The sequence below is a fragment of the Perca fluviatilis genome, chromosome 11 (genome assembly GCF_010015445.1).
Source record: "Perca fluviatilis chromosome 11, GENO_Pfluv_1.0, whole genome shotgun sequence".
Lineage (NCBI taxonomy): Eukaryota > Metazoa > Chordata > Actinopteri > Perciformes > Percidae > Perca > Perca fluviatilis.
In genome coordinates, this window is record NC_053122.1 from 5396282 (window position 1) to 5540460 (window position 144179).

The 144179-nt window shown below is 40.9% G+C and overlaps 3 protein-coding genes and 2 long non-coding RNA genes across 6 annotated transcripts in view; 4 read left to right on the top strand and 1 right to left on the bottom strand.

Annotated features, from left to right (window-relative positions):
* Window positions 1-1327: 1327 nt before the first annotated feature.
* LOC120567662 lies at window positions 1328-5535 on the top strand. The gene is made up of 3 exons (XR_005640602.1): window positions 1328-1377; window positions 3409-3519; window positions 5473-5535. It is a non-coding gene; the product is annotated as an uncharacterized LOC120567662 (long non-coding RNA).
* A 2636-nt stretch (window positions 5536-8171) lies between these two features.
* On the top strand, window positions 8172-12340 carry LOC120568538. Its single transcript, XM_039816108.1, has 6 exons — window positions 8172-8918; window positions 9027-9104; window positions 9374-9436; window positions 9544-9606; window positions 10388-10540; window positions 12276-12340. Exons 1-6 carry the CDS (start codon window positions 8204-8206, stop codon window positions 12338-12340), a joined length of 1137 nt encoding a protein of 378 aa, XP_039672042.1. The 5' UTR covers window positions 8172-8203.
* Window positions 12341-13669: 1329 nt separating this feature from the next.
* On the top strand, window positions 13670-15939 carry LOC120567911. The gene is made up of 3 exons (XR_005640631.1): window positions 13670-13734; window positions 14514-14582; window positions 15895-15939. It is a non-coding gene; the product is annotated as an uncharacterized LOC120567911 (long non-coding RNA).
* An 11770-nt stretch (window positions 15940-27709) lies between these two features.
* basp1 (brain abundant, membrane attached signal protein 1) lies at window positions 27710-90380 on the bottom strand. Its single transcript, XM_039816265.1, has 2 exons — window positions 90225-90380; window positions 27710-28472 (listed from the first exon to the last, which is right to left on the bottom strand). The coding sequence occupies exon 2, from the start codon at window positions 28454-28456 to the stop codon at window positions 27797-27799; it is 660 nt and encodes a 219-aa protein (XP_039672199.1). The 5' UTR covers window positions 28457-28472; window positions 90225-90380; the 3' UTR covers window positions 27710-27796.
* A 15021-nt stretch (window positions 90381-105401) lies between these two features.
* The window catches only part of myo10 (myosin X), a 167035-nt gene continuing 128257 nt past the window's right edge, over window positions 105402-144179 (top strand). Inside the window, exon 1 of one of the 2 annotated variants that reach the window (XM_039815523.1) lies at window positions 105402-105865. In XM_039815523.1, the coding sequence (XP_039671457.1) occupies window positions 105845-105865 (21 nt within the window). In that variant the 5' untranslated portion in view covers window positions 105402-105844. The remainder of the gene's footprint in view (window positions 105866-144179) is intronic. The other variant, XM_039815522.1, reaches the window with a different exon arrangement.

Below are 144179 nucleotides of genomic sequence, written 5' to 3' on the forward strand. Positions count from 1 at the left end.
ATGGTTTGCCAATGCTAACAATGGTTAGGTAATGCCAACTTCTCACCAGCTAGCTAGCTAGTGTTACAATATTGTTAGCAAACTCTAACGTTAGCTACATTTTTTAGCTGGTATCAGCATTTTTTTTGGTTATGGACTGCCTTTTTTACCGTTAACTGCTACTTGGGCTGGTCTCAACTTTTTTTCTTTTTTACTATTACTAATGTTATAACGTTATCCAATATTCATGGACGTGGGAGCAAGGGGTTAAGGAGAGAAATTGGGGTTGTTTGATGAGCATTTCTCACCTGCTACAGTCATCAGTAATGTTAATGTTAGCTACCATAGCTACCAATGTTCAGTATCTTTCTAGAATAAGTTCTTAATTCAGGGCTAAACGAGTTATACACCTAAAGTTTAACAAACAGCAGCTGAGTTGCTGTTAAACAATGGGCTAATTATTTTCTAATCTTAAAGAAAATCATGAATTAGTTTTACTCTTCTCATTCATATCAGTGGTTTTGCTCAATTTACTTTAATTCTGTTAAATCATTGTGTCGCAGCAGCCATACAGCGCAGTGAGACAGACCAACACTTTTTTTTTTTTTTTTTTTAAACACATTAACATGCTCTCATTTTTAACTCGTTATGAGGCTTTGTCATTGGTGTCGTCAACGAGGAGTAGCTACATATGTGCATGAACATCGCGAGCAACGCCGAGGGCCCAGACTAGCTTCAATATTTGATCCTATGGGAATAAGACCGGGCTGGACAGACGCACAGAGCGTAGCTTCTCCTCACAGTGCAAATGTAACATACAGTCAAATGTGAAGTGGTGGAAATGGACTTATTAGACATCTACAGGCTGCTTTGTGTAAAGTTTCAGCTGTTAGTTTAAATCTGAGGAGGCATTGCTTCTATAAATATCTCTGCTTTCATTCTGCCACACCTGCAGTGCTGTCTGTTGTTCTGCACATGGTCACATTTAACCTGGTTAATTAAGTGCAGGTAAACAGACTGATAAGAGGCCATAATCTTAATTCAAGCCATTTCATCATCTCCATAACCATCTTTTAAGTAAGGTAGATTTTTTTTCTCTCTCTGTATAGGTTTAAGCATGGACTTGATTTTCTTATCTCCACAAGCTGCAAACATTTGCATTATTAACCTTATGTGTTACCCAATGAAACTATTGGGCACCCTTCAAATTACAGATATTTACAATAATTATGAAAAGAACGATGGGATACAAACAAATGTTACATCAACTATTTGTGTTTAACCTCTTGCAGGCAGAGTGCAGGATACAGCAGGTGGAAGGCACGCTTAAAACGCCTGAGGGAGCATCATAATACTTGTTTATCCAGGCACATGGAATACCTAAAACACCAAAGCCAGGTAATAATAAGGTGGAATTTTAAATGTGATACAATAATATAATATTCATACAAACATTAAAATTCACCTGTCTTTCCAATGGGGCCTCTTATAATTTATGCTTTAGTTTTTAAAGGTCCCATGATATGGTGCTCTTTGGATACTGTATATTAAGTCTCTTTTATATAGACTTTAGTGGTCCCCTAATACTGTATCTGAAGTCTCTTTTATATAGACCTTAGTGGTCCCCTAATACTGTATCTGAAGTCTCTTTTATATAGACCTTAGTGGTCCCTAATACTGTATCTGAAGTCTCTTTTATATAGACCTTAGTGGTCCCCTAATACTGTATCGGTTCTTAATATTTCATATTACCTTAGTGGTCCCCTAATACTGTATCTGAAGTATCTTTCCGAAATTAAGCCTCAGCGAACTACAGCCACTAGAGCCAGTGCCACAATGAGCTTTCCTTATGATGTGCCATTTCTGTGTCTGTAGCTATTGAGGAGGAGCGGGGGCAAGGTGCAGGGGGGGTGTAGCGTTGACCAACTGCCACTTTTCTTGTTTGAAAGCCATGATGTCTCTCTCTCTCATGGGGGGCAAATTCTCTGGGGGCAAAGCAGAGAAAGGAGTAAACCTTGCTCCTTTTCTTATGACCTCATAAGGAGAAGATTCCTGATCGGTCCATCTGAGCTTTCCTTTTCTCAAAGGCAGAGCAGGATACCCAGGGCTCAGTTTACACCTATCACCATTTCTAGCCACTGGGGGGCCATAGGCAGGCTGGGGGAACGCATATTAATGTTAAAAAACCTCATAAAGTGAAATTTTCATGCCATGGGACCTTTTAATAAAGAAAACTATGTGTATAGGTGGGTAGTGCCCTGGCTCTTTAGGTCTTTGTGAAATCAGGTGAACAGTGACTCAGTACTCTGAAAGCCAATCCCATCAGGGGGAAACATCTCTCCTCTCTGTTAACTTGTTTTCTCCTCTTTAGCTGTCTGCTAGAAAACAACAGAGACGTGCCTAAAAGCTACTGTGTGCTGATATTCACTACCAGCACGGTAAATAACACAGAATTTAAGTTTTTATAAGCTGCCGACACAAAAACTGAGCTTTTATGAAGAGAAAATTTGAAACAGGCGTGAGGAATCGACAGGGAGAATGAAGTGACACAAAACTAGCAATATGTCCGACATTATGTTTGCAAACATTTAGTTACCAAGTCAAATATCCAAATGTAGTTTTAGGCTAACTATATGTCTGTAAGTTAGGGTGTAACGTTGGACATGTCTTTAGATTAGTCTCAGGATCCTACAGTCTCTCCATTCTCTCTGCTGGTTCCTCATGTCTGTTTCCACTTCTCTCTTCATAAAGCTCAGTATTTGTTTTTTTTCAGATCAGAAGCTTATAAAAACTTAAGTTCTGGGTTAGCACTCAGCAGCTTTTAGTCATTTTTCTGTTGTTAGTTAGCAGATGAAATAAAGAGGAGAAACCCTCACACAATACAAAGTCAATGGAGAGCAGAAAGTTGTTTTCCCCTCTGGTGGGGACAGGACTTAAATGCGCCCTGTCTCTATGATGCTCACTCTCCCTCCATTCTCCCTCATTCATCCACTGACAAAAAGTCAGCCAGATGCTGGCAGTAGTACAGGCGCTGGTGGCATGGAGGGAGGTCAATGCCAAACTCATGGTGTGAGCGCAACCGTAGCGTGATGAAGCGGGACATTTTAAAACATACGCACTATGAAGAATAGACGACAACAGCTGAGATTATGGAAAAATGTTTTTATCTGATTCACTGCTCATTTTATTTCTATAGTTCGAGCTGACTTTACTAGCTGGCTTCTCTATTGGCTGTTGAAACAGGTGACATCCCTTATGTTATAAAACCAGCTTCTGGTGACTTGACCACCTGAGTTGGGACTTGATCAGCTGACTTGAGTCGAGTTAAGGCGGGCCGGTTCAGTACGCCATGCTTAAATGTTTATAGCATAAACACTGTAATATAGTGATTATTTTGCCAGTGCCTTATATTTTTTTTTCCTCCCTTAGGAAGTATGCCTCAATTCTGAGAGCAACACTGAGATATGTACTGCTGAGAGATCACATGATGATGTTGGTGGTGACCCAGATGTACCACCCCTGAGATATGACAGCGTATCTGTAAGTTTGCATCACTGAAACTAGCTGGACACCTAACTTTTACAAAAAAAGCTTTAGCACTTTTTATTTTATTATATCGGTTTACATAAATATTATTTTTTACTACTATGGGCTAACAGCTAACATAGACATCCATTTAAATGCCCTCTGTAAATAGACGGTAATACATGGCTATGCTGCCCTGCTGGTAGGGGCAGTTTTTTACAACTAGACCTACTTTGACTTAACTACAGAGCAGTAAAGTCAATTAGATGTCCTGATCTGCGTAACGACAGTGGGACGTTTGCCTTCATCAGAGCGACATTAATAACCTAATATACCATCATTACTGAGACTACATTCTCGGTTGTTTGCACTGAATAACGCATTCAATAAACAGAAACCTAACTCTTACAGCACACATGAACAGATGCGTAATATTAGCTCACACATAAACTAGCACCCTCGTGAATTAGCCTACTGTTGCTAACGTACATTCATATATCCTGCATGACATCGTCCCGCACCTACAGGACCTCAGACTGACTTATTGATGCACACACACAGTAGTGTCTACAAACTTAGTTTGTGAGGGGAGAAAGGAAAGTGTGATAGCGCTCCACATTAACGCTTTTTTCTCACTCAAGACCGCTGTGTCCAGCGTTACTAGCAGGTAGAGCGAGCTACAACTGACAGGGAGAGAGAGAGAGAGAATGTATCACTACAGCCAATCCAGTAGGAGAAAAATCGATACAGTATAGTATCGCAATATTTTCTGTGGTAATACTGTATCGATACACAGACGCCAAGTATGGATCTTTTACTCTATGTGTTGGTCAGTCTGTCTGCTTGATGATCCAATTTTGCAGCAATAAAATTGAAGTAAGATGAACAAACAGAAATGTATCTTTTTAGATAAAACAGATGTTGACAAAGTTTCCTTTTGGGGACATCATTTGAAATTGGAAAAATTTGAAGTTCGAAAAGTAATACATTGCAATATATCTCAGAATATTGCAATATCTTTAAAATCGCAATAATATTGTATTGTGATGATATTGTATCATGAGGCCTCTGGTGATTCCCACCCCTACAATCCAGTCTGCTCAAAGCGATGGTCTTTTTTACAAATAGGTTGCACGTAAGGGGGGGAAAAAGTAGCTTCCACTTAAGGGGCCCTATCTTGCACCCTGCACAGCACAGCGCAAATCCCGACGCAAGTGTCTTTGCTAGTTTAAGACCGACGCACTTGTCACTTGTCACGCACTTGTCAGACACACTAATCCTAGTCGCTCCCGCGACTAGGATTAGTGTGTCTGACAGGGTGGGAGGCGTGGCCAGCCATCACGATGGGACGATGATATCGTCCATTGGCACAACCAACCCCCACTAACCTGGAAATAGTTTTAAACATTAATGGAATACAGCGTCTCCTGCAGCGGGGAGTCAAAGGCAGAGGGACTGCAGGGTTAACTAATTTTGGCTTCTTGTCTCATCTGGGGGTCAGATAAACAGTAAATTAATCAAATTTAGTACTCATAACGCTATTTTCAATGCTACTGTAGCTGTCATATTTCATGGGAGCCGCATGAGCACTGTTTCTATGGTAAATCAGCCGCTGAGGCTTTCGCCGCTGTTGGTCACTCTGCTTAGGAGAAACTGCGGTACTCGCACTGTTTATTTGGTTGTCATGACTGTGTGAGTGATGACGTCCTGTCAGTGTTCCAGTTGCTCACCCTCAAGGGGGAGAGAGAGCGGTTGACTGTTCACTTGAGTTCAGTTGAGCAGACAGCTCATTTAATACATTTAATACAATTCTGAAAGAGTGGCGGCAATAATGGCAGGCCGCTGCTATTAAATGTATATAATAAAAACACTGGAAAGCACATTATGCTTAAATGTACAGTATATAGCAGAAACTGTAATATAGTGATTATTTTGCCAGTGCTTTATATTGTTTGTTCCCCCCCATAGGAAGGAAGCCTAGATTCTGAGAGCAACACTGAGATATGCACCCCTGAGAGTTCACATGATGATGTTGGTGGTGACCCAGATGTACCACCCCTGGGGAGAACTGACAGCGTATTTGTAAGTTTGCATCATTAAAACTAGCTGGACGCTAGGGCTAAACGATTATGATAAATAACTTAATTACGATTTTTAAAACCAATATTGCGATTGCAATTTAAAATTTGATAAAAAACTCTCTGCTGTATTATTCAACAGACAAACAACAAATCAGTGTATAGTATGACTAATACAATATATATAGCAGAACTGTTCTTTCCTGTTATGATGAAATTAGGTGATGCCATTGATCCAAAAACTATTAAAACAATTATATTTGTTTAAAAGATGTTTAGAAAATTGGCAGCCAAGTGCTTTAACATCAATTCCAAATACTCCTTCAACGTACAAAATATAATTTTCTGCTGCTAGGTGTCTCTCAATCAAAAGAATGTATAGTAAACACAGACTTTTGATGACGTTGTGAAGTTGCGTGGAATTGTGGGAGTTGTAGTTTTCATTGTTAAACACCATCCCCGATTAGAATGCATCTGTTCACGGACAAGTTTACCCATTCAAGTTTATTCACGTTGCGTTTAGTAATGTTTATTCATGCCGTTCTAATAACATAGCTGCAGTTTCCCCAACATTAAGTGTTTCTTGATTTGATTTGTATTGGTAGCTGACCAGTTAGTCAACAACCAAGCTAACATTAGCCAGCAGGTAAAACCACACTATCACAGTATATTTCACATGTCGATGTCACAGGTTAGCAAAGTGCTATTAACTGTGGTAAAAACAATTATGTTAAAAACTATGAGCGTGTTGAATGATGTTGTAACCTTATGTTACCTACCTAGCATGAGCTACCAGCACATTGTAACGTTAGTAGCCTAATGTTAATCTGGATCGATTGATATTGATATGTATCAATAAACAAGGTCTCTGCTGTATTGCTGTGTTGCAAAGTGGCATGTAATTAATCACAGTGATGCTGTGTGGCAGGAAAAAAAAAGTATTACGTTTACAGAGTATTCTTTCTGTGACATCTGACTTTATGATTTACAATTACTCTTAAACGTATCCTCTGGGTTCCCGTGTTTTGACTGAAGTTACAGGAAGCGGTCAAAGGTTATATGACGCCACTGACGGGCGACTAAATGAAACGTGCCTAATGCTAAAAGCAGCAAAAATGCAGGACTGAGTAGGCTACCTCTTAATATCTGTTTATTTATAACAAGTTATATCATTATTGTTATATTCAACGTTACGGCATGTCGCATGTTTTCCTCATATTGTGCAGTCTTAACTACCCTGAAGTTGTGTCAGATGCCGCATAGTGTTGCAATATTTTTATCTCTATCTGTATCATCTTTTAGTGTAAATAGTTTAATATATAAATATTTTTTTCTTTCTAAATGTATATTTCATTCACAGCTTACCAAAGAATACCTTGAACGGTTCTCCAAGGTGCCTGATGGATCAGATGCCTCTATGAGCTGCATTGAAAGCAGTGGTGATGAATATATTCCGTCAAAAAAATCAATATGTGGAAGCAGTTCGGAGGGATCTGATGATCTAACAAGCAAGGTTACACTGGTAAAACAGAAGACGCCACAGAAGACTTACAAAAGGAAGAAATTGGCCAGAACTATTTCCAATAAAGATGAAAGAGCACAAAGTGAAGACTCTGAGACAAACCTGGGAAATGTGTCAGTAATGAAGCTGCAAAAAAAAAAGGATGGTGGCAGAGTTTACAGTAAGAAGCATCATTGTCTGTACTGTCCCATGCAGTGCCATAAAATGGCAAGGCATTTAGTCAGAAAACACATCAATGAATCATCTGTAGCAAAGGCAATCACTTTTCCTTTGAACTCCAAAGAACGAAAATTGCATTTTGACCTAATTCGAAATAAAGGAAACCGTGCTCATAATAATGAGGTCCTGAAAGCCGGTAGTGGGACATTAATCCCAAGTCAACAAACCGATGAACCAGTGAAAGCAAGTGACTACATGCACTGCGTTAACTGTGAAGCTTTGCTTAAAAGAAAATCCTTGTGGAGACACATGTCCAGGTGCAGGCTTGCACGAAAATGTAGCACAACAAAACCAGGCAAAAGTCGGATCCAATCAGTCTGTGCCTTTGCACAGCCCGTCCCAGATGGTGTTAGCAAAAAAGTTTGGGAGCTGACAAATGCAATGCACCAAGATGAAGTCACAAACATCATCAGACAGGAGAAAAGCATTTTGAGATTTGGAGAACATTTGTATGCAAAGCATGGACATGACAAGACCAAACATGAGTACATTAGACAAAAAATGCGAGAAATAGGAAGACTTATTCAACAGGCATGGAAAGCTGGCACACTGAAAAAAGTTGAGGACTTCTATGTACCTTCCAACTTCAACTTTGTGGTGGAAGCAGTAAAGGAGGTGGCTGGCTTTAATGAAGACCGAAACAGCTACAAAACTCCATCCCTGGCCTTAAAACTGGGTCATAGTCTCAAGAAGATTGCGGATATTCTTCAGTGTGAAGCACAGATGGCAGAATCTGACAATGAGGAATTTCTTAAGAATCTGGAGAGGGCGGTATTTATGAGAAAATGGGTGTTGTGTGTCATCAGCGTGCCCTACAAACTCTTAAAGAGGTGGAACTAACACTCCTCAGCTCCTCCCTTTCACCGAGGATGTAAAGGACATGCACATGCACCTTGATAAGTGTAGACCTGAATACCAAAACAGCCTAAAGAAAAATCCTAATAAGAAGAACTGGTCCAAGCTTGCTAGTTTGACTCTTTGTGAAGTGATACTTTTTAATCGCAGAAGAGAAGGTGAGGTGTCAAAGATGCCACTTAGTGCATTCACCCTAAGAGACACTTCTGGAGTTCATTCAGATTTGGCAGTAGGACTGTCAGAGTTGGAGCAAAAGCTTTGCCAGCATTTTCAGCGCATTGAAATAAGAGGAAAACGAAACAGGAAAGTTCCCATCCTTCTAACACCAGACATGCTCTCCTCAATGGAGGCCTTGGTTGTACATCGGCGGGCTTGTGGAGTGCCTGATGAAAATCCCTTTTTCTTCTCCAGACCTGAAGCGGTTACTCACTTGAGGGGATCAGATGCAATCAGACAGATTGCAAGGGAATGTGGGGCCAAGCATCCTGAAACTCTGTCATCAACCAAGTTGAGAAAGCACATTTCCACACTGTCCACTGTGCTTAACTTGAAAGATAATGAGATGGACATACTTGCAAATTTTCTTGGCCATGACATCCGGGTCCATAGGCAGTACTATAGACTACCTGAAGGAACAATGCAGCTGGCTAAAGTCAGCAAAGTGCTGATTGCCCTAGAACAGGGCCGACTGTCAGACTTCAAGGGAATGAGCCTGGACCAAATCCAAATCGATCCTGAAGGTAAAGGAAATATGTATGTATGTATGTATGTATGTATGTATGTATGTATGTATGTATGTATGTATGTAGGTGACTAAAACAAAGTGTTTTTTGGCACTTCCTTTTTAGAGGAAGTGCCAGAGGCTATGGAAAGCGATCTCTCAGAGACAGAGGCACAAGAGTCATCTGTGAGCTCTAGGTCATCAGGTAAGTTCCACATTAAACTGTTTTCACCTTTTCCAACCAGGGTACAAAGTTAACACCATCCACCAGCCAAATGCTGGTAAAATATTTAAGTGGTTGGTAGATTTGCTTTACTCACCAGCCAATCTATTGAGTGGTTGGTAAAACTTTAACATTCACTAACCATTTGGCTGGACACAAATGTTAATTTTGTACTTGTACACAATAGGCATTGCTTTCAATGGATATTGAGTAAGCTTTGAGATGTCGTAACTTTTTCTTTTTTGTCAAAGGCTCTTCAAGATCTAAAAAAAGACTAATGACTGATGAGTCTGATGATGACATTGCACCCACAGGTATTCCACAGACTAACGAGATACTTCCTTTCTACATTATTTCCTTGCTTTCAAATCCACATTTTATAATAATAATTTAATAAAATATGAATTATTTGTTTTAACAGCATCTTCAACACCTAAGAGAAGAATGCAAGATGTTGAATCTGACAGTGATGACCCTAAAACCGGTATTTTTACACACTAAATGCTGTCCTTGATATTTCTTTAGTTCCCTGACTACCTAACCTTTTGGCAAACTTTAGAAAAACTTGAAATGTACTGATTTATGATGTACAGTGTTTTCTTATATTACCAGTACCCTCAACATCAAAGAGAAAGGAAACAGACTGATAGTGGTGACCCTAAAACATGTATTTAACACACTAAATGTAATCCTTGCTATTTGTTAGTTACCTGCTTTTACAAAAAGAGTGTAATTAATGAATTATGTACTAGCATTCTAATATTCTTGGATAGGGAAAAACGCTTTGGGATTTTTTTATTTCTTTAAACCAATCACAACCGTATGGGGCAGCTCTGAGCTCCTGATGCAGCTACGATGCCCTTGCAAAATAGATAGCAAAAGGTGCCTGATGTCAGGATTTATCCTTGCACAGTACATCTGGTAAACCACTAGCTTGAGGCAAATCTAATATCTTCCAGTATAAATTGATATATTACGGATTCTTAGGGTGGTTGTAGGAGGGTGGAGCCTGTTCTCTTTGCTTGTCAATGGTCAAAGAAGAGAAAACAGATAAATGCTAGGGCTAGCCTGCTAGCGTGAAATGCTAGGGAAGCGGATACTCAGATTAGGGGGTCATTGGTTAAGTGTTGAACAGTGGTTGATGATTTATAATAGAGTGGGTGGAGTATTTGCAGAATGTTTTTCCCCCCATATTGGCTCCTCCTGGTTTTCCACAGTGGCAACCTACATCTTTTTAATTTATAAACTATTTATCCTTCTGATAGGAACCTCAAGCTCCAACAGAGAACAGCAGCCCTTTGATGATCCTGGCAGTGTTGAACCTGCTACCACAGGTAACCCACAGACTGAGGCCATGACACCTGATACCCAACACGCCTTGTTTGGTCTTTACCTTTGTCACACAGAACTGCTAAACGGTAGGACTGATATCTCTTGGTTGGTCGATTGGTTGGTCATGATGCTCTTGTCTGACCAAATTCTCATTGATAAGTCAATCGTTCGTTTTAATTTCATAAGGCTGCCTGTCCACAAAGCATTTTTTCCCAGCTGAAAATACAAGGCACTCTCCTCAGAAAGCCTAGTTGGGAGCGCTAGAGCACTTAAGAGGTGCAGCGTTTTTTTCCTGCTGAGACACCTTTGTATGCTTTAATTGCTATGATACAGAATATCTGGAACTAAAAATGTTGCCACAAGGTAGAGTACCTGCTCTGAATGAAGGGAATGTTGAAGCAAGGCTGAAGCACATAGGTAGAGAGGACAAATATATATTGTCCAGCAGTATTAATTTCTACTTCTTGTTGTACACGTATGTGATGGTTTGTCTTTGTGATGCTTTTATGTCAAAACTGCAGAAATGCTTGAGGTATCACTTCAGTCATCGGATAAAGCCCAATAAGATACATAATTTACTAATTGCTTTTTAGCAATTTTAAGACATTTTAAGGATTGATGCACTTTATTTAAATTATTAAGTGAAATAGTGTGGTTAAGACCCCACTAGCGTGTAAAGGAACACGCCGACTTATCTGGACTTTGTCTTATTCCCCGTATTCACCAGAGTTAGATAAGTCCATACATAGCCTTCTCATCTCCGTGCCTGTCACAACTCTGTCTGACGCACCCACGCTAGCCTAAGCTTAGCACAGATCCTGGAGGTAACTGGCTCCATCTAGCCTACTGCTCCCAATAAGTGACAAAACGCCAACATGTTCCTATTTACATGTTGTGATTTGTATAGTCACAGCGTGTACAAATAACAAGGTCACATGACACACAGCCATCTTCTAACCGTGATACATACTGGGAACTATATTCTCAGAAGGCGAAGCACTGCTACTCTCTGCTACTTGGCCGGTGATTTGCTCGCAGCACCTGAGAAGCCCGTAGTGAGGAGCTTCCTTTGAACTCCAAAGAGCGAAAAATTGCGTTTTGACTAATTCGAAATAAAGAGCCGTTAATATAATAATGGGGTCCTGAAAGCGGTGAGTGGACATTAATCCCCAAGTCAACAAACCGGTGGAACAGTGAAAGCAAGTGACTACATGCACTCGTTAACTGTGACTTTGCTTAAAGAAAATCCTTAATGGAGACACATGTCCAAAGTGCAGGCTTGCCCTTGCGAGAAAATGTAGCAACAGTCAGGCAAAGTCGGATCCAATCAGTCTGTGCCTTTGCACAGCCACGTCCAGATGGTGTTAGCAAAAAGTTTAGGAGCTGACCCGTCTGGTACACCAAGATGAAGTCCTGAAACTTATCTATCAGACAGGAGAAAAAGCATTTTGAAGTTTGGAGAACATTTGTATAGAAGCATGGACAGGCAGAATGAGCATATGAGTACATTAGACAAAATCACGAGAAATGAGGAAGACTTATTCAGCAGGCATGGAAGCTAACACTGAAAAAAGTTGGGGACTTCTATGTACCTTCCAACTTCAACTTTGTGGTGGAAGCAGTAAAAGGAGGTAGCTAGCTGTAGAGACTGACAACTACAAAACTCATCCTAGCCTTAAACTGGGTGTAATCTCCAAGAAGATTGCGGATATTCTTCAGTGTGAAGCACAGATGGCAGAGAATCTGACAATGAGAATTTCTTAGATCTGGAGAAGGGCGAATTATTTATGAGAAAAGTGGGATGTATTATTGTGTCATCAGTGCCCCTACAAACTCTTAAAGAGGTGGAACACTCCCTCAGCTCCTCCCTTTCACCGAGGATGTAAAGGACATGCAATGCACCTTGGATAAGTGTAGACCTGAATACCAAAAACAGCCTAAAAGAAAAATCCTAATAAGAAGAACTGGTCCAAGCTAGTTAGTCGACTCTTTGTGAAGTGATAACTTTTTAATCGCAGAAGAGAAGGTGAGGTGTCAAAGATGCCACTAGTGCATTCACCCTAAGAGACACTTCTTGGAGTTCATTCAGATTTGGCAGTAGGGACTGTCAGAGTTGGAGCAAAAGCTTTGCCAGCATTTTCAGCGCATTGAAATAAGAGGGAAAACGAAACAGGAAAGTTCCCATCCTTCTAACACCAGACATGCTCTCCTCAATGGAGGCCTTGGTTGTAGCATCGGCGGGCTTTGTGGAGTGCCTGATGAAAATCCTTTTCTTTCTCCAGACCTGAAGCGGTTACTTCACTTGAGGGGGGATCAGATGCAATCAGACAGATTGCAAGGGAATGTGGGGCCAAGCATCCTGAAACTCTGTCATCAACCAAGTTGGAGAAAGCACATTTCCACACTGTCCACTGTGCTTAACTTGAAAGATAATGAGATGGACATACTTGCAAATTTCTCTTGGCCATGACATCCGGGTCCATAGGCAGTACTATAGACTACCTGAAGGAACAATGCAGCTGGCTAAAGTCAGCAAAGTGCTGATTGCCCTAGAACAGGGCCGATTGTCAGACTTCAAGGGAATGAGCCTGGACCAAATCCAAATCGATCCTGAAGGTAAAGGAAATATGTATGTATGTATGTATGTAGGTATGTATGTATGTGTATGTAGTATTGTAGGTGACTAAAACAGAGTGTTAAGTACTTTTGAGGGAAGGGGAAAGCGATCTCCTCAGAGACAGAGGCACAAGAGTCATCTGTGAGCTCCTAGGTCATCAGGTAAGTTCCACATTAAACTGTTTTCACCTTTTCCAACCAGGGTACAAAGTTAACACCATCCACCAGCCAAATGCTGGTAAAAATATTTAAGTGGTTGGTAGATTTGCTTTACTCACCAGCCAATCTATTGAGTGGTTGGTAAAACTTTAACATTCACTAACCATTTGGCTGGACACAAATGTTAATTTTGTAACTTGTACACAATAGGCATTGCTTTCAATGGATATTGAGTAAGCTTTGAGATGTCGTAACTTTTTCTTTTTGTCAAAGGCTCTTCAAGATCTAAAAAGACTAATGACTGATGAGTCTGATGATGACATTGCACCCACAGGTATTCCACAGACTAACTGAGATACTTCCTTTCTACATTATTTCCTTGCTTTCAAATCCACATTTTATAATAATAATTTAATAAAATATGAATTATTTGTTTTAACAGCATCTTCAACACCTAAGAGAAGAATGCAAGATGTTGAATCTGACAGTGATGACCCTAAAACCGGTATTTTTACACACTAAATGCTGTCCTTGATATTTCTTTAGTTCCCTGACTACCTAACCTTTTGGCAAACTTTAGAAAAACTTGAAATGTACTGATTTATGATGTACAGTGTTTTCTTATATTACCAGTACCCTCAACATCAAAGAGAGGAAACAGACTGATAGTGGTGACCCTAAAACATGTATTTAACACACTAAATGTAATCCTTGCTATTTGTTAGTTACCTGCTTTTACAAAAGAGTGTAATTAATGAATTATGTACTAGCATTCTAATATTCTTGGATAGGGAAAAACGGCTTTGGGATTTTTTTAATTTCTTTAAACCAATCACAACCGTATGGGGCAGCTCTGAGCTCCTGATGCAGCTACGATGCCCTTGCAAAATAGATAGCAAAAGGTGCCTGATGTCAGGATTTATCCTTGCACAGTACATCTGGTAAACCACTAGCTTGAGGCAAATCTAATATCTTCCAGTATAAATTGATATATTACGGATTCTTAGGGAGGTTGTAGGAGGGTGGAGCCTGTTCTCTTTGCTTGTCAATGGTCAAAGAAGAGAAAACAGATAAATGCTAGAGGCTTGCCTGCAAGCGTGAAATGCTGGGAAGCCGGATACTCAGATTAGGGGATCATTGGTTAATTGTTGAACAGTGGTTGATGATTTATAATAGAGTGGGTGGAGTATTTGCAGAATGTTTTCCCCCATATTGGCTCCTCCTGGTTTTCCACAGTGGCAACCTACATCTTTTTAATTTATAAACTATTTATCCTTCTGATAGGAACCTCAAGCTCCAACAGAGAACAGCAGCCCTTTGATGATCCTGGCAGTGTTGAACCTGCTACCACAGGTAACCCACAGACTGAGACCATGACACCTGATACCCAACACGCCTTGTTTGGTCTTTACCTTTGTCACACAGAACTGCTAAACGGTAGGAGTGATGTCTCTTGGTTGGTCGATTGGTTGGTCATGATGCTCTTGTCTGACCAAATTCTCATTGATAAGTCAATCGTTCGTTTTAATTTCATAAGGCCGCCTGTCCACAAAGCATTTTTTCCCAGCTGAAAATACAAGGCACTCTCCTCAGAAAGCCTAGTTGGGAGCGCTAGAGCACTTAAGAGGTGCAGCGTTTTTTTCCTGCTGAGACACCTTTGTATGCTTTAATTGCTATGATACAGAATATCTGGAACTAAAAATGTTGCCACAAGGTAGAGTACCTGCTCTGAATGAAGGGAATGTTGAAGCAAGGCTGAAGCACATAGGTAGAGAGGACAAATATATATTGTCCAGCAGTATTAATTTCTACTTCTTGTTGTACACGTATGTGATGGTTTGTCTTTGTGATGCTTTTATGTCAAAACTGCAGAAATGCTTGAGGTATCACTTTAGTCATCGGATAAAGCCCAATAAGATACATAATTTACTAATTGCTTTTTAGCAATTTTAAGACATTTTAAGGATTGATGCACTTTATTTAAATTATTAAGTGAAATAGTGTGGTTAAGACCCCACTAGCGTGTAAAGGAACACGCCGACTTATCTGGACTTTGTCTTATTCCCCGTATTCACCAGAGTTAGATAAGTCCATACATAGCCTTCTCATCTCCGTGCCTGTCATAACTCTGTCTGATGCACCCGCTGCTAGCCTAGCTTAGCACAGATCCTGGAGGTAACTGGCTCCATCTAGCCTACTGCTCCCAATAAGTGACAAAACACCAACATGTTCCTATTTACATGTTGTGATTTGTATAGTCAGAGCGTGTACAAATAACAAGGTCACATGACACACAGCCATCTTCTAACCGTATACATACTGGGAAGTATATTCTCAGAAGGCGAAGCACTGCTACTCTCTGCTACTTGGGCGGAGTGATTTGCTCGCAGCACCTGAGAAGCCCCGTAGTGAGGAGCAGAAAGTACCAACTGTGCTTTTCAGGTGTTAATCACTCTGCCCAAGTAGCAGTGCTTTGCTTCACCAAAAACAGGTATTTCACACATTAAATGTGGTGGAATATGGACCCATTTCCAAAATAATTTTTACTTTAGGCCTTGTTTGAAAAAGTATTGTATATGTAGTTAGTTTGTATGACCCATAAGTAAATTGTTGCCAGTTAACTGTCAATTTCTTTTATTGATATACTTGTCCATTATGTTGGCAGGACCCTCAACATCAAAAATAAGAAAGGAAACTGAGTCTGACAGTGGGAACCTTAAAAAAGGTATTTAACACACTAAATGCACTTTTGCCATTTTAAAAAGCTCTTCACATCAGTTCCTCCCTCCATACAGTAACCTGTATGAGAATTAATTAGTCGTTCATTTCAATCATCCCGGTCTTGATTGTGACCCTGATGCAATGGGAATTAGTCTTTTAAGCCCCTTGATGACATACTGTTATTCAAGACTCTAGCTAGCTACATAAACATGAACTCAAGTTAAAGTTTTATGAATAATATGTGTCACTATTGGCAAAACATTTCAGAGATTGACAGAAAGTGGTGCTCATAGCTAATAGCTTGTGAGCCTTCAGTTTCTAAATGTAGAATAAATACACCTTGGCTAAGTAGAGACTGAGTAGATTATTTTAAAATTGACAGCAGTAGTTTTGTCTGTTTTCTTGACTTTAACTTTAGGTACCGGGCGAGGTACGAGTTACCTGACACAGTAAGCATGGTATCTGCCGCTGTAATGCCCCTTTCACATCAAAGGCTTAATCAGTTATACGCCAGGTTGACTGTGTTTGAATGGGTTAACCCCAAGTGGGTCGATCAGGGTAGACTAGGATTGATTCCAATGTGAATTGGCGCCCTAGGTCAGCTACCAGCTGGGGCGGGATACAATTATGTGAATGGTTGGAAATGACAGTGGGGCAGTTGTCACAGGTCGCAGCCTATGTTTGCCGCACACTTTGAAAAAACAGCATACATTTTGTCTCACTGTGCTTTACAGAGTCTTCACCATAGACTGTATACAACTAGGATGTTCACTGGCTGTTCAACAACAGCAGAGCGGTTCAATTCATTCACGAAATAGTCAAACGATACTAGTTACCTATTTCCTAATCCAGCTGCTGCAATAAACATGCAGAGGAAAAAATCACACCGCACAAAATCATCTGAGAATAGTTAGTTTTATGGTTATTTATTTGTGCCTTAGGACGTAATCACTGCAAAACAAAATAAACTTAATTTAATCTCTCCCTACTGTACTTCAAGTAGCTAAAAAAAACATTAGTTGTGCTGGTATACAGCTGGACGGGATTACTGTATGTGATGTTAGCTGTTCACTGAATATGACGTGCAGAGCCCCGCAACATTTCTAACACTTAAGGTAATTGTTATGCATTGCTCCCTGGTTGACCCAGGTGAGCTCTGATGTCATGACCAGGGATATACCCATTTAGACTGGCTCGGTTTGAATTTTCAAATCGACGGTTGAACCCTGATCAGACAACCCTTGTGAAAACCTGGCCCAACCTTGGTCAGTGGTGTGAAAGCGGTATAAGAGATAACACCTCTTCTCACAACAAGTGATAATGTGTGAGTGATATGTAAATATAGTGGTTGTGCTTGTGCCATTTGTTTTCTGTTGTCAGCCACTATGCATTAGTCAATACAACTGATGCTGTAAAACAAATAGTTTCCTTTTTATATATAAAGGCTTTGACTTGGTGCACAATATTCACTTTCAGGACATTGCTCAAAAAAATATACACATTTGATCAAAATAATAAAGCTGATTGTCATCGTCATGTCATTGTCATAATCTTTTACATTGCCAGACTACGCCCCTAATTGTCCTTTTTTTCGGTTTCTTTAGAAACCGCAAAGAGGAATTGGTCGTTGGCAGAGGTCCACGCTGTGGAAAAGACACTAATGGCCTTCATAGAATGTGGTAAAGTACCAGGGAAGTCGGATTGTGTTGCCTGCATTAAGGCTTCACCTGAAGCACTTACAAAAAGAACATGGACGGCAGTAAAGTTTTATGTTAAAAATCGTATCACTGCCATTCAGCGTGAAAGTGCAAGAAGACGTTAAAGACATTGGCTGTGCTGTAAAACGTAACACTTGGGTAATTCAGTTTCTCACTCATACACATAGGTTGAATAACCGCATTAAGACTCTACTGAAAGTAAAAAAATGTCATCTAGCTCCAAAAGGAAAATAAGTGCTAACATTTTCAGACTTCTGTTTTCATAAAATCCCAATGTGTTTTGCTGAGCCTTTTCTAACTGTAAGTAATAGGAGAAACTGTTCTCACACGTGCTCGTTGCAAATTAAGACCTGGCCCCATCTAACCTGTCTTCTCGGTTGAAAATTGGTGGAGAAAAGTTTAAGTCTTTTCCCAGTTATATTGTTACACTAAAATGGAATATAAACCTGTTAAGTTGCGGTTCTTGATTTTGAAGGCGGTAGACATTTCCGTTTAAAAACAAATTACTTTTTCTTTTACTTTAACAACTCAAATGTGGTCTGATACAGGGTAATGACATTAAAACCTCAAAGGATTCATTTTAACTGGTAATATGCTTTACTAATGGGAATATATGTCAAGCCATCTGTGAAACAAAATGTTTGTGTCACCAAATTACTTATCTGCTATCTTAGTTAATACATGCTACCAGTTTGAAAATAAGTGTGCTATTGAATGGTATTATTGGTAGTTTCGGAATGATAAAAAGTGAATATGTATTATAAGGTTTTATTTTAGATGTTTTTGTTTTATGTAATTGTAATAATTCTAAATTATAACCAAGCCATGTTGGGGGCCTCAAAATAGAGAAGCGGTGGGGGTGTTGCTGCTGTGGGTATCATCTACTTAAATATTTAAAGAGGCTAGAAGTCAGAAGTTTTACTAGTCTGATAGAGCAGCCCAACAGTGGTGTATGCTGCTGTATAATTATTTCCGTACACTTTCACCACAGATGTTCAGAACAATTGGAGAGGTGGAGTCAGGAAAATAACTAAAGTTATGCACTTAATCTTGCGTGTTGGTGTGCAACACTCTTTGCATTTGTTGTAACTGATCATGTTGTGATCATACATTTATCTTTGGCACCCAGCAAAATGTTTATGTTTAAGAAAATGCAGGCCATGTTGGGGGCCTCAAAATAAAGAAGCAGTGGGCTGCTGAATGGTATTATTTGTAGTTTAGGAATGATATAGGTGAATATGCATTATAAGGCTTTAATTTACATGCTTTTGTTTTATGTAATTGTAATAATTCTAACCAGGCCATGTTGGGGGCCTCAAAATAGAGAAGCGGTGGGGGTGTTGCTGCTGTGGGTATAATCTACTTAAATATTTAAAGAGGCTAGAAGTCAGACGTTTTACTAGTCTGATAGAGCAGCCCAACAGTGGTGTATGCTGCTGTATAATTTTTTCCGTACACTTTCACCACAGATGTTCAGAACAATTGGAGAGGTGGAGTCAGGAAAATAACTAAAGTTATGCACTTTATCTTGCGTGTTGGTGTGCAACACTCTTTGCATTTGTTGTAACTGATCATGTTGTGATCATACATTTATCTTTGGCACCCAGCAAACTGTTTTAAAAAATGCAAAGGCTGTTTGAATAAAGGTTTTGTGAAAATATGAGCTTAATTTGTCCCTTTTTTACAGCAGGTCGAGGTTCGTTCCCACCAGATCCATTATGGAAGCAACATCTGGTATTTAAATCATCAAATTCAGTAAAGAACAGCTTTGTTAAGCAGTTCTGGTGTTTTTTATTGCCGATCATTTGACAAACCATTTTTTATTTTACAAATGTGTTTATTTGTAATGTGTTCAATCATATGACATCAAAAACAATCAAATACGTTCATTTAGTAAAAGAGTAGTGAAAATGAAGCATAAAAGTAAAATCATCTTGTTTAAAGTTTGGATTTTGAAATAATCTACTCTAGTGTGTTGTTTCAATCAACAAAATGCTTGTCATTAATTGTGCAGTGCCCAACAGTGGTGTTGATTGTATTCCAATAGACATAACATGACTGGTCCCCAGGAAGAACAGAAATTCAGGTTTAGTCCCCAGGGGGGGAACAAATTCAGGTTTTAAATTTTTTTGAGAGTGTTTGATGTTTAAAGTGATTTTTGTGTTCACATAAAATTATCATGATTTTAGCAGTTAAAATCATGTCTATACACTCCTTAGAAAGGGGGGATCCCATCAGGCTGCTGCCTGTCACTGGATCCCACGAGGTAATAAAAACGGGTATGTGTGTGTGTGTGTGTGTGTGTGTGTGTGTGTGTGTTCTTACCAACCTATCCAACTGTGGACTTACGCATCGTTACACATTCACCAACCGGGGACGTCTTGCCAACAGGGGACATTTTTCAAGTCCCCTGTTGAAAATGCTTCAAATCATGATAAAATTATGTCTAAAACCATCTGGTGATTTTTTATTTTTATTTTAGCCAAGTGGGGACATTTATGTTTGTGAGTGTTAAAGCCATACTTGGTGTGTGTGTGTGTATGTGTGTGTGTGTGTGTGTGTGTGTGTGTTCTAGGGTTAAAATCCTACGGTGTCTGAAAAGGGCTAACACGCTGCAACCGCCCAAAACACTGACGACTGGCTGTAGGTACAGTATGTCTGTATGTAAAACTCTTAAGTGCAGATGCATTATAGCAGTGTGAAACCAAAACCAACTGGATCAAATACTGCTCCACCTTTCATGTTTTCGACTCACGGCTGCTACTAATGGGTATCGTCGCTTCCCGGCCCCCGGCAAGTTTGAAGAAGGAAACATGGAGGACCACAGGTATTCAAAATCCAAATTTTAGGAACAGGAGTCTTCTTCTTCGCCCCCGGAAAAAGAAAACGGATATTGAAAAGAGCAAGAGACTGGAAAAAGAGTGAACAGTGGAGCTGCTTTGGACGCACACACCAAATCCCAACTAGTTAATTATCCTCCGGACCGCTGCAGTCTCGTTTTCTTTCTCTCTCCTTTCCGTCGGGTCGTGCGCGGCGTGCCCACTCGTGGCGTCCACGGCACTCTCCGACATGAACTCATGGATGTATTAAGAGAACGCGTGAACTTCAGCAATGGCGGCTGATAGACGGCCTGTGGTACACCTTCGCTTTTTGAAGCGTGAAGGCTACCGTAGTTGCAGTACTGCATGGGGAGAGAGAGTTGATTGCGATATATGATCTCAACGTTAGATGGGAGTAATTCTTACACAATGTAGCTTTAAGGGGCCATGTTCATTTCACAGAATTCTTCCGTGGGCCCATCATGGAATTTTTTTGCAATTCCGTCAAACTGCCACAGATTTTGCGTTAAGGGGCAATGTTCACTTCATGGAATTCTGTGAGATTCGGTTGCAAAAGAGCAGCTGCACCAAGTTTTATGATCTGGCTTTCACTGCCAACTAGAGGAGACAACGCGCTCTTTACATTAAAGTACTCTTTAGTACTCTCAGACGTGACGAAGAAAAGTAGCCAAAAAGGTTTGGTGAATCGCTGCAACATTGAATAAATCAGACCTGCCCTGAAATAATCCAATTCGGTACTCAAGTCAACTACCCAGGATAAGTATCAGAACAGCATGAAAACCAAGGCACTCATGTTGAAGAAAATATTAAAAAGCCTTTATTCATGTGGCTAATGCATAGCAAAAGGTACAAAAAAATATGCACCCAGGATACGTCTTGAGATAAAAATTCTCTCCAAATAACTCTGCAACAGCCTGATATCACTTCAGCTTTCTTCATGCGACACAAGCTTGTTTGGTCTGGCCTCGTTTACTCAACCGGCTTTATCTGGAGTTTTACATTATCAGGCCTTGTGTTAGGTTCATGGGGTACACCCAGTTCTTATTCCTGTATACACACATCACAGCTTATCTAGCCTCGTTGTGGCCTGAGTAAAGGCACGGGGAAGGTATTCCCGGGTGAGAAATGACGTTTGAACAGGTGTAAATCAGAGCAGAGAGATTAAGTCCTTGATTTACTGCCCCTCCCTCCCTCCCTCGCTCCCTCCCCGCGAGAGAGAGAGGGAGAGGGAGGGCGACGGGAAAGAGGAAGAGATAAAGACATCAATCGTCACCTCTTGGCAAGGCTGGCTTCGTTCCTTCGTATTTGTCCTCTTCCTGGTGTCCCCGGCAATGATTTTTTTTCTTCATGTGTTAACGAGGAGTGAAATTATCGCTCAGCTGGAGCGCCACGGCCGCAGGGACAGTTTGCGGGCGCCATCAAGTGCTCTGTGTCCCATCCGTATGAACCCAATCAACTTAAAACAGCCCTGACGCATGCAATATATCAAGGGTGTCATCATGTTTCAAACGTCAATGTGTGACTATGAATTGGAAACGAAGACTTTTCTATGTTACATTTTATTTGTATATACACAAATCCAGATATCCTATCAATTTGTCTCTTGGTTATTTTCAATTAATTGAATTATCGTTCAGTCGATAAAATGTTTGGAAAATAAATACTGAAAAAATGCCAATGACAAGTTCCCAGGGTCCACTGCACACAGCATTCCAGGATGGGAGAAAAACGTGCTCTGGTTTATTGGCATTTCTTTAAACCAATCACAATCGTCTTGGGCGGTGCTAAGCGCTGGACGGAGCAAAGGTGCCTCTGTAAAATAGCCTCGGGAAGGACCTTGTTTTGGTGGAACATGTGTACTAGTGTTAATTTCGTCAGATGAGACGAGACAAAATATGTTCGTCAACGACCTTTTTTTCCATGACTAAGACGAGACGATGACGAGACTGCACCAATGTCCAAAAACGCTAACTAAGACTAAATTAACATGCATTATTGTTGACAAAAAAAAGACGAGACTACAATGTTTTGCATAAAATAAAAACTAAGATAAAATCTCTCTTCATTTTTGTCTACAATCGTCTCTACTTTTTCATCATGAGATAGAATATTCAGCTGTTACCGCACCGGTATCTTAATGACTGTTATCTACTGGTCCAGCAACGCGGATTCCGGCTGCGCTTCTCTCTGATGCTCCTGAACATCGCCGCATGTCACGCTAGTTAACACTACACTTTGCAGCAGGTAACGTTAGCCTACCGTTAGCTAGCAGCTGGAGTAAACACGGTTAAAATGCTGACAGCTAAACGGTGTAGAACTTTGTCTGTATTTCACTGTAGGGGATTCCTGTAGCTGCCGTTGTCTGAAAAACAACAGATGTTGCATTCACTTGTAATTCGCCTCGCCAGTCTCGTGCTGCATTCAAAGTTATTTTAAAATACCCTTTTCCCGTGTGAAACCAAAAATCAACGGCCATTTTGAAATTGACCAAAGTTTTACGGACCTCAGTCTGTGATGCAAAGAAGTCAATGACGTCACGCTACATCCTCATTTTAGTAGTTTTACATTATGAGACTTATTTGTAGCTAATCCCTGATGTTTTAGTTACCTTAAAGAGCTCATATTATGCATTTTGGTTTTTTCCCTTTCCTTTATTGTGTTATATATCTTTTTTTTGTGCATGTTATAGGTTTACAAAGAGAAAGCCAAAGTCCCGCCCAAAGGGACTTACCATCTCCAACAGAAAACAAACAAACTCACAAACTGCTCCAAACAGCTCTATTGTAGTCCAACCTTTACTTCAGAGACAAACGTGGTCACTTTGTAACACACGTTATAATGCTCGCCTCGCTGCTAGTGTGGCACGCCCTCATACTCTGCTTCTGACTGGCTAGTAGTCCTTACCTAGGTACTGTCAGGGCACGCCCTCATACTCTGCTTCTGACTGGCTAGTAGTCCTTACCTAGCTACTGAGAACGTGTGACTCCCAACAAAGATGGAACAGAAGTGAGATGTCTCACTCGCTAAAACAGAGACCTCAACACACAGGGTGAAAAGAGGAGCTGCAGCAATGTGCAGTACAACAAAAATATGGTGTTTTTTGAAAATTAAACCATGTAAACCTATTCTGGTACAACCTCTAAATACAATTATGAACCTGAAAATGAGCATAATATGAGCACTTTTTTGTTGCCTAAAGTTCTCTTTCACAATGTTTACTACTGATTAAAACTTTGCCCGTTACGTTTATAAAATGGTCAAATGATTACAGTCACTGAGATTAAACCGTCTATGTGCGGCAGTAAATAAAACGGTTGTACGTGTTATTTTGGCAGTCTTTGGACATCTTATAATGTCGTTTAGGTTTTAGGATGTGTTGGAGATAGGACATGTCTGTGCTCTTGTGGTTTTATCTGTAGTTTAAAATTATATAAAACAGATAAAAGCTGCAAATCCTCACATTTATTCCTCATTGCTTGAAAAAGTACTTATGCCGACCTCACACCGAACAGCTTTTCAAGCGATTCCACTGTCGCTGACTCGTTTCTTATTGTGAAAAGGTTGCCTTTCTCCCTTTTCGCTAGGCCCTTTTTCCAAAATTAATACTGTTTTGTGTCTGCTTAATCCTTAGCTTCAGTTTAATGTTGTAGGTTATTGTTTTAGTTGTATTTTTTACTTTATTATTTGACATATAGGCCTTTTCAGTAGGTTTTATGGGTTCATCGTGTTTTGCTATGGTTCTGCCTGTGATGTGGGGGGGTTAGATCAGCTGCTCACTAGCTTAATCAGGGAGAGTGCATGCAGGTTTGCCTCATTAGGTCCCTTCTGTAGGGAGGGGCTGGGCAATCCTAAAGTGTAGAACAATAGATAAAACACTTTTTGCAGTAAGATCCCTAGTCTTTATATATTATGACTTATGACTCTTAGATAACCTTAGATATGAGATGATTGTCTTTAGAAGTCTTCTAGTGTATGGGAGGCATTAAACAACTTGATTATCAAATTGGAGGCTGGTTGATTTTTTGTTTTTTTTTGGATCAACTAATCATTTCATCTGTAGTTGTTTTAAGTCACAAAGTATCGAAACAGACTAACACTTAGTTTTGGTCTTTTCATTGGATTTGTTGACCATTGACCAAAGAGAACCTATAGAATTGCACCTCATCCTTTAAATAAAAAGTAGTATTTGTTTTGTTAACTCGTGAGTGCGTGACAAAAAGTGGACTTGCACAAAATCCTCAAGTTTCAGTCAATTTCTTACATTTTATTACTGTTGCACCATTTATACAAGTACATATAATTTTGAATGCATCAATTTTCCATATCATTTTTGTTTTTGAATGAACGTGTGGTGTGGAAATATAGCAGTGGTGAGACAATGAGAATGAGAATATCAACTGTAGTTGCGATGGATGCAGACTGAGAAATAAGTATTTTTTTTTTTGTCGTTTTTTTTTCACTTGACCAAAAAGACAGGACTACAGGTTCACCCAACCACAGACATGCAATTTACTGAGTCAAGAGAGGAAGAGAAACTGAACCAAGTGGCACACAGCGCTCCTCGAGTGTTCGTTTCTGCTACAGTTTGACAAGTGCTGGGAGGAAAACGCTGCGTGTCAGTTGGATGAAACAGAAAAGTTTGTAAAATGGATGGCTGAGGTGATTTTAAATATATACATGTTTACCTACATATATGCAAAGGTGGAAACTAGGAAAGTACATTTACTCAAGCACTCAAGTTAAATACAATTTTAGGGTGCTGGTACCTTAACTCGACCTTATTTCGTGAAACACTCCAATAAATTTAGAGGGACTTTCTCCTATGTTTTTGTAAAACTTCCGTCACATACGTAACCATAAGTAAAGTAACGTCTGAACTTAACCCAAAACTCCATCTTTTTCTTAACTTAACCAAGTAGGTTTTGTACCTAAACATGACCAAACCAACGTTAAAAACGTGTTTTTTAATATCGCGACATTTACGTTCAAAACGTTTCCATTAATCATGAGATAAGATTATGAAATATCACATTTCTTGCCCTTTTTACATCTTTCATTTCTTATTGACTTCTTTCCTTGTTTCTGTTTCTCCTTTCTTTCATTCTGACAATACATCTTTCCTTCTTTTCCCTTTTCAGCTCATATAAAAAGCTCCTTTCTTCTCATCCTGAAGCATGACAATAGTCAACTTCTTCTTCTTCTTCTTCCCTGTCTGTCCTTTTATCTTGGATACTTTTCTACTGAAGCATATGCGACAACACAGAGCTGCCATGGAGTAATATTGCTTTAACTTGAGTAAAGTTTCTTCCACCGCTGCATGTATGTACACATACGTAATATATATTTCTAAAAAAAAAGCAAAGGAAAAATGCATGAGGGGTGAAAAATGACAAAATCAGAAGCTCCCTTTTTATGTGCAAGGCTTTTCCATCCCATAATGATAGTGTGGCGTACGGCTGCCACAGGAACAAGGACCATAGTAGATTGAGTAGGTTTGCTGACGGGGATCAGACTGCTGAGAGTCACGGAGCTACACGGATTTTACAGACCTGGGTGTTTTCAGCTGCATCGATACCAAACTGGTGAGTTCGGCTCCACGGGACAGACTGCTGTACTGATGTTGCGGCTATAATTAGGCTGTTCTCAGTAGCCGGTGTTGCGTGACCGGCTGGCGGCCGCCTCACTTCGTAGGATAACGTACGAATTGGCGCGCGTACATTTTTCAGTACGATATCGCAAAACCCCGCAAAATTTGAATTCCAAAATCTTGAGGGTTTTTCCTCTCATTTTGTGATTTTCTTTACAAATGCAACATGTGGTAAGCACGTGTTAACACTCCCCATCACTGTCCACTATATCAAAATACTTTTACAATATACTTTCGCTTCTTAAGTATATTTTGCTGCTAATCCTCGACTTAAGTAGAATGTAGAAAGTAGGACTTTTACTTACAGTATATCTTAGTATGTCTACTTTGTGGAACATTTACTTTAGCAAGTGAAGGATTTGAGTCATTTTTTATTTTATTTTTCCAGCGATACAGTCCAGAAACTGAAGACAATCACAGAAAAGAGCTTAACTCCTGACGTCTCCCGATGATGCAGAAAACGTCACCAACTTGGTATTCTTAAGCAAAGCCTAACTTACTCTAGCCTATCTCACCCAGGTCAGCAGTAGATATGTCTTTTGAAACAAAAATCTCCATATTCTGTTAAAATTTGTCATCAGATTTGCGTTGGAGGATCAGAGACTTCTACCAGACTTTCTAAGAAACACTGAGGAGATCTTTTCAGCGCGGCTTTTGCGGACTTTATAAGCGTATTACAAATGTTAAAAAACCACTTAGTTCACTTACAATATACCTAAGGGTTTCAGTACAAAATCTAGAAGTTTATCTGAAAAATTCCCACGAATACGTATATACGTCTAAGAATGTGTTTTGCTCTGCAAAAGCCAGCCTTTTTCAACCTCCGAAATGTCTTAGAAAGCCTGAGCATTCTTCGCTCTCACTAAAGATTTAAACAACTGTTTTTAAGTCTTATAATTTTTTAGCCGTACAGAGAAAGTAGCGTGTAACCGCAAGAGGAAAATGGGTAGCAACACAACTCAACAATAATGAAAAAAAGCGAGTGGGGGGGGGGGGGATAGGTTTAAAAAAAAGGACATAACCACAATTTCACGTCTAAGAAAAATTGTAGGTACCAGGTGGAGAGCGTGATACTCTGAAGAGGAGGAGGATGAGTGGAAGGGGGAGGGCTGAAGAGTGGACAGATTCAATGGGAAGTCCAGCTGGTAAAGTGATTTCCTCAATTCCCTTTTTCTCTTTCTCTATGTCCCAAAATTTTTATATTCTAGCGTCCACAGAGCCACGGGTGCAGGTGAATGTTTGAACGCAGGCCTACTGAGCTGAGATGGGAGTCATGGTCAACGTCTTGACATGTGAAGGAGGAGGGGGGGGAGACGGATGTGGAATGGCGAGGCGCGTGGCCGACACAGACTCGTATCAAAGTTCAAATACTACAGCAGAAAAAAATAGAATAAAACATAACAATAATAATGGCAATAATCATCTGCAGCGGTGGGAAACTTCCCCATGTGGTTGCTCCAGTCCTCCATCCTCAATCAATCAATCAAATCATTATCATTACAATTATTATCATTATTGTTATCATCATAATATGGGTGGGCTAGTTAATTTAAATTTTTTTTCTTTTTTTTTTAATCTTCATCGTCGTTGAGTTAGGTACTTTTTTAAATTTTTTTTTCATTTCCGAAAAGAAGCTGTCCATTAATCTTGAACTGCTACGGTTTGATCCTTGCTTGGCGCCTCTGTGGCGTTCGCCTCCTTGGCGGGAGGCTCGGCGGCTGGTGTCGAACTAGGGGCTGCGGCGGCCTCCTTTGCTGGCGCGGGAGCTGCCGCCGCCGCCGCCTCTGTGGGCTTGGGGTCAGGGGAGGCAGCGGGGGCCGCCTCGGCTTTGGCTGCTGGTGCCGCGGGGGCCTCAGTCTTTTTGGCGTCGGCCTCATCTTTGCTCTCAGCTGCCGGGGCAGGTGCCGCAGCTTTAGCTTCGGGTTCCTTGGCGGCGGGGTCCGATTCTTTGGCCGGGGCCGCAGCGGCGGCTGGTTTCTCCTCGGCCTTGGCGGGCTCTGCGCTCTTGGGCGCCTCTGTCTTGGGCTCGGCGTTGGCGGCAGGCTTCTCGGGCTCCTTTGCGGCGGGAGTGGCGTTCTTTTCCTCCTCTTTGGGCGCTGCGGCGTCTGCTGCCGGCGCCTCCTTGGCCGCCGTGTCGTTTGCTACCTCCTTAGTGTCGGTAGCAGCCGGGGCCTCGTCTTTGTTGTCCTTCGGTGCTTCGCTCTCCTCGGCAGAGGCCCCCTCTGCTGTGGCGTCCTTTTCTTTGGCCTTGTCATCGTTTACGTTGTAGCCCTTCTTCTTTTTGCTGAGCTTGCCTCCCATTTTGGATCTCTGGCCTCTGAAACAGAAGGGGGGAAATAAATTAATTTTAGTATTATATAAACAATCATCCATTCATGAGGAAGAAAGTACAATAAGAACGTTCTACAAAAATAAAAAAGACCAAATGATGTCTTGAGCACATTGGAAGCTCCTGATAGATGGAAATAAATGAAATATTGTGGTAAAAATGAATGATTTAATGCACCAGCAGCCTCTCAGCAGAATCTGACATCTCGGCATGAACTTTCATAAGAGATGAGACCAATAACAAGAAGATGAAGCTCACTGAAGTTATGTGGAGTAGCCATGCTTTTATGCAACATCTCCCTTTTTTTATGTATTCTCTTAAACTTGCATGTGCTCCATAGAGAGCCTCCCAGCATGGTGTCTTCCTCTTTCAGAGCAAGCTAAGCTGATTTAAACATGAGGAGAGGAAAACAGAAATGTGAGTTCAAACGCTACAGAGACGGAAATGTAACAGTAGTCTGAATCTGTTATGTTCATCTTGAGAAAGATGCCAAAGCCTTTGCAGAAATGCAAGATTAAAACTTGGTCACACTGTATATTCCATCATCCTGGACCACAGAGACTCTCGGCACATCTCGTTTCTCACCAGTCAGATCAAGAAATTCTAGTTAGGAATGCAAGCAAGTGCTTCCACAGCTGACGTGCCAAGAGCAAGAGGAAATTAAAATATCTGTTAAGCCGCCTGCACATGATAAGCGATTTGCTCTCTGCACACCGCTAGGCAGGGCGCAGAAAGCAAAGTGCAGTGCAGGTATTCGGCATAAAGGGTGGCAAGTAGTGACTGACTGGCTATCTGGAATTTGGTGCCAAAAAGGGCCCCCCCCACCCATGGGCCACTACTGATAATATGTTAATTTTGATAAATTATGTTATGCATACAGCCACAAATGATGACAGAAGGCAGAGTTACTAATTTCCAAGCTAGGTTATTAACAAAAATAGGGCCGGTGTGTTGCAAATGCCAGGGCCGTTTTTTGATCCCAGTCCGTCACTGGTGGCAAGGAAGCTATTTCCCGTTGCTAGTTAACAGCATGCTGTTCTCATTGGTTGTGCTTTCGAAAGGTCAGCAGCAACTAGGTCAACGTTGAAATAATTTGAACTTTGAGCGCAGCGCAAAGCGGCAACTCCGCGCAGTGCGCGACGCCAGGGGTAGCGCAGCGCATAGTTGGGCGCCACCGCTCTCCCCAGTTGGAAATCAATGGAACGGCCGGCGTAAAGCAGTTTTGCCGCCTATCATGTGTCCTATCAAATAGCTTTTTAAAGTTCCTTTTAAAGGCTGCTGAAACTCGCTAATTGAAGTCACACCTTACAGAGATGGTATAGTAATACACTTAAATACTTTTGACATGCTACCCATGTAGTGGTGCTACTTGTGGAAAAAAAAGTTCCCTCCTAAACATATTCAACAATATCATTTAGCAGCGTTGGTCTATGAAATGTTTGCTTCCAACAACATATTTTTGTGACCTCAAGGGAAAAACCCAAGGCACTCGTCTTAACAAAAAAATTTAAAATGCCTTTAATAGATCTGTCACACTTAATAGAATCAGATTATAAAAACAACTTCAACGCGTTTCGGCATCCAGCTTTCTTCAGGAAGTGCCAGATGTATTAAAGGCATTTTTACGTTTTGTCTTAAAAAAGTGCCTTGGGTTTTTCCTTAATGCCAACTGGATTCAAGCGACTACGGGCGGAAAATAGCACTTGGCACAACCTGGCACAATGCATCTCTCCTTGTTCTTATACAAGGTTAATGTTATATTGTGCATTGTCCCTGTTAAAATAAAATTAATCTGAATCTGAATTTGTTCCTGCCCTGAACAAAGAGCGCCATCTTTTTTCACAACCACTAGCTCCAAGAAGCACTCCAGTTCTTTATGGTTTCTCACATTTTTTGCTTGGGGGTGCTCAAGATTCAGCACAAAAAGAGGTTTTCAGATTCAGTGTCTCAAAATCTGTTGAAATAAAACTAAAACTGTCTGCCTAAATTGATACCCCCACCGTGGATAAACGAGAATTTTTTTTTTTTTAATGTAATTTGGGTGGAATGAACCTTTAATAATAATACACCCATTACATATTGGTTGGCTAACTGAAATATACTTAAGTAATCAAAAAATAGGAAAAAGCTAGCGACAGTTTCCAAACGGCTGTAGATAGTGTGTAACGTAAAACATTGTATAATCAGCAAATCTGTAAATCTGTAAATCTGCAAATTTGTTTTTAGTAAACTGACTGAAATCCGTGGATCCGTAGGGCTCCGTGTGAAGGGACTCCAAGGCTGCATTGTGAATTGGACCCCAACAGGGTGATTCAGGACCCTGTCTCAAATTGATCAAAACTGCATCCGTAGCAACGGTAGATCGTAGATTGCTGTATTTGACGAATTACAATTATGTATTCAACAATGCTGTGCAGAAAGTGAAGAGCTGTAGGTAAACATTCATTCAGCAGGTAGAGAGAAACGTGTGAAGGCAGGCTTAATACACACACACACACACACACACACACACACACAGATTCCTGGCTCAATTCCTCAGTTGAAGCATTTTTTCATGGATATCACCATCTGTCTGCTCGATGGGGGAGAGGACTTCAACACCACAACAAATCACGCTTATTAGGAGCAAGGACTCAAGAACGGTGCGATTTGTTGTTTGAAATATAAAGTCTGTATGTTGATGGTTAAAATTGCCAAAAACAACTTGGCTGTCTATTCCACTCATTACTGTAGGAAAAGCCAGAAAATAAATGTGCTGTGTATATTTTAAACTCTGCTTCTGAATTTCCATACTGCTGCATTCACTGGAGAGAAGAAAAAAAAAAAAAAGAACATGCCAGCCGTAACAGTATTTCAGCAAGGACATACTATATATGTACTATCCCAAAAAAAGACACACCCTCCTTGGTTTCCCAGTTTAAGTTTCTCTGTTAAACCGTGCATTTTGGAATTAAATTGTTAAATTTACATAGGCTACAGTTTGTATCAATGTTTTTGGAGGATTTTTCATTGTATTGTCATTCTCCAATAGTCCCACATGAGCAATAAAAAATAACCTATATATATATATATATATATATATATATATATATATATATATATATATATATAGAGAGAGAGAGAGAGAGAGAGAGAGAGAGAGATAAAAATAATAAATCTGATCTCCAGTCGCGGGGTAATCAAACACTCAAGTATTTCACTAGTAGTGGCATTTTGTACATATTGTGTAAGTCTCAACAAAATAGCCAATTTGCCAGTTGTAAAAATCGTTTTTTAAAACTATTGCAAGTGGCTTGAACAACATTAGGTGACATATGAAAAAATATCTTTTCAAATGTGGGGATTTGGATGGACTACCTTCACAACACTTTAAGATGCTTCTTCCTTTATGTGCTTGACACCAAAATTATCAATTCATCCATGAACATGTATAGATCCCAAATGTGTTAAATAGTCTTGATGCGTGACCTTTTCCTCCCAAACAAACCGGACCGCTGAGAGATTCTGCTGGCTACTCACAGATTGGCCCCTGTGAATGGGACAGAGCCGGCCGGCGGTGAATCCACTCAAAATGCTAATCACCCAGTCGCCACTGACTGAATTAGTCCACTATTCATGCAAAACTCCCCCTGAACGTCCAACAGTCGGTATCTGCCAGGGCCGCCGTTCCTTGCCGCAGCTTTATACGGCCCACAATGGACGTCTCTCTGCGACATCACATCATTTGACTCCCGGCTTGTGCTCCCAGTACAATGACTCGCAATCATCTGAGCAGACAATGGCTGCTTTTCAACCAAAGGCACGCTTCCTCGCTTCTGGGCGTGTGGTTTTAGTGTTTGAAGAGCTGGGGCAGGGCCGAGACCACCTGGAGAAAATGCTCTGGGGGGGTCACACAAAAGACTTAAATTAACCTGCAAACCGCAGTCAGGGGAAGCACAAAAGGAAGTCTGATCTGCATGCTGTGAAACTTCCAGCATCACTTCATATGGACGATGGTATCGAGGGGAAAGCACAAGTTTACCACCCCAACGTGTCTGAAAATTAGGTGAAAAGTGCATTTAAATGGCCCTGAAATGAGTCCAACGGAAGCATAATGTTAAATTCCTGGATGAGACAGCTTAAAAAGTGCCAATCACGAGATAAGTAAAACCTATGGAGCTCTGAGAAAAAAAATACAACCACGAGGCAATGAGTCCAATGTCTAAACAGATTATCTAACTTTCCATAACCCCCAAAGTCTTTATTGCTGTCATTTCATCTCGAAATTAATGAATTTGACCTTTCAAACGTACCCGTACGAATACTGGAATCAAGTGTCACAATCCTTTTAGACACAGTTTTATTGTTACAGCTGTGAAAAAGCTAATCTTCTCACCGTGTAAATCCCTGATCTCAATCACTGTGAAATCAGTTCTTGTTCCCTGACCAAGGTTGATCTGCTGTTTGGAAATATCCTATTCTTCTGTTAAAACCAAAGTGTCATTCAAAAATGTGTCCGTTCATTTCTGCCGCTGCACAAAAACCTCTGCACGTCTTTCCAGGGGTACATTTCAGGGTATTTCGCACACAGGGTTAGTTGCCTAACCAAAACCTAACGCTAGAGGACAAACTAATATGATTTCATTTGAAAGGCACTGTCCAATGATTCATTCTGTGATTTTAGGGAGGAAGGACAATTTAATGAATTTTAAGATTAGATCAATTATAAATGGCTGTTCCCATGAACCATTCGTTCATATAGCTACGAAAAGTAAAGCACTGTAATTTGCATGTATTCCATGTATTTATTACTCTCAGCACCACAGTGTCTGCTGCTGTATAACCCTCAATTTCCACCAACTGCGGAACGGCGGCAGAGTTATTAGGTTTCCGTTAAAGTCAATGTGTGTATTTCCACTGACTGCAGAACGGCTGCGTCCCGAGATACGCAGAGCTTCTATTTTTTGCCGGACGCCGGAGAGCTCTGCAGCAATTCAGCAAAGGGGAGCAAGTGCGGTACAGGAAGTCGAGCACAGAAACAAAATAAATTAATTTTCAAAATAAAATACACCGTGCTCACGGCGGCTCATATTTCCCTGCACTACACCTTGAAAACGTCAGAATGGGCGGAGACAGGCCTGAAGTAAAACTGTTGTTGGTTTTGTGGTTCTGTTTATAGAAACCACATCCTGTTATATTGCGCGATCATACGTGAAATCGCGAGATCTCATAGGTCCTCGTGACTTCAGCTATCAGTCGTGGCCGCCGCCGTTCCGCAACAAATCCGGACCTGGTGGGTATTGAAGGGCGGCGGAGCACGGAGCCGTTCTGCAGCAGAGCCGTTCCGCAGCCGTTCCGCAGTTGGTGGAAATAAGGGGTAAGAACGCTGTGGACCGCGTAGGGAGGAGGTCAGAATGGATGGGTGGGTCATAAAACACAGGGCTTTCAAGCTGGGGGAGCGGAGTTCCCTTCCCGGGGTATAAAAAACACTTTTCACCCAGGAAATGCATGTCCGTTCCCCGGGAATGTTTAAATCAAAAACACAATCTTTTTCCTGAACTTAAGTCGTTTTGGTGTCTACACTTAACTGTCGTTGCAGTATGTCGCTCACTTTTTGCCAGCTAAACTTAATGGTAATGTCCGCTGAGAGGGCCGTCTTCTCATGGAGCTCTGTAACTGTCTCCCAGAGTATAAGAACCTTTTTATTCTGGCTGTCCTGTGAGGATGTCTTCTGGATGTCTAATAATTACGTCTGTAGCACGTCTTTTAATTGACGTCAATACAATGTCCCGAAAAGATGTATAAAAAAACTTTCATTCTGGCTCCTGTGAGGATGTCTTCTGGATGTCTAATAATTGCGTCTTTTAGATGTGTTCTAGATGACTTTTTGCTCGCTGGGACCTTTTTTATTATTATTTTTTGGGCAATTTAGGCCTTTATTCGACAGGGCAGCTGAAGACATGAAAGGGGAGAGAGAGGGTTAATGACATGCAGCAAAGGGCTGCAGGTCGGAGCCGAACCCTGGCCCGCTTCGTCGAGGAGTAAACCCCCACATATGGGCGCCCGCTCCACCAACTGGGCTATCCAGGCGCCCCTCATGAGACCGTCCTGATCTCGCGAGCTCCAGTTTTCCACTCGCCGATCAGTCTGGCATCTTGAGATAGAGAAAATCTGGAGCCGTTCGCCAAACGACCGACCAACCGGCGTTGGTTTTGAGGCGGATTTAGGTGTGACGCAACAAGAAGGTGGTGATAGACAGGTGGTTTATCCAATCAGCTAACCAGTATTTTCGCCCCTTCCCAAAAGTCCTCCAACGGAAAGTTCCCAGATGGATATGCCGAGCAAATGCAAAGCGATCCATCTGGAGGAGTCAGGTCATATCCAGGTGCCCCCCACTGGGACCTTTTGATCGGCTAAACTCAACTACCAACGGCCGCTGATACGACCCACAGCTCATGGAGGTCTGTAGCCGGCCGGTGGTTGCCTAATTTTCGTAGGATACCATACGAATTGGTGTGCATACATTTTTGTACGATATCGTACAAACCCGTTCATGCGAACGCGTTGATTATAGACTACTACTGAGGCTCCTTTTTAAGGATCTGCACTCTTTTCAAAAGCAATCTTTACAGAGTACCTTAGTGAAAAGTCAATGCATCTTCTAAGGTCCATTTATTTTTGCACTGAAAGTGCACATGCACAAGATTAACACCACCTGCACTTACTCCTGTTTTTTTTCCCCACTGTGTTCAGCAGTTGCCTCCCGTTCACCACCGACTCTCCAGTCTCTCGACCCGGGTGAGCTGCTGAGTTAACAAAACACGTGATTGATCACTCCGGCGTTCAGCGAAGAAGTATTTATACAACATAATTAATCGCCGGTCAAATCGAGTCTGGCGATTCGAGGGCGGCAAAGCGTTTTGAGACGAGCAAAACTCCCTGAAGGAACACAAGGCTGAGTTCTCCTCGGCTTTTTCTCTTTAAGTCTCATTCTCTCCGGCAAGTCATCTGTCACGCCCACACACCGACGCCACTGCTCGGCTCACCCCCCCCCCACTGTCTTCTCTATGCAATAATTCCTCCATCATCACTACTGTCTTTGCTCTCGTCTGCTTCACCTGCAGTGTTTTTTTGTCCTGAGTGTGTAATTTCAATCCTCCAAATTGCTTCTCCTCCCTACTCTGCAGCCACTCTCGTCTCCCGTTGTATTTTCTTTGGCATGTCTAAATTAGACTCTTCCCTCCTGGGATTATTTTTTGCTCTTTCTGTTTCAGTATGCACCGTCACTATCTTTTCTCTCAGCTGGATCCTCTTCTAAAGCCCCCATGTGTGTGGAATTTCTATGTGATTAAAGCTGCACTAATCAATATTTAAATAATGTGTTAGCTTCAACTAACGAGGGATATTTGGAGGTCTACTTGCAGGTTGGAAGGATCACTCGGGATGAGGAATATACAGTGTATCTCCCTATAGAGTGGAGGGTGGCAACATTCGTACAGTGTTTGTAGGACGCTCTAACTCCAGTGCAGACCAACCTTTTGGGTCCACCCCAGAGCCAGCAAGCGATCACAACAGCAACGCGTACACAGCGGAACTAGAACCTAACCGCCACCTACGTAGTTCCGATAGCAAGTTGACATTTCCATTAAAAAAATATAATTTAGCTACCGAGCTAGTAGAAGCTAGTTGAAGTTAGCCAGTGAAGGTTGCGTTCTCTCGTCTTTCTGTACGGACTGTAAACGGTGTTGTGTCGATTGAGCATTAAGTATGTTTAAGTGTAATATGTAATATCTATTAAGTCTCTCTGTACTTGGTATCATTTGGTTTGTATTGCCAGTGCTCTGTTCAGTATATGTTTGGTTAGCCAGAGGCATCTGCTGTATCCGCTGTTCCTATTAAAAGGCCAGTGGCAAACTGCATCCTCATTTCTGGTCAGTGCTCTCGATCCCCTGCTTACTAGATTCTCCCTTTTTCTCCCTGCCAGAAGTCCTATTGGATGGTCTATTCTCAGGAGGAGGAAGAGGAGGAAGAAGACCCGAGGAAGAGACAGGGAGCGATGACCAGGAGGAGGAAGGAGATTCAAAGGCCGAATACAGAGATGGAGATGGCTGCAGCCGTCACTCGGGGCCACGAAGCCTTTCTTGACTCTGTGGTTAGGGGGAGGGGTGGGGGAGCTCTCCTCCCCCCCTAATGTCTGTGGTCTCATCCCGCCGCTGCTGCTGCTGCTGCTGCGCCCTTAAGGGGGTGACCCTGGCATCCACCATGAGGTGGTCGCGGCTACAGCCATCACTTGGGGGCACGTAGCCTTTCTTGACTCAAAACATAGACGGAAAGTTTGGGGAAATACATCCTAGATCAACTCAAAATCTAAAACTGAATGATTAAAATTGCAGGATTTTACAAAGTTCAACCCTGAATATTTTATCCTAGCACATACTTTGAGTTGATGGCTGTGGTTTGCACCTAATTCTTTCTCCTTACACGCATCAGCTCTGTCAATACTGAGAAGGTGTGTGTAAATAGTGCATTCATCTCTGTCCATACAGGATCTCTGATTTCTCTCAGATTGTAATCCCTCTCTTCTGTCTGCGGTCAGGCAGATGGAGGTCTCCAGGAGGTCCCGGGGTCTCAGTAAATCCCTGGCCCCGGGCAGGTTTCTCTGTTCCTGCCATCCAAGATGACACGGTAAAGGTTAAAGCTGTCACTGCCAGACTCCCCATCCTGCCAGGACACACTCGCTCTGCTTCCATGTCCGTTGGAAAATCGGCTTGACAGCAGAAAGCAGGAGGAGCTGCAGTAGAGCGCTAACGACAGTTTGGTTTCAGGACGGATGAACCAGATCAAGAAGCTTTTTAAAAATGATCATGTCATGAAAAAAACATTTGCATGAAATGTAAAAAAAAAAAGTAGTCCATCATCAAAGTGCAATGGTTTACTACAGTTGTCGGTAAATTACATTCGTGGCTATTTTCACTTTCACACGCAAAAATAATCAAATGAAATGGAGAACAATCTACAGAGAGCATGACCACCCATACTGGCCACAAGAAAGCAACAAAGCAAGCATCCCATTTTCTGTGCTATTACTGTAGAAAAGATTTCAACAAGAACGTGACTTCCGTTTGTTCAGTTTGTTCCGTAAAGTTAACAAAAAACTAGTTTGACCCATCCCCCGACCTCCTTCCTTATGAGGATTCTGGCGCTTTTATACTTCGCCACCTTACTTCCTGCTCTGCTCCAGTCATAATTCTACGGCCGCTAAAGGGGGCATATAGCCTGGTCCTACCAGACTCTGGTACACTAGCCTGGTCCTACCAGACTCTGGTCCATTAACCTGGTCCTACCAGACTCTGGTCCATTAGCCTGGTCCTACCAGACTCTGGTCCATTTCATTTGTACAGAGAGTCTGGCCAGTCTCCATTGACAAGCGTTAACTGACTGCTGTTGTCGGCCTATAAACCCAGTGAGACACTGTATGTGATACTTGCCTTTAAAAATCAACTTGGCTGGAATGACAAAACATCAAAAATGCACCACTTGGCATTAGCAGCACTGTTTCTTTGTTCCTACATGTTGACATTTGGGGAGAAACATGGTTTTCCTGGAACACTGACAGAGATAGTATCCCATTTACAATCCAGCCTGGGGCCCCAACACACTTTGACCTCCGTGTGTCACACTGGCCTCCATTTTAAAATGATTGCAGTGTTACTGAACCGATCCACAGCCACAACACAACAAGCTGCTTCAGCTGCTGCAGCTCTCTGCTTCAGCCTGGGTGGAAAGCTGCACACATATGTGTATTTCATGTTTTAAGCATGCATACAGACAATGCAAATAAAAAGTGCACACTTGCATGAGCGTGCTCTGTAACATTAACGTTGTAAAATACATAATACCTGATCAAAATACTGTTCAATACTATAAAATTACAAGAATACAGATTTGCTGTAAACTGAGGATAACATAATAATTTTTTTTTATTTTTATCAGTGTGGTAATCACACACCAGTAAAACCTGTAAACCTGTTAAAACCTGTTTCCCTCTTGTCTAATTTGTTCTACAGCCGACCGTGGCATTAGCAATCACGCTCTGATGTTATTACTCATCACAACCTTGTCGCATTACAACTAATTTATTGCGCATTATCACAAATTAGCAACTGAGTGATTTGATTATGCCCTTTTTTTTTTTTAAAAGCACTTGTGAAATTCAGATTTTAACAAACATCAAATGTCAGTTAAAAATGTATAATTCATTTATATATATATATATATATTTTTTTTTATTGATCCCCAGTGGGAGGGAAATTACAATTTACACTCTTGTTTGTTAGAAATCACTACACACACAGGCCTGAAATATACGCACACATGCTCAGGACCTATTCACGCACACATGGAGAGATGTCAGAGTGAGGGGGCTGCCAGTGCTGGACAAGCGCCCTGAGCGCGGTTGGGGGAGGGGGGTGTACGGTGCCTTGCTCAAGAGCACCTTGGCAGTAACCAGGAGGTGAATTGGCATCTCTCCAGCTATCAATCCACACTCTGTAGTTTTGTCCGTACAAGTTGAACCAGCAACCCTCCGGTTCCCAAACCAACTCCCTACCGACTGAGCTACTGCGTTTCTTAAAGGTGCCGTAGGTAGGATTGTGAAGATCCAGGCCAAAGAATTTGAACGACAACTTCTCAGTCCCTCCCCCCTTTCTCCTAAAGCCCGAAACGGTCTCCTGAGCCCCTGCTCTACGCTATGAAATGTGTGTGCATGAGCAGTGATTGACACACCCCACCCCTGGCCCTGATTGGTGCATTTTAACAGGGAGCGGTGGATTTTTGCAAATCACACTACAGGCTGTAGGTGGAGCCAGAGGAGCTGGATTATTTTTTTAAATGACCTGCTTCATGTAGTTCTACTCGAACATAGGGCCAGTTTCAGCAAATATGAAAAAGTTAGTTTTTAAAGTCTTGCCTACTGCACCTTTAAGCTCAGTAATTACCGCATTGTGTCCTGTTTGTTTTACCTGACAATCTGTAATTTTGGAAGGAATGTTGTAAAATTGCTACATAAATAGATGTAATAATACATGGCCCAAACCATCTAAGTTGATAATATGTGAAGGAGTAGAGTTAGAGTAGTTCAGTGAAGTATGTGCCCTGTGAGTTCCCAACATGAATGCGACGCTATAATTCATAACCCAGGCCTGAACACTTCCTCCTGCTGCCATCCAGCTGGCTGATTTAAGATGAGTCTGTTTCACCGAACTGCAGCAGGCGAGTGCGGGGGGGGGGTGGGGTGGGCTGGGCGACAGGCGGGAGAACTGGAGCAGAAAATTTGGCCCAATCACACACACAGACACACAAATAAAAAAAAATAAAACTACCACACCGGGCGCTGAGTCGGAAGAAACAGCGGGGAGCAGAGGATGCTGGGAGTTAGGAGCTCACAGTCATTGTAGGCAAATATTCAACTAGCTGAAATGAGATTCTCCAGTTGTGCTTATTTTGCCACAGCAATGTGCTATTTTAAAACAGTGCTCTGAACTTTGGGAAGGCTTTTTGACAGATGATGCAAAAGTTTTCTCTTCCACCACATATTCTACACTTCTATCGCAGCCTGAAAACACAAAGCTGTATACAGTAGCAGACACAAAGTGTACCATCAGTGGAAGTCCGTATGGTCCCCTGTGTCAAAGCTAAAGCAGCAGGACCGGCGGCTACAGCTATTTATGTCCAACAGTAAACAGGCTTAGTCTTCAGTGGCGTCCAGCTGTGGAAAGCTAATTTCATACACTCAGGATTAACAGGAGAATCGATGCTCGAAGCTGCTACATGTAGAATTTTGTGTCTCTGTTTTCCATAAAGGTCTACCTTTCGATTACAAAATAGTATGACGCTACCTTTCCACTTCCTTGGTTTTAGGGACCAAAAAGGAGGATATAAGATAATGTCAACCAATCCAAAGTAAGTCGTATAAAGTTAAAAAACGGAGTAAGAAAAACTTGGATAAAACAAGTCAACAAACAAAATAAAAGACCAACGTTTCATGGCACAAAGGAAACCAGTAGGTTCCGGCAGTTTTCCTGCCAAATCTGACTCTTAAATCGAGTTTGGCGGGAAAGCTGCTGAAAGAAAGGTGGAAGATAGAAAAACATTGTGTTTGATTTTCGTTCACGAAAATGCGTGAATTAGTGATCAGAGTGCCCAAAATCCATTCAATTAAATTTTTTTTAAAGTCCATATTATTAGCATAAGAGTCTACAGCCATGCTGTTCAGGCAAAGTGGGGCTTTAAGCTAAAGGCTAATGTCAGAAAGCCAACCCGCATGACAATGTTTACATGGTTACATTGTGCAGGTCATGTTTACGATGTTCACCGTCTTCATCATCTGTCGTTAGCATTTGGTCACAAACCAAACGAAGATTTTGACCTGTTCCAGTACTCGAGATCGGTCTTGGTCTTGGGATTACTTCTTGAAGGTCTCGTCTCGGAATCGACCGCATTTTTATTCGGTCTTGTCTCGGGATTTTATTTTCAGAGCACTCAAGACCGCAACTGCCTTTTTGATGATTTTATCAAGGCGTTTTTCATGCTACACTTACGGCAATAAAAAGGTGAATGAAGAAGAATCTTAATTTGTTTTCTGTGTTGTTTTTTATGGGACTGTGAATCTTTCAGATCAATTTGAGGAGTGTGTATGGTTAGCATTTTCCACAATTTATCATGTCATGCAGTGTGGGACTCGCACTGGTCTGGTCTTGGTCTCAAAGTCTCGGTCTTGCCTCAGTCTCGATACACGCTGGTCTGGGTGATGACTTGGTCTCGGTTTAGGTGGTCTTGACTACAACCCCGTGATGATGGCGCTAGATGAAAAGTCAAGGAAATCATCAAAGCTATGCCAAATTATCCTTTCATTAAGAAAAAAGTAAAGCAGAAAATATGTCATGAAATGAATTTCATACAATCTTTCCAATAGTTGAGATATTTTACTCATCAAAATGGTGGATCGACATAACTGCTAGTGTTCTCAGAAGAATCATTGCAAAAAAACAACTTTGGGTCACTTTTTTGTATTCATTTTACTTGTTTTTAACGTTAATAACTTTGGCCCAAAGGACAGTTTTTCTACCGTCGCCAATTTTTTCATTACAAAGTTTTACTTTTGAGTCAGTGTTTATGAGGTTGGTGGATCTATGAGCTTGTTTTGAATTTTTATCCTGAAGCACTAAGTGATCTAACCAAAGTCATCACTTTGTTCTGAGAGCAGTCTAATTACCCAGAGTACACACAGACTGCCCACTGTGTATTCTGGCCTCAGGCTGACTACACACACACACACAGGCATAAATAACCAACCGCACACATTCATTGGTGTTTATAGGATCAATCCTTAAATTGACAGAGCTTGAGAAAACCCCTGGGCTGGAAACGGTTATTGATCAGCGCGGTGCGGCCACAGAGAGCCGCTGTGTGTTCAGCTGATGCTTACGAAGTCAAGAGTACGCACCCAGCAGAGATGAAAGCCAGCGAGAAGCTTTGAGACCTTTTTATTACTGAACACAAAATCACTCGATCGCGCTTTGTTGGCTGCAGAGGAAACCGACGGCGGACAAAAACAAAACAAAGAAATGAAAGGGATTACTTCCATCTCTGTGGACTCTGTGGCATTTCACTCTGCAAAGTCCTCTCCTCCTCAGACGCTAACATGACCGCCATGTCTGCAAAGCTTGTCTGGATGGACGGTCGCTCGCCACAAATGCTCTGCGTGTCCCATTTCTGTAAGCGTCTGTACCAAAAGTACTTTTTAAAAGCGAGGGAAAGTTCATTCTTGACCTTGGAAACAGCAGTTTGAGAAGTTATTGTTTTTGTCAAAAGTGCATTTTCAATTATTCTTTAAGAAAGAAATACAAAGTTTCAGGCTGAAACCAGGTTTACCTAAAAACCCCACAAGATAATATAATTATAATGATAATCCACCAAACGATTATCTGTAACTGCTTATCCTATTCAGGGCTGCTGGAGCCGATCCCAGCTGACATTGGCAAGAGTTGCGGGGTACACCCTGGACCCCACATTCTCACTCCCACCAAGTCAAAAAGCAACGCTTGGTCAGGTGCCTTTGGCGTTTGTTAATGACGTTTCCTTTAGCGGCTAGTCCTTGGCTGTCATGGTTAGACGCTCTGGGACCCATGGCTTTACTTTTTCACGCTCTGGGTCGGGACGTACGTTTAACTGACGTGCCGCACAAGAACGGGGAGAAGTATAGTTACATAATGCGCATTGATGGGATTTGTCTGCCTCAAAAGAACACTGATGGCCAGACGTACTAACGCTTTTGCACCCACTTCAGGCATATTTGTTTTCGCAGCGTGCGCGTAAGGCACGGCGAGGTATGTACAAACAGGCCGCACTGAGGTAAAGGCGCAGACTGCCTGTCGCGGGGACTGAAAATGGCAAACTGCGCTTTTCCGCGTCATGCATATGCATTCACGGGAGGGTCAAGGGGAAAGTGGGAGTTTCCCATAAAGACATGGGAGGGGAAGCGTAAAGTGCGCCTAATTATGTATTCTGTGGTATGTACAAAAATCGACCACGGGTGCCCGGATAGCTCAGTTGGTAGAGCATGCGCACATATATAGAGGTTTACTCCTCGGCGCAGCGGGCCCAGGTTTGACTCCGACCTGCGGCTCTTTGCTGCATGTTATTCTCCCCTTTCATGTCTTCAGCTGTCCTGTCAATAAAGGCTTAAAAATGCCCCAAAAATAAAAAAAAATAAATAAATAAAAACAGCACGCCTTTATTTTGCGGTGAAAATTCTCCGCCTCTTAAAAGCAGGCATAAACCAGCCGCAAGCGGGTTTCCTCGCATATGCCTCCTGGTGAAATGACGGCAGTAATCTGAGCAAGACGAAGACATAGGCCAAGGAGACGAGCTGAAAGGATTTTTGCCACAAGGATCACACTTTTTCAGTTGAGTGAACACAAAATCATGAAGCGTTACAGATTAAGCAGCCATGCAATATTACAGTTACTGGAAGAAATCAAAGATGACATCGAATCTCCGACTCAGCGTTCACATGCTATTCCAGCAGTTGTTAAACTCCTCGCTACATTACAAATATCGGCATCGGGATCATTTCAAACAGTCATGGCATCAGCAGTGGGAATATCGCAGTCTGCACTCAGACGTATCATAGCACAAGTACCTAACGCTTTGCTACAGCACAATTTACGGTATCGTGGGCGGAGAAAGGCGCTGATTACCCGATGAACTGCAGGTTTGCTAAAATAAGACGTAAGCGGAAGTATCACAGCGTGCGTTTTCTGCAGGTTGGACATGGCGCTGAGAACGCTACATTCGCAAATGTACGGACATCTGGCCCTGAGAGAGCTGTGAAGAGCTTCAGAGGTGACAGGCATCTTTAATGCGTCCTCAGAAATATGAGGCGACACATTGACTTTAGAGTTATTTGTAAATTGCAGGAATACCACAAATGGATCTCTGAAGCTTTGTGATTTCAAGCCAAGAGTTCAGGTGTGTGTGTTCCACCTGCTCACACCTGATCCAAATAATTGCAAATGGTAGAAATAGAGCTTCTTGGCATGAAAGCACGTACTGTAGCAAAGGCTTGGCTGGGAAAATCGATCCATACTGCACATTACGTGTAGAAAGCATGATTGGTTCTAGGTTTGTTTCCTTGTCTTCCCAACATGTTTTAGCTAACAAGCACGAGTCCAGCTCTAAGAAGTGAGGGACAAATATCCACAAATCTACAATCCTCATTTAGCAAAAAAACCCACATAGCATTCAGTTTAAGTTAAAATTATGCTTTAATGCTCAGTTAACCCATTGAAGTGTGTACTTTCCAAATTCCAAATGCTGTCTTAGGTTGACCAACATTCCAAAACAAACATTCCAAAATCATGGTAGAATGAGAAAATTAGCAAATGTTCACATTTGAGAAGCTGGAAACAGTGAGTTTTGGCGCATTTTGGCTTAAAAAATGACTCAAAAGATTAATTTGTTATCAGAATTGCAGCTGCCTGTGTATTTTCCTAGAGCTGCTGGTAGCAGAGTAACCAGACTGCCCTGTTTTTTAGTTTGAGCAGCAAAGCCTTCATGCAAAAGTGATTTTGAGTGCAACAGGGCTTGTGAATTTGGGCCTTTATTCTTATATTACATGATATTCATTTACATTTTGATCAAAGCCTCTTAGGATAAGTGTACTGAACATCTGAAGGAACGACAGAGCGAGCTGTTAGTGCTACGGTGCAGGGCACTAAGGAATGCAATGCACCAGCTGTCCCAGTGATCACTCCATACGGCCTGACAGGTTGTTTACAGTTGCTTTGGTTTACAAGAATACTAGATGAGCTAACGCTGCACAACCAGAAACCTATAGCAACCATAGATTACTGCAACTCCAGAGTATAAGATCAAAACGGACATCAATAATGTGAAACCTTTCTGAATTTGGTGCACAAGAGCAATTTAGGACGGAAACTTCCATGAGCTGAAAAGCTGCATGACCAGATCGGGAAATGGTGAAGTTTATTACGAACAAAAGAACAGAGCAAGCATCACAGAATTACTTTGCTCCAGGTCAAGCTTTCAGAGTGCACAGGGACGGATTAACAAGACATACCTAAGCATAAAACAACTTCTAATCCCAATTTAGTGCACAAAATCTGCTCTTGGATGTTCATTTAGTAGCAATTTCTTGCAGACATCTCAAAAAGACATCCATAAATCTGACTTCAGGGGTCAGATCCACTTAACACTTTGTCTTTTAGACAAATCCAGAAGATGTATTTGTCTAAAAGACATCACTGGGAGTGACCTAACTTCAAATCCAATGACATTCCTTAAAAATCTGTTCTCATCAGTGGGTAAGAAGATAAGAGATGGAGCCATTTCATTGGAACCCAATGTGTGCCGCTGTAGGTAGCAAAGGTTGAATAATAATAATTGGTCACAGATTTTTGACCGTAGTTTGTGGTAAGGTAAGGTGGAAAGTGGGAAATTGAAACTGTGAAACCCTTACAACACGATATGGTGTTTAAAGGTGCTGTAGGTAAGACTAACTTTCTGTCATATTTGATGAAACTGACCCTATGTTCGAGTAGAACTACATTAAGCAGGTAATTTAAAATTTAAAATAAAAAAAAAAAATCTGGCTCCTCTGGCACCACCTACAGCCTGTAGTGCCATTTGCAAGAATCCACCGCTCCCTGTTCAGATGCACCAATCAGGGCCAGGGGGGTGTCTAACTGCGTGTCAATCACTGCTCATGCACATGCATTAATTCTCCCTTGTGGGGGGAGGGGCTTAGGAGACAGTTTTGGGCTTTAGCGGAAAGGTGTGGAGGGACCATAGACAGTAAAAGACATGGACCAACAGATCTCGTTGCTCTGGACGGAGACCAGTGAAGGATTTTAGAAGTCACTTTTCCGGTGCTGGCTGAGCGTTACTGAGCAGTCTCCAACTGAGCTTGAAGACGTAGATGTGACGTGAGCAACCTGTCTGAAAGTGTGAAGTCTTCTGGTAGCTGTGCCAAGAGAAATCTCAATCATTCCCAATCTTACAGAGACGGAGAGCGTAGGTATATGTAAGGAGATAACATAGGCACAGGCTAATTATTGCTAACTAAAATGCTAGTTAACATTAATAATTAAATTTAAACAGCTAATGTAAGTCGAAACTGCCTGTGATCTTCTCCTGTACTATACAGTAATTCCTCTACTGTGCGACAGTAAGTCGCGTGGTTATGACACAATCGTTAGCCTATTTTTATAAAAGCGTCTGCTACGGAGCCATAACGTGAGGTACAAGGTAATGGAGCCTTTTACACATTGTCGTGTTTCTTTAGAAATAAATAACGGACAAATAGAGTCTTTAAACGCTTCAGATGTAAAGTTATTCGCTGTCAAAGTGGCGCCAAAATTAATGGCAGTCAATGGGATGCTAACGGCGGGTTAGTGCTTGTTAGCATCAAAATGGGGCCATAGGAGGTACGCGTTGTGGAGAGAGACTTACCCCCATGGGAGGGACTGAGAAGTTGTCGATGTTCAAATGTTTTTGGCTAAGTCCTAGATCTTCACAATCCTACCTACAGGATTACCTACCTTGTTTTTAATTTGTTTATTAATGTTTTTAAATTGTTTTTAATTGTTTTCTAACTGCTCTTTAATGTTTTATGTAAAGCACTTTGAATTGCCCTGTTGCTGAAATGTGCTATACAAATAAAGCTGCCTTGCCTTGCCTACAGCACCTTTAAGTTATTTTGTTTGATTAGTTTTTCGTTAAGTAAAAATAAACGGATTTGACACGTCCAACTTTAAGGTTCAAATTTTGGACAATTATTGGAGTGAAAACTGTATGTTTTGAAGCATGCATCTACACCGGAGCCACGTGTACATTACCGACCGACAGAAGAAATGTGTCATCAGTGAGCAAAGAAATTCAATCGTTCTGGCTCCAGAATCCTTGCCAACTTGAAAATGTTGACTTTTAGATTCACTTTCACTCAGATTTGCACTGCGCTCGCTGGTTTTGTCACTAATAAACCTTGCTCACACTGTAGGTTTGTTGAGCGGTCTGCACACCGTGTTCCAGCTCTATACATTTTTATATATTTATACCTTTAACCTAGCCTTAGAAAAGGCAAACACCGTTATGTGAGCACTAACAATGACACCTGTATTGACCCATGCAGCATAATGAAAAGATAAGATGAGGCGACACACGAGAGCTCTTTGGACAAACATGAAGTTCAGAGGTAAATGTGGAACTTATCCATATTGAGCGGAAGTTTAGTATTTGAGAGCAAACAGGTCGGAGCTAACACAGAGTGCGTGAGGCTTCCTCTGTATCTTAAACAAATACGAAGGTGAGGAATGCCACATATCATTCTTTATATTAGTTCACTCGGTGAGCGTTTTCTTCATCCTATGTTTTTTGAGAAACAATAGATCTATTTATTTCACAATGGTATAGCCAACAGCTCACCAAATGAAAATGCAATATTTGAATTTCAGATTTTTTTTTTTTTTCATCTATTCTCCTGTAAAGACCCATCCACCTCGCTTGTCTTGTTTTACATTTATGAGCGTTTCGTGCCACATCTCCAAGTGATGCATCTTTCTCAGCGGAGCATTTTTTCAACATGTAAAGTCGTTACTTTCATGGCAACGGAGGGACATTTGTCTGCTCAGTAACAGCAGCACTACTGTATTAAAACAGCAGGCTCATCGGCCCAATGGATGACACAGATATTGATATTTAATGAGAGGCTACTGCTGTTCAATCAAAATATGAATGGATTATATATGGTTGAAAATGTTTAGATGTCTGAGTTATATATAATAACTTGTTATAATAACCCTGTGTATTTTCCTAGAGCTACTGGTAGCAGAGTAACCAGACTGCCCTTTTTTCTAGTTTGAGCAGCAAAGCCTTCATGCAAAAGTGATTTTGAGTGCAACAGGCCTTGTGAATTTGTGCCTTTTATTCTTCTATTACATGATATTCATTTACATTTTAATCAAAGCCTCTTGGAATAAGTGTATTGAACATCTGAAGGAACGACAGAGCGAGCTGTTAGTGCTACGGTGCAGGGCACTAATGAATGCGATGCATTATGAAAACTGGTTTCAGTCTGGCCATGCTTATGAACGCTGCTTTGCTTCCCCCACTGGATGGCTGACAGTTGTCAGTGTTGCGATAGGCAGCAGTTTAAAGATGGGAACATTATTGATGCGATGAAGCCGCTCCGACAGAGCTGTGCGAACATTAAAAGGGTCCTTGTTAACAGGCGAGGCTGCCAGGATGATGACGTGAACCCAGCAGCTGATGAGAAACACCTGGATGCTTTACACTTGAACGTGCATCTCCGTGGGATCCGTATACAACCTGGTACGTATCAAGTCTGAATTATGTTGCTCAGACACGTATGTTAGATTACGAGTGGTTTATGATGGCTTTTTCTGTGAGCTCTGCATACACAACAGAGTAGATGACCATGTGCACTGGTTTACATATATTCATGAGCAGCAGCAGATGGCAAATGTGGTTGAAAAGAAGAAGACTGCAGTGCAACGAACACATAACTGCTGTTTATTGGCAGGAAGTCAAACTCCACTGCCACATTTCCTCTGAAAAGGAAAGGTTCCAATCCCATCCGAATAGTTTAGTTCACGGTCTGTTGGGCTTACATGTTAACATTGGCTGTGCATATTAAATTCAATCGTATTAATGTTTCATGTTAAACAACATAGCCTACTTAAGTAAATCTTACACCATTTGGTTCTGAAGCTTACTAAAGCTGTACGTTTTTCAATGTGGACCCCAGGAAGACAAGCTGGGCTTAAGGGCACAGCTAATGGGAATCCTAAAGTAAACTAAAATAAAGCTTTTCTTTATGGAAAGAAATAAAGAGCTGTGTCCTTTTTTGATTTGCGGTTTTGTGTTGCAACAATATCTGCAGCTCGGTATTCTCAAGATGAACGTTAACGTGCACATACACAGACTCCCAGTTCTACTGCAGCCAACTTCACGGCAAATCCACTCTGTTGATGTAGTCTGATTTAATTTAATGCAATAATGGGGCCGCTGTTTGGCCCGCATCCATTTTCTGTGTGGCCCAATTGAAAAGCTGTTTGTCAACCGGCCAAAAACCATAAACATAATATATACGGTACATGTACAGGGAAATTAAACTAAAAGGTTTCCAAGATTTTTATTTTTTTTTCCAATCCAGAAGATAATCCAGTTCATCCATGATGGACTGAAGCATTACTGCACCAAACATCAATGAACTTGCCATGAATCCTCTTTGCATTTTTTTTCTTAGGCTTTTATGTCTGTGAATTCAAATTGTCACCATTAGAGAAATCCTCAACAGAAGTAACTTTGCGCTCTTCCTGTGTAAACAAAACAAAGTATGTTTGACGCCTCGTAGGAAGAGAAATCTTCTGCCAGTGTCTTTATGACAAATATCTTTAAAATGACTATATCAACCATGACTGATGACTTTGAAGCCATAGCATCAGGGCCACAGCTAGAGTTCCTCTAGTGCTCATTGAAACCCCAACTTCTTGCTTAAAGTGCAAACTCAGTCTCAGTGGTCTCAATGTCTGGTTTCACTTCTGCTAATGTGGCTGGTTTTGAAAAGTATCATTTGATTTAGAACATATTAAGACCTAAACATGGCTGACCTTCCACTTTCATCAATCAATCAAAAAATAACCTGTCCTGAATTCTATTATTATATTATATCATGTGTTTGTAAAAAGGTCTTTCTGCAGAAAGTCCTGATGACCTAGGGCTTTAAGACACTGACTATGCAGGACCATTGCTGTATGTCACCTCCGTCTCTCTCTCTCTCTCTCTCTTTCTCTCTCTCTCTCTCTCTCTCTCTCTCTCTCTCTCTCTCCCCTCACTTTCTGTCAACTCTCTACTGTTTCTTATAGAATAAAAGCACAAATGCTTCAAGAAAACACTAAAAAAGTTTCTTCAAGTTCTATTTTTACCTTGAAATGTCATTCTTGCTTGACACTTTGGTATTCAATCTGCCATCTTGTACAGCCCTAAGGCTTTTTTGTGTGTTTCAATCTATAACATCTTTATGACGACTTTAAAAATCTAAGTTTCTGTCATTGTGTTCAGCCTGTCATGTATGATTTAAATCTTGGAAACTACATACATGTAGATCTATCTATCTATCTATCTATCTATCTATCTATCTATCTATCTATCTATCTATCTATCTCAGTCGATTAAGATAAGGTGACTAAACTAACCGCTTTGGTTGCTATTCTGCTGTCGCTGCGTCCTCAGGCTTCAGCAATGACTCTGGTGAGAGGAATGATCCTAAAAACTAGTTTGTAAAAGCATCCAATGGTGTAAGTTACAGAAGAAATACATTAGTTGTGATCAGTCGAACTCAGATTGTTTATTCTAAGGCCTTGTCAGGGCCTGAAAATGTTAGTGTCAGTATTTTACAAGTTAAAAAGTAATTTTTTTGAGAACTGGTTGAGAACAATGGAGATACAGAAAATGAGATTTCCTATGTCCTATAATCATCTTATGGGTCTTCAGATCAGGTTGGGAACCACAGGGTTAGGGACTAGAGAATGCAGTACGCAAATGGCGGTCCTCACATGTATAGAAGTACAAACGTGTGTGTTGTTGAGGTAGAGAGGTGATTACGACCAACCAGCAGTCCCCTCAATGTGACAGTCTGTCTCTACAGAAGGCCACAGAGGCACTGCTGACGCACACAGACACACACACACACACACACACACACACACACACACACACACTTGCATACAAAAGCACAACGACTTTGGGAAAAATCAGATAAACACACACACACTGTTTATTAATGAGCGATGGGGACAGTGTGTCTGAGAAATATGCGACCTCTGACCGGCCCACAGCTCCGTTCACTGCTAACATACACACACCCACACACACACGCACACACACACGCACACACACACACACACACACACACACACACACACACACACACACACACACACACACACACACACATAAGGCCATTCGTCAGCCTCAAGGTTGCTATAAAGAAAACAACAAGGGGCCCTTCGTCACAAAATGTAAACTCAACCAAACGTTCACATTTAAAGAGACAGCACGGCTAAAAATGTCTGCGGAGACACAGGAACAGGCATGAATCTGCTTCAGAACCATTCACAGAATGTTTAGACAGACAGGGGAACCTGGACTGACTCTTTCAACACAATACATGTCTTCACTACAGTAGAGAAAATATAAATTTAGTAATTTTTTTTCTACTAAAAGTGACTATAGAAACAGCTTTGTGTCCAGTTTTCTGCTGGGCTCACTGACTCATGGACAGGGACTTCTCAGCACTCAGAGAACACTGGTGTCACTTTAAAATACAACGCCGCAAGCTTAAAGCAACTTAAGTCACTGTGTGAAAGTGTCGACAACTCTTCCAGTGAGATGAAGTTAAAAGTTCCCAGAAAATATGACGTTTTGACAAAAATATAAAAATATAAAACGCATCAAACCAGGGGTTGATGCGTAGACTGTGTAGGTGAAGCCAAAACATCTGGATCGCCCCTTGGTGGCTGGCTGCAGTATAAGTCATAAACCCCGCACCCTCCATGTTAGCGGGTGGGACATGGGCTAAACCGAAAAGTCAAAGAAATTTTTCCCAAATATGGTTTCTGTCATTTTAGGTAGTTCTGAACAAGCTGATGTTTTTTCAAGTGTTAATTTTTCGGATCAGTGTGTTTTCTATTAGTTCTTTTATTTATGTATTATATATTTAACGGCTGAAACCTCATGATTTGACAGCCGCGATTGGTCGGGCGGGTTTATGGGTGGGACTTTGATACTGCAGCTCCACCGCTCGATCAATACTGACTCCAGCTCCAAAAATAGGGATAGACCGATTATTGGCCCTGGCCATTTATCAGCCGTTTCACTCACCACTAACTTAATGTCCCGCCCACAACACTATCTGACTCTCTCTTACTGGGTATTATAGCCTGGTTGACACCAGACCCTTCTCAGTTGTAACTGAGAGTGGGTCTGGGGAAGGTTCATTCACAGCCCATTTCCAAAGGGGGGCGTCACCAACGGACGCCGCTCAAATGCCTCTGGGCGCAACTGGATAGACCTTCAACCAATCAGAGCGATGAAGGAGATGACGTATGCAGAGCGATGTAAAAACATCTCAACCAGTGAGTCATCGTGTAAAGCCCGCCTCAACGGTTGTGATTGGTGCCTCGATTTGGAAAAATTGGAAATGGGCTTGAATGGGCTCTTGGCCAGACGGACTTGCAGAGCAAAACTCAAATTTGCCGGAAGTTCGTCAGGGTTTTCCCAGGCTATGGGTATTATGCTCAAAGTTTCTAATTGATTTAATAATTGCTGAAAGCATTTAAACAAAGGTAAAATTTGACTTAAAGATTTTCATTTTCACTGTTCATGCATATCGGTTCCAAAAATCGGTTATCGGTTTCATTAACTACTAATAATCGGTATCGGCCTTGAAAAAACAGTACCAGTCGATCCCTATCCAAAATTACAAGACGGCAGCGGAGGAAGTGGAGACACGTCATCCATGTTCTTCTTCTTCTTCTTCTTCAACTGCACCGTCTCAGGTGTCAAGCCACAGACTAATGCATTACTCTCAGACATATGTTTCTAAAAACTACCTCCAGAAACAATCGAGAAATGCAGAGCTGGTCTTATTCCCTGGGTTCTAGCTTTCCAAGCAGGAGGGCGAATTTAGGTCCTGATGCTAAACCTGCTGACAACCCACAGCTTCAGGCTGCTCCATGACTCAGCACTTGCTTACGAGGAAGCATGCAATGTAGAATACGCTGTACTAGACGCCACTGGCCGGGAGTCCTGGATCGCTGGATGCATGAATGAGTTTCATTCCATTTATTGTGCTGCTATCCATGGAGCTGTAGGTGACCTGTGGCCTCATTTAAATCCAGTGAATACCCTTGTACGGACTCGATACCATGGGTGGAAGAAGTATTCAGATCCTTTATTTATATAAATACTCTCCTACAAGTAGAAGTCCTGCATTGAAAATGTTACTTAGGTAGAAATATGTGAGTATCATCAGTAAAATGTACTTTTAAAAGTAAAAAAATCCTCACATTTTAGATCCAAACAGTTGTGTGTTTAATGGTCTAATCATTTCAGCTGGACTTGTAGGCCCATATATTATTGGCTAGTTTCATTTATAATAAAACATCAGATTTTATAAACTACAGTACATGTGTTTTGTGTGCAAAATTCCTAATTTGTAAAGTAACTAAAGCTGTCAGATTTATATATATAATTTATATATAATATGTCTGAAAATGTAGCGGAGTAGAAGTAGAAAGTGGCATGAAAAGAAAGGACACAAGTAAAGTACAAGTACCTCAACAATTGTACTTAAGTACCGTACCGTACTCTGTGTTTTGGAGAAACTGAGCAGAGAACTTCAGCTGAAACGATCCAGCATCATGACCATAAGTCAAGGACTCTTCCTGCGAAAAAAAGCCTGTAGTACTGTTTCCTCTTCCCGGCCTCTCTCGTTCATTAGCACAGGCCCCGGGCTTGCACCATATTTGGTGTTGTTTAAAACTGCCTGCCTACCAGATTGGTGCCGTTTAAACGTCAGCGCAGTTCAGATGGTGTCAGGTAAGTTGTGAATTCCAAAATAAGGTCACCACATTTGCCTGTTAGATCATTTCCTGTCATCTAAACTTCAGAAATCAGAAAAGGGTTTGATGCCACAATAAGTTACACGTATGTGGAATTTGCCTTGGTGAATGGTGCAAACAAACACACACATCAATATGAAATAAACAATACATATGGAAAACAAATGTACACGTTCAAAATAACTGTTGCATATGAACAGAAGAACAAACTCCACCACCTGAACAGGAAACAACTAATCACAAAGCTGCAGTTCATCAGCGTGCATACACTATATAAAAGACTAAATCATGTAATCATCAGATTCCTCCAGAGACAGTTAAGGGAGGGATTTACTGAGATGATGATGATGATGATAATAACGGCCACATTAATCCATCCTGTTCCTGTTCCAGCTCCTGTACATAGGTCAGGTTTTGTTTTTATGCACATTCTACACTTACTTCCTGTTTTAATTTCTTAACTCACGGTCTGTCTCCATTTCAGGTCACTTGTCTTCCTGTCTTTGTCTGCCTTCCCGCCTGTGTGATTATTACATCCCCTTTCTCTAATGTGGGCCACCTGAGTGTAATCGTCCCCAGTCAGTGTATATATACTCACTTTATGTGTGTTTATGTGTCAGTTGCGAGATTGTTGTAGTACCTTTCGTGTCTCACTTTCCAGCGGTATTTCCTAGTGTGCTTCCCCAGTGTTTTCTAGACTTTTAGCCCCTTAAAATGACCACGTCTTTTGCTTGTGTTCTGGATACCTTTCGCCTGAGATTATACTTAATATAAGTACAATAAACATCATTACATCTTTACCTCTGTCGCTGAGTCGTGCTTTTAGGTCCTCTAAGTTCCCTGACGCATCCGTTACCACAAAACCTGACTGACTGACTGCTCAAGTTCAAATGTGTGTCACTAAGTATTGACCATTCGTGCAAAAATGAATATGTCCTGTTTAAATTATAAGTCATAGATAATGTCTTGCAGGTTGGTCAACGTTCTTCTCTTTTCTGTGGCAAAAATAAACTTTCTTTTTAAAAACTATAATTCTATTGTAAGCTATATGTATGCTATGGTTGCTATGGTTGGTCTGACCCATAGACTGTTAATATTTGGTTTAGCGAAGTGCTACAAATGCGGAAGTGCCTTAAACCTGCATTCTATCTGAATTCCAGCAGGGGGCGACTCCTTAAACCTGCATTCTAGTCTCCAACTCTCAGCTAACGTCACAGTCAGATAGCGCCCAACAGTCTACGGCTCCTCCCTCACTCCTCCCTCTCGTCTAAAATCGTCACATCCGCAACCAAGATACCATACCAGATCTCCACAAACCAATAGGTGATGTCACACATGCTCTGTCCATTAATATTTACAGTCAACGGTTTGAACCAAATAGAACCCAGTCAGGCATAAGAATATGTTGTTCAGGCCATTTTCATGCAATCTTTGTTTTTACAATCACTGTTTGCACTGATCATAAATCGATTCAGAGTGTCCATTTTTGTAGGCAATAAAGATGTGTAAGAAAACCAACATGTAAAATCTCATTAGGGCGAATTGCATATCCAAAAATGGTTACTAGATGAGCAGAAATGATTGCTTCATATTTGTGTCTTTGTTGGGGTAAAGGAATGAAGATGAATCTTTAATCTGCGTATTAATCACCAGCTTGTTCTTTTGGGGCAATAAAATCTATCTTATCTTGTCTTAAACAGTCCCTAACACGTGCACCTTTTCCTTGTTTGAGTAACGTTTGCTAATAACTACAGTGGCCCGCTGTTTTAGGAAACTTGAGCCTTTTTTTAGAACAAATTAAATTATATATTTGTGAGATGTTTTTGAAGATAAACATCTACAGTAGGAACCAACAGGCAGGAAGTCAGAGACAGACCTTTCTTGGGATTTGTTGACATAGGCAAAAAAAGCATCCACAGTTATAATATCCAGCTATGGTTGAGAGGCACAAACTGGCAGAAAAACAGAGAGAGAGAAACAGTGGTCAGTATATAAATAGAATCCGTGTTTCTGTGCCTCTTTAGCAGCTCCACCTACAACATGTTTACAGGACTGAACGTGTGGTTTGTGGTACTGTTCACCACTTCTGGTTCTCTGGCACACTTTTACTATCACCTTATATGTTGTGTGTTGTATCATCTACAGTGTGCTAACATCATGGTCATTATTCACCTCTGCAACCTCCATCAGTATTTGTGGATAACTAGTCTCGCATTGCCAGACCTTCCACCGCAGCGCTGCGGAGGAAGGTCTGGCTAGTCCAGCATTCTGGGATGAGAGAAAAACGTGCTCTGGTTTATTGGGATTTCTTAAAACAATCACAATCATCTCGGGTGGCGCTAAGCGTCGGGCACAATGACGGTGCCGCTGCAAAATAGCCTCGGGAAGGAACTTGTTTTGGTGGAACGTGCAAGTTCGAAAGTTGTTTTAGTCGTGCAACAGAAAACTCAGATTGGACAGATAGTCTAGCTAGCTGTCTGGATTTACCCTGCAGAGATCTGAGGAGCAGTTAACCATAGTCCTCAGAAATCAGAGTTTAGAACACCAACACAAAGAAAGTGGAAGGAAACAGACATCCGGCCGAAGTGAGCGACAACTGGCGGATCTTCCGGCGACACCGGAGCAATCCCGGAAATGAATCGTCGTCGATATAGACTAGTGGATAACAGATCCTTTGCAGCCTTTTTTTGAAAAACTCTATCTCCCTATTTGTTCTTCTCATCCTCTCTCTGTCTCTGAAGTGGTTTTTAGAGCCCCGTAAGCTGATCCTGCTACCATGTCACCTGGTAAATGTCAGTCCGTGGCTTCGACAAATCTGCACCACCTTCTACATTGAAGGCTTTTAGCTATTGCCTTTCGAAATCCGGCAGCAGAATGAGAACAGTTTTGTCTATCGGCAGCATTACAGAAAGCAGAGGCAGAGGTCAAAGTGGTAATGTTTTGGCAATAAAACACTCCAGTGTAGACTTAAGACCTTGAAAGACAAAATCAAATCACTATGAAGGGGTAGAAAGGTTTTCCTCTTCACACAAAACCAAAAGTAGCCTACTTAACCTTTATATTAAAGGCTTTGTTAGTTATCGTTTTGCTTTTTCTTTCCCACCCATTCATTCCATCATTACGAAGGCATTCTCAGTGGCCAAAGCCTTACCCAAACTGACAGAAGTTTGATTTAAATTCTCATCAGAGAGTTCTCCAAAGATAAGACACAGGTCACAGTGAACTGCAGAAAAAAATATATTATCTTTATAAGACCTGTAGCTTTTGATGTTACGGTGAAACCTCTTGGGTTCCAAACTTTCTCTTCACTTCAATAAACTTATGGAAAAAGCAAGAAAAGATATATGTTAAACAAATGTCGTCACACAGTGGAAAAAATTATACTCTATAATTTTATTTCTCCTGAAGTTACTTAAGGGCAAATTTAAAAGGAAATATTGCAGTTTAATAGCAACGGGAGACTCATTAGACTGCTGGAACCTGCAGAGGCGACTGAAGGTACCATTAGGGTTTTTGGTAGTTTTATATCATGATAATTGAAATAAATTAATCTGAAAAACGTTTCACAGACCCTCTGGCAGAGTGCCACGGACCCCATTTTGAGAATCACTGCTTTAAAGGGTGAACTTGAAGAAGTATCTGTGGATTAGAGGATGGATACAGATATTTAGAAATGATGTTTGGGTTCGGGTCGGGCTCGGTCCCATCAGCGCGATAAGGCATTGAACATTTTAAATTGAAAACAGCTTATTATGTAGGTGCGTGTGTGAGCTGATGCCTCATCTGTTGACATTTCCGAATACCTTCCTACAGCTGCTTAATAAAAGCTTTCCACACAAACAAACGTACATGTTGGGTTGTGTTACTGCTCTGTCGGACGCGGGCCGGCTCGGACAGAAAAATGCGGCCCGATCCGCACTTTAAGCACAAAACACAACTGTCCTTGAGAGTCAGAAATTATCTTATATGTCTATTAGTTTTGACAAAGCAGTAGACCTATTTTATTTCTGTATTTCAAATTTTTAAAATCTCTGCAAACCAAATAACAAAACAAAGTAGTTTTAGTTTATTTGTTTATTTGAGCAGTAACCATTCTGCTCAAAGGGAGTGGGCAGAAGCAAAAGAGCTTATAAGCCCCCCCCCCCGCCCCCACAGGGAAAGTAAAGACAGGAAGAATTGGTAGCTAGTCAATCTTTCGCAGAAATATACATGTTACATTACACCCTTCATGGTTGAACAAAAATGACGTATTTTACCATTTAACTTGGAGGACTTGTTACTTATTTAACCTTGAATTTGTGAATTAAATCGATACTACTTGGTTTGGTGTAGGAAAGATCATGCTTTGGGATCAAATAAGTTTGTTTGCACGACTGAAACAACTTTTGAACGTACACATATTCCACCAAAAGAAGTTTTTTGAAGACTATTTTGCAGAGGCGCCGTTGACATGCCAATAAACCAGAGCACGTTTTTGCAATGCGAGACTACTGTCTGACTAACAGGTTTAATGACAATAAACAATGCCTAATGACCAGCGGAGAAAAAGTTCAAGATTAATTAAACATCAAATTAAATTAGAATTAATGAAGAGAAACTGTAACTGTGCACTGTGTTTTGTGGATGTTGGCCGTCAGCCTCATTCTTCCTCCACATATCTCGAAGCTTTAAACAAACAAAAAGAGTTCAATTTGAAGAAGACGGAGAAGCCGCTGAGCCGTCGTCTCAGTGTGCTTCATGCCTCATTGTTTGGTTTATGTGATTTTCACCGTTTACTCTGGACGCGAGCCAATGAACTTCCATAACTCTTGTGTTTCTTTCCTGTCCGGGTTGTCATGAACTTGATGAACTTCGATATGACAGATTGGGTTTTCGAAAGTAGCAGAAAGTCTAGAAACCCGTCACATCCTCTAAATATGAAGCTGAAACAACCCGAGTGAGCACTGGTTGAGTCCTTAGGAGTTTTAAGATAAGGAAGCAATAAATAATCGCATGCATGTAATTCTGATATACAGTAGTAGTTCATTCTAAGTAGATTCTAAAAATGGGAAGCGAAACATTTTGTTTCTTACTCCAAACTGTCAAATCAGAAGAGCAGCTCATAAAAAAGCACTTAAGCATTTATTTACCTCTTTATGATAATTAAACTTATTGCATGTTCCCAAATAGTTTCTCTAAAAATAGCAAGCAAAGTCCTCAGAGGACTCACATCCTCTGGGAAAATACAGCTCTCTGGCAACAGAAAGTGGAGCATGTCCACATAAAACAGAACATTCCCCCGAAAACACCATCATTACTATAGATTTAGTTATTTAAAGTGAGAGTTCTCCATAAGGAAAAACAAATCCCTAAACAGCATTAGAGAATCCTTTGTTCTATGAAATTTTTTCCTGGACAGAACTATGAATTGTAACATAAAAAAATTAATATTATGTTTGGTTAGTGAGCAGAAGAGGATTGGTGCCTTTAAGATGACCAGTCTCGGAGGTTTTGTGACGTAATCTTTCATTACTATATTTTGATTGTTTGTAGCAAACCCAGCTTTGTTATCTATCTCAGCTAAATAAGAGTGTAGTAAAAACCTAGCCCAGAACAGCCCGGAACACCCTAGCAACCACCTGGCAATGCCTTAGTTGCATTGTATCAACATCCTAGCTAAACGTTACAAATACAAACCATCAAGTGTTTGGAAATAAGGTTTTGGCACACTTCAAAGACCAACACATTCTCACTCCCAACTCATCAAATACTGACGCTTGGTCAGGAACCCCTGGGGTCACTTTCTGATGCTCTAGGTATACCTGTGGTGCGCATTTTTCAATGTGCAGGGTAAAACCACTTAGGGTTAGGAAAAGATTGTGGGTGGAGTTAAAAAAGTGTACGTTTAAGTGACACGCAGGACAAGAATGGGACACGAACCCCGGCCTCCTGAGCGAAAGTAATGTGTTGTTTGACCCATACCAATTTTTCGGCGGATTTTCGGTCATACTACTTACCGCTGTCGCTCTTCATACTATGTCATCTTACAGCGTCTAATAGTTGCTGCTCTACCCTGTGCATCCCATACAGATGCTAAAGAGTGCCTTGTGCGTTGGTATCCGACGCTAAGGGCCACTGACCAAACGTCAGTATGTTGACATTATTTGGATTTTATTGCCCTAGCACTTTGTGATGGAATAACTGGCACCGTAATTATGGATTATAGGACCTTAACCACTTTAAATTGTGTGATTTATGTATTCCATGTGTTGTTTTTTGTGTGGATTTCCTTTGTTTTGTGCTGTGTGTCTGATTGTCACGTATGCCTTGCTGCACCACAAATTGCCCCTCGGCGATGAAAGTTGAAGTTGGGAGGGGGAACGGGTTGCAAAGAAACCAAGCTCACGTACATTTTGGGAAGAAAATTGAACCTTTTCTAGTTGTATTGTTGCTTTTTCTTCTAAAGACTCTGGGTAAGGGAGTTGGAGAGGAATGCTAGCAGGTGAAGCTCCGAGCAAAGACGGCTGATTGCTTTTTGCTTCAGAAGTTACTGAAGCAAATCTCCTTTGCACAGTCCACCAACAACAACAGAGTTCAGTAAACAAAAGATAAATGAAGTTGACGGCCGAAGTTTCCAAATAGTTTTTGTCACAATATTTTTTAGTCATGACCGAAAGAACGAGATCCAGGGTGCAAGCGGCCATAATACGTTTGCCGGCGTCTCCCTTAGAGATAGGATGAGACGCTCGATCATCCGTGAGGAGCTCGGAGTAGAGCCGCTGCTCCTTTGCATCGAAAGGAGCCAGTTGAGGTGGTTTGGGCATCTGGTTAAGGATGCCCCCTGGGCGCCTCCCTAGGGAGGTGTTCCAGGCACGTCCAGCTGGGAGGAGGCCTTGGGGAAGACCCAGGACTAGGTGGAGGGATTATATCTCCACCCTGGCCTGGGAACGCCTCGGGATCCCCCAGTCGGAGCTGGTTAATGTGGCTCGGGAAAGGGAAGTTTGGGGTCACCTGCTGGAGCTGCTGCCCCTGCGACATGACCCCGGATAAGCGGACGACAATGTATGGATGCATGGACATTATTTTTAATTTCTTTAAACTTTGTTTAAACCCGTTACAAGTTAAAAATTGGCAAAATGTCTTGCATTTTTCTGCTTCAGAAGTGTTTGTCCTTTTGATAACAGGCCTTTTTTATTATAGACATTTTGACTTGTGATAGAAAGAGCAGGGATGTTATAACACTTAATTCAGGCTTCTTCCTAATAATAATAATAATAATAATAATAATAATAATAATAATAAAAGGGTTTATTTAATGTAGCACCTTTTTACAGACAAAGTCATAAAATAACTGGACCAATGAAGAAGCACACAGCCGGAGATTGTTATGAAACCATTCAAATGTAACTGTACTGTAGCTCTTCTGGGTCACTCGGCCGAGCTGATGAGGGAATTGGGACATTTTTTAATGTCCTGCGAACAGGACCTGAGAGGGTTGTAGACGTGTCCTGCCCCACATGAAAATGCCATCACTAAGTGTTGATATTGTGAGCAATTACTTGAAAAGGGCAAGTGGAGCTACAACTCTAAACTATACGAGCCTTTCCCTAATATTATGCGACAGGACAGACACCCGGGCTATCTTTGCATTTGTTTGTTGCGAGCGTGATAATTTATCACACCATGCTGCAGATGGATAAACCAATTATCCTGAAATACTGAAAAAGAGCTGAGAAACTTAGTTATTGATTATCATTGTAACCTGTTAGAAATGATTAATTGCCCAATGAAACACAAACGCCTCCAACAAATCTGCAGACTTTCTACGTAACATTACATGATTTTTTTTTTTATCAGCTGTTCCATAAAATGCACTAAGAACAAAGAGAAGAAATTGTGGAATTTGCGTGCTGATGTGTGGACTTGCGTTGGCCACAGATGCCGTTATAGTAACAGTACTTGTGAATGATTAATTGCACAATATAAAACCCCACCAACAAATCTGCAAACATTCTATGTAATAAAGATTGTCGTAAGTTCATACAGAAAGACTATTATGCTTCACATTTTCTCTCTCTCTTTTACTCTCTCTCTCTCTCTCTCTGAAAGGGTAACTACTGTCTTTTTCAACCTGGAACCCCTATTTTCCTATGTTTTTGTGTCTAAGTGACTGATGGGAACAACAATTTTTGACATTAATCCAGTATTAAGAGAGATCTCTGCAGTCGGCAGCGGCGAAACAAGCTACAATGTAAGTTAATAGGGCAATTGTCCAGCTTGTATTTACCTTCACAAAAGTGCTTGTTTTGCCGTTGACAGACTCAGATTATTATGCTAAGTGTCTGACAACATTATGGACAGGATCCCTTCAGAGATAGACCTTTTTAAAACCTCTTTGAGACCTTTCTTAACCAGAAACAGCTCTGAAGTCGCTAGCACTAAACCCACCAGACTCCATTTAAAAAAGCAGTACTTTTAGCATGTATAGAGCCAACATATTTTCACATGTAAATCAGTAAACTGATTTGAACTGACAGAAACAAAAAACTACGAAAAGACGTTTGGGTGGTCTTTCCACTTTTCCAACAATCGCCACTCTGGTTTGTTTGGAATAAACACATAGTTTACCGATTGGCATGAGGAAATTATGCTGGCTCTATACACTCCAAAAGTGCTGTTTATATGAAAATGTGGAATTTGTGTGCTGATGTGTGGACTTACGTCAGCCACAGATGTCGGTTATCTCAAGTTCCTCCTGTATGAGGTGTTCAGGGAACACTCTGATACTTCTGGTTTTTGATTATTCTCTGCAGGCCGTTGAGATTAGTATTGTTGCCTCTGTAAAAGCCCTGATAATCAAAGAACAGAAATCCCTGCCTTGTATAATAGGCCATAAAAGGTTGAGGGTTCAGTGTGTACAGCTGGGTAGAGCAAGGCAGTATCACACCAAAGGTTAAGGGTTTTAATTCCAGTGTGAGCAGAGCTCAGCAGTATTTCTGCTTATGGGATAAGGTCAGAAGCTTACATGTCATCACTTCCTGATTTAACAAAGCAGAACCGTATGTTTGTGACTCAGAAGCACCCAAACTAAATATGACAAATGCAGTTTCACGAGAAGAAGAAAAAAAAGGAAGTATATCCGCTGGTAAGACGTACTTGTATGAGTCATATGAAAGAACCTTAACATGTTTTTGGCACAACTGAAATGTGTCCAAAGCACAGAGTATTGAAAACTGACGAGAGTGGAAAGTTAGCATCAAATATCTGGTGTGTGATCTCGCAAATCTCGCATGATCTTGTGATATATCGTGAGAATGCAGCTGCCATGCAAGGTAAGGACTATGCACCACTGAAGCACAGTAACAGTAACAGTTAACCCTAACCCTAACCTTAACCCTAACCCTAACCCTAACCATAACCATAACCATTGCCTAATCGACTTAAAGGCAGCGCTGCGACCGTTGACTTCAAGGCACCTAACCCTAACCATAATCAGTGCCTAATCCTAGTGCGAGACATTGGGGGCAAAAAACACTATCGAGCTGCTTAAAACAGTTTGCTAACAAGTTCGCCATATAAACTTCATAAACTTTTAAGCATCCAGCAAACAGAGAGCAACATTAACATTCATATGGTGTTGTTACCTATTGAGTCCAATATTTACACTACTTTTAGCTCTGGTTTGGTCTCCACCAACTCCTTAGAAAAATATCTGTCCATTTAGCTGCTAAATGGTCCGCTATGTTAAACCAGCTAGTTGCATATTTGTTTTTCCGTGGTTTGGTGCTGGACAGGTATAGTACAGGTGGTTTATTGGAGTTTTTTTTTCTGCTGCTGGTGCAAAGAAGGGGTTGGTGAGAAAAGACACTGAACCATACAGTAAAGTTGTGGGTTATATAACTAAAACAATGAGCTGGGAGATGCTAAAAAGCTGTAGAAAAGGGGGGAACTGCAGTCGGCTGATGATTCCCTGTAGATTTGTCACTACAAGCAGCACTTTTCATATTACACAATTTATCCATTGTTAATATAAAATATTGCTTACTGCAGCTTTAACAATGCACTTTTCAAGAGAAATAAATATGGAGAAAATGTGTAGGTAATGTACAAATCCCAATTGACCTCACCATGAACCACACCGGCGCTCAGAAAATCCGCAATTCAACACCCACACTGTAACTCCATTACATATCAGTGACTATTGAAGCAAATGCTGTATGTAGACAGTGGTAATTGAAGCCGTGCCTGCTCCCTTTTCCTTTGAGTGCAGCTCTGGATGCTGCCAACCCTCCGAATGTCTTCAGTCTGGCAACTTGCCCCTCCGTCTACTAAATTGTGCGATGCACTGCAGTCCACTCAATCTGTCAAAGGCACTCTGAATCCTCTCAATTAGGAGAGCTGCAAAGTGTAGCCAAAACACCCCAGTGTTTTCATACCACTGAATCTGCCAGAGTAATTTATTTATAATTCCAATTTATTAATATTGTCTCTTGGTTTCAAAGGGGAACCAAACAGGAGCTGAAACTCGAAGGCTGTTAGCGGATGCTGCTTCAGAGAGCTGCGACCATTGCACATCAGTTTTTAAGAAATAAAAGTCATTGTTTTATGCTTATCGTTTAGTTGAGGATCCACTTTGTGTGGCATATGGACAACACTGGATTTAATTTGCTGCAATGTCATTTTGTACTAAAGCCTCCTTTTCATCCCGACTAATGTGTCGAGTATGAAAAAAGAAAACAGCGAAAGAATAATGCATAGCAGTCAGTACATAGGGATGCAAATTAGTGGCTACTGTGGCAGCAGCATATCAATGACTATGTGTTCTTTTTTTTCATAAAATATTCATATAAACAGTCTTTTTCAGCCGAGTGAAGGACTGCACTTGAACACTTGAGAAAGCAATGAAAATGCATTTAATTATAGACGAATGAATACGTAAGTCTGTGCCTGAATTAGACACACAGACAACTTGGAAGCCGTGTTTTCATTATTTTTCTCCATAATAGTGAAATGGTACAGAGTGTGATATGGAAGCAGCCTAAATATTTATCCTATTTTAATTATGTCAATACTTGATTTACAGAAAAGTGACCGATCCAACCCGTTCTCACTCCCAACTTGTCAAATACCGACGCTTGGTCAGTGATTCTCAGCGTCAGATACCGACCCAAAAATAACCCCAACCCTAACCCTTTTTTTAACCCCACCAACAATCTTTCCCTAACCTTAAAGTGATGGTTCGGAGTAATTTACCCTAGGGTCCTTTGCACCACGACCTCGAGCCAAACACCCCCCCAGAAGCTTTTTTCACCTGGGTCTAACATTGGGCGAGTTAGCGTAGAGTAGCGTTAGCCGCTGAATAGCTTAGCGCGAGGCTAATGGACCCACATTTGTATCTCTTAAATGACTAATAATGCCCGAAATGATACCTAAGGTCTACACTAGTACAAATAGGTTATGCACTCATAAAACGATGGATTGGAAAGTTTGTAAGTACACCAGAAGTTTATGAACACTTGCCTGCTCTCTTCTGCTCTCTGTTGCTGCTGCTGCTGCTACCTGCAGTTAGACTCACAGCAGCAACAACAGCAGCAGAGAGCAGAAGCCAGCAGGCAAGTGTTATTTACATAAACTTCTGGTGTGCTACAAACTTTCAATCCATCGTTTATGAAATAACCTATATGTACTAGTGTAGACCTTTGGTATCATTTCGGCAATATCATTTAAGAGTACAATGAGTCCATTAGCCCCAGCGCTAACTCAGCAGCTAACGCTACTCACCTAACTCATGTTAAACGGAGTAATCTGAAAAGGGGTGTTCGAGTTATAAAGTAGTTAAGTACAATCTCACTATCACTTGCATAAGTGGTTTTACCCTGCACTTTGAAAAATGACGCCAAATCAGTCCCGACCTAGCGTGTCGAAAAATGGCACCCAAGGGATACCGAAAGCGTCAGATATCGCCGCGGATGGGATTACATTGAAATTAGTTGAAAGCCCCCGCGTAAATAAGACTTTTTGTGTAAGCAATGGCAAAAGACACCTGACAAAGCGTCGGTTTCTGACGTGCTGGGAGTAGGAATGTGTTGACCAATCACATCTTTGCAGAGATCTTGTTAAGAGTGTTACCACTCACAACCTCTTCCACATTTCCAAGCCGTTTGGTCTCAACTCGTTTGGTGTGGTTCATGTTGCAAAAAAGCAATACCTGTAACCGTTTTGCTTACATACTTGGATGCAGTGTGCGCTTTGGAGCATCAGTACTCAGTTGTAAATGCAGTTCTGACTCACCCAAGTCTTGATTTGGACGTAAAATAGTTTGTCCTGCAATATACGATAATTCTTTACGATCATTTGTTTTCTCAAGCACCTGGAACACGACTTTAAAGCTACGTTTCTACATAATCTCATAATAGCTGAACAACCCCAAGGTTTAAGTAATGATTTAATGTGTTTCTGGTAACCTTTTGATACGTCTAAACACTTTTCTGTAAACCAGTTTTAAGTTAAAATATGTGTTTATATGATGGCACGGTCTGGTCAACTGTCTGAGTCACACTTACAGCACAAAGCCTTCTCAGTTCTCACTTCCTATCAGAGCACATTGTCTGCTCACGCTTTACAGAAAACAGTCTACGCCCACACAGTGTCCAGTATTGTGTCAGTCTTACAGAAACACAGTATGTGTCATAGATCAGCTGTTCTGTCTTGTCTGTGTTAATGTTAAATGTCCCGAGGCTTTCAGCTGATAATGCACCCTCTGGCTGCCATATCAGAGCGCCCGGAATCTTAGGTAATGGCGAGTAATAATGATACTGATTGTTTGAACTTCACAGTTCTCAACAAATTTGATTGCAAAGATACCAGTGGTGGAATGTAACTAAGTATTTTCACTCAAGTAGGGTTATTCAGTACAAATGTTGAGGTTCTTGTACTTTACTTGAGTCTTTTCGTGCCACTTCCTACTTCCACTCCGCTACATTTCAGAGAGAAATTAGAAATTAAGAAGTTACTTTCCAAATTTTTGCACACAAAACACATGCAGTTTATAAAATAATCCGTTTTTATTATAAATTAAACCACCCAACAATATAACGGCCTACAAGTCCAGCTGAGATGATTAGACCATTAAACACACAACTGTTTGGATCCTTTACACTTTCTAAAATGTGAGGATTTTTCTGCATCGAGTACTTTTACTTTTAATACTTTAAGTACATTTTCCTGATGATACTTACATACTTCTACTTAAGTAATATTTTCAATGCAGGACTTTTACTTGTAACAGAGTATTTCTTACAGTGTGGTATTGCTACTTTTACTTAAAGCTACATTGTGTAAGAATTTCTCCCATATAGCGGTGAAATTGTATATGACAACCAACTGAATATTACTTTCTAGCAACCCCCATTGCGCTCGCGTTTTAACTGCTACGGTGGCCAAACAACAAATTAGCTCTTAGTATCTCCATCATTTACACGCAGCTGTTCTAGCCACTCCAATATTAACTTTGGTCTTGTTACTTTGCCTGTCGCGTTGTCATTTTAATTCTCTTTTTCGCTTTCCTGGCGAGTAATCTCCCCCTGGCATTCGTCACGGTGCCACTGAGTCTAAAAGTGCAAAAGGCGGAGGTATGTGCCTCTTTGGCTAATGTATTTTAAAGATGGAGGCGCAACATGGCGGCCGTCATTCGAGCGAGTCACTCGTATGTATTCTGAATGATTCTGAATGTCAGATTCTACGCTTACGAGAATACTTTGATTAGTTGGTGGAAGTAATTACACATGAATGAGCACATATTTGTGAAAGAACAAAGGGGTTTTTGCTAAGAATCGATTAAAAAAATTACACAATGTAGGTTTAGTAAAGGATCTGAATGCTTCTTCCACCACTGAAAAATACCCATGACTATTAAGCCATAGGTGTAAAAACTGACCGTGTCTGATTCAACGACGCTGTCAGGAAGCTTGTTGGGTCAATTGCATTCAGGCCGTTATAAATCAGGAGCGCTACAAGAAAACATCTTCCAGACTAACTGCAGCGTTTTGTTATCATGTCAGAGTGTAATAGAGCAGCTACAAGGGCATGAGGATGTAAATGAGTCGCTGCCGCGTGTCGGAGGAATACCAACGACTAAACTCATTCATCTCCATAAAACGTTCAGTTTAAAGCGAAGTCCATTTTCTCCTCAATTTGTCCAAACAAAATGGGCTTTCTAATGATCCAGTCTGATTGGTTTTTAGGATGCCTCGAGGTATATGAATGACTACGCTCATTTTCAATCTCAAGTTTGTTTTTCATTCTTAGCTGAGCTGGATGATACAGTGCTAATAAAATCTGACTTTAATTTCCTTTTATTTATTCTTCTACGTGTTCATGCTATCACAAGTGTTTATTTTTATTTATTTTTTGCCCATTTGGAAAGCTGTTGCCGGATGATTCTTTACTGAGGGCCTTACAGCAGTGTCTGCCATCCTCTCTGATCAGTCCAATAGGCAGCCATTTTGAGCAGGAATGCACACTGTACATGTAAGATAAGCTGCAACAAAGTGCACATCATAAACCACAAATCAAAATGGACCCTGAGTGGAGTCGGAGACGGCGCAGAGTGGATGTATAAGTCCTCTCTGTCATTTCAAAGGGACTCTTCCCAAACTGTTGTGACAGCCGGCTCTATCTTCCACTCCATCACAGGCTCCTGCCAATATTCCTTCCTCCCAACACACACCACCGCCACCGTCGCCACCACCGCCAACACCACCCAGCCTTACATAAACGCAGTTAAGACAGGAGACTTCAAGAGCTGTCAAGTTCTCGGTTTACAAACTTTCAAAGGAATCGTCATCTTCTCTCTGCATCTTTTCTCGCCGGCGAGCTGGGTGTTTTTTTTTTGTGTGACATTTTAGACTCAAGACTGGGGAAAAAACAGTGAATCGCAAGTCATATACTTGAATTACTTGTTCACCTTTGACCTGGCGACCTGCGTAAACCTGGGGCACGTTCAATCTCAAAACCGTGTGCACCGTTTTGCTACAGTTTCCATTGATTCCGTTGATTCCTCTGAACGGTGTGAAACGCTGTGCGATGGCCTTTGAGTCGAGTTTTCTCTCGTTTAGTGGGCGTGTCTCTCGTTTATTGTCTGTGTCACAGGTGTTACCCAATCAGCAGAGACGTGTCTGTAATCTGGTGCTAATAAAAAGGCACAGTGATTGTGCACACAACAGGGTGTTGCTACGTTTTGTCGGGGGCTGAACGTGGCCCTGGTGTAGCTGTGGTGGGGGTCAACCGACAAAACAGAACAGACAAAACACCTCATAGATGTTCATGGCCCAGCTAATTAATGAAACAATTTGAATGCGCTTCACCATTATGTCATGTTAGGTTTTTACCTTGGGTGTATTAGGGCTTCAACTACCGATTATTTTCAACGTTGATTAATCTGTCGATTGTTTTCCCGATGATTGGATTAGTTGTTTGGTCTCTAAAATGTCAGAACATGGTGAAAAATGTGGATCAGCATTTCCCAAAGCCCAAGATGAACAAATTCACAATCGAGAAGCTGGAATCACAGAGTTAGAAAATATAGTTTTTTCATAATAAATGACTCAAACCAATGGCTCGCTTATCAAAATAGTTGGCAAACAATTTCACAAGTTGTCAACTATTTAATGAATTTTTGCAGCTCTAGCGTGTATTAATTCAAACAATAGACAGATAACAATAAAAACTGATTGAAATAAGCCATTAAAGATTGTATCGTGTAGCATTGTGGACTGTGTTAAGAGGAGGACTAAGGACTTTGTGTTCTCAGCTGTGTTTGCGTGTTATAGACAGTGTACGGCAGCTTCATTTGTTTGAATACCTTCCCTTTTTCTGTAGGCTTGTACGCTTTTAAGCACACACAGAGAACAATGGCATAACTGAAATTCCTGAACAGGTGCTCAGTGTCGGTAGAGAAACAACAGAACGGTTGTAGAGAAGTTGAACAGAATTCCAGACAGAGAAGTGAAGCAACATTACACACATAAAGGAATTAACAGATTTCTGATTGTAAAAAATGGGCATATTGATAACTGGATATCTGTCAGAGACTCTAAAGGAAGCTGACATATAACTCTGTTTTCCCTCGCCAAAATGGATACTAATACCTTCACTCTAGCTTCATCGATTTCAGGATTTTACGATTCGATATTGGATTATTCCATTTTTTTAACACAGCTTTGTCCTAACCATTCTTTCTTACCATTACCTACCATTACCTATATATATATATATATATATATATATATATATATATATATATATATGCTTATTAGAAACTATTGGATGTTAAAAGGTTTAGCATGTAGCATTGTTTGGTATAGTTGGGTATCATGCTGCACCTACTCACAACATAATAACATGCTAAATGTTAGCATGTTAGTGTACTTCTTTTTGCATTTTTCAAGATTCATGTCCACTTACTTACTGTAATCTTTCACCTTTCTCAATATTCTGAATTTCCCATACAGATAACTGAACAATAAAAAGTAAATCTCCAAACTAATGAAATTTGATTTGACTTTTTCCAGGCATTGTACCCTTTGAGATGAATCTTCACAGACACTATACCATAATAAGTACATCAAAAATGGAAATCTTGTATCATGGCGCATGAAAGTAAGACTGTGAAAAGACAGAGTGCAGCTATGGGCTCCGTAGGTTAGAGTTAATTGATGTCAGAACAGCTCCTGATTGGTTTGAGATTTGTGGTGTTTGTGTTCAGCCTGCTTTCCCAAAAGGGCTAATCACATTTACATCTTTCATTTATCTGACACTGTTAGCAGAACAGCTTACAGCGAACGCAGCAGATTAACATCTCCTTCCCCTTTTTATGACTTCTGTTCTGCATTTCCATTCTTTGGATTTCCTGATTGCGGTCTGCATTGAGTTGCTACATGATACATACCAGAGGAACTGCCATACAATTGTTAACTACATTTCCCATGTGTACTTGCATTACAAAGCACAGGTGTGCTGTACTTGATGTCATTATAGAGCTCAACAGTGAGGTATTGGAAGTAAAAAAAATCCCATTTATTTTCTCTGTAAGGATTTTGATTATCAGAAATAATGTCTAAATGTAAAATGTTTTTGCCCCTGTTGAAGCCGCAAGTCTGTACGAAATCAACGTTGGTTTAAGAAAAACCAAAATGTTTTATTTGCGATGCCATGGAGTGCCACGACTCAAACCAGCTGATGGTGATGCTGCGACTCAGCTGTTCAAGTCGCAGAGGCTGGTTTTAGTACGTAAGAGACGTCTCCTGTTTCTACAGCCAATAGAAAAGTCAGCTGGTGGAGTCTCCAGAGGCTTGTTTTAGAACGTAAGAGAGGTCTCCTGTTTCAACAGCCAATAGAGAAGTCAGCTGGTCGAGACTCCAGAGGCTGGTTTTAGAACGTAAGAGAGGTCTACTGTTTCAACAGCCAATAGAGAAGTCAGCTGGTCGAGTCTCCAGAGGCTGGTTTTAGAACGTAAGAGACGTCTACTGTTTCAACAGCCAATAGAGAAGTCAGCTGGTCGAGACTCCAGAGGCTGGTTTTAGAACATAAGAGAGGTCTACTGTTTCAACAGTCAATAGAGAAGTCAGCTGGTCGAGTCTCCAGAGGCTGGTTTTAGAACGTAAGAGACGTCTACTGTTTCAACAGCCAATAGAGAAGTCAGCTGGTCGAGTCTCCAGAGGCTGGTTTTAGAACGTAAGAGACGTCTCCTGATTCTACAGCCAATAGAGAAGTCAGCTGGTAAAGTCAGCTACAAACTATATAAATAAAAAGATCCATAGTCCATTTTATTTCCATGTTACAAATTATCAACTGGTGGAAATGGCAGAGTTTTAGACACAGGCCCAATGAGCGCAGGGAGCGCCTAGAACATAGCAGTGAATCACATAAATAACGTTTTCGCCGATTCATCACTAGAAATGCAACTGTAGCAAGCATCATTAACGTTATTCACATTCATATTTAGACGCAACAAATGATATATCCAGCTACAAAAGCCTAAAAGTCGAATGTTAGAACGGAAGTACAAAGAGTCGTTATGGAGTTGATAAGCCGTCTTGTCTTTGGTCTGAACTGGGGTTCAAGCGTAACAGAGACGTCTCTGATTGGAAGTTATGGTGGCTTAGTTCCAGGCTTAAAACTCTTTTTATAAACACTTAATGTTTACACTTCCATGCTCTGCTGTGCTGTGCTACATCCTGTAACGCCCTGCAGCGCCCTGATATGACATGAACTACTACGACTAACATTTGAAGTCGCTATTCCATTATCTTTAAAGTGACTATTATTGCCACCGTTCATCACATCCCCAACTGGCACCGTCAGACACCTCCAACCAAGAGCCTGGTTCTGTCCGAGGTTTCTTCCTAATAGGGAGTTTTTCCTCGCCACTGTCACATCCTTGCTCTTGGGGAATTATTAGAATTGTTGGGGCTTTGTAAATTATAGAGCGTGGTCTAGACCTACTCTATCTGTAAAGTGTCTCGAGATAACTCTTGTTATGATTTGATACTATAAATAAAACTGAATTGAATTGAATTGAACTTAATGTAACTTCAATGGAGCAACTGAACAGGGAAAATCGGAACCGGAGCCTTTTTTCAAAAAGTGGGCTGTTGAGCTCTTAGTTCGGACAAACATTTGTCATGGTGAAGATTTTGTCGCTGACTTTATCTTGAAATTGTGATTCAAGTGTGCAAAGCTGTTATTTCTCCAGTGAAGGAAAGATAAAATACGCTTCAGGTCCTGAACTACCGACAATGAGGAGGAACCTGCCAATATTACTGTAACCTTGAAATGACCAAAGCCGTTTTAACAAATGAGAAAACCAGGAGCCAGACGGAGAGGTAGATTATTTCTCTGTGATGGGCTAAGATAGGGGAGTAGGGGGATACGTCTAATTACTGCTTATCTGCTTTTTCACTGAAGCTTTGTCCAACTCCAATGAGAGTGCTACAAACACTATAGAGGTAGATATAATCTGCTCATATCACATAAGAATTCGTTGGTCTACCAAAACCACCCAGGGATTGTTTCAGAGACGAATATGCTACTTTTCTCTTTGTCTTGCATTCAGCTCGGCTCTATCTTTTGTGTCAATCAATAGCACTGCAGCTTTAAGCCCACCACTAGCAGCTCTGCTATCCCAGCGTCGCACACCATCCTCCTTTCCATCTGTCTGCACGGATCCCTGAGGGCCCCAGGCCTCCACCCGGAGCCAGACATGGTCCAACATCAATCAATATCTCTGCAGGGCTGCGTGGCTTTCTCAGAACAGATCCGAGCCAAGTGGCGTTTCGGAGAAAGTTCTGGGAATGGAATGAGCAACTCTGATGGGAAATGGGTTTTTAGAAGACCTAAGAGATCAGTTGTTTTTGCATGCTTTGGCTCATCAATTGCAAATTGTGCTTATATTTTACAGGATTATCATCAGTTATCTTCATCATCGGAATCAATTTTTCTTTTGTTATTGCAGTACAGAATAAAATTCATGAAGACTTGCCAGAGATTCATTATCCAATACAGTTAACGTCCTAAAGCTGTGAATATTTTCTAGTTTCTTCACTCTGTGACAGTAGACTGATTGTCTTTGAGTTGTGGACAAAACAAGAATTTATTTTTCTTGGGCTTTGGGAAATACTGATCCACTTTTTTCACCATTTTCTGACATTTTTGAGACCAAACAACCAATCCATTAATCGAGAAAATGATTAACACATTAATCGACACAGCAAATAATTCATGCTACTTTCGTAGCATAATAAAGGAGGGAAGGATAGGACTGTTGAAATAACGTGCTTAAGGACAATATGATATTTAAAAGTTGCTGAAAAAGCAACTTTTTATTAATACCAAGTTCATATTTGCTCTTGACAATTGTCTTGCTGGTTTTAGCCATGTGGCTCTGTCAGACAGGTGGTCTGTTTGTTATATTTATGTTTTACAGAGACAAAGTGTGGTGTGTCTTTGAGATATATTTTAAGTCTTGTAAAACGCCCATTCAATCAGAACCGAGGACACAAGCTTTGGAGGCTTTAAGCCCAGAGACGGGGGTAATAACTCCCGACCGCTTTCTGGGGACTTTTCTGTGATGTTTATGATCTGCTTTACCAGCTAGATCCCAGAGCACGGGAAATCATAAAGCACCGCCACTGGTGAATCATCTTTAATATCGTTCCATAAATCTAACACATGAAGGGAGAGAGAAAGATTCCCTCAGACCCACAGACCAGTGAGTTCACAAGCATGAGATGAATGTAAAAAGCACACAAAAAAGCAGGTCTTATCTCAAGTGCTGCTGCCCACGCAGTCCAAACATGTAACACTCTCTCTGCATTCTGCATGTCATTCTTTCAGGATATCAGTCTTTTAATTCCTACTAGAGATGTAGTGATAGCAAAAATCTAGTAGTCGGTACCACCAAAAGTACACAATACTCTAATACCAAAGTCGATACCACGGTGTGTAAAAAAAAAAAAAAAAGAAGGAAACAAACCATAACACTGGAGGGAAAAGGTGGGGGTTGTGGTGGTTTGGGACAGTCGCATGACACTCCTTTTCATTGTGAGTTTGGTGTGGAGTGGAGAGGGCAAGGAGAGCGCGATTTAAGTTTGATAACATTTAAGTTCATTAGCCATTTCAACAGTGCAATTGATAGAAATTTTGGTCTTGGTGTGCCCACATATACCACCTAATTGGAGATGAGGCGCTCTGTTCTTTCTGTGCTGGTGGGCGTTCTCCTTCTCCAGCAGACTAGAACACTGTACGTATGCCAGGTCTGGAAGAATTGCAACCCCTCGGTACCTACAGTACTGTATAAAAACGAGTACCGTCACATTATCAAAATTTTTGTACCAACTTGGTACCAAAGTACCAGTTCTCGTGACATCCCTAGTTCCTACTACCAGCTTATCCAATACTGTTAAAGCTGTAATCCGCACATGTTCACGTTAAAACTACAGCAAAGATGCAGGTGCGGTTTGTGAAGTTAACTCACCTCGTTATAACCACATATACCCTGCTGCACTCACATCTTCATCTGAACTTTGTCGCATTTTCTCAATTAGTATAGTTTATCTTGTAAGGTGACAACACTCAGACGTGTATACATGCATGTAGGGCTGCAACTAACTATTACTTTCATTTCTTGTTTAATTGATGAGTTGTTTGGTCTATAAAATGTCAGAAAATGATGAAAAATGTCAATTAATCAGTGTTTCCCAAAGCCCAAAATGACGTCCTCAAATGTCTTCTTGTCAAATATATTCAGTTTACTGCCACAGAGGAGTTAAGAACAGAGAAAATATTCACATTTCACAAGCTGGAATCAGAGAAGTCTTTTCATAAAATGACTAAAAGAGAATAATTAAAGATAACTAATCAATTAATAGATGCATTGCCGCTCTATGCACGTTTAAATCACAGTTCGTTTCAGCAATGCAATCTTACCCAATGCTTCCCAACATGGGTGCGGGGGGTTGTGTAATCAATTGTGTAATTGATTGCATCCTCTCTTTATTTCTTACTTTTTCCTCAAGGAAGCAGCCCTTTACTTTAGAGTGAAGACAAGAGAGGAACTTCCTCTGCTGCCAAACTGTCTCTCCTGGAAGGATGACAGCTTACCAGAAGTAACTTTTGTTTTACAGTCTCCTGCCTGCATTCCACCAGAGCTCAAACTGAAGAAAGGGGACTCAGCTTCAAATACACAGACACAGCGGTATAAAAAAAGGGCTTCAGGCTGAGCTACTAAAACATATCCAGTGCAGACTCAGACATCCAGCCCGGCCTCATTTGTCTATCTGTGTGTCTGGCTGGCTCGCCACAACTGGCCCTCTCAGCGTTGCATCTGAATGACCCCTGTCACCAGGCTGCGTCCGCAGCCAGCGGCCAGACGCCGGTGGAGAGAAATTGGACGTGGCGGGCGTCCGCTGTCCCCAGCCACAACAGTAAGACAGAGAGAGAGAGACAGAGACAGAGAGAGACAGAGAGAGAGAGAGACAGAGAGAGAGAGACAGACAGACAGAGAGAGAGAGAGAGAGAAAGCCCTGCAGTCAGCGACGCTGGGTGGCAGGCCAGACGAGGAGATGGGACAAAGTCGACTCTAAACTCCAGATAACCCCGAAAAAAAGTCACGGGGGGAGGGGGTGAGAGCCAAGACACACATCATCCAGCAGCACACAAGCAGACTGGACTCTAGTCTAGACGCTCTCTAATCGCTCTGTCTGATATCTCCTGGTCATAGCTGAGCAAGTATAGCAAAAAGAAGATATATAATGGGTGTAATAACTAACAAGAGAGTGAAAAAAATGTAATTTCCCCTGCGTCTTAATCATAATCTTAGATTTACAACCCAAATAGTTTCAAGGTGCAATAATTCAGATTGTATTAAGAATTTCAAATGAACAGAGAGGTTAATCATTTTTATCAAATATAATACGTCATTATATATGATTAAATTAAAATGTTAATAAAGGTATTACATTTAATTAAACCTAACTAGACAAATTTTAATTTAATTTATATTATATTTCTATTCATTGTATGTTGAAATTAATTCGATTTAATAGACTATGCAAAATAATCTATAAAAAAACAATATTAAAATTAGAATGAATTTTGATTCTGCCTATAAGGCCTCAGCAAAAGTGAAATATTCTAGATCATTTTATCAATTAAACCTAAAAAAATCAAGTAAAATATTTTAAACATATTCAAGAAAAATATGAAAAATAATGAATGCATTCATTTTAATCTTTAAAAATATTCTAAAGAAATACATTAAATTAAATATAACTTAAATTACACATAATTAAACTCCTGGTATCCAGTATAGTCAAATATTGAACACAAAAACAAAAAAACACTGAATAATAGAGTAAAACTGACGGTCAGCCCCTTACTGTTACCATGCAGGAAACTCTCCACCTCCTCACAGTCTAATGCTGCGCACACACACACACACACACACACACACACATCGCTGAGTGTTTCAGACAAGCCCTTGATCATGTCTCGCACTTGAGGATGAAAAAATACCGGTGAAAGATATTCTTGTAATTTTCTTCGTTGATGGGAGCTGACAGAACTGGGACTGCAACAAAAGTGCGAGGAGGCTGCGCACCTAAGAGTCTAAACTATTGTACCATCTCATTATTTTCATACTCTCTGAAACAGTCTCTGGACTGTTTAAGATTCACGTACAGAGCAGCGCCCGTGACGTTGTCGAGACTCGGCAGTCCTTAAAGATTTGCAGAGAAAAGTGAAGACAGAGAGGATGCTGGGAGACGCTGATAGTTTCTGAAAGCTGCGGAGCTCAAACATCTTCATCGTGACTGCTGAATGGAATCATATTTGTCCAGTTTTTCCAGCTCTATTATTATCCCGAGCTGAACATTGTCTTTGAATGCATCTATGTGTCCTCCAACCAAAAGAATATGCTAAATTTAAATAAAGGCTAATATAAAATATTATTAACGGCTCTGTGGAGCTTTATAGTGAGTTTCTTGCCTGTTTCGTCGCCAGCTTGTGTTTCAATTGTCCTCACCGTTGTGCATTTAGCCATGCTGCAATGCTGGGTCCTTCGAGTGATTGTCTATCCTCGTTGATAGATTTAAAAAACATTTAACTAACCAAGATGCAAGGCCTCATTACAGTGGGTTTTACAAAATTGAGTGACTCTCAGACTGGTAATACCAGTGATAGAGTACTCGAGTCTTGAACACGGACTCGACTCAAGTCGCTATTCTCTGGACTCATGAATTGACTTTGACTCACACTCTGAGGACTTGGAAATGGACTTGAGGATTTATGAAATAGGACTCAGACGTTTCTGACTACTTTTATGTGTAATAGGCTTTCTGGGACTCAGATTTGAGTCTGACTTGAGTCGCCATTATCTGGACTCGTGACTTGTATCTGACTCTTCTTTAGTGACGACTCGGACCTGGACTCGAACACTGGGGACTCAAGACTTGACTCTGTCACAACAGTTGGAGACTCGACTACACGTAAAAACATTGTGTTGTGTCCGGTCTGATCGCCGGTTAAGTGACTGGCCACGGGAGCATTATGTTTCTCTAAAAGCTGACTCTGTTTGAACACAGCAGGCCACTACGATTTCTCCGGCACCTTCTCTGTCCCCCACCGCCGCAGCCTAAACCGACTACCCACATTCAAATGAATGGAGGACAGATGTTTTTGCCGCAGCACCTGATCGAGTCTGAACACAGCCTAAAAGTCCACAGTCATGCTGGCAGGTCTATGTGGCTCTACTCTGGTGCTTTGAGCTAAATGCTAATGTCACCATGCTAACATGCTCCCAATAACAATGCTAATATGCTGATGTTTAGATGGTCATGTTTACTGTTTTCACCATCATAGTTTTGTGTGTTAGCATGCTAACATTTGCTTATTAGCGCTAAACAAAAGCACTTTGTTGCATTGAGCTAAATGCTAATGTCAGCACGCTAACATGCGCCAATAAAAATGCTAATATGCTGATGTTTAGATGGTCATGTTTACTGTTTTCACCATCATAGTTTTGTGTGTTAGCATGCTAACATTTGCTTATTAGCGCTAAACAAAAGCACTTTGTTGCATTGAGCTAAATGCTAATGTCAGCACGCTAACATGCGCACAATAAAAATGCTAATATGCTGATGTTTAGATGGTCATGTTTACCGTGTTCACCATCATAGTTTTGTGCGTTAGCATGCTAACATTTGCTTATTAGCGCTAAACAAATGCACTTTGTTGCTTTGAGCTAAATGCTAATGTCAGCACACTAACGTGCACAATAACAATGCCAATATGCTGATGTTTAGATGGTCATGTTTACCGTGTTCACCATTATAGTTTTGTGTGTTAGCATGCTAACATTTGCTTATTAGCGCTAAACAAAAGCACTTTGTTGCTTTGAGCTGAATGCTAATGTCAGCACACTAACGTGCACAATAACAATGCCAATATGCTGATGTTCAAATGGTCATGTTTACCGTGATCCACAGTTTAGTTTTGTGTGTTAGCATTCTAACATTAGCACTACACACAAAGCCATAGCTGAGGCTGATGTCATTAGTTCTGCAGGCATTTGGTGATGAACCAAACTGTTGGACAAAGTACATTTTGACCTGATGGTGGCGCTAAATGAAAAGTGAGGGTCACCAAAGTTATTACAATTCATCCTGAGGGGAACATGAATGTCCGTACGATATGTCACGGCAATCCAGCTATGGAGCTATTTCGGGCTGGATGACCAAGGTGGCCGAACAACAATATCGTCGCTGTCAGGTAGTCAGGCATTTATTTATTTCCATAAATCAATACTATTGGTCACCCTTTATGGCTGTCTGTGGGTCTAAAACATATTTAAACAGTGACGAGGCGATTTTGTCTGACTTCGTCTCGTCTCTTAAAATGGTTTCATATTACCTTTTTTTTCACCCAATAGCAAGGATATGAAGAACGAAAGAAGTAAATGAAGTATTTAACTACATAAAACCAGAAAAGAAAGGCGAGGAAATAGTGACGGTTACATTTGGCAGATCATTAAATGAATCCATGTGAGGCTGAAATATTGTCACTTCCAATCACATTACACTAATTATTAAGAGTCATGGAAATACATGTAATCCGTGTTCATCAGCAACACTGCTATGCACCACATTTTCTGCTGTTACAGGTTTGTGCTCAGTTGCATTGCTGGGCTGAAAGAAGATGGCTGCCCTCCTCGCTGATAAAAAAATAAATAAAAACATGTTCAGCAGGCAGCAGATATGACTGTGAACTTTTACCGAGGTTCACGCTGATCTATAATTTACACAACAGATTTGCATCAGGAAATTCCAGCAGTTAATAATTTATCCTTGCATACAATATCAGAAATGCCTCCACTTAAGTGAAAACTAGTGACATCACGAGACAGGAATGCCACTTTTTTGTTGGTTTTCTCAGGATTTACTGCTCTGTACCTGATGTGTACATTCACACGGTAAACAAGCCCGGAGCTGGTGAGAAAAAAAACTAATTCATTCAAAGCCAAGAGTTATTATTTAACCAAACCCCAAGTGATATCTCAGGAAAAAATTTTCCTGTTTTGCAAGCACAGGTGTTGACATAGCTGACAAAACTTAACAATGCTCCATAATCTGTTCCTTTTTCACAGCAATTACTTTGCAATAACAGGGGACTGTTTTCAGCCTGAGTCTGAAATAAAATTGTTTGTCTATTGAAATCTCATAACTATCGAAATGCTTTCACTGGCTGCTCTGCTTTTAGGATGCGATCTGTCTCCGCCACAGATAAGAGGACAGTTCGGTTGGAAGAAAGATTGTCCCTTTATCTACCCTTTTGCCGAATGATTTTCAAATCCACAAGGACGACTGAGTGACTGAGTGAGTGGATTTGGGATTCAGCAGAGAGCGAGCTGAGATTGCCGAGTACATTACCGCCCAGCCGGGTTACATATCAGATAACGTTGTCGCTTTCGGTTTGAGCTGTAATTTCCTGGAAGACGAGGTGCGATGTGACAGGTGGCGCTCATGGTGAAAGAGCTGCCGAGGACGGGGACAAGTTGCACCGCCCTCAAACCTCTGGTGGGACTGGAGCGGGCAGGGACACGAGGAGCGGCTGGCCGACACTTTTGCTTTTATTTTAATGCAGTTTTTCTGCAGAAACACTGACTGTAAGACACATCGTACCCACGGGTCAAGCACACGAGTTTAGCATTTGTAAATCATGTTAGTGTTTATGTTGATGCAAGAGCTGTCGATGGGTCTTGGCCTTTTTTGTGGTTCTTCCTTTTAATGAATTATTTAAAGGTACATTCCCAGATTTTGTTACAGCACCCCCGAGTCCACAAATTTATTCCCAGCTTTGTGTTGATGCTTGAAAACCTAAACTGTGAGAATAGTTAAAGGTCCCATGACATGGTGCTCTTTGGATGCTTAGTGGTCCCCTAATACTGGTCCCCTAATACTGTATCTGAAGTCTCTTTTATATAGACCTTAGTGGTCCCCTAATACTGTATCTAAAGTCTCTTTTATATAGACCTTAGTGGTCCCCTAATACTGTATCTGAAGTCTCTTTTATATAGACCTTAGTGGTCCCCTAATACTGTATCTAAAGTCTCTTTTATATAGACCTTAGTGGTCCCCTAATACTGTATCTGAAGTCTCTTTTATATAGACCTTAGTGGTCCCCTAATACTGTATCTGAAGTCTCTTTTATATAGACCTTAGTGGTCCCCTAATACTGTATCGAAGTCTCTTTTTTATATAGACCTTAGTGGTCCCCTAATACTGTATCTGGAGTCTCTTTTATATAGACCTTAGTGGTCCCCTAATACTGTATCTGAAGTCTCTTTTATATAGACCTTAGTGGTCCCCTAATACTGTATCTGAAGTCTCTTTCCCGAAATTCAGCCTTGGTGCAGAATTACAGCCACTAGAGCCACTCCCACAATAAGCTTTCCTTAGGATGTGCCATTTCTGTGTCTGTAGCTATTGAGGAGGAGAGACGGGGGCAAGGTGGAGGGTGGGGGTGTGGACTTGACCAACTACCACTTTGCTCATTTGAAAGCCGTGATGTCTCTCTCTCATGGGTGGGTCAAATTCTCTGGGCGGGCAAAGCAGAGAAAGGGGAGGTAACCTTTCTCCTTATGACCTCATAAGGAGAAGGTTCCTGATTGGCCCATCTGAGCTTTCATTTTCTCAAAGGCAGAGCAGGATACCCAGGGCTCGGTTTACACCTATCACCATTTCTAGCCAAGACATCAAGACAAGACATACCGGATAGAAAAAGCCTCTACAAATGCAGACAATTGTGTAAAAGGTTATATTTAAAGATATATAGGGATTGGGCTTAAAAAAATCCAAAGAAAACAGAGAACATAACATCGGCGTCCTCAGAGGGACATACTATGACTCTGTGCTACTTATTATTACGTCTATAAAAAGACAGTCCGCTATAAACTGTGAGGCAGCAGACGGCCATGTTGTTCGGAAAGGAAAATTCCCGATGCCCATCACAACGCCTCCATCTTCGCTGTAAAACCCTCTACTGCACTGTAACTCCACTTCAGCATACACCAAACACCAAAATGAACTTCATTTAATAAACATGTGTCATGCTTCCGTTGACGTGAAACTGAAACGTCCAACTTCCTCATTCCTGTCAGGCCAGGATGCAGAAGTGGCCAACGGAAACCAACACAGACTTGAAGTCCCATCAAGTTTAAAAGCTACAAAACAGTGAAACAGCAATTTATTCTGGCTTCCCTGCAGCTCACGGACATTTTTATAGAGAAAAAAAAAAAACACACAGCAACACTTAATATGTATAGCTTCACACTACAGTGAGCTGCTCTGTCAAACTACATTAAACAGCAGCTTCTGCTCCAAGGCAGTCACTTCCCCATCGCACACCCAAACTCATTAAATAAACTCCTGCAACAGCTGTTCCAATGCTAACTACAAAGGTATTAAGCATTCACCTCGTAATCATGGTACTCTAGCATAGAGACAGAGCCCACCTCCACCGGAGGGGAACACAACTCTCCGCTCTCCATTGACTTGTATTCCGCGAAGGTTCCTCCTCGTCGGAAAAATACCTAAAGGCTGCCATGTGGTGATATTCACTACCAACAATATAAAGAACCCAGATCTTACGTTTTTATAACCTGCCAACCCGGAAAAACTAAGCTTTTAGTAAGACAAAGGTGGATACAGATGTTAGGAATCGAGACTGTGGGATCCTGACACTAAGCTAACGCAAGTCGTGAAATGGTCACGTTATTTATTTATTTGTACAGGTCACGATTTTCGAACTTGCTCTGGGGGACACAACAACTGGGGAAATGAGGCGCCACACGCCGGCCACAACAACAGGACGGAACGCCACATGTGGGAAGCGATCCCCGGGCGCATCCCCAGGTGCAGGGGCACACAACAACGGGGAAATGAAACGCCACAACAACGGGACGGTGTTGTGGTTAGGAAAAGAAGAACGGGGAAAGGAACTGTCACACGCGGGACGCGCCGACAACAGCTGGACGGTTGTGGTTAGGAAGAGAATAACGAGGAAATGAACTGCAACACGCGGGACGCATTCCCCGGTCTCCGGGGTGAAAGTGTTGTTTGACCCATCCACCCCCCGACCAACCTCCCTGCGCGGACTTTCGCCTTATCAATACTACTCGCTACGATCATCATTCTGTGTTCACGAAATATGCTTCCCATTGAAATACATTGCTTTAAAATTCATAATCACCACACGAAAAAAACATAATTATCGTGTCCTGTCCACGACTCAATAGATTCAATAACGTGACCATATCACGAACTGCCATGAGACCGGGCTGGCTAACGTTATGTCCGACTTTACGCGTGTTAGTTTAACTTACAGACATATAGTTAGCCTAAAACTGACATTTGGATATTTGACCTGGTAACAAAATACTTTAGCTTAACTTACAGACATATAGAGAGCCTAAAACTGACATTTGGATATTTCATCTGCTAACAAAATGCTCGCTGCAAATGTAACGTCGGACATAACGTTAGCTTAGTGTCAGGATCCCCCATTCTCCCCATTCTCTGCTGATTCCGCACTTTTGTCTTCATAAAAGCTCAGTTTTTCGGGTCATCTTTTCGTTCATGCTATACAGTAAACACACGCAAACACTAATTGATGCTAACCATGTACTCCCAACCAATTTTAAACACATGGTTTTAATGCATCCCAACCTCAACCCACATCCGTGTCAGATGCCACTGCATGCTGCAAGGCAGTCAGCATCTGGCCACCTAACGTTGCACTTCCTCAGAGCATAAAATACAACCTGCTCCTATAATACCCGCTGTACTTAAACACAGCTGCCTGCACTCCAGCAATAACTCTCACAGCACCATCTGACATCAGCTCATTTCGTCCGTTACTGAATCCTAGAGATCCTTATTTTTGTTAAAGGTACACTGTGCAGTGTTTTAAGTATTTTATTAGCTAAAGTCAATGTCTTCATTCATAAATATGTCCTCATTGGTGTAAAATGACGTCTGCCAATGATCTGACTTATCCTAGTAAGCGAAGAATTTCTTATCTGTATTTACATTGGAAGGGCAAGTCCAAGGAGGCTTTTTGTTTTCCCCCTTTTTTTTTTTGAAAAACTATAATCGCTGAGAGGGACATAAAGCGCTAGCCTACCTGTCTAGCTAATCCACAACGCGTTTTCGTTCAGAGCCAGCGTCACGTGACTGGAACCAGCCGAAACGGAGAAGGAGATCAGCGAGAGACGCTTGTCGCTGCCCCGGCAAATTTGAAAGCCTGCAACTGCACTTTAGTTCATAACGGAGGATCATACTTATGCCGAGCCACAGGAGAAGGAATCTTAGTCGCCAAAAAAGCGAAAAAGGGAATGGTTACGTTGGTAGATAACGGCTACCATTGTTGCAACACGCATTTGAAAAAGCGTGGCGCTAGAGAGCACTATTTGTTTGAATGCAAAATACAATTTCACAGCTAGATGGGAGAAATTCCTACATAGTGTACCTTTAATAAAATGCAGAGAGATTATGTCACCGGTTCTATCTAATACAACTAACTTAAAGGGATACGCCACCGTTTGTTGAAATAGGGCTTATCACGGTCTCCTCTAGCTGTAGATAGGTGGGCCAACGCATTTTTTGTGCATGCATTGTTTTAGTCCGGTGCAACACCGGCAGCGCCGCCGCTAGTTAGCTTAGCGTAGTGTATGGAATCCTATGTTGCCGGTTAGCATGTTGTGAATAAAAGTGAGCCAACAAAAGACAAAAAGACAACCTAATTACTTGCACTGAGACAAAAAATGCGTTGGCCCACCTATCTACAGATAGGGTAGACCGTGATAAGCCCTATTTCAACAAACGGTGGCGTATTCCTTTAACAACTTTATTCAAGACTTCTCTAGAATAAAGGGACATTTCTTCACCCTTATTTAGTCTCATTTGACAATACAGAAACTCACTTCAAGAAAACTAGTAAAACTGTGCTGGCAGCGAAGATAACGTTACCTTATTGATAGTTTTTTCTTTCTTTTAATGAGAATTTTAGGACCCCAAAACTGGACCCAATTCTGTTGAGTTGCCCACTTTCTTTGCCGCGGTGGTGACAGCAAGCAGCAGCAACGACTCAACCTCCAACCTGCAACTGCACCCATTCCACGGCTTCCTCTACACACAACACAAAATCACATGCACACGGTTGCATGTCATGTGCGTTGAAGCGGCAGCTGCAGCCTCCCCCCCCCTGCTTCATCTCCTCCGCTGCAAGTTAACGAGCTTCGGCCTGCATCACACGCAGCCTGATGGTTTAATTAGGACAGACGCTGCGTCGGAGGAAAGTGATCCTGCTGATCACTGACTCACTGGCAGTCGTGGAATGTAACTAAGTTCATTTACTCGAGTACTGTACTTAAGTACAAATGGCTTTTTGGATTTGACAGACAACATAATCCAGAGGATAGCATGTTAAAGTGTGAACACTTATTTCCAATATGGTCCTTGGTGTTAGAACATTGAACACATAACAAAAACCTATTGCAGAACAAAGACAATAACATTTAACCCAAATCATCCGTTGTCCAAACGCATTCTAAAATCAGAATCAGAATCACATAAAATAATCAGTCTACTCCAATTAAAAAAGATCGGCTACTCTATTCCATAAAAAAGCCTTAACCTGATGTCTGAAAGCCCCTCTGGTATTTGCAATTTTGAGGGAAAGCGGCAGATTGACTCTGACAGATTTAGTTACTAGTTACTTTACAAATTAAGATTTTTGCACACAAAACACATGCAGTTCATGAAATTATGTTTTATTATTAATTAAACTAAACTAAAGACCATTAAACACCTAGTTGATTGACAGAACTGTCTGGATAGTTTTTCTGCATTGGGTACTTTGACTTTTAATACTTGTATTTCCCGCCCCCCCTCCCACCAACCCTTTTCCCCCCTCTTCTCCTTTTGTCGCGAGCAGAGAAAAAAAAAAAACAAAAAAACAACCCCCCCTCCCCAAAAAAAAAAAAACAAACAAAACAAACCCCCCCCCCAAGACAAAAAAAAAAAAACCCCCCCCCCCCCCCCCCCCCCCCCCCCCCCCCCCCAGACCAAAAAAACACACAACAACACAGAAAACACCAACCCCCCCACCACCAAACCCAAAAAACAACCCCCCCCCCAAAACCCACAAAACAACCACCCCCACCACCCCACAAACCAACCCCACACCCCACCAAACCACACACCCACCCCCAACCCCCCCCCCCCCCCCCCCTCCCCCAAAACCACAAAAAAAAAAAAAAAAAAAAACCCCCCCCCCCCCCCAAAAAAAAACACAAAAAAACCCCCCCCCCTGATGTATTTTCCTGATGACACTTAAATCCTTTTACTTCAGTAACATTTTCAACGCAGCACTTTTACTTGAGCATTTTTACAGTGTGGTATTAGTACGTCTACTTAAATAAAGGATCTGAATACTTTTTCTTTGAGATCTTGGCGGGGAAAGAACCACAAAGACAAGACAAAGAGGGGACCTTCTGAGACCTGCAGGGTCCCCGAGAGCAGAGAGGTGACAGGGCATGATACCTCTTTCTCCCGCGCTCTCTTTTTGTCACACACACACACACACACTTTGAGCATCCGACAGCGGCGGGGTAATGGATGAGTCAGAGTCGTAACTTGTCATCAGGTTTCTCTTTGTCTCCGTCCAGCGAGATGAATGAACGCGCTCGGGGCTGGATTTATGAGAGCCAATCAGCAGCCAGACAGATGGGACACATTACTACAGTCACGGCGTTGCCATGGTGCTCTTATAACACGGCTCAGAGGGGGACCATTGCTGTAAACAATTAGCCAATTTGAGTGTTTTTATTCTTTAAAAACAAGTTAGAGCTGAGTTATATATTGATGTTACATTGATGTCATGATTTGATTTTGAATTTGGATATTGGCTGTTTTTTTCCCCAGTGTTGGTTCTTTTTTGGGGGTAAGAGTAGCCAGTGACCCGTAATATTAAGCCATGACCTCCCCTCTGGCCCCCGTAACTGTGGCAAATAATTTCATAAATTTTTTAACCCCACCTTTGTCCCCAAAGAGGGGATATTATTTAGTTATGAGCAGGTTAACACTGAATGAGTATTCTTGTGTTTTTTTGGTTATATGTGTATCGTGAGTCGTTTGTAGACCAAAACCTATGGAGGGTTAGTGGTATGTAACACTTAATAAATTTGGCCCTCCATTTGAAATGGTCTAGAACCGTCACTGTTTTTTCCTGATATCATGATATAGATTACATTTGTGTGCTATAGTGAATTGTTGTTTAAGTGATTTTTTTAGGGCTGTCAAAATGTTCGCAATAATAACGAGATGACGCAAATTCCTTTCAATGCCAGTCTTTTATTTTTTTTTATATGACTAACACCCGCGCGTTCTGTGATTTGGGCCTTGGGCCGCTCCATAGTTTTGGGACATCGGGAAGCGATGCACCGGTAACGTTGTGGATGGCTAGCAGAAACAAAGCTCCCTGAGCAGAAATCGAGAAAGAAAAAGGCTCTTTGGAATGGCAATTTCCGACTCAAAACCCTTCCAGATGGTCCTCTCCACAAGAATAAAGTTATTTGATATGTACTGTCGATGTATACTGAGTTACCACCGGAGTATGTCCAGTCTCAAATACCACTTGAGCATTAAAACCTTGAAAAATACCCTTTTTAAATTACATTTAGAACGGATAAAAAATGGGCGATTAATTTGCGATTAATCGCAAGTTAACTGTGGACAATCATTTGATTAATTGCAAATTAACTGTGCACAATCATTTGATTAATCACGAATTAACTGGACAATCATTTGATTAATCACAAGTTAACTGTGGACAATCATTTGATTAATCGCAAGTTGACTGTGGACAATCATTTGATTAATCGTGAGTTAACTGTGGATATTTGGCATTTGTGCTTTATAATGGTCATAACATTAACTTAACTGATTGTCTGCATTATCGTTTATTCATTTTACATTCACTATTGACGAAACGACTAAATCTTTCAGCAATACAGCTAGGGCTGCAGCTAACGGCTACTTTCATTGTCGATCAGTGGTGTAGTCTAATGTACTGTAGTGGGTATACTGTACTGTATATGTATATATGGGCCAGAATGGGACTTTGTGGGGGTGGAGATATCATATTGGAGGGTCTAGGTGCCCTCCACCAGGGATATTTTGAGCGTTAAAGACTTAATTTCCTGCATTCTGATACACTTTTATCAACCAATTTACTGTGGAAATACCTTTATTTAGCCTATGCCAAGATAAAAAAAAACAGATGACAATTCTAAATATATTAAAAATATAATGGAAAGTATGTTGTTGCGTGTCATTGTGCATTTCTAAGTGGGTATATGGACATCCTGGAGCTTTCTTAGTGGGTATACTGCGTATACCTGCATATCACGTAGACTACACCACTGCTGTCGTTTGTTTTCTCAAATAATTAAAACACTTTCACTCTGATGAGACAATTATATTGAAAATTGGCACGTAACATTACTTATTTGTGTCAAAACTGACCCTTTAAAATCCCCAACCTTCTTGGTAGGGCTGCAACTAACGGTTATTTTCATTGTCGATTCATCTGTCGATTATTTTCTCGATTAATCGATGAGTAGTGTGGTCTCTAAAATGTCAGAAAATGGTGAAAAATTTGGATCAGAGTTTCCCAAAAAAGCCCAAGATGACGTCCTCAAATGTCTCGTTTTGTCCCCAACTCAAAGATATTCAGTTAACTGTCCCAGAGAAGAGAAGAAACTAGAACAATATTCACATTTAGGAAGCTGACATCAGAGAAATGTAACTTTTTTTTTCATAAAAAATGAAAAATTAATTTAATAGTTGACAACGAAACAATTAATCAATTTAGCTTTGACGCTCTAACTACAGTTTCATTATAATCTACTGATTAATATTTCAGGGGGAAAAAACGGTTTTGTCCTGATACAGCATCACTACAGACCACCTTCTACACACACACGCACGCACGCACACACACACACAAAAAAAAACACACACACACACACACACACACACACACACACACACACAGGCATCTCATTTTATTTCCATAATCAACATTTTCCTTCGCAAGAAATCATCAGAGCCAGAATTAAAACCCCTCCACCGTCCATCCTCCCTCTCCTCTCCATCCTATTGATAGGCAAGGTGGCATGTCTCCCATCCACACCCTGCTCTCAGTGCGCATGCGTGCCGCGGCAAACAAAGGACCAGGCAAATCTAAAACCGACGGCGGGGAGGATGGCTAATAAAGTTGGACTCGCTGCACAAATAAACATCCAACATGGATGCAGCCGCAACACGAGCGAAGTGAAAGGATGAACTTAATGTGTGCGCACGCAGAGGGGGGGTTATTCAGGTACACCGACAATCCCCCCCCCTCCCCCCCCCCCTCCCCTCCCACACACGCTCCCCAAACACCCCCCATCTCCCTTGCCTCTCTACCCTTCATCCTCAGCCTCCTTTCGTCTTCTTCTCGGTGCAATAAAACGGAAATATGAGATCAATAATTCATCTAAATCATGTCATAATCTGGTTCTAGAGACGCTGCATGTGTGTGTGTGTTGTGTGTGTGTGTGTGTGTGTGTGTGTGTGTGTGTGTGTGTGTGTGTGTGTGTGTGTGTGCGTGTGAGAGCGTGTGTTTGAGTTGCATGCCAGCCAAGCGGTGTCACACCTCCACACAGACAAAGAGGTGGGGGCGAGCTTCTTATTTTCTGCATGTTGGAACTGTTTACTGGCTGTAAATTATAAGAGAGAGAACGAGAAAAAAGCGCTGCCCTTTGCGTCGCCTAGCAGGCTTTAAAAAAAAAAAATTTAAAAAGATAGACCTGTATAATAATAATAATAATAATAATAATAATAATAATAATAATAATAATAATAATAAACAAGTCAGGGCAATCAATGATTAACAAAGGGCGTGCGAGGAGACTCTCCTGTGCGCATTTTTTCACCCTCCTATAAAAGTAAGGGAAAAAGCGAAAATCAAATGGCCAAGGCTGAAGCGCGTGTTCCTCCCAGACGGTACACACCCCTTTTTTAAAGCTCGTGCACATTATTTTTCCGCCTGGTAAAAAAAGGAGGCTAGAAGATGAATTAATCGCCTAACTGGGGTTTTCAAAATGTCTCCAATTCAGCTCCGTTTTTTGTTCTATTTTCTTCTACTTTCCTCCCTTCAAATCTAGCGGAAATCTTTTGTCTCGTGTCTACACTCATCCACGCGCGCCCTGCATGGCTGCCCAAATGGAGAGATGGAAGGGGGGAAAAAAAGAGACAAGACAAAAGGAATGAGGAAAAAAAAACATAAATTAAAACAGCCAAAAGCATACCAAAACAAGCGCTCTTTCTTTCTTTTTTTTTGGAGAGACAAAGAGGAGAATAAAAAATAAAAAAAAGAGAGACGTGGCGACTCTTACCGTGCACTCAAGTTCCCCGGGCTGCCCTGTGCTCTCTGCGCGCGGTCTCAGGTATAGCGGCTGCTCAAATGCGTTTGCGGCTTCTCCTGCGCGCCCAGCGGCTTGTGCCTGCCTGCCTGCCTGCTGCACGGTGTACGGCTCGGCTCGGCGATCCTCCGCCCGCGCGCACGCGCATCCGCGGACGCGCGCGGCTTGTGCACACACACACATACACAGATGCACAATTGCAATTTTTCTCTCAAAAGGAAAATTATTTTACTGTCTGGTCTTTTTTTTAATATATATATCATACAGCGTTTTGATGCGTCAATGAGTTTGTGAAACCATATTTTATGTTGATCCATAATCCTACAGGCTAAAGGTGTTATACTGATGATATTCAATAGCACTTTATGGTAATTTCATAGCTGTAATATTCCAATAATCTACCCTTTTTAACGTTGATCACAAGAGCTCTGTTTCCAAAAAAAAAAGGAAGCACCAAAATTATATTTTGGCCACTTAATGTGTATTTCTTTTCTTGTCTCTTGTCTGTAAAATGTCTTCTTGTTGCTGGATTTGGGTTGATTATATGGATTTATTTATTGTGCACTGGATGGGAATGCACATTTTCTCTGTGCACGTTTTAGTGGGAACGCTCCTCTATCCTCTGTCTCTTTCCATTGGCCTTGTCTCCGTGCGCCCCCTGCTGTCATTCACTGCAGATACACACTGATGCTGGGGACTTGTTGGGGATACTTCAGGCCTGCAGCCAGCCTGGTGGAAGGCCTTTTTTTTTTAAACTGGACCTTTTGGTATTTAATTATGAGGTTCAAATACTTCATTTTGGTTACTTGTTACACTAATTTGTGCTGGATTAGCTTATCAAGTCAAGTCAAGTGGGTTTTATTGTCATTTCAACCATATACACTGTATATAGTGAAACGAAACAAAATTTCACCATGGATTAAGTGGCGTTACACATTTAAAGTATATAAAAAGGCATTTTATAAAAACATTATATAAAAACGACATTCGGGACAGACTACATTTAGTGCACACACATTATAGACTATACATAAAGTGCCATTATTACTTAAAGTAGAGCATTTAAGACAGACAAGGGACAGGACAGACATGGCATAAGTAGACTTGTAACAGAGCACTGATTGTTATAAGTTAGTTACTATAAATATACATATATATATATATATATAATATATAGAATTTAGCAGCCAAAAAAAAGTGCAGGAGTGCATTTCAGGTCAGTGTGAAAAATTTTGATCATGTTTTGTTGTTCAACAGTCTGACTGCTCGAGGGGAAGAAGCTCTTCCCCATTCTGGAGGTGTGTCTGCCGGTATCTTAACGAGCACACTTTTTGATGCACTTTTGACGCAATGTAACACCTTTTTCAGTCCAAACGCACACACACACACTCGCAACGCACGCCTCAAACATTTAGCTATGAGTGCATTAAGTTAGTTGCATGGCTTGTTGATACATTAGACGTTAGATTGTTACATGTCACGTGCCAGTTCACAGAAATAGTGCTTTTAACAAGATAAGGGCTTCGGGCATCTGATCAGAGAAGCATTGCATCTGGCCTGCATTTTAGGTGTTTATTTAAATAAAAAAAAGAGAAACGTAGTAGAATCCAGGATCTTAAGAGGAAACACTACAGTGAATAGGGAAGATATTTTAACCAAACAGATATCACCATGAAACCTAGTTAAGACAATATCTACAAATATATAAAATAAAATATATGCAAATGAGGCATTATCAAATGCTAACTTTTGGTGAATTTAGGAGAAATAGACACAAATAGACAAAGTGTAGGAAACAATAAACACCTAAATGTGTATTTTGGATGATATTTTTCCCCACTAGTTTGAAAAAAGACAGTATATGGAAGCAAAATAGACCCAAAACTCAAAAATGATGTTTTTTGTCTGTAGGGTCTCTGTGTCTCAGCACCAGGAGTAATTCTGGGTTCAGGTTCTTGCACAAGGACACTTCCACATGGGACTGCAGGGGCCAGGGATCGAACCACCAACCTTCCAATTGATAGAGGGCCGCTTTACCAACTGATCCACAGCCCGCCCGTGTTTGATACCATGACAGTGATGAGTTTAGTGCTCCGGACAGAGATTCTGAAGATGAACTTTGTTTCTGTACCAGTGAAGGTGCCTATGCAGTGCCTGTAGAATCAAAATTAAAACGCCTCTCTTGTAGTACTTAAATTTAGACACTAGATGGCAGTGTGTGCAAATTATTGAGACATTTAATTTGTTCCTATTCAACCTTGTACAGTGTGTTTCCTGAATTGAACCAATGAACAGCATAAAGTTACCTGACCCTTGTTTTGTCTGTGGGTCAAATTTGACCCGTTTTCAAAGTTTTTTATATCAGAAATATGTTTTCTTTTAACCAAAATGCCCAAATATTACATGGATGCATGGATGTACGTTGTATACAATGTTCTTTGCAGGTAAAACTAATGATTACTTTCATTGAATTTGGGGTGTTTTATTCAATTTGAAAAACATGTTTAAACGGTTTTAAAACAGTCTCCTGACTAAACTTTGACATAAACCAGTCTGTGATCCACTCAACATCCTTTGAGCTTAACTATTAGTAAAAATAATTCATAACTTCTGCCTTTTTAACTCAAAAATTTGGTATAATATCATATAAATTAGGTTTATTGACGATGAATTTAAAAAAAAAAAGTTGAAAAAAGTGACAAAAACGTTTTAAAAAGTGTCAAAAGCATAAAGAAAGAGCCAAAAATGCTGAAAAAAGCACCGAAAATTGAATTCCTGGATGGACAACAATTTCATGGTCGAAGGGAAGACAACACAAGGGCTAAAGACTAGACTGACCTCTCCTTCTCAGTACCTCAGGCTCTTTGTCAATCGTTGTATATATCTATATAGTGTATTTTGTAACATAGCCTACATTTCCATCAGATCAGTACTTCCTTGCAGGATAAAGATATTTTAGGGAGACTTTCAACATTTCCTCAACTACAATTCATAAGCAAGTTTTGCTGTTGTTGTTACTTTGTAGAGCAGTGCCTGAATTGGACCAACAAAGGTAAGTACCCTAATTCAGCAGTTCCATGACATGACCGTCGCATATGTCTTTGATATATTTATACTTATATCTTGTAGGGGTGACCCCGAAATAGTTGACCATTCAAACAATTTAAACTATAGAGCCTGATTCGAATGCCAATCTGACAGTCAAATCGTGTCTGAAAATGTGGTTAGAAAACAAAGAATCGTTCCATTATGTGGGTGCTGAATGTTTGAGTTTACATAGAAGTGCTTGGTTTTTCCCAATACATTATGATATATAAGTCTATGTCAGTATAAACATCAGCCTATTAATAATACTGTTAATAAAATCAAGATGGACAAAATCAAGTATGTCAAAAGCTCCATGACAAAAGTGTTGGTACTCGGTACTGGCCCACTTCCGGCACTATTGTAGAGTAAAAAATGTATATTCAGGATGAGTTTACTAGGGTCTTGCAGAAAATAAATCATATGTCTCCAAATGACTAGCCTGTATCCATGACGTTCCACTTCCAGGATTGCTCCAGTGCTGCCGGAAATTCCGCCGATTGCATATCTTTTTGGCCGGATTACCGTTACCTTGGGCTTTCTTTGTGATGGCGTTCTAAACTCCGGTGGATTTGTGAGGACTATGGTTAACTGCTCCTCAGATCTCTGCAGGGTAAATCCAGACAGCTAGCTAGACTATCTGTCCAATCTGAGTTTTCTGTTGCACGACTAAAACTACTTTTGTACGTACACACGTTCCACCAAAACAAGTTCCTTCCTTCGCTGCTATTTATAGCGGCACCCGTTAACCGCTCCTCAGACGCGCGATAAATCACAAACAAACATTGTAATCGATTTAATGATGCCAATAAAAACCACTTTTAATGCGTACACCGTTCCACCGAAAGGAAGTTCTGAGGAAGTCGCTGGGAAGGTGGCAAAGCGAGACTACCAAAAGACCAACCTTTTAGAAACTCTGAAAAACAGCCTTTGTGTGAAGCTGTTTTACACTGCGGTATCTCTACAGCACATTTACTGAATGAAAATGCATCCTTCTCCATTGTTAGTGTCGAAATGTGGGTTTAGCAGTTTGTTATCAACATCTCAGCTGCTCTGAAAGGGATTCCCAGGGTGAGAAGCGGCTAACTGCAGCCCCCGCTTCTCTCTCCTCCCTCCAGCAGGAAGTATGAGGGGATTATGGAGAGGTCAGTTTGTTCTGGCAGAAGCTGTGGCCTGCGAACCCGGCCGTACCTGACCTCTGCTCAGACCTGTAGATAAATCCTGCGCCTACTGAGATGTCCCACTGCAGAGAACTGCGTACGAACTACAAGTGACCCTTCACATCTACAGCCCTCTCTGTCTCTGTTCACTAACATCCAGTGCTTACAAGGCCATACAAGCCTCTGGTTGTTTATCTTTAAGGGTCAGTTCACACAAATTGCTGTAAATCTCATTTACTGACAGGCATCTCGAGCCATGAAGGGAGTTTTGGTTTCACGTGCTGAGATATGGATAATTCAGATCCAAAATATAAATTGAAATAATTCACATAGCAACATCTGGGCTCTCATAGGCAGCCAATCAAGCCTAAATAGGCCTACGATCAAACTGTCTTCTGGCCTATCAGAGCATGGTCTGTCAGTCATGTGATCCAAGAAAGCAGCTTTAAAATATTTACTCAAAGATGACTGCCAGGGAAAACGACGGGGCTCCGGTAATTAATCCAGTTTTCAAAACCTTGAATTTTTGAATCTGAATTTGTGCCCGTTGGAATAAAATATAATGAAATTCAGCTTTTGAAATTGTAAATCTAGAAAAAAAAAAATTACATGGTTTTCAGAGTAAACAATTTCAATGTTAGGTATTCAGTGGCTGTTCAACAATTAAAATACTTATGTCGCTTATTTGCTTCAATATGTGCACTTCAGAAAGTTATGCCACCACATGATGGAGGGAATTAATTCTAGTTTATGTTAATTTCCTGAAGTGGTACATTTAAACATTGTTGTCACACTTTAATTCTCTTCCCTGATTTGAGCTGAAAATATATGTTTCAGATTTCAGATGTTGGGTCAGATTATTCATTTCATTCCTTCATCTTGTTATGTGATTTTTATCTTTATATTTAAAGTGTGTTTAGTGCAAGTTGAGTGCACATACTGTAGTTAACACCCTGTAATAACAAAGGGTGCATGTGATGATGTGCCGATGAATCATCCAGTTGAACGCACGTCTACACCTTTTGATTATAATTCTGAATTGAAGAGTCTGTCGTTGCCACACGCAGCGGATAGATAGCTTTATTGAAGTGCAGATAGAGTATGGCCTGAGGTTAAAGAAAAGAAGCTCCTTCCAGACATCAGAGTCAAGTTCAAAAGCAGCTTTGAAGCTAATTTGGTTCTGGTGATGTGGTGTGGGGACAACACAGTCATCACCTTTATTTAAGCATTAATTATACTTTCTAAACTGAAAGGTCTACTGCATGAACTGCTGCTGAGTACTCAGTATTCAAATAATACTTGATTATAATCAGTGGTGTAGTCTAATGTATTGCAGTGGGTGTACTGTACTGTATATTGGCCAGAATCTGCCTTTGGGGGAAGAGGGGGCTATATTATAGTGGTGGTGCTGGTGGTGGTGGTGGGGGGGTCTGGGTGTCCTCCCCCAGGGAAGTTTTAAGCATCAACGACTTTATTTCCTGTATTCGGATACACTTTTATGCATGGTGGAAATACCTTTATTTAGCCTATGTTAAGAACTTCAATAAAACTTTAAAGAACTTTATTTTAAAAAAAAGTCATTTATTGTTAAATTTTTAAGGTGAAATGAGACTAATGACAGTGTACCTGCAGTTTTATTGGAGAAAAATAATTGTTTCATCCAAATGATTTAGGATTTGAACAAGTTAAGGCAAAAAGTTATGTAAGGTTATCCACTTTTCCTACTCATTAATTTAATTTTCAAAAGAAATGTCTATGGAAAATCGTAACCAAATCACTGCAATGGAGTCTTGAGTTCCTTTTCAATCACAATCAAACCTTCACTCCACTGATCTATATTCCACTTTCTCCAGACTGCATTACACCTGAATGATTGAGATATACGTACACAGACACACTGCTATGATTTAGTATCTTTACTAAAGTATAGGCCTAAAGAACATATCATAAAGAATACTCCATCATCGTAGTGTTCTCAGTATTTTCTGTCTCTCTGAGAGCTTAAGAGTAAGAACCGGCCCTGTCATGCCCTTCCCGGCTTGAAAGAGTTTGCTGCGTCATCATTTGTCGGTAAGTGGTTAAGATTAACATTTAGCTTTCGGTAATCACAGGGAGTTGAAGACAGGCTTGACTGCGTGTAATTATCAGCCTCTCCCTCCCTCTCCCTCTCTCCTTCCCTCCATCAGTCTTTGACGAGACATTCAGGAGTCTTTCGGGTCCTTGAACGTTTACCAGGATCCACTGTGGGGGTCTCCTAATGATTAATGATAGGCTTGTTGGGACCCTTACTGAGGTCGATCCACTGGTTTCTTTTCAGTCCTTCCAGAAAAATAGTTTTTTTGTGATTGTTGCGGGCAAAAATCCTTGATTATGCGGCATGTTTTCTTAAAAAATGCGATGGAATATGCGGGATATTTATGCAATTGTATGCAATGAAATTGCAGGAACTTGTAAAAATTGCGTGAACTTGCAAAAACTGCGGGAACTTGCAAAAACTGTGGTTTGATGAAAAAGAGAAAAAGTGATTCCCCCAACACCCTGCTTTTCGATGATGTTCACGTCGCATAATTACATCACTTCATAACGTTCCCATGGCAACAGGGGAGAATGGCTGCTCTTGTGTGAAGTAAACACAACATTTTTCAACTTTCTGCTAAGATATATGTGACTTTTTTGCAACGAAAATGCGGGGATTATGAAATCATGCAGGGCCCGCATATTTTGCGCGGAAATCGGAAAAAATGCGGCCTCCGCAAAAATATGCGGACTTTGGCTGATTATACATTGAATTATCACGTTCTTCTGGAGGGACTGTCTTTTAAGCAGTTGTGATGTCAGTGTGATGGCCAAGTGGTTAAGGCGTTCAATCCAATGGGGTTTCCCCAAGCAGGTTCAAACCCTGCTTGAATGAAGAGGCTTAACGCTAGGGCTGCTGTGCCATGGTTCATTCAGGGGATAGTTCAATAAACTTATTGAATGTGGATATTATAATCACACTGCACACTGCTCTAAAAGCAGATCAGCGACTGCAGTCCAAACAGAAAATCCATTATGAGCTGAAGTTGTTTAAACGTGAAAAACAATACGGTACCTGCACATTTTGACTTTTTACCTGCAAATCATGAATAGGTCTACAACTCTCCGTCAAATGCATGCTGATCAGCTTTAGAGTTTTGGATGTATTTCATGTTCAAAGCATCAATTGGTTTCTAGTTTCATTTCAAATACCAAATATCTGCCTGATGACGTTCTAGCACCGAAAAATTGCCAGCTATTGAATTTATTTTTGCAAGTTAGACAGTGTGCGGGAGTTTCTTAACAACTTTTGACTTATTTGTCCCACTGCAACGCACTTGTCAACAGTTGTCAACAAAATAAGGAACTATTTAATGTGTCTTAATAATTTGTGCGTCTTAATACAACAGAAAATCTGAGATTTAGCAAGTAGCATTAGCTGGGTAGGACATATGAATTCAAGGGATTGTCCTCTCCCGAAAAACTCTTCCATAGGTCGTTTGTCCAAGAAGCAAATTAAGACCCATCTTTATGTTTCTAGTTGCTGTGCCCTCTGGTGGCCGTAGCAGATATGACGGACGAAAAGCAGGAAGTATGGTGACGAAGTGTAAGAGCGCCAAGTTCCTAATAAGAACGCAAGTTTGGGGGGGTGAATAGTTTTTATTTTTATTTACGGAACAAATGGAGTCACAGGTTAAGATATGAGGACGTTAAAAGCTCCAGTGGGTCGTATTAGAGGGTTGGAATAAATGACCCATATCATTGTATGGTTTGGAGGAATTGGAATTGATTTGATTTTGAAAGTTAAACCTAAACACCAAGGTGCTTAAATTGGCATTACATCCTTTGTAATGTCAATTGAGATGGAGCAGTTTTTTTCAGTGTGATGGAGCACAATAATGGCAGTGAACAGAAGGTTTGTTTTCTTTTATTTTTTAAGATAATTTTTTGGGTGCTTTTATGGTCTTTATTTGATAGGACAGATTTAGGCAGGAACGTAGGAGAGAGAGGGGAATGAGATGTAGAAAAGGGACATGGGTCAGAATTGAACCCGTGGCCGTCGCGGTAAGGACTGAGCCTTTGTACATGGGGCACACGCTCTACCAAATGAGCTACGAAGGCACCCCGGACAGAGGGTTTGAAGTTTAATTTTTTTCAAAATCACTGAAAAGGAGCTCATAACTGAGTCTTTCTTCTACTTACTTAATGTTGTCTTCACTCTCAACAATCTAAAATCTTCAGTGGCATTTGAATGTCTTTCTAGATAGATATTTCATCTGCATGACTTTTTTAATGTAATCATCTTATGATCCTTACATTAGGGGCTACTATTCATATACAAGGGATAGACAGTTTATTCAGAGTTTACACTGTACGAGAATCTGTGGAACAGATTTATTTTTTATTTATACATTTTATAATGGAGGATAGACCTTTTTGAGATGCATCGTGCCAGGTCAAATTGACATTACCTTGCTCTCCATCCTCTCCTTCTCCTCCAGGTGTTTTATGTCTGTTATGTGTCAGTCCTCCACTCTCTCTCTGTCCTCCTGTCAGCGTGATGCCGGTGGCACGAAGTCGTGTTTGGCTTCACCACTGACACACTGAAGTCACAGGAGTCCCAGCTGCGTTATCTCACATCTTTTCGGAGAGGAAATGTTTGTCTTCCTCATCCTGTTTTTAGGCAGTTTGAGAGTTTTGAAGATGCTGGCAAAGAATCAAACAAGAGACAACTGGCTCCTATAATCCCCTGGTAGTTCTCCATGATGAGTTCAAAGAACCAAGGCAGTAACGGTCCCTATCTGTTGTCACGGTGCTGCGTACAGTCCTTTAAAGCGTTGAACCACCTAACGATCTCAGTCCGAACTGATATGTTTGTAAATTTGTACATTTCAGCTGGCAAAAGTCATAATTTGTGATGATGTGTAATCAATCTTTACATGTGTTCATTTTCTGCTATTCAGCGTGCATTCATTTTTGATCCCACCTATGGAAATTTTCCATTTTCCCATTGCTTTAACCTGCACGTGAGGCACTCACACACTTAAGCTAGAAAACTCATGAGATTTGAGAGTCACCACCTGAGAGTCAGAAGAGTCAAAGATAAAAGATGGACAGAGTCACCTGCAGCACAGATGGGAATGGGAGATGAAGACGTCCAACGTCAGAAACACAACTGGGGAGTCTTGGCGTTGGGCATACAATTGATAGATGAATAAAGACTAAACTAAACTAAACCGCCCCCAACCTGACGTAACCTTAACTCCTATAAACTACAGTAAACCACTCCAAACTTTCCTTAACTTTCCTATAGTAAACTAAACTAAACCACTCTTAAACTAGAACTAATGTGTCATAGCCTAACTTTACTTCCCTAAACTAAACTAAACTAAACTAAACCTGGCCTAACCTAGTCTTGCATAGCCAGACAAATCTCAGGCTTGATCCCACTGTGCTCTGTAAAGCCAAGAAGCCAGACTAGGCCTAGTCTCGCATAGGTTACCCAACAGCTCAGTGCTTCAGCAGCTCCTCATCATTCAAAACCATCACCTAACGTCAACTCCCAAAACTCCTTAACACAAAAGGGCGACACCAGAAGTGGGCTGAGCTCATTCCTCGCACTAATCTAGTTTGACCAAGACTGAGGAATCTTTAGGGGCTTACAGACAAACGCTACAGGGAACGAGTGTTACTTAACCTCTGTCAGCGTTCAGGAATAACAGGTCAAGGGTCCTCTGGGGTGACATTGTCCAGATAGGTGAACTGTGGGCAGTGATGCGAGTAGACAACACCTCAGGGAAGACAGCTTTGAGAAACAGTAACACGCAAAAAAACGCCCAGTGCCTAATAACTTAAGGTACGCGCTTGGTGGTCTACCATCACTGCTGTGTATTCATTTAGCTAGGGCGTCATTTTTTCACACACACACACACACACACACACACTATTTTAAATCCCATTTCTAAATCCCCTCTTTCAAATTGGGAACATTCCATAATGTCTTGGCGATCGGCCCCTATATTAAACAATAAACTACATACGTAGTTTAGTACTATTCTTTCTGGCAGAATTGATCATTGTGTGTAGAAATGCAGGATTCAAATCAAAAACATTTTTCTGGAGGAGTACCCCCAGACCCCATGTTTTGTGTTCCCCCCACTCAAACCCAAGTTACACCCTTTTATTTCAGAGAACATCAACCAAAGCAATGAACAGGTCACACACCTCAAATTCCCAAATTAAGGAGGACACAATGTAATGCTCTCATTTCACTAATTAGGCTCATGACACAATAAATGAACACTGACGTGTTTCGACACAAAGCCTTCTTCAGAGTGTTTTGAAATGAGAGCATTTTGTCCTCCTTAACTTGGGAACTTGAGAAGAGCTACATTGCTTTGTTTGAATCTCCATTGTTAAAGCGCAACCTCCTTTTTCAACTCAATGAACGGGTATTAACAATCTATTCAGATTGACATTTCACCTACATTTGTATTTTCCTTTGGTCTGGACCAGACTGCAATTGCTGGCACTGTTGAAATTTTTTTATTTGTTTCATTTCCCAGTAAGCATTGATTTTATGATCAGCTGGCCAAACCACATTTAGTCATGTAGGTTAAAACTGGGATTATATTCCTTGAAAATTGAGAGGGTTTTAGATGTCAAGATTACATTTAACAGTCGCTGCAACATCGTTTAAATGATGACACTTTAATTTGAAACAGATCATAACTAGATGTTGCAATACAGTCCTGAAAATGCTGTTGAAACAACATTTTAAACAACATTTTACATGTCTAAAGAGGCTTTTGTATTTTAACAAAATGTATCCCTCTATAAACCCAGTCTTCTACATGTGTTTTGAAAGTAAAATCACCCAATCACTGCTTACCGTTTTTTTCTCGTTTCTAACCTAATATGTCATCCAAGGATTGTACGCAAAGTTATTCAAAGGTACTTTCTTTATCAGACAGTAGTTTGGACAGATAATGAGATGACGGGTGCCTGGGCACAGATGCTTCGAGGTGTCATGGTGGCTTCTTTGTTGTGATATTTTCAAAGTTAGGATGTTTTTCGGTAGGACTTTTGACTAATCCCTTTGACACGCCAACAAGAAATGCTAATAGTCAAATTACACAGAGGCCCTGGCTTTTGGGCCCCCTGACTTCTTGGCACATGGGCCTACAATATGTCCAGTATTGTTTATTAATTCAGTTGGATTGGCTACGAGAACCATCCCTGTAGTTAGGAAAGAGTTGTTATAATTTCCACAACAAAGTACAAACAAGTCATATATATGAGGATAGCCAAGAATTCTTGGCCCAGCATTGGCCTAAATTTGGCATGCTTGGTCACCAGATTTTTACCAGATTAAAATAGACTCACTTTTGCTCCAAAGCTGGCCAAGAAATGTTAGCTGGATCTAACTCTAAGCAAGTCAGCTCCTTGTAGCCATATATGGGTTCTGTTGCCAGAACACACCCAAGTGCACCGTCATTCAGCCGCAACTAGCCCAATATGTTTAGCTGCCACGATGGACTTTTTTGTGAGAAGGCATGCAGAATTAGCTGAATATGAGCATCACTGCTGACCTGCTTCACCTTCTTCTGCTCAGATGTCCAATATTCATCTCCTCCTTCTTATTCAAACCTACATCAACCGCCCCCCCCCCCCCCCCCCGTGGCTGACTCACATTGGGTTCCCAGTTCTTAACGAGCTGCTGATAGTCACAGGATTGCAAAAACTACAGTACATGCAGCATTGTGGTTTTGGTGTTGCACAAGTTCAAAGTCGGCCCAGAGCGTTTGAATACAAAAGAACCTCAGAAGACTCCTGCATCCCATGAGGTTGTAATAAAACTGTTCAAGAGCCTAAAATATCAGAGGTACTGCTAAACTCTTACTTTGAAAATAACTCTACACCTTTTTCTCTCATCTGTAGGGTTGGGCATCGTTTTTCATTTTAATTCTAATTTTTGAAACGATTTCCAATTTGGAACCGGTTCTTGACGCCCAATCCTACTCCTTCTCATTGCCTGAAATGGGCCGGTACTCAGCAGTACTGTGTACTGGCACTTCTGATTTTTGTCCACATGAGTATCCTTACTTCCAATTGTCATTAACAGTATTATTAATAATCTTATTTTTAAACCAAAACTGACTATTTATCATGATTGATTGGGAAAACAACATGCAATTCTATGTAAAATCAGACATTCAGTACCCCCATATAGCCTGAATGGAATGATCCTTTGTTTCATAACCAACTTTTCAGCCACTGACACGATTTAACTGTGAGATTGGTCGTCAAATCAGACTCTTTGGACTGAATCGTTGAATGGTCGACAATTCGGGGTCACCCCTAAAAGATATACCTATGAATCTAAACATTTCTAAGACACATGCGATGATCATGTCATGCAACTGCTGAATTAAGGTACTGGCAACTTTTTCGGAGCAATTCAGGCACTGCTCTGTCCGGCCATTTTTTTTTAAGTGCAATTGAAAGAAAAATGTGCACTGTAGTTTTGAACGCATTGTAACAATCACGGACTGTGGGTCAGGCGGCACTGAATCCCAAATAACAGCATGGACGTCTGGCAGGGCCCAAACCAGCAGGGGTCAGGGGTCATTCTGTGTGCTGTTGTGTGTGTCCAGGTTAAACCACACACACGCGCGCACGCACGCACGCACACACACACACCTATGTTTGGATTAGACATGTAGACTGTGTGGTGTTAAAGCTATAGTGCGTAGTTTCTGTCGCCCCCATGAGGAATTCTAAGTAATGACAACAACACTGTCGTCGCGTCCACATGATACAAGCCTTCCATGATCGTGCACCCCTCCCCCTCCCCCCACCACACTCCTCCACGCAGTTGCTAGTAGCCAAGGAGGACACAGAGGATAAAATAAAACATGATGGACTCTTCAGAAAAGGTCATTATCTTCACTTGGATTTCTTTCTAGTCATACTGAGAAATACAGAGAGAGTTGTGTGGAGCTGAAAGTCTCAATTAGCTTTGTATCAACTCATTTGGCCATTGGCTTGAATGTAACAGAAAATTACGAACTAAAGCTTTAACCTGCAGTTGGAATGTGATTATACAGATGGATGCTCTGCACCAAATTACAGGCACTGTGTTTAGGGTTGCAAAGGGGTGAAAATTTTCCAGTAAATTTCATGGAAAGTTAAGCTGGGGAATTTTGGAACTTTCAGGGGAATTAATGGAAATTATGGAAATGAATGGGAATTTACGAGAATTAACTGGAAATGTTGGGTAATTCATACAAACTCCATCTTATACAAACATAAATATAAACATTTTGTTTTGTAATAAGCAGACAGGCATATACAGTGAATACAAATGTTGAATGGGTGTTGCCTCAATAGCCCTGCAGTAGGCCCAAGCCATTGACCTTTAACTTAACATATGAAGATAGCTAGCATGCTGCCTTTGATTTACTATGGTTATGGTTATATGCGTGCTAAGCTAACCATCAGCGCTATCAAGAACAAGTGGGCTATACAATTAACACACATAGGTTAATAGAAATCGGATAAAAGAAAGAAAAAAAACTCCCGTATTTTAAAAACTAAATGTTGGCAAGTACGTAGTAGCTTATGCTGATTACTGCGTGCGTGCATTTCATTGACGAATATAGGGAGGACATGCAACTGAAGTTGCATTAAATCACGTTGTTTTAACCAAGATTATGCTGCAAGATGTTTTTTTTTCCAACTACATTTAAATTCCCTGTTATAGACTAACAGTATTATAATGAGCAATATTAAAAATATACAGTTTATTCCCATTAATTCCCATATATTCCCGTTAATTCCCATGGAAAGTTTCCAACTTTGAAAATTCCTGGAATTTTGCAAGCTTAGCTGTGTTACATTCAAATTAAGTCAAAACTGTCATCGATCTTAAATATCTGAAATGTTTCCAAAGCCAAGTGGACCTTAAAAGAGCCAAAAACAGAAAAAAAAACTGACTCTGCAGCAGCAACATGACACAAGTTTGGCAGAACACTAACATGACTCATCTTCTGTGTATTTAACATCAATATTGTGTCCTGCTTCAGTTTAATATGAACCTCCCTCAATATCTTTTGGGCTTCCACTGAACTACTGGACAATTATTGTGTCACTTCTAAAACTCTGAAGTGTTTTGAAAAGATGCAAATATTTAACTCAGCAACTCGGAAGGAGAACAAAACCAGCAGTCCTCCCCAAGATCCTCTGTACTTTATTTTATTATTTTGCCAGGAAGTTTTTACAAGTCAGAATTCTGACTTTAATAAAAAAAAAGCCTGAGAAAAAAAAGAGTCAGAATTCTGACTTTAAACTTTATAGTCATATATACTTTAAAAAAAATTTTTTTTTACATTTGGCATAATCATAATAAGATAAGATAAAATTGTATTGTCTATTCACACAGAAAATGTTCTTGCATCGTCTGCTCCAACAATTAGGCCTATCAGATAACATTAAAGAACACAAACATAAAACACACGCACACGCACGCACACAAACACCCCAAATCCAAACATGTAATATTTATGATTGTCATGATTGCAGTCCCACAATGATACACAGATAACATGTTTGTGTGGGGAGATAGGGGGGAGTGTATTATCACAGTGCGTGTCTTCCGTAGAATAACGCATTTTGTCAAAAATAAAGAAATCTTGCCAGGACAGCAGGGGGAGTCCGAGACACAGCGGGGCAGCAGGAGAAGGGAGGAGGCTGCAGGTTGTGGAGGTGGAGCTCCCCGATTATTATCAGGTCTGACTGACTGAGTGTGTGCGTGTGTGTGTGTGTGTGTGTGTGTGTGTGTGAGAGCGAGAGAGAGAGAGAGAGAGAGAGAGAGAGAGAGAGAGAGAGAGAGAGACTGAGTGAGTGAGCGTCTCCAAAGTTTGAACGGTCTCCCGTTTATTCTCTCCTGCTGCACGCTACAGTGTTGACCAAACAACTAGACAGACCTGTGGACAGGAGGGACGCACACACAGACACACGGAGAGAGGGAGTCTTGGGGACCCTGACCCCGACGTGTTTTATGAGGACTCGTGTTGTCTCCGCTGGAGTAGTAACCCATGAAACAAAGGGTAACTTTACTACTGTAGCTCCACACCGACTCACCGACTCCCTGACTGCCTGTGCTCCATCCTGCAGACCAGCAGGAACAGCATGGAGTGAAACTCTTCGGGTCTGCTTCCCCTTTTTTTTTTTTGGGTTGAGTTTGGAATCGCACTAACAACACATGAGTTGGATTGACGGGACGCGCGGTTTCCATACAGCAGATCCTCGGGGATTAAAATAACCAGGGCAATGGATAATTTCTTCACGGAGGTGAGAAACTACCGTTTACTGCTTCATGCATGCAACATGTTGCGCACACTGGTCTTCAGATTTTAACACTTCACGTACTTTGTTGGCATCAGTAAGACTTTTGCTTTTCTTTGTGGTGGCTGTAATAAACTTGAGTGAGATTGTAAGCGTTGAAACATCTTAAAACGTGCACTTTAAACCTGTATCATTCAGTTAAGGAAGCGCTCATGGAGCATCTCAGCAACAGTCCGAGCCAAACTTCCTGCAAACAAGAGTGCAGAAATACATACAAAGCGTTTACTGACACCAAGATGTTCTAGAGCTGCAAAGATCAATCGATTAGTTATCAACTATTCAAGTAATTGTCAACCGTTTTGATAATCGATTAATCTGTTTGAAGAAAAAAAGTCAAAAATCTCTGATTCCAGCTTCCTAAATGTGGATTATGTTCTAGTTTCTTCTCTCCTCTGTGACAGTTAACTGAATATCTTTGAGTTGGGGACAAAACAAGACATTTGAGGACGTCCTCCTGGGCTTTGGGAAACACCGATCCACATTTTTCACTCATTTTATAGACCAAACAACTAATCCATTAATCGAGAAAATTATCGACAGACCTGTTATTGTTAAATTATAAGGATACAAATGCCATAAAGTGAGCAGGAACTCACTACTAAGCACCAAACAGTTTATGGTAGATACTATAATATGGAAATGAAAAGTGATAAAACGCTATTAAGCACAATGAGGGCAACCTAAACTCACTACTACGACTTCCCATTGAAACATGAGTTTATAGGAGCAAAGGTGTCATTAAGTAGTTTAAATGAGCCCTGGAATCATCACAGACACACCGACACACAAACACACACACATACATACACACACAGACAGACAGACAGACAGACAGACACACACTCAAAATAGCATTTGTGCTACAATCTGGTGCAATGCATCTCTCCTTGTTCTTATACAAGGTCAATGTTAAATTGTGCATTGTCCCTGTTTAAATAAAATTACATTACAGACACATGCACACACACACACACACACAGAAGGCCTGTGCTGGTCAGACTGGGGGTTGGACGGTGTCCCAGTGGATCTGTGGTATTTCCGCACCTCTTTTCTAGTTTCCTCCAAGAAAAAAAAAAAAAAGTGCCGTAAAGTTATTTATAGGAGTCTGAACCTGCATCCCAGCAGAACTTTGGACTGGCCAGCCGACAGCAGAGCGCCCTTTATCGATTGGCTGTATGATTAAGATGGACAGTTTGGGGTTTTAATTTCTAGGATCCTCTGTTTGCAAACACTGTCATGAGGCTGGGGCGGACAGTTTGAGCTGATGCATGTTTAATGAAGCTGCTATCTGTTTGATCATTTGGCAGAAAAGAAAATTCTGTGTCATTCTGTAAGTATTCTGTATTCCGTAAGCGAAAAAGTCGATTATATTTTCTAGGACTCGACCGATACTGTTTTTTCAAGGCAGATACAGATTATTAGTAGTTAATGAAAGCGATAACCGATATTTGGAACTGATATGCATTTACAGTGAACCGGGAAAATCTTTAAAAGTCCAACGTGTGGGAATTTCTCCCATCTAGCGTTGAGATCATATATCGCAATCAACTCTCTCGCGCCACGCAGATCAAAGTACGTATTACAGCTACGGTAGCCTTCACGCTTCAAAAAGGGCCGGGTAAGCTACGATACCCATTAGCAGCATTAGCAGCACCTGTGAGTTTATCGTGTGACAGCGAAAACGCAAAAGGCGGAGCAGTATGTCCTGTATGTCCCTTACCTGCTAACACATTTCAAGATTGCGCATGAATATGGAGCGTCTACCCCAGCCAGTTCATGCAAATGTAAAATTTCAAGCCAATAGGAATACTTGGAATTGATGGTGGAGGTAAATATTCATGAAAAAGGACAAGTTTGTGAACGGGCAACACAGATTTTGATAATGAACAACTAAACGCGTAACACACTGGGATATAAGTCAAAATTAAGATTTTGGAATGTTACAAACTTCAACACAAAACTTTGTTTAAATATTTTAACCACTTATTTAATAAATTAGAAACTTTCAACATAATTCCCAGTAACAGAGAGTCAGATAGTGTTGTGGGCGGGACATTAAGTCAGACTCAGTGGTGAGTCAAACTGAAGCAGAGTGACAGACACAGAGCTGTAGCCGAGCCAAAGCAGAACAATTTTTAATTCATTAACTTCATCGGTAACCATTGAGAATGGTGATATTTATTTTTTATAGATATTGATACCATTTTCTTAATGATCCAAGTCATTATCGATACCATTATCGATACTTTTCTTATCATTTGATGAAAAGTCTGGACGACAAATTCTTAGTCTTAACAGAACTAGGGGTGCAACGGATCATAAAACTCACGTTTCGGATCACGGTTTTGAGTCCCGTCCCCTTTTAGCTCGTAGCTTTAGCAACATACTGCTGTACGTCCCGCTGTTGGAATCCTCTACAGTGAAATACAGACACACTTTTGCACCGTTTTAGCTTTTAGCATTTTAACCGTGTATAATCCAGCTACTTGCTAACATCAACGTTACCTGCTGCTAACTGTACAGCTAGTGTTAACTAGCGTCACATGCAGCGATGCTTCTGGGCTTTTACTATGGTCGTTATGCACACATTGTGCTTGTAAATAATTGTTCCGGTTCGTGCACCTATCTATTTTCAGACATAACGTTATATGATCCACTAGTCTCGATGGCAGTAAGCTAGGACCTTATTGATTTTCGGGTTTTGAGAATTTTGGAACCGGCTCCTAATAGAACCGGGTCTTGAGACCCATCCCTTGTTATCAGGCAAATAAAACACAGTTAAAGATAATCTGCAAACTGCCAAAAAAATGGTCCGATCGGCCAGGGCCGATAATTGGTCTATCCCTACTATTTTCCTTCAAAGAAAAGCGGGGAAAAACAGTTATCTCCCTGAAAATATCCTGTCATATAAAGAGCTGAAACAATTAGTTAATATTTAATCAAGTGACATTAAGTTAAGACTAAATATGTTGTTGTTTAACTCACTTTTTAAGCAAGAAATGCAGAACATAACAGTTATAATGGCTCAGTTGTGAGGATTTGTCTGCTTTTCTCTGCCTTTTTTTAAACCTAAAGTAAATATCTGTTGGTTTTGTACTGTTTGGACAATTTTCTTTCTTTTTTTTATAAGTTTTGGGCATTTTTGGCCTTTCATTTGGAGAGGACAGCTTAGACTTGAAAGGGGATAGAGAAGAGGAATGACATGCAGCAAAGGGCTGCAGGTCGGAGTTGAACCTGCGCCCGCTGCATCGAGGAGTAAAGCTCTATATATGGGCGCCTGCTCTACCAGGTGAGCTAACCGGGGGGCCCTTGGTTGGACAATTTGAAGACATTAACTAAAGGGCTCAAGGAAAATGGTGATGGACATTTTTCACAGTTTTAATGATGGTTTATAGAACAATAGATGAATTGAATAAACAAGAAAAAGTTAAATCATTCGAAAGAAAGTCTTTGGCTGGCGATCCTTGGAGATTCCTATATGAACAAAAATCAAAGTATTTTCCATAGAAAAGCACTTACCTGTGCCGTTATCCCACCTGTAAAAACCCTGTCATCAAATAACTTGCAACAGCTTGACATGGAAGTTAAGTGGGTTTAAATCAACAGGTGGGTGCTTCAGGTGGGTTTAGCCTCCACAACAACCATGACAATAATAGTAAAATACATCAACCACAGTACAGTGTGTGTAAATCTTTCACGAGCTGTGACTCACAGCCAATAAGCATTCTTTGCGGTGGAATTACGACATCAGTATCCACACCTCAGTGATGACGTCGGCCAGGTAACGGCAAAGACACCTGAGTCATTCGGAAATGTTTTTTCTTTTCTACCTGTTGGGAATCAGCTGTACTTTCGCCGACAGACCGGCTCTGGGTAGAAAAAGAAACCACACAGCACCGAGAGTGATTAACACATGTGTTGTCTTCCTGTTGACTATGCACTTGTTGTCCTCCCGGGTCAAAATTGAAAATGAACACTTGATGTTTTTGACACATTTTCTCACGTTTTAGTCCCTTTTTTTCTGGCACTTTTCTGACGCTATTTTCATTGTTTTGTCACTTTTTTCAAGGTTTTTGACGCTATTTTTTTTAACATTACTAACACCAACTTATTACCAGTAGTTTTACACCGATGTTTTTGGAATTCATGGTCAAGGAATTTCATTTATTATTACAGATCTGTGTATGTCAACGTTTAGTCAGGAGTCTGTTTTCAGAATCCTAAGTACGTTTTTTAACACATACAAGGAATTTGTTTTGGTGTTGTTCGTGCACGTCACCTTTGACGACCACATTGAAAACCATAAAAAAAAAATCCTAAAATTCAATGAAAGTAGTGATCAAGTACTTGCATTTGTACTTACTTTTTTGGTAATGTAATTTAAAATAAACTCATTTCTGATATAGATTTTAAAAAAACGGGTCAAATTTGACCCCAGGAACACAAGAGGTTGAAAAACCGGTTCCTCTTCAGGTAGAGGTGTAAAATTTTTTCTTCTTGTTCAATTCTAGAAAAACGTTGCGAAAAACGCTGAAAATGTAAAAAAAAATAAAAATAACGTTTTTATGTGTGTGGGTCTTTCAACTAATTTCACAGCCCTGGGTTAGACAGCGTAACCCTTGTGTTGTCTTCCCGTAGACCGTGAACTTGTTGTCCTTCCGGGTAAAAATTGCCGCTTTTTCACACGTTTTTGTCACTTTTTTTCGACGCTTTTTAAAATAAATGATCAATAAACATAATTTAAATGACATAATACCTATTTTTTTGTTTAAAAAAACTGAAATTTTGGATTATTTTTGACTGATAGTTAAGATCAGAGGATGTTGAGTGGATCACGGTTTATTTCAAATGCTATAAAATTGAAGAAAAAAAAAATCAATTCAATGAAAGTAATCATTAATTTTACCTGCCAAGAATGTTACATTACTTCCATACAACTTACATCCACACATTCATGTTATTTTGGGGCAATTTGGTTCAAAGAAACCCATAATTCTGATATAAAAATGGGTCAAATTTGACCCGAGGACAACACAAGGGTTAACCTTAAAATTCCGCTTCCTGGTTAAAAGATTGCCTGCTTTCTCATTGGTGCTCTACATTTTCAAAATCCACTGAGGCTTTTCAGCGGTATGAAAGGCCAAAGGTCACAAGACTCACTGAGCTCATAGGCGCTGGTGAGAGCGTTCAGGCTGAGTAAAACAAACACAAAGGTTTTTTTTTCTTTCCTGCAGCAGCAGCGCTGGCTGCGGTCTCATGACGAGTGTATACGCTACATCTGGCTGTTCAAGCTCTCCCTGGAAATCTTGCGGAGAACATTTGTGAGTGCCAGAAGCAGGCAGGCGTGCACAATAGTCTCAAATATCGTCCTGGTTTGCCTTTATATCTGCCAGCTAATCGCAGCTGAAAACAAAGAGCCCAGTCTTTAAGGGGGAAAAAAAGGCATCTGACAAGGAAGTAAACCAGCTTCCAGCCGCCGCAGATGGAGGCCGACAGTTTGAGCGGAGAGGAATTTGAACTGGGAAGGAAACCGGAGTGTTTCATATTTATGCTGAAGACCGTTTAGATGGAGGGACCCACAGTGGCTGAGACTGGACAAAGACTGAGTTCATAGAGAGCTTTGAGCCTTCAACCGTCCTCCTCAAGATTACTGGTTTACTCCCTCAGTAAATGTACTGTAAATAACACCTGGTTATCTGTGTAAACTCCCACCCACAGAGCATTATGGGAACATTTTAGGACTGCAACTAACAGCTATTTCCATTGTTGATTTAATCTGTTGATTATGTTCTCGATTAATGGATTGGTTGTTTGGTCTTTATTAAATGTCAGGAAAAAAAAGGTGAAAAATGTCAACCATCATCATCATAACCTTTTTATTTAAGAATCTTGGAAATCACTGAGGCTTCCTTTGTTTTCAGTGATGCCGAGATACAAGACCCATAAAACGTGAAGCACAAAACTCATGATTATGATGATGATGATGATTAGGATAATGATGATGTCTATGCCACTGATGTGGACAATTTGTTTTATTGATGGAAGAGATCATGTATTCAACATGCCTGGTTACTTTGCACTTTTATTGTAGGTATTTATGTATTATGTTTGTAGCTTTTTCGTCATGCTGTTGCTTTTTTAGATGTTATTGGTGCTGTGCTTTGTACACTTGGAAATGTCAAAGTTGGTTACCAGTGACTATTGTTGGTCTTCTGGCCCACTGGTATTCAGGACACCCCCTCCCCTCTCCTTCTGTATTGTATGATTAATATCTTGCTGCAAAACCAATTGCCATCCGGGGACAAAATAAAGTTGAAAGTTGACCTGTGATTCCAAAAGCCCAAGATGACGTCCTTAAACGTCTTGTTTTGTCCACAACTCAAAGATATTCAGTTTACTGTCACAGAGGAGAGAAGAAACTAGAACAATATTCACATTTAACAAGCTCACATCGGAGAACTTTTACTTTTTTTCCCATACAAAATGACACCAACTGCAGAACAAAGACAGAAATGGAATACTTTGAAATGGGTAAATCTCTTACAACATGAAATTGCTCCATGTTCTACTTTGGTCTTGACATCTGAATGGACCTAAGAGTAAATGCAATTCCACTGCTCACTCCCATGTTACTAGGGCTGCAACTAACGATTGTATTCATTGTCGATGACTCTGTCGATTATTCTCTCGACTTATCGATTATTGTTTGGTCTATAAAATGTCAAATGGTAAAAAATGTGGATCAGTGTTTCCCAAAGTCCCAAGATGATGTCCTTAAATGTCTTGTTTAGTCCCCAACTCAAAGATATTCAGTTTACTGTCACAGAGGAGAGAAGAAACTAGAACATATTCAAATTTAACAAGCTGACATTTTTTTCCATTAAAAAATTACTCAAACTGATTTAATTCTGTTTTTGTTTTGCTGCCCGTTGTTGCTTCTCATACTCTGTGGTGAAATTTAAGTCTTGTATACATTGACGTCTTTCTTCTGCGGGAATAAGGAGTTGATGAATCGATTTAATTGTCAACTATTACGATAATTGCTAACTATTTTGATAATGCAACAGGTTTCAATCATTTTTTATGAAAAAAAAAAGTAAAACTTCTCTGTCACCTTGTTAAATGTGAATATTAAACAGAATATCTTTGAGTTGAGGACATAACAAGACAATTAAGGACGTCATCTTGGGCTTTTGGGAAACTCTGATCCCCATTTTTCACCATTTTCTGACATTTTAGAGACCAAACGACTAATCCATTCATCCAGACAATAATCCACAGATTAAGCCGCAATGAAAATAATTGTTACTGAGCTGTAGAATGAAATATATAATCACAATCCGTGTCTTAAAAGTGTTATTTTCAGTACATGTCTGTAGTTCACTGTGCTGGGATGAGCACGGAGAGAAGTTATTGATATCCCATCTCTTAACTTCAAACAACCGTCTCATTTTCTTTTGACCCAAGTGACCCGTAGAGTTCTCAACGTGTTTCCCAAGTGGAAGAAGTCAGAGGTTTTTCCAATATACTCCCTTAAATACAATGTGCTGAAAAGATACAGCAAAGCGCATTGTCCCAGACTATAGAGACATGAATGTGTTGACAGTGACACATCCTTTAGCAGGACGTTTCGCCTCTCTGCCGTAATTACTGTGCTGCTGCAGCCAAAACAGTCTGCACCAGAGTCAGTCCAGGGACTATAAATAGAGTCTGACTGCACATTCAGACTGCAGATTGTCATCTTGTGCAGGCTTTAGTGTGATAGAAACAGGACCTTCTTTAAAGTGTTAAGGACCGGCACAAGTAAGCAGAGTATTAGGATGTTGATAGTTGGGTCACCCTGCATTTAATAGATGATAATGCTTAAGAAATATGAATCTGGTTGTGTCTAAAATCTGCAATTTCAAAACCACTTTCACTTTGATAGGATAAATCTATTGAAATTGGCACATACTTTTACTGATTTGAATCAAAACATAAACTTTTAGAATCACAAACTAATTGATTAGTTGTGTGTTCTATAAAATGTGCACAACTCAAAGATATTCAGTTTACTGTCACAGAGGAGAGAAGAAACTAGAACATATTCACATTTAAGAAGCTGACATCAGAGGATTTTTGACTATTTTTACATAAAAAATGACTCAAGCCAATTTATAAAAATAGTTTGTGATTGATTTAATAGTTGACAACGAATCTTAGTATTTTTGTATGTTACCACATTTACAACCCCAAATAGGATCCCACAAAAATAAAGGCTTTTCGTCGAACGGAAAAAAACTGTTAAATGGCTTTCTGAAACACTAAGAGCCCTATTTTAACGATCTAAGCGCACGGCGTGAAGCGCCTGGCGCAGGTGCGTTTAGGGCGTGTCCAAATCCACTTTTGCTAGTTTGACGGCGAAAAAAAGGGTCCATGCGCCGGGCGCATGGTTCTAAAGGGTTGTACTTAGTGTCTTCATTAATTCATAGGTGTGTTTTGGGCGTAACATGTAATAAACCAATCAGAGATCATCTCCCATTCCCTTTAAAAGCCAGGCGCGTTTGGACCTTGGAGCACTGCTATTATGATGGAGGATTTGCACCGTAATATTTATATTATAATCTTTTGCATGTTTGTGTGCTGCTGCGCTTCCGTGTGTGTGTGTGTGTGTGTGTGTGTGTGTGTGTGTGTGTGTGTGTGTGTGTGTAACAAGCACATTATTTTTTTAAGATTATTTTTGTTGGGCATTTTAGGCCTTTATTCTACAGGACAGCTGAAGACATGAAAAGGGAGAGAGAGGGGGGAATGACATGCAGCAAAGGGCCGCAGGCCGGAATCGAACCCTGGCCGGCTGCGTCGAGGAGTAAACCTCAGCTGCGCTGTTGACTTTAGACCAGGTTTTTGTTGGTCAATGGCGCGATCACTTCCCGCTGCCTCAAGATAGAAATATGCTAACACACCTCCCTGTAAGACCAGCACGCCCATGGGAGCAAAGATGGGCGCAGGTGCATTTGCTATTTAAACGACGCGGATGCTGGATGGGAAATTGACAACTGCGTTGGTCTTAAACTAGCAAAGACACTTGCGTCGGGCTTTGCGCTGTGCGCTGTGCGGTTGTGAGATAGGGCCCTAAACTTCCCAACTGAAACAGAGCTGTTGGAGACATGATGAGGCAGGTTTCATTCACGTTTACCGGCTGACCCTCAAGGCTGCATGGGAGAATAATCCTGTTCGGTGGGTGCCACTGATTGGCCAATATCCAGCTTTGCGCTGAGTCAGCAGGACCGTGTGTGTGTGTGTGTGTGTGTGTGTGTGTGTGTGTGTGTGTGTGTGTGTGTGTGTGTGTGTGTGTGTGTGTGTGTGTGTGTGTGTGTGTGTGTGTGTGTGTGTACACAGTGGAGTCACACAGTTGAGGTCACAGGGTTTGTTTTTATTTGAACTGGTGGGTGTGATGTGTGCTCGGCTTTCACCTGTGCACCAATCAGAGAGCGGCCTTGCCTCAGGTGTGGGTTTTCAGTGTTGGTCGAGGCAAATGTATTCAGCAGCGTTCATCAGACACACGGATAACAAACTGAGAGCAACACGAGGCCTGAGGCCAGTCAGGCTTTGGAAAACGGGGACTAATGGTAGAAAGACTCACTTGCTCATTGCTCACTTTTAGAAGAAGACGACGAGTGCAAAGCATGGGTTTATAATACTTAATGCCTAAAATGCTTCATGTTTAAAATAAGCCAATTACCACAACTCATAAAATCACATTTTCCCACCTGTATCCACCCCATCCCTCACATTGAGCATGTTATTTAATTCTCAGCTCTATTAAGTTATATTGTAATTAATTTGAAATTTAAAAAAAATAGTTACACTTTAAAGGTGCTCTAAGCGATGTTGGGTGACGTCACTTCTTGTTGACGTTTGAGGTTTTGTCAAACAAAACGAGGCTACCTCGCCCCTCCCTCCTCCTCATCCTGTCCCCTTCCCCTCCCTTGCACGTACTTAACCCCCCCAACACCCTCCCCTCAAATCCTTCTTTTAGGTTATTGGCTGGAAGACTGTTTGTTATGTTTGGTGGTGCAGGTTGGCCCAGTTTGTTTTTGTTGCCATTTGTGGAGCCTGGCCTGTCTACAGAGACTGCGTTTTTTTTACAGTGTGTTCAGGGGACAGGCAGCTAGCAGATAGTGAGGAGATGTTTGCTGTATGTGACAAAAAATTGTGTAGCCTAAAAAACGTGTGTCATCGCTTAGAGCACCTTTAATTGATAATAAAACAATGGTTGCAAGTCCAGAATGGCTTGCACAAATTAATGTCGACAGCCTTTTAGTCGTTCTGACCTGAACGTTTGAAATTGACTGACATTTGGATAAAAAAAGAAGCTGATCACAGATGACTAGCTGGCTGTGAAGGTAAAATGATTCTGTAATTACCAAGAACAAAAGCTACTATCACCACTTCACCAATTAATCTTATGACCCCTTGGTGGAAACGCAACTAATATGGATTTTAGGTTTGTCAATTCAACTCTGTGTATTGTCTCAATAGATCAGAATTTGTTTTGTCCATATCCTAGTTTATAGCATCTATGTGCTATTTTGTTGGAAAATAATCTCTGGAAGACAAACGATGAGCACAGATGAACGGTTAAACGGCGGCTGCAGCTTTTGGCAGTCTGAGCTCAGTATTGGCGACGAGCTGAGTCCGAGGTTTTCACCTCCGATGAGAGCTTCTACTGCATGGTTGCAATAAAGTCCCACAGACGGTTATACTTCCAAAAGAATCTGATTGCTGCACCCGTTAACCTGGTTTTCTGGATTCCATAATGCTCCTGAAACGTCCATCGCTTCTTATTCTTTCACACTTTTACACACTACCCCTCCTCAACCTCCGCTGTCTGCATTTCTCATGAAAACCCTTAAAAGTAACAGACCAATCATAGACGTTAATAGGCTCACCACAACAAGCAAAGGCCCTACCCATTTCCAATGGCTTGGTTTTAACGATGATCCCAGCGTTGGAGTCCCACTCCTGTGTCAAAGCGTTTCCTCCCCCCTACCCTTCTGTGTCTCCCCGGCTTGTTTAAACGCTGAAACCTGACACCTGTGGAGCAGCCACAAGGAACGTAAAGGAATTTAAACAGCTTGCAGATTTGACGTTTTGTGCGCAGCAGACGCCCCCCCAGCTTCTGGTTGCCCTCGTTGGACAACTGTGTTGGACGTACAGCGGAGTTGCTCCTCAGTCTGCAGCTTTTGTACGTTCAAGAGATTCTTCATATCACCATGATGAGTCCTAGGGAAATCCTTTTCATACCTAATAGTGACTCCTGTCGTAGTAAAAAGGAAGAAAAATAAACAGTGGAACTATGGTACAAAAATGAAGGACATGAACAACATTTTTTGAGAAGCACCGCATTACACAAACACTATATGGCCAAAAGTGGTGTCGTGGACCCTCGAACAGCGTATGTGATTGAGCTTAATTTTTCGGTTCAAATACAGCAACTTGACAAACATTCTAAACACAATGGAACTAATGGAACTATGGAGTCTTACCCGAAACGATAAAAAGCACCACACACTGTTGGCCATATAGTGCAAAAATGTATATTTTGAGTTGACAGTGTTACAGTCTTGCCATCTTAGCTTGAAACTTCTAATTAAGTTTGTAACCAAAACATTTTTCCAGAGTCACATATAGGGAGTCGGTATCTTATTTCTCACGTCATGTTAATGTTCAAAAAAAGAGCTTGGCTCGCCTGCTGGCCTGTTGAGGCCTTTTTTACGCTGCTGCTGAAATAACACCTTCTCAAGGAGGCAGACTCTCTGGATGGGAGCCAGAGCTGCCTGCACTCCATCTTAAACTGGTTTCACTGCTCTCAGCCAACTGTATACAGGGCAGAGGGGCAACTGTGACTGTGGGAAATCAAACAAAGTCTCAGGCCTGTAGTTCCAGACCCAGGCCCAGACAGGAAACCCTATTTATCTTTATGTCCTTCTTTGGCTGAGGTGGTGAATGCGTACAAAAACTCTGACTTAAATTTATCATTTTAATAGCAGCAGCCTGGTGGTAAAACAATACGTTAGACATTGGACTTCAAGTGGAGGACTTTTGTCGACTCTCTTTCTGAACTCTTTTGAACTTTGATTTGATAATGTATTAAGTGATTGACGGAAATTTAGTTGAAAACTAATTCACATAATCAAAGAAAGAAAGTCAGTAAAAGTCAACAGAACGTCAGTTCCTGATAAGGTGCCATTTATTTTGAGGAAATGGGACAGAACATGCCCCCAGCAGCTATGACGGGAACAGGTTGGTTGTTCATCCAACGCATTCTTATGAATGGGTTTGTACGATATCGTACGAAAATGTATGCACACTGATTCGTATGATGTCCTACGAAAATAGGCGACCGCCGGCTGGTCACGTGACAGCGCCTACAGAGCTCCCATATATGTTGCCGTATGAGCAGTAAAAGGTGACTTTGAATCAGGTACAGGGCACCGCGAGCTGCCGATCATTTCGGCGGAAATTACGGTTAAGTTTAGCCGACAAAAAGTGAACGTCATGCTGCGACGACAGTTACATTTAGGCACCAAAACTAGCTAAGTTTAGGAACGAGATCGTGGTTTGGATTAAAATACTCCCAAGGAATACGCATTTCTTGGGTTGGTCTTTTGTGACCCAAACCCAAACATCCACCCCGACCTCCTATCTACACTGTCCAAAGCGTTCTCATACAGCAGAAGTCATTGTAATGCATATAGCAAAAATTAGAACATTTCAACCGTGTTTGACCGCTGCTTTGTTGTAAATTTCCATCACTGTCAGGCCTTCTAGTTTTAAGATTCTGTGAAATATTTTGTGCATATGTGACCTGTCAGATGTCTTTCTGAGATATCTTGGAAGACAAACACAGAGCCGTAGACAACCACCGAAACTTAACTAGACTCAGACAAAGCTGCAGGCACCAACATGGCCGACTATGTGACCAGATCACATTTTCTTTCACATTTTTGACTTGATCGCCAAAGTGCTCCATACTGTAACGCCATCCTCCAGGTTCCTTTATTAGTTTGTAGGTTAATCCATGATTTAGATGCCATAATAGCAGCCCTGTGTGTCTATGTCTGCGTTATTGTGATAACGAGGCTGGCGAGGTCGGGCAGAGTGCAGATCAAACGAGATTGAGGCTGATCTCACACATATATTTTAACTGTAAACATCACTTTGAGGATTAGGATTGCCGGATAGGCATCAGATTTGTCTTTGTTCTTGTTTTAATTTCGGAAAATGTTCAATCTCCTTAAGATCACTCAGCTGTAATTGCCAGTTTTTTGTTTTTTTTAAAACCAAAATATGTGCAAAAAGAAATTTTTCCTAGTTTTTTTTTCTACAATAAAAACAACAAAGGAACACCATCAATAGCTAAAAAACTGCAATTTTTTTTGATGAAATGTGGCTGTAGAAAGTTCTCATGAAAATTGTCCGGCATGATATAAGATTATTGCTAAAATTAGACTAAATCTTCATATTTACTGGCAAAAAAAAACTAGATATAATCCAATGTATTTAATATCTGTAAAAAGCTATTTTATACAGAGTCCAATGTTGTTCCAGTCAGCCCTGAAAATAAGAACAGTTGGCTCGAGTGCATCATAATCCTTGTCCTTCTCTCCCTCCATCCATAACTTATTCTTTTCCTCCTCTGGCTTTTTATAAAGTCTTGACTTCCTGCCGGAAGGCTCTAAACATTCCTCTGGATAATGCCACTTCCTAACCTCTCACTCTCTCCAACTCCCTGTACATGTGTGTTCCTGTAGAACATGGCCGGCAGCCTGTGATTGTATCTGTCCATTAACATCACGATCTATGCAAGAAACTTCAGATAGAATGCAGTCCTCTTATTAAACAAGAACCATTTTTTTTGCTCATACATATGTTTTAACCCCAAAAGTGCATGTGAATGATAACTTTTTGCCGATCATGGTCCAAAACTTACCCAGGTGTGATGTCTGCACCCAGTTTACAGACACTGAGAATTAACCTTTCAGTGAAGTAGGACACAACTTGTGTTCCACAGCAAAATCTTTGAAATGAACAAATTGGGGGTGTATGAGAAAATCTTGAAACCATTGGACCAGTTTATAAAAACCGTCCCTCTTCCTGTATGTGATGTCCATATGTGCCCTCCATGTCAGCCTGACCACATACTTAACTGTACAGCTCTGCAGTAACGCCGCTGCATGAAAGCTAATTTCTTGGTTCAGTGGCTGCCGAGGCAGCATTTCAAAATCCAGTGAAATGGGTTTAAGTCCGAGATGCTCTCCTGACACTAATCCCTCATTGTCATGCTGCGTCGGGGTTCCCTGCTGCTGTAAATGGTCAATTAAAACCAGGAAGAAAGTTTTTTCTTTTGGATCCGACCTGGTTTGATTTATCTACACTGACAAGGTGTCACTCTGCTGCAGGAGGCGGCCGAAGAAAGACGAGCGTCTTGAGTCGGGTTGTTTCAGACCTTTTGTAACAAGTGCTGCTACTGAATCTGTGAGTGTGGTAAAGTGATTCAGTGTCTTTGTGGGCCGAGATTCAGGTCAATATTTGTTTCTGGTTTTAGAATGTAAATTTGAACCATTTTTCCATAAGAATATGGAAATTCTCTGATTTCAGCTTGATAAATGTGAATATTGTTCTATTTTTCTCTCTCCCCTGTGACAGTAAACTGAATATCTTTGAGTTGTGGACCAAACAAGACATTTGAGAACGTCATCTTGGGCTTTTGGGAAACACTGATCCACATTTTTCACCATTTCCATTCCATTTTATTGACCAAACTACTAGTCCGTTAATCGACAATTAAAATAATTTTTAGTTGCGGTCGATGTTTTTAAATTCCTTCCTAACTCCAAAGATGAACAAATGATCTTGAAGCTTTTGTCACAAAATGTCTGTGAGCATTATGGACTACAAGACAAAATCCACACTGACTCGAGACTTGTCTCAGATCTCAAGCAATTTGGCTGGGACAGGCTAATCGTGTAGTCAGCATTCTTAATAACTCCTCCCAGTAAAGTACCACTGCTGAAGTGCTTTTGAGCAAGGCCTTGAACCCTCAGCTGTCCCCTGTGTAGCTGCTCTGTGGCCGACAGCTGCAGACTGGTTAGGCCTGTAACAAGTATTACATAATCGCAATATTTTTTTTAGTAATCACAATTTCTTTGTTTAACTCTTGTGTTGTCTTCCTGTTGACCGTGCAACTTTTTGTTTTTCTGGGTCAAAATTTGGTAAATCCGACGATATACAGTTTGATTATAACTTTTATTTAGTTGGTAACCGCGATATTACACTCTAGGGTCAGATTTACGTTAAATCAAACCTTCTCGTGTAATATTGCTTAATTAATTGCGAACATTGGGGAAAGGGGTATGACTGTTGATGGTTTTGTCAATTTTATGTTCATTTAAGAAAGAAATGCAATGTTTTATGACAATAACGAGGCATACTTTACTTCATAGGCTGTGTACATTATCTGGGTCACATGACATTGATATAACCAAAAGATGTATCCTGGAATTCAGTCAAAACTTTAATTTGTTTGAAGAATTAATAAATAGATAAATCTTGACAATTATATTGTTAATCGCAATTATTTCTGAGACAGTTAATTGTACAGCAGTATTTAGAATTGTTGTAGCTCTAACCACAACGTTAAACTGGACTGGGCTTAACCCAGGAACTTAAATTGTAGAAAGAGATTTTCACAGTCCGTTGTTAATTTTAACTTTGAAAGGACACCGGTTATTGTCTCCGCCACAGGCAGTTGCGTTTCTGATCAGATCTGGGAGAGAGTTAGGCGGATGGTTATCTGATCCTAGACTCTGTGTTGACTGCAGCTTCCTGGAAACCCCTATCCACACAAACACACACACACAACATAAAACAACAAGTGCAAGCTGGGAACAACCCGAAAAACCAAACATCCATTTCCAGTAATTAGCTGCTTCTCATGCGATCCCGTTACCTTTGTGAGAGTGCAGGTCTTCTCCTCTAAGGACTCTTTTAGAGCACTCAGTGCTACATCACAATGTTTTACTCTGGCTGTTTGGAAAAAACGTTTGGTCAGTATCTCATTTAATGAGCTGATTGATTTTTCAACGCAGCATGGAGCCGCTCTGCAGACATCACATGAAGTCCATTAAGAGTTGGTGCCGTTTCAAAGACCGGGATAACTTTTTGGAATTACATATTTATGTGTTGTTGTTTCTTTGGGTGTAAGAGAGAAAGACAAAATCTGGCTTTAGTTCTGCTACTTTAATGGAGCATTTCTAGTTTGGGAGACTTTCTACTTTTCCTCAACTTTCATTTAAGTTTAAACAGTGACTACTTTTACATGCACCTAGTATTCCGGTTTTTGCCCTTATTCCGAAAAAGACAATATTCTGACTAAGTTGTTTACATGGCTAATGAAAATGAATTTTCCCCAAATATTCCCGTTTATATACAGCCTTACAAAATAGGATTTTGTAGGAGTTTTCCACCGGTGGTTGACTTGTTGGACTTTACGAACACAGCGTCCCGCTTTCATTCCTTCAACCAGCTTCTTGAAAAGGTCGGTGTAGCGATGTTTGTGCGTATCTAAAAACCTGTTGATATCCAAGTCTTACATAATGTTTAAAAGTAGGTGTGTTTGTCCTTCTTTTCTTTTAGGCGTGCATCTCTACCGCAGCCCTGCAACTGGTTGGTTTGTGTACAGCAACCATAGCAATGCACAGAGCTGACCATAAGCCGTAAACAGGCAAGAGGCTGTAAACTGTCACAAACTGCGGTGAAAAACCTGATTGAGACGCAGAATGTTCTGTATGCACATCCAAGGAATGGCTTCTAAAACCAGAAAAATAACTGCGTGTCACACAAGCCTAATCAGGAAATGCTAAATTCGTAAAAACGCCTTGTTCGATATTTACACACAAAATAATACATGACCCTGCACAGTATGGAGCATTTTATTGTCACATGTTTTCTGAATGTGATACAGGTCACGTGAACAGCATTTGGATCTTTTGAATAAGGCCTTTTTTCCGAAGCATTCTTTGGACATGCTCAGACTAGGACACAATTATTAATTTCCATTCTTGAAATACCTTCAGTAGTGACTAATGTTGACAGACTCATCTATCAGATGCCTCATATTATTTTGAAACTGAATTATTTTCATAGTGAGTAAGCTTTATCGGTAAGTGAGCAGTCGAGTCAACCAATAAACTTGCTTCAGTTGCTCTGTACAAAACCCGCACTGAATGAGCAACAGCTCTTTGTAAAGACAGAGAAAGGAAGAGATTTTCATCTGCCCGTCATGCTCTCCCTCCCCTTCACTATCAGTGTATCTGGTCTGTGACAATAAGGTCTGCATCAGCAAGAGATCAAGGTGGAGAGTTAAAGAGAACAAGTTGTAAAGTGAAAATGACCCAATCGCAGGATGCAGAGTTGGCCGGCGAGTTGGAGCACCTCATGTACAGAGATGACTCCTGACAAACCGCTTTTGAGCAAGAGCATTGACTATGTCTGGGGTGAAAAACAGGGTTACATTTGGTTGAAAAGTGACAGTTTTCATTGATGTTTAGGCTACAGATAACTCTTGCTTGTGGAAATGTTTCTACTAACCCACTGAAATGTAGGCATTGTTGCGTCATTGTAAAAAAGTTCCTAACCATTCATGTTCAATGAATCTCAACCTTTTAAGTTCACATGGTTCAAGAGGTGCTACTGATCATGGAACATTTGAACATCTAAACTGTTGATGAGGAACGTGAGATACAGTCTAAAGCTCCAGAACAGCCACTAAATAGACCTTGATGTGAGATTATGTTATCAACTTACTGTATAAGTAACCTAGATGTCAAAAAATATTCAATGTTCAACCAAAGTCATCCTACTTACATGTCTCAGGACAATGTAAAGAAACATAGTAATTTTGATCAAATTTTCAAGTCTGCGACGATGTTAGTGGCCATTTAGTCATCATCTGGCCTGTTGTCATCCCTCTCTGGTGTGAGGAATTGAATAATCAGTTTGTTTTGTTTGGTTGCTGGCTTAAACTCAGAATGCCTTTAGCTTGACTCTGGTTCAAATGATTCCTAAACCACAAATGGATCCAGCATTTAGCACAGGATACATTTTCTGATATTGACCCACATTTAAAAAAAATATATAGTCTTAGTTGCATTCCAACTTGCAACAGTTCCAAGAAATGTTCATTGTTTGATTGTTTTCCTGTTGAACTGTTTTCAGTCCTCCAACATTTTCTTGGTAACGTCTTGATGGAGGATGTGTTCCTTGTATCAAGAAGTCCTTGTATCAAGATGTCGTGAACGGTTTTAGTGGCAGTAGACATCACTTCTGACCTCTCTTTTGAAACGTGTAGCATTGGGTGCGTTCCAGAGGACAATTTCCTCATTAGACTGTGTGAAATATGGGGTTATAAACACTTTATGGTCTCATGTGATTAAATAGACCCTTCCAGTGTGTTTGCACATGCACTGCAGAGTAATTGTCCTCTAATTCCACCCTTGCTTCGCCACTTAACAGTTATTTAACGGCCAAGCCACGAGAATTATTAGATTGTCTTCATGAGTGCACTCAGTGACTTGACACATTTCCAAAAAAAGCCTATACAGTCATTAGAGGAAGTTAAAAGCTCTGAGGGTTAAAGCGTGTCCCAGGATCAGGCCTCTCTCACACTGAACTGAGCAAACCGACCGAGCCAGATTAAACAAGGTTATCTCTGAAGTTTACTGGGTCAAGCTGCTTCAAAGGGATTATATACATGAAGCTCAAGGCTTAACTCTTAAATTCAGATCTGTCCGAGATAGAGCTCATTCAGAAATTTAAACTGATTTATTGAGGACTGAACGGGATGAGAGGAAAAGCTCATTTTGATTGAGTATAGGAAGTGGCATGCTGGACTTTCTCAAGACAGCTGAAAGAGAAGTAGAGAAAACTTGGTATTAAGAATATTTAAACTACTCTTATCCATTAACATGATGTTGTTAGCTGCAGCCTCGCAGCAACTCTACATTGAATTGAATCTGGCGTGCTCGCTCAGACAAAAACAGCCAAGAGAAAAGTTACATTTGGTGTCAGCCTTTGGTAGTTTTACACAACCCAAGTGCATCATTGGCATACTGATCATGAACGAGTTCTAACATTTCACAATCTTGATTGGGTCATGCATGAGGACTGAGACGAAAGCTGCATCTTCAGCCAAATTATTATACTTACTGACCTTTGATCAATTTTCATTTCTGCATGCAATATTTATAATGAACCCTCATTGCAAAAAAAGTTTCAACATGTAGACCTGTTTTTGTGCACCAACGATTTAAAGTAACAGTCACTAATGTCTGTAACTACAAGTTGCAGCTGCTTCATAATAAAACTTCAACCATGGTTGAGTAGTGTGAATCACTAAAAGAAAGTGTTAGGTTTGTTAACAGAAGCTCTGAGCAGAGAGGCTGAGAAAAACCATGATCTCGCCACCTGCAGTACTGTTGCTCAATGGAGTTTCCTGTGACTGCTTCATAATAAAAGCCGCCCTATGTTAAGCTTTTAATTTGAAGCAGCAGCAGTAGGTAATGATCGCGTTAGCAATAACTTAATCAAGCTTGCCGTTAGAAGCATCAACAGTAAGCAGTAAGGTTGATATCAATGAGATACAGTTACTGTATACTAGATTACACGCTGCATCGTTTGTAATTTCCTCATCCGCATAATTATGGTAACTAATTTTGTTGTTTCACATAACGGTAGCATGCAGATGTTGAACAGAAGAGGCCCCAGAATGGAGCCTTGGGGAACTCCGCTTGTCGTATTTGTCTGCTCAGATAAAACAGTTAAGTACTGTGCCAGAAAGTCCAACCCAGTTTTCCATTCGGTCTAGTAATATGTTGTTCTGATTTTATTAAAATTTAATTCAATTTAAAACTTATAAAATATAATTCAAATAAGACCCAAACCTTAATCACCACTTTCCCCACTTTTAAACGGTTTCAGGTCACAGTGAAATACTGCTTTAATTTGTGCTACCTCACAGTGTGTTTATAAGGGTAAAACTGCCCCTTTTTGGTACAACAAGACGTCTGTTGTTTGTCCCAGAAGAAAGGCAGAAAGGGGAAGACAGTATTTATATTCTGCCCGTTCCCTCCGCTCCGAGTCTGCAAAGCCAATGCCAGGCGACCACAGCTGGGCAACACATGGCAGCTCTGGCCTCAGCTGCCAGCCTGTAAAACACACACACCACACACGCACACACACACACGCACCTCAACGCCCACTTAATGTAATGTAATGTACTCATGTAACTTTTTTTCACCACTTTTGCTTTAAAACACTTGTACAAATAATGTTTTAAATATGCATTAACATTCTCTTGTGCACACGCTGACTTACACACACACACACACACACACACACACACACACACACACACACACACACACACACAGAAAATAGAAGAAAGTAGGTCAGGTGGGCTTTAGCTAGGGGAGTTTGGTCATTTCCCCCCTTTATGGGCCTAAGTGGTCTTTAGTGGTGGAAACCAGTCTAAGCCCGGTTAGTTCGGCGTCAGTCAGGTCATCATTGATCCTGAGCCGCAGATCTGCAGAAAGTTCTAGAGTCTCTGCAAACTTCTTTCATTGGCTTCAGAATTCCTCCGTTCATGTGAGTTTGATTTGGCTCGTTGGCTTTAGACGGTGACGGTGACGAATCGCTCTTCATGCACGGTTGTGCTGACTAATGAGTCACAGGCAGAACTTAATTTTCTTAATCACAAACTTGTTTTACTGCATGCAGTTTTCCTTTTCTCTGATTTTGTGATCATGTTTAAAGGTAACAACCTTGATTTTTACATAGGTTCAAATCAAGCATTACACCTTTTTTCAACTTTTCTACTACTTTAATTTTAAAAAAGACTCCAGAGTATATCGTGCAGACAGCCCAGCATTGATCTTCCTTTGACTAATAGCTCTCGGACAGGAAAATAATGTGGCTTTATTTAATCAAGAGCTGGATTTCCTGTGGTCAGGCCTCATGGTATCTGGAAAGTATAATCTTTGTGTTTATAAGCAGAAGTAGACAATACATAAAGGCTGGTGATATTCAGAGTTTGTACTGGGATACACAGTGATGGTGGAGCAGTCGGTCATTGTGTTTGTGAAGTGCTCATTGGTACAGTGGGGGCTGAATCTAATAAATTATTTATTGATCCGTGTCTGATCTGTCCACAAAGTTTCATTGCAACACATCCACAGGTCTTACAATATCCCGCTGACAGACGATAGTAGAGGCATCAACTCCTAAAGGTAAAATAAAAAAGCAAATGTGGCTAAAACATCCCAGTCTCTTCCTTAAAACAAACACTAACCAGTGCCTTTTTAGGTCACGGAGCCCCCCCCCAAACATGCCTGACTAAAAATGGCAGACAAAACCCCATTGCCTTTTTCTGTGGATGTTGCAAGTTTGACTTAGTGACGAGAAAACAAGGAAGCTGCCCAGCAAGCATAACTGAGATTACAGCCTGGGCTTGTGGGATTCACAGTCGCTTTGTTCAGTAAACCAAAAACATTTGCTTGAAAGTGCCTCGTCATTAAAAAAAACAAATGAGAAAAAAAAGAGTATTTATTTTTTTACTTTTAGTCATACAGGGCTAGTGCACTCTTTATAGATACAATCTGCTGCTACCTTCTCGCCTGCAAAGTGCTTTCACAAACCTACTGTTGGCCTTCAAACAGCTCCACAAACCACATCAAAGGTTGGTTTGGCAATGGTTTTATCAGTCCCTTTCTTTACCTGGATAATCCCACATGGTTTAGGATCCACAGTGGCAAACGTATGGCCTTCTCTAACCTCGAACACACCTGTGCCCTGCAGCTGACCGATATTAAAATGGCCGCCACCTGGATAAAAATATTCCGCCTGAAAAGCAGGAAGGTGCTCGACAAAGACATGAGTCCAAACAGGAAAAGCAAGTTAGAATTTCTTCGCTTCAAAGCTGTTTGTTTTCAAAGGGCTTCTCCAAATCTCTTTTGAACATGTTCATCTTTCTTGCATGCACAGGATGAGTGTGTTTATGTTCTAGTTGGGGGGTTGAAAATGTCTTTCTTTTGTTGTTTCATGTGGCTGTGTTGAAATGGGAACCCAAAAGCATTTAATTTCGTCTGTAGCTGGGCCAGCGACCAGGTGCTGGCATTAATAATGAAATAACAAGCCAATTTAAAGAAAACGAAGAGCTCTTTAGTTTAAGTAAAAGGAAATGTGGAAAAGGTCACAGCGTGCAGGTATCTGGATTGACGGTCAGTTAAAACATAAACTGTTCTTGTCCTCTAGTATGCACAGTGTGGTGGATGATTTCAACAGATTGGAATTTTACTAGAACAATAAACATACAATAATCTGTTTGGCTGGGTTGAACCTCGACCCAAAGAAATGACTTGTTGACCAGTTATTTGAACTGTAACCATGCTAGGAGACTTTTTGGCTAATGTTCTATCAGAATATCTGTTTAAATACAAATATAAATGATTGTGTAATGTTTTCAGTTAATTTAATGGCGTAAAACTAAAGTGTAGCTTCTTACCTTTCTAATGGAATTATAATTTTAACCAGTAACTTTAGCGTTGTCTTTATAAGAGCTGGCAAAAGGAAGCTAATACCAGTGAATTAGCCGTGCGCTAACATTAGGCCTACCCTTGGCCATACCAAACACTCCTATCTCCCAGCTGTAAAAGATCACCGGGCGCTGCTGTTTTTTCAGGGGTATCAACCGTATTAACAAGTTGCCCAAATTAACATAAATGCTGTCAATACATCTGGGACCGTACTTCTGTTCTTCACAATAAAATGAACTCCAAATTATTAAGAAAAAGCTCCTTAATTTCCACTCTGAATGTAAAGTTATACCATCACCTGACTGAGTGACGCCCAAGCATTCTTACTGCTTTCTCTCATCAAAGTCACTTTTATACATTTATTAGACATGTAAATGTCCATGTACGAATATGAAAGTTCACACGTAGATTGTTAGAATTGTATAAATTACTTATATTTGCACATCAAGGGTGATTGCTCCGGAAAAGCTCGGCAAAAAGACCGGAAACTGGGTCAGACCGGATGTGTCTGGATATGGCTCATAACCGCTAATGGTGTCCCAACGTGTGACACTTTCGTTACAACATATGTGTCCTTTTAAAAGGAGACAAACGCAGCTTTTTAAGTGGCCTTGAAAGAGAAGGTGCAAGTGGCACAGGAATATTTGTTTTCTGTTACTGTGAATCTGATGGAAGGATCCAACACTAAATTCTGCTGCGTTAGTGCCCTGTTTACTCCATTGAACCGCACAGGACTGCTGTGTTTTACAGCACGTAGGCCAGCAGTAGGTGGAGCATGTTAACAATCCTGACGAAAGAGCCAGGTCACAGCTATAAACACAAACACCTGTTTTCTCAATCAGCCTCTGCTCCCAACCAAACGCACCCGCCTCTATCAAATATTCAGATGGAGTCGTTACATTCCAACATTTCCATGTCTGACTTAAAGAAACATGAAGCTTTTTAACATTTGTTTTCTCTTCATGAATTGATTCATTGCACATTGTTTGCTTATTTCCATCTTGTAACTAGACAGGGTGGTTTGCTTCGACTGGTCTGCTCTGTGTTTATATATTTATGCACACGATTGAAGTCTCCCATTGTAACTCAAGTCTTCAAAAATGTAAATGTAAAAAATGTAAAGCTGCAAGGATTAATTGATTTATTGATTAGTTGTCTACTATTAAATGAATCGCCAACTATTTTGATAATCAATCAATCGGTTTGAGTCATTATTTATGAAATTCTATGTTTCCAGCTTGTTAAATGTGAATATGTTCTAGTTTCTTCTGTCCTCTGTGACAGTAAACTGAATATCTTTGAGTTGTGGACAAAACAACACATCAGTCACGTCACCTTGGGCTTTGGGAAATACTGATCCACATTTTTCACCATTTTCTGACATTTTATAGACCAGACAACTTATCCATTAATCGACAATGAACATGATCTTTAGTTGCAGCCCTAGTGAACATGGTAGTGAGCAGTGGAATTGCATGTACTCTTATGTAGGTCCATTCAGATGTAAAGACCTAAGTAGAACATGGAGCAATTTCATGTCGTAAGGGATTAACCCATTTTAAAGTATTCAATTTCTGTCTTTGTTCTGCAGTTTATTTACAACACTGAATAGTGAACACAAGACTGAGTCATAACATGATCAATCCGGTGTCATCAGCGTACAGCGCGAGTTACCAGAACACCATAATGAGAGCTGTTGAATAGTTAACGAGACACGGGGACTCAATAGACTCATCTTAGGCACTCAGGAGTCGCAGCCACTGCAGCAAATGTTCGCTGTCATCAGGAATTCATAACTCTGATGGATAAATATTCAAGGTTTGTTTGTTGAGGGAAAAGATAAAGGAGGCTGAATCTTTGCTCACCGGCCGTCATGTCTACATTGTTGGTGACAGACAGGGTCTAAAGCAAAAAACAATGATACGGAGTCTGATATGTCACTTTTTTGTTATTTTCATTATAGTTTTATTCGTGATAAATTGGTGCTCTCTGGGTTAGATGCCACTGCTGTTATGTCTTTGAATCAAAGGGATTTCAGGATGTAAAATATTCAAGCAAGAGACAAATCAAATGTAAGATGGAATAGAACACCTACCACTAACTTAAATAGAATAGCAATACAATAATTTACTAATTGGCAAACTTGATAATGTGTTGATTAGTTTTGCATTTATTTTCAGGGGGTTGAATACATTATGTAATAGCTTTTTCAAACTTATAAATGCATAACTTTGTAATATTTAAACATTGTGAAAGACAAACTTCATATAAAACTTTTCTGTATTCCTGAATTCTCTAACATTTTGTCATTCATCTCTTGGCATTTGGATATTGGGTTTTATAATAGTGCTCTTTGCTGTGATGAACTTACGTTGCTACTGATAATATACAAAATAATATAAAAGTCCTAAGTGTAGGGCTGCCGCCTCTTAATCGATTAGTCGGCTAGTCGGTCATTTTGGTCGTAGTCGAGTAGGATTTCTTTATTGATTATTTTTTTAGAACTGTCGGTAAATCAACGTATTGATTAGTTGACAGAGTCATATGAATTAGTAATAGACAAATATTTCTATAAGAACACCCCTACTTTTTTTAGGGCTCTTTTTTTTCCTTAAATTGGTTTTTTTTTTTTTTTTTTTTTTTTGTTTTTTTTTTTTTTTTTTTTTTTTTTTTTTTTTTTTTTCACCCCACCCCCCCTTCCCCCCACAAACACCCCGATAATTTGAAATCATACAATTCAAGTTTTATAGTTGTCTTCAGAGATAATAGATTCATTCATCTGATTCAGACAATTTTTAGGCATTTGGATCATTCTTAGAATGCTTTTATGATTCCTTATAATGCCTCTAGTGACCCAAGTTGGTAGAAAACATGTGATCTTGATGTTAACGTTAAATGCAGTCACAAGGAGAAATAAAACGACAGTAGCAACGGACTGAAGTCTTGAGGGGATTCCCTGGTTTTAGTCACGTCAGGGTCGGAGTCAGCTGGTCGAAACTCTGCGGCTGCAGGACGGTGAAACCTTAGACACCCTGATGTTGAATCAGCCAGGTTCCAACACCAAATCCTACGGATTCATCCAGAAAGACTTGAATCAGACTTGTTCAGTCGCATAGAAGGCCATGAGCAAGTTTATAGACGATTGAGCAATTAGACTGACTCTGTGTTCAATAAGAGACATTCATAAAAAGAAATAATAAGAGCTGCAAAGATTAATCGATTTAATCAATTAGTTGTCAACTATTAAATTAATCTGCAACTATTTTGATAATTGGTTAATCGGTTTGAGAATTTGTTTATGGAAATAATGTCAAACTTCTGTGATTGCAGCTTTGGGAAACACTGATCCACATTTTTCATTATTTTCTGACATTTTAGAGACCAGACAACTAATCCCGGTAATTGAGAAAATAATCAACAGATTATTAGAAATTGAAGGTAGTCGTTAGTTGCAGCCCTAGATATTTTCCAAAATTGAAAAAAAAAAAAGATTGTTCTTGAAAAGTTTTGGAAGATTATTGTTGGATGTTACGGACAATTTTGGGTAACTGACAGACAGGAAGGATATACAAAATATGCCAAATGTTCCGTCACTTCCTTAATTGTGGCTTTAAGTGAAGAAGTTACTGCGTTTACACGTGGCGTGACGTGGGTAGACTTGTTGTCAGTGGTAGAAAACTCGTGTTGGACGGCGTCCACCTGAAGAAGTGAGCTGAGAAAGTATTTAGTATATTTAGTATTTTAGTTATTAGAGCAATTAACACACCGCAGGGATCAGGTGTCCCACGTGGACTAAAGTCATCTAGACTAAAGCCGACACATCTGCAAATGACACAAGCTATTTGCATTTTTCAGGTTTAAAATTCTGTTAAAAACACTCAGTTTTTCTCAAGACAGTCCAGATAAATGTGTGTCCAACTGATGATTATCAACCTAACTTCAGCCTGGTGTCTGACCTGCAGAGCTGCAGTGATTTATTTCCTCCCACATCAGCTGAGTGCACCCAACCGATTTCTCCCAACCCAAAAATAAAGATTTTCTTCCTTCCACTGCGACATGCTGCTCTGAATAATTACTGAGAAGATGAGTATGATGTGATCAATCAACCGAACTGACCCTGACACAACTCTTCATATCATCAATGTAGACGATTATTTCAATTTGTCTCTTTGGCTGTGTGATGTAACAGCTCTACTCGGGGTTTCTGGGAGCCTAAGGTGGTCTTTATTTCGTCCACGGTTGATAAAATGTTATGTGGTGAAGGTTTGGCTTCATAATGCAGACTAAAGGTCTTCCCAAGACCTCTGGGTTCCCAGTAACTGGCTTTAGACGGCGTCCAAACAGTCATCCAGGCCCAACAGGAACATGCAAACGAATTAGCAACTCTGCTCTGCAGCGGTGTTTTCTGTCTATTTTCCAGTGCTGGGCCCTTTTCTCGTTATCTGTCTGCTTGTGTTTTTCCCCATGGCGGTTTGATTGTGGTCCAACTAAAAGAGGTTCCAAGTCTCTCCCGAGCAAAGTCACATGGATCCACCCTACAGCTGCTCTCCAGATCCACAGCTAACATGCCTTTTAATTATCCACAAAGCAGCTGAGGAGGATTCTGAGAGCTTCATCTCCCTAAACTTGATGTCTCTGAAGTTTTGACAATGTAGCGTGGGAAAGTGTTATCCTTCCATTTGTTTAAGGCTGAAAAGGGTTTGGTAAAATGTGTCTATTTGTAATCTGGACTCTTAAATTGACCTTCGATCTCTTAAAAAAGTGCCATCCTCTTTGAGTCCATATCAATTTCATCACCTGGCGGATACCATTAGGCCTGCACGAAATATCGTTTTTGTATCGTCATGGCAATATACATATCACGAAAGGCTGCAAAATAGCGTGATACACACTCAGATGTGCCTTTTATATATTCAATTCAATGTTCAATTCAATGTTATTTCCTTTCATTTGTTTTAAGTTCAACAAGCAATTTGTTGTATTTAAGCCAAATTAAAAGCAGCGTCGAGGAGTAAACCTCTATATATGGGCGCCTGCTCTACCAACTGAGCTATCTGGGCGCCCATTTACTGACAATTCTGGGTCACTGACAGACAGGAATGATATACAAAAGATGACAAATGTTCCGCCACTTCCTTCATTGTGGCTTGAAGTGAACATGTTGGGCTGCATTCAGACATCCTGCGTCGGACGGTGCGGGAAAAAACGCAGGTCTTTTTCATTCATTTTGAATGGGGGGCAGTGCGTTTAGGCTGAGGCGGGGGCGAAAAGTTGAGACCACCTCAACTTTTGGAGAAACGAAACCTCACGTCACGCTGCGGTGGCCAATCATGTAACCGCCGATAAGAGGAGTGTTTTGAGCTATGGTTTGAGGCGGTGTGAGAGTCCCGTACAGGAAACGGGGAAACATCACTGCCTCTATCTCTGGCACAAGAAAGTTTTAAAACACCACGATGGTAAAAAAAATTAAAACCCAAGCACTGAAATGCCCGGGAGTTTGTGTAATAGCTGAATGTTTCCTGCAACAACAAAGCACTCGCTGTGTCTCGATAGTCATCGATATAAACTGACGGATAACCGTAATTGTGAAATATAGTCTACTTGTGCTTTGTTGCAGGGATTTAAGAACACAACAGGACGTCACACAAATGCCCTCCTGCCGCACCACCCTGAGGCAAATCGCTGGATCACTTTTTTATGGTGTGACAGCCCCGTTACTGTGTTTACATGTGGCATGACATGGTGACAGACCTGGCCAGACCAGACTAGGGCTCTTATTGTGCAGCCCTAGATCCGATCATCAGGTGTCTTTTGTGCTGGATGCTTCCTGGTAACCCGATCGCTGACAACAGGAGGACGATGAGCCGGTGAGCAGCTGCTTCCTGTGGAAGCTCCCGCCCACTTTCTGACACCAGAGTGTGCCGAGTGACAGGTCATCTGATCCCCCTCCTGACGCTTTGTTAATAATTCATAACCTACCAGGTGTTACGTGTTGTTGAGTGGGTTGTTAGCTGGTGTATAAGGCCCAGTTCAGACCAAAGATTCGTGGCGTGACGAAACCGTTTTAGAACGTCGCAGGGAAAAGTTTCAGCGGTCTGAACCGGCCCGTCCCAGCTCGACTCAAACCAGCTGATGGTGACGCCGCGACTCAGCTGGTCGAGTCTCCAGAGGCTGGTTTTAGAACGTAAGAGACGTCACCTGTTTGAACAGCCAATAGGGCCGGCTGTGGCTAAGTGGTAGAGAGGTCGCCTGCCAATCGGAAGGTTGGTGGTTCGATCCCTGGCCCTGCAGTTCCATGCCGAAGTGTCCTTGGGCAAGACACTGAACCCCGAGTTGCCCCCGATGCTGCACCATCGGAGTGTAAATGTGTGTGAATGTACCTTGTACGGCAGCCTCGGCCACAGTGTATGAATGTGTGTGAAGTGTGAATGGTGAATGGTTCTTGTACTATGTTAAAGCGCTTTGAGTAGTCGTTGAGACTAGAGGGAGCGTCTAGCACAAAGCTGTTAATCAGAGAAATTAAACGCGTTTTCACCAATTCATCACTGGAAATGTAACTGTAGCAAGCATCTCACTATCACTAACATCATCCACATTCATATTTATACACAACAAATTGTATATCCAGCTACAAAAATGCCTCCCTACAGCCTCAGAGAGCCTCTGGCATGGCTGCAGATACTTCTTGTTTATAAGTTGATGCAGCTAAAGCAGCTAAAAACTAAAATGCACCAATGGGTAATTTTCCGCTTTGGTCAGACAAGAGAAAAGTCCTTTTGATCATCCTGGTTTTAACCTCCAGTTTTTTTTCCCCCAGAGTGATACATATTTGTGTAAATTTGAGTTATCCCTAGCAACCAGGTGATACCGTATTAACGCCTAATTCCTTTTAACCGTGTTAAAAGCAATTAGTTCCTGGCTGAGAGGGAGCCGACCCTGCCTGAACTCCCATTCACACGCCACTCAAAAAAAAGAATGAAACCGCACACTCTGCTTTCTAAAACGTTGACCATCTCTAAGTTGAATCTGGGCTCTAAATATATTCCGACCACAGAGAGCCTGTGAGCTAATGTTGAAGTCATCATGGGTAAAGTAACGCGGAAAATCGGAAGCAAGGAGGGAATTGTAATATTTTGAAAAGGCTGATGGTCTGTGAGAGCTGTTACAAAACAGATTTCCTTTTGTTCGCTTCCCTTTTTTTTTTATGTCTTTCCGACATTCCAGGGAAAACATTTTAGGCATTTAACCGATGCTCGTGATTGATACCGCGGTTATGAATGAGTGCAGTTATTTCTGTCAAATTTCGACATCAAGATAAGACGCCGCTACTGGAGCCTCTTGGCAAGCGGCTTTTTACTACGGTCAGCTCTCACTGTCTGTTGAGATCTTCTGTGAACTATACCTCAACTCACTTTAGGTATGTTGGAAACAGTTCCCTATCACGGAGATAGTACGCTATACAGTGTGTTCGCCATTTTGTAATGGTGTTCGAATTCTCGGCGGTTTTCACTATACTGTATTCTATACCATATATTCACTATATAGTCCACTTTAAAATACCCACATTCGGGTGTAGCCATTTCCGAAGTGAGGAGGACAGATTGTTCGGGATGATTTTTATTAAAAGATCCTCTACCATTTGTCTCACCAAATTGCGGATTCCAAGTAGCTTACATTTCATGTATTATTGATGGAAACGCTGACATTTGGGGTTAGTGTAGGGGGGTTCTTGGGACATGCTTACCCCGGAATTTTTTTTTGGGCCGTAACAGCCCAAATTTGGTGGCCTCTGGCACATTGTAATGCCACTATTCCATCATATACACTGATCTTAATTATTGCATTTAGTGAGTTTTCCTCCCTGTATTTCTTTGTATACATTTTTATTATTATTGCCTAATATATGATATCAATCAACTGACACAACAGGAGTAACGTGCACGTCAACTACTTATGGTGCATTCAAATCAACTCGGACATGTTGTAACTGTTGGGGGCCGAGCTACCGATTTGAAAGTCGCGGTGGACATGTCCCCCACCTGTACCCCATGTCTGCTACACCCTTGCCCACAGTGCACAGCTAATTTGAGTGTACGTAGGATGTACCCTGGATTTTACTCTTATATCGTATACCACAATGCAACGCGGTCGTGTTTTCCCGTAGGAGGACTCGTTTGGTCATTCCCTATATAGTTCACTATTTAATGAATGCTATATAGCACAAGCTCAAACTCAAGGCCCGGGGGCCAAATCGGGCCCCTAATTTTGATCCGGCCAGCATTTCAATTTAGGTTCACAGCAAATTTGTGGCCCGACTAGTTGTAACACACACCAAAAAAATCAGGAAACTGTTTTTCATACTGTAATTATGCGACACTGCCGTGCAGAATTTGACAGATTTGCCGACTCTGAGACTCAGAATTCCCCCCAGAAGCAGAGAACAGGTTGTTGTGAGTTGGCTGGGTGGCAGCTGCTTTTAAAAATGTAATGTTTGTTTTTCATGACTTGCTAAATTCTACGATGGCTAAGAAACGTTTTTACTGACTTTTTTTAGGGTTTAATGTTGACCAGTCTGTATGGAAGAAAGCCATATGAGACATGCAATAATACAACGTTAATTGACTTTTCTCTGCTAAATAAAAGCATGTCAATAAACTTAACATGTCTGGCCCTTATTGTGATCGCCATTTCCAGTGTGGCCCTTAGCGAAATTGAGTTTGACACCCCTGCTATATAGAGAATAGTGAGTGAGTGAATGAGGCAATGGTTTTGAACACTGCTTTTGTCTCGTGCTGTTTCTGGCAAAATACTTCCAAATCTGTGACAGTAAATCTTTGTGTTGAAGCTTTTCATAAGGATTTCATATGGTGGATCTGTCTTTGCTGGTCTGACATCTGTCCCTCATTTCCGGTGCCATTTGTGGTTTTTGGTTGGACCGTTGGCGCTCCAAGTGTTCGGAGGGAATCGGCAGTAACTGAACTAAATGCAGTAACTGAAGCTATTTGCTAAATATTTTCTGTGTTTTGAACAAGACGTTCAGTTTCACTGTAATGTATCATTTTAATTTCACGTTTCCTGCCATAGCGGCTCAGCTTTCTGGCTGCGGTGACCCGCTGCAGCTGAGTAAATGTAGTTCAAACAAATCGGCTTCAACAGATCCCCTCAAGTTCTCCAGACGCATGTGTTCTTTGCACATTAGATGGTAACAGACGAGCTAACCACGTGCTCCTTCAATCCATTCTAGTGAGGATAGTTTAGTCACACTTCAAGTCAAGGAATAGATGATTTATAGTAACCGGTTATACAGTTACAGACTTAAAGAATCAAAACAGCAGCGACAAGGATTCTGCTGAGAGAACTAATCCCGCCTATCAAACACACATACAAAGTTAAAGGGGCGCTATGCATTTTACAACAACTTCGCTGTTTTATAATTATTTAACAATCTGAGCAGCTGACAAACCGTGATATGATGATGTGTTGTCAGACAGACGACCAGCTGTATGTCGCCATAATAGGGTATGGATTTAAAAGTTATCAACCCATGTCTGTAAATTGTGTGCAAGTTTGAAATTGCAGGGTAGTAAATCTTAGCCTCGTGAGACCGTCCTGATCTGGCGAGGTCCAGTTTTCTACTCTCAGATCAGTCTGGCATCTTGAGATTAGAGAAAATTTGGAGCCATTCGCCAAACAACCGACCAGTCAGCGCTGGTTTTGTGGCGGGTTTAGGTGTCACACAACGAGAAGCGACTGTTCAGTCTAAACAACACGGCGGCTTCCACGGATGAGATGAGCATAGCTATCGCAGCAAGTTTTATCCGAATTAGAAAGTATTCCTTCATTGAAAGAAGCGCAAAAAAACGGCACTTGAGGCTTTTCTCGGAGGAAAAGAAGATTTTGCTCTTCTCCCGACTGGTTTCAACAAGAGTTTTGATCTAATTGGTTGATTTGGCCCGTCTATCACCAACATAGGTGGTGATAGACAGACGGTTAATCCAATCAGCTAACCCGGATTTTCGCCCCTTCCCAAAAGTTCTCCAACGGAAAGTTCCCAGCTGGACATGCCGAGCAAATGCGAAGCAATCCATCTGGAGGAGTCAGGTTAAGTAAATCTACTGTTTCTTTCGTTCACTTCCTCTATTTGGGACGGATTGCATTCTCACCTAAAGTGAACTGAACTCAAGTGCACTTTAAAGCGAACCGAGACCCCCCCGTTTACAAGCGGACCAGAGTTCGGTTGTTTGGTCCGCACCACATTTCAAATGAGCTTTTCACACCACCCCAAACGAACCGGAGTGTCCGAAAAAAACTCACCAGGGTTAGGTTCAAAAGAGCCAAACTGCTCAGGTGTGAAAGCAGCCTAACAGGGAAAAAGTCCGGTTCTGATAGTGTTTACAAAGGAAAAGGATGTTTAACGTTTTATAATAAGATGAACGTGAACAAGAATAACCACGATGGCATGGCACTGATGTGACCCAAAGTTCAGGTTGGAGGTTGAAAAAAATAATACAACGGAGGGGAAAGGAGTTTCAGCCATTAATCAGACTTATTTAAGCAATATATGTACAGTACGTGCAATAATTCTTTAAATGATCCGCTTCATCCAGATACTGTCAGACTTGGAAGGAAGCCAGTAGGCGGATTATTGCAGCCTATGAAAATCTAATCAACAACACTATTTAATACTCCAGTCAGCAACTCCTCAAAGCGTCTGATTGGCTGTTGTGATCCAGTCCATGTGTGTTTTATGGCTGCCGCTCTACGTGTTCATGTGATAGTAATCAGTCACAGATCATCCACAATAGAGTGTGTGTGTGTGTGTGTGTGTGTGTGTGTGTGTGTGTGTGTGTGTGTGTGTGTGTGTGTGTGTGTGTGTGCAGACTAACTATTTATTGTCTGTTGGCATGTTTTTGAGTGAGATAACCACAGTTCTTTTCTCCATCATCACGAGTCGCCCCACTACTCCCACAATGCAATGAGTGGCTCTGTTCATCCTTATAAACACTTAAAAAAAAACTCTTGTAAATGCTAAAAAAAAGGCTTTTACAGATTCAATATTTACGTTTGGAGTAAAAGCTTCCATCCTGAACCGCTTAATAATCAGAAATGATCCAAAATAGACCTACAGCATGTTTTTAATAAATCCTAAAAAGTTTCTGAATATTCAGAGGGAGCCTTCTGTCGGCCGGATGCGGCTGCAATTCTCCTGCTTCACACATGGTTTCATTTAACCCCCGTACAAGCTAGCGGCCGTGTTTTGCATTTCATTTCTCAATCAGAAACGTAGCAATCTGTGCCTCACTTACCGGCCGAGTAAACGCCACAAAACTGTGCTAAATATGTGAAAATGCCCTTAGACCTCGGAGGGTTAAACCGTTCTTTTCATGTCATTTTGAAGGGTAGATTTGTCCACTTCTGTGATGCTCTTGCTGATGTTGTAAGGCTTCAAGCAAACATACTCTATTCATTCGGATATTTGGGTTTGTTTTTCTCTTCGTGGAAACTCAGATGAGTGTTCACATTTAACGGCCAACACCAGTAGTTTGCATTCCTCAAGGAAATATTTACTATGATTTACATTGCTGCTGGCCTTTTCGCTAAAGCATGCAACATGGCTTTAGATTTTCTTTATCACAAACCTGCAGAGTTTTTTGGTTTTCTGTTCAAGGATGCTTTACCTTCTTTTAAATTCATCACTTTTTTAAAGTTTGGAAAAAACTTCTCGGCCCTCTGATGAAATTACACATCATGCATCATGAATTCCAGGCTCTTGCAGACGCGTAGGGAAGAATAATACACGGCACTGCTCACTGAGCTGGGTGGCTAAGTGGTATGTAACATCTAATTATGGGGTATTAAGGTCTGGAAATTCAATAAGGTGAGCTGGGGTGAAGGCAGCAGTTATGACAGATCATGTGTCTAGGTTCTATGGATCCAGATACCCTCAGGGATGTCATGTACTGAAGGCCTTCCAAGGTTTTTTATTATAATTTCACTCCGGGCATCTGACACAGTTGTGCTCCCTCCTACAACTGGAGCAATCGTTTTCCATAAAATCGGGCTCAGAAATAGTTCCCTAACTCGGCTGGAGAATGTGAACTTCAGTCTTCAGTGGATTAAAGAAGAATTTGGTTCCAAATGATAACTCGAGATGAGAGCTGCTTTTACAGACCCATTGACGCAAGAACTTTAAAGCAAGTTACTCTTCAAAGGAGATTTTGTTACACATGTCCACAATCAATTTAATGAGAACGGAGCAAAACCACCTAAATGCTGAATATGGAATCTGACTTGATATTTGTAGCTACGTTACAGGCCTCGTAGTTGGTTTGAAATCTCTCGACAGCCAGGCAAGTTTGTGCAGACATTAGTGATCACCAGAGGAGGAATCCTAAAAACTTCAGGTATCCTGTGACTTTTATTTAGTGATACATTTCATTTTGAAAAAACTAATGCAAATACTGTAGAGTTCAGATGGGCTATTTCAGTTTGCACAAGTTCAGTGGGAGAAATGGACCACGGTTAAGTAAAAACTGGTTCATGGTTTAGCTGTGTGTGTGTGTGTGTGTGTGTGTGTGTGTGTGTGTGTGTGTGTGTGTGTGTGTGTGTGTGTGTGTGTGTGTGTGTGTGTGTGTGTGTGAGTTGTGAAACTCCAGTAAGAGGCTGTCAAAGCTGTTTTATTCACATTAAACATCAGATAAAGTGATTCTTTTCTCTTATACAGATTCTGCTGAACTGAGAACTGAGCCTCCTAGCAAGCAAGCTAACTAACTAGCTAGCCAGCCCGCCGGCCACTAATAATAGTAAAGTTTAACAACTTAATGTTTCATTCACACACTTTTGTCATAGCGTAGAAAAGCACAGTCCTCTCGCCAGAAGAGTGACAACTTTGGTAGGCTACTTTTCTGTAACTAGTCGAAGCACGTTGGGTGGAATTAGCAAGCAAACATTAGCTAATTAACTATCTATCAAGCTACCAAACAAACATAGTGGACTCATGGAAAACCACCCTCATGTGTGTGTGTGTGTGTGTGTTTTATATTGGTGAGTTATGCTTTTACATTTGTAGTTTAATGCGTATTTCATGCTGAATGACTTCTTTCCAAGAAACCTATGAGCACATCTCTGGTAAACACAAGATTTTAAGTGACTATTTTGCATTATTTTGACTTTGTGGAGAAACCTTGTGGTTTTTACATATCTGTCGATCAAATCACCTAATCGATAGGTCGACAAAATCATTGTCATGTATTTATGAATTTGTTTGCATGTGATTACAAATGCATTGGTATTAATTCATGTTTGTATATTGATGTGAGCAAGAGCTGCAAAGATGTATCAATCGGTTGTCAGCTATTAAATTAATCAGCAACTATAATGATAATTGAAATTCGGTTTGAGTCATTTTTGGAAGAAGTAAGGTCAAACTTCTCTGATTCTGTAAACTGAATATCTTTTGAGTTGTGGACAAAACAAGACATTAGAGGACGTCATCTTGGACTTTGGGAAACACTGATCCACATTTTTAACAATTGTCTGAACTTTTAGAGACCAAACAATTAATCCATTAATCCAGAAAACAATCGACACATGAATCGGCAATGAAAACAATCTTTAGTTTCAGCCCTAATGTGAGCATTGCGGCTGTGTATTAATACATTGTAAGCAATGTCGGCATCATTGTGCGTGTATGTTTGTGTACTCAAGTTTGATCATGTCTGATTGTGTGCTTATTCTGGTGTGTGAGAGTCATTGTGAGGCTTTCCCAGACCTTTCCAAAAGTCAATACTGCAACCTAATCAGTTCCCACAATCCCATGCTCTCACTCTGTGTGTCCAGTCATTCAAATCTAAATAACCTCTGGCGCTGAACTCGTGTTGATTGGTTCTCCACAAAGGGCTCTGCGAGTCGATTGGTCCGTGCCGCACGCTGGCAAAAGTCCAAGGTCCATTTGCAGCTGTACGCTTCCTCTTGGCTGCGTTTCCCAGACGGCAGCTTCCCACTAAACACTGGTGTGTGCATTGTTTCTATTGTGTTGTGAATCTGTCATCACAGGGGATCACGCTGAGTACTTTCTCTTTCTTTACCTTCAGCATCCAAATTCTTCCGCTGGTTTTGCAAAAACTCTAACAATCTGATGTAAGATTCGTCCTGCGACAGCTGGAAAAATGGGAAGTGCATAACTTCTAACTCGGTGCAGGTTTTGGAAGCCATAAATTTCCCCCTGGAGTGTAAAAATGACAGTCTCCATCCGTTTTTAGTCATGTCAAAGAAGGAAAGCCTTCAGACAGATTAGCAGTCTGACAATAAGGTGCTTTTAAAGGTTCCATATCATGCTCATTTTCAGCTTCATACACATGTATTTTGGGGTTTTTACTAGAACACGATTGCTTTAATGTTCAACAAGCACTTAATTTTTCTCATACCGACTGTCTGAATATACCTGTATTCACCCTCTGTCTGAAATGCTCCGTTTTAGCGCCTGTCTCTTATAGCCCCCCCTCCTGAAAAAAGCCTAGTCTTCCCAGTTGTCGCTTTCCTTCTTCAACAACTGCGCTCCCTGCGTCTTTGCACCATCATTGCAGCTGGGGAAAGACTGTAACGGCACGGTAGCGGCACTTTCTACCTATAGATTTATAAATATATACAGTATTATAGTTGTGACTTCACAACTGTACAGAAGTCCTGACAGCTCGTTTTTAAAAGGCACAGTTTCTGAATACAGGCTGTCTGCATTTCACTGTGAATTGAGCGTTTTGGTTCTTTTCCATTAATTATATAGAACCTTAACCTGCTTTTATAAAAAAAAAAATATATATATATATGGAACTCTCATCTTTCCAATCTTTTTACAATATGGGACCTTTTAAATTGAAGGTACTAGCGCTGTCGAGTTTGTGTTCTTGCTCTCTGTTGGGGGATGTGGGGGGGGGGTTAAGAGCCAGACAAATTCAAAAACCCACAAGTAGGAAACTCTGGGAAGAGAGACGGTTGCTCACTTTGACCTCGGTCGTAAAAAGCAGTTCCCTCTAAAAGTTAATAACTGATCTGTCTAATCAGCCGTGCAGTGCTTATCTCCCAAAGGCAAAGCCAAACACGGGGGCCTGATACGTCTGCGACACACTATTACACCCTACTGTTAGTGTTACGGCAACACTGGAAATGCATCAGTACCTGCAGGGCTGAGAACATGATAAAGGTGTCTGTGTTTGCTCTCGGTCTGTTGCAAACGCCAGCCCGTCTAGTGAAAGCAAAGTCTTAATGAGAGGCCTTATTGTTGGCATTTAGTTAACCATCCACAAGTGATATTTATAAGTATAAGTGTCTGTAGATGGACAGTAAATGTATCTTCAAAAAAAAGAAAAAGACAAAGAGTGATTTCTCTTTGATAGCTGCATGTTTTCGAAGAGGTTTTAATGACTCGTGGGTCATGAAACGCAAAAAGAAACCACGAGCACACCTGAGCTCACACAGTCAAGATCAAAAAACGAGTGCATAAGCCATTAAAAACAGCCCCCCCCCTTAAAAACATGAGATAAACGGTGCGTGAAGCGCCGCTTCTGATCTGTTTTTCATCTTTTGGAAGGGGGGATTTTGAAAGTGCCTCATGATGCTTTCAGCAGCAG

Coding starts and splice junctions, on each gene's coding strand:
- LOC120568538 (XM_039816108.1), top strand. CDS start 8,204: ATGCACATGCACCTTGATAAGTGTAGACCTGAATACCAAAACAGCCTA. Junction 9,105..9,373: donor TGTGAGCTCTAGGTCATCAG/GTAAGTTCCACA, acceptor TTTTTGTCAAAG/GCTCTTCAAGATCTAAAAAA. Junction 9,607..10,387: donor CAGTGATGACCCTAAAACCG/GTATTTTTACAC, acceptor TCCTTCTGATAG/GAACCTCAAGCTCCAACAGA.
- basp1 (XM_039816265.1), bottom strand. CDS start 28,456: ATGGGAGGCAAGCTCAGCAAAAAGAAGAAGGGCTACAACGTAAACGAT.